The sequence below is a fragment of the Artibeus jamaicensis genome, unplaced genomic scaffold (genome assembly GCF_021234435.1).
Source record: "Artibeus jamaicensis isolate MK-2021 breed Jamaican fruit bat unplaced genomic scaffold, CSHL_Jam_final contig_585, whole genome shotgun sequence".
NCBI lineage: Eukaryota > Metazoa > Chordata > Mammalia > Chiroptera > Phyllostomidae > Artibeus > Artibeus jamaicensis.
This window is the reverse complement of record NW_026521894.1, coordinates 11,361,403-11,505,581: the sequence shown is the minus strand read 5'-3', so window position 1 is coordinate 11,505,581 and position 144,179 is coordinate 11,361,403.

Below are 144,179 nucleotides of genomic sequence, written 5' to 3'. Positions count from 1 at the left end.
AGATCATCAGTAAACACATTCATTATGTCTGGCATACCTGAATTATTAAGTGAGTTATTGGTGTTATTTCAGTGGAGCACAAACAGAAACAAAACATCAAGGTAAATTTATTAGTGCTACAGAGTGCTCATTACTATGCAAGATCTGATCGGGAATCTTCAGACTGGGGAAACGTTCCCACTCATTATTAGAACAGTCTATGTGGTGAGACTTTTCTTTGCACACTAAATGCATATGATTATTCCTGTATCATTTTAACAGAATTATCAGTAAATTGTACATCTAGAACTTAAAATTGGAGAGAGCTGGAGGACTCTGATTTCACCCAATTCAACACATTAGTTTGTGTTTGTGTTTTAGCTTTTTTGTAATGAAGCTCATACCTATAATGAGTAAATGTCACAGAGCATATTAGTGCAGAGACAAGAGTGAAAATCAGTTACTTTGATGTCCTGTTCAGGTGCTAAACCATCTTATCTCTTTTTTGTAAAATGCTACATGTAATACTGTGTGCTTATTTTTTCTCAATGGGCTTAAATGCCTTTCTGGTAACGTTTTGTCAAACAGAATTATTTCAATACATTTGGTTGTTCTGTTCGTTTTGAAATGTACTCCTACGTTACTGCCTAATTATTTTTGGAATGTGAGGTTTTATTATATAGCAGCTAATCTCCAAAGAATGTGCCTTTGATGGCAGCACAATAAATTCCATCATGCTGGAAATTATGTATTTTGTGGTTTGAATTATTCAAATGAAAACTCTTCATCACAGTCATGCCTTGAATTAAAAACATTACTCCTAATGAGACACAAAATGAAAACATTAGGAATATTAAAATTGCTGAATGCATGTTGTAGAACTACATATTTGTGCCAATAGACTACTTTTTGTATTTACCCTATTTTGTGGATTCAAACAGAGGAAAAAGGTTCATATAAATTAATTATCAGAAGAATGAGATAGAGCCTAAGAATTTGTTTAAATGTCCTGCTTTTAGCAAGGCCGGTATTACTTAGTATGTAATAAGATACACAGTCATGACAGATGCTTCTACTTGGTTAGTAAGGACATAATTATACTGTTTGACCAAATCCAGATGGTGGTGGCATTTTTAAGTCATCAAATGTACAAAGCATTTTGCACAAAGAGCTGACAGAAGTGTCCAAATGTCCTTTTCCCAAAATCTACCAGGAAGGTACCTTGACATTTATAAATATTTTTTATCAGCAAATTAAATTAAAAGTTAAGAACAAATGCCTCTGGATAACTTGGAGAATAAAGTAAACCAGAGTTTATATACCTTAGATAATTATTTAAGAGCTGGTGAATGACAGGCACACACACAATTCTTTCAAAGGGTTTGGTACAGGGAGTGGGAGATACTTTTCCAAAGGTGACACCATCAGCAGAGGTTCACGCAGGGCTGGTAGGACAAGGTAATTGAGAGTAGTGTGCATGTAGGGATTTAGACTAAGGATTGGCAAACTTTTTTTCTGCAAAAGTCTGGATAGCAAATATTTTGGTTTCTTTGGAAATACTCAACTTTACCACTATTATGTGGAAAAAGCCACAGATAATACCTGAATAGATTTATTGACTGTGTTTCAATAAAATTTTATTTATGAAAATATACAGTGGGCCGGATTTGATTCATGGTCTGTAGTTTGCTGACCTACCCATGATACAGAGAAGAGTAGACACACCAGAGGACCTGAAGTTAGGAAATGTGGCTTCAAGCTAAATATGTTTAGTAACTTTTTTACCTTGTCCAAGCATGTTATTTTTCGGAAGCTTTTTTCTTAGCTCATTAGGGGACAAAGTTGCTAAAAAGATAAAAGAAAAAAGGCACTCTCATAAACAGAGAACATATAACACACAAGTTTTAAATATTTGTCCCACATTTCCCCACATTGAAATGACAGCAAATGCAAAGTATAAACTCACAAGGACAAACATGGTAAGAAAGAAGTCGATACATATAAGACACATCAGCAAAATTTGGAATGTATGAAGCTGAGAAATGAATAGCAACTGTTTTATTAGAGTTTTAAAAAGCTGAATATTAAGTATCTGCAGAAAAAAACTAACGAGAGAACTGGCCATGGTCCCAAACTTCAGAAAGATTGGGAGTTGATGTGGTACATCCACAGGTGAGGATATTGGGTGATCCTAACCACAAGAAAACTGCTACATGGAGCATTTGAACTGCCAGATCCCACACACCAAACAGCAGCTTTTCTTTTCTCCACCTCCTCTGTGGCAAACAGGTGGGGGATTTAGTTTCTACGTGTTGCTACAATAGGCTTTGAGTTCCAGGCACTAGACAGACTGAAGAGGGATATTTGACTTTCATACAAAGCAATTTAAGTTGAATCTGTGTTACCAATCATGATTGCCCCTCTGTGCTCCTCCCCAAATTCACCAGAAGGCTTTTTTTTCTTTTTATGATTTCTTACCTTTTTTTTAAATTGTTGTTCAAGTACAGTTGTCTCCATTTTCTCCCCACCACTTCCCCCCTACCCCAGCCACCCCCACTGGATGCTTTTAACATTCAGGCTTTCAAACCTGGTAGAAATGGACTGATCTAAGAGGAAAAAAAAAGCCAAAACACAAAAACTTGCACTGATTGATATAAGTCCAGGCACGCACCCACCTTATCTTCATTCCAACAAATCTAAAACACACACGAAGCTGCTACTCACTCTAACTCCCATTTAAAAATTCAAAGTAAAAATTACTAGATATTGGGAAAAAACTCTAACAAGAATAAAAGAGACCAAAACAAATGAAGAGATTAGGAACTTTAAAGAAGCAGAAGCCATACAAGAGTAGGGGAGAAAGCTTCAAATGTATAATTATATTATCAGAGAGATAAATAAAGAAATTAAAGTTATTTGAATAGTCATCCATCCACTTAGTCATTCAATAAAAATGTATTGCATATCCACTATATGGCAAGCACCTTGCTAGCCACTGGCAAAAAAAAAATTCAATCTAACACTATGTGTATATATATATATAATATGTATTACACTTTAATGTTAATATAAAATGAAATAACATATTAATAGAAATAATATGTTAATATACAGCTATATTCATGTATTAATATGATAATGCATATTAATATACACACAATGATATAATCTTATATTGATATATTTATATTGTATAGGTACATATACACATGCTTATAAATCATATAGAAGGCTGGGGTTTGTTTTATATGAGGATAAGCAATGTTGACATTAGTTAAAATACAGATGTATATAAATGACGCATATTATAAGCCAACTAAGAATGAAATATAATAAAAATTGACATATAAATACAGGAATACTACAATTAGATATTTACATTTAGATAAGCAAGTTTGAAGTAAGATTTTACTTTGCAAGTAACATTTATCTGTGCCCTGCCTCATAGTTCTATCTGTTTTCTTTTCTACATACATATAAATGCGCAGCAGGTGATAACAAGAAACTAGATGGTACTATAAAATTAAATAATGGTTGAAAGAGACTGCATGAAGCATATATTCTGTACTCCTGCTTTCACAGAGACCTCCTCTGCTCTTACTCAACTCTCCTTCCACCCTCAGCAGAGCTTAAGAAAGCCCCGCAGGGAGACTCTGCCTTTTCTGCCTTGGGATACACAGGCCCTCTCTCTGACAATATGATCCCCCGTCTCCCAACTGTGATGCTCCTCTGGCACTCAGTGACCTAGGAAAGTTCTACCTTGGGGGGCGTATACAATCACCAACTGCTACCAAGATTATGCAAGCCTAAATGAAGTCTTTTGAAAAACTTCTAAAATATAGTTCCAGTACATCACTAAGGAACAAAGAGAGAGAGAGAGAGAGAGAGAAAGTATCAGAGAACACTGAGGAACCGGACATGTGAATAAAGAAACCATCTTAGAGGAGGATCCCCCACGTCCCAGCGAAAGCCTGCTGTGTACATCAGATAATCACCCAGTTAAAATCTTCCTTGATTCTTGATCCACAAGATCTTGAGGAAAATAAAATGGTTGATTTAAACTACTAAGCTGTAGTGCAGTCTGTTAGTGGTAATAGATAACACAAAAACCTAACTTTGCTTTTTGTCAAACATGCTTTCACCAAAGAAATAGTCACCTAATCTCCAAATGAAATACCTGTCTGTGCCCCATTCAGTAAATTTTTGTGCAGCATTTTTCGTTGTTTACTACACCTTCTGTAAATATTATCCTGGATTAGTTTGAACCTCTACTGGTTCTCATAATTGATACAGGGTGCAGCCAGGGGGGCCCCCAAGAAAAAGATTTGGAATGGTGTCCAGAATTCAAAGCGTATAAAATTATTGGAGAGACATATAGGATGTCCTCACCCCCGCCCAAGGGGGAAGGGATGAATAGAGCCAGGCCATTGAGAGCTGTTTTGCATAGCAACAGTTTTGCAGCTAACCTCTGGAATGATTATTTAACATACCTATAGCCTTTAACTGGTTTCATAGATATGTTAAATAACTGTGGCCAAGTTTGGAGCCAGGGGGAAGGTAGTGGCTGGAACTCAGGTTGTAGCTAGGGGCCCGACTCCGGAGTGAGAAGGACTGGGACTCAGGATATAATGAGGGGCTGCACTCCTGAGTGCGGGGGCCTGGGTGAGAGGTTGGAAAAGACTGGCTCCGAGACATGAGGGGATAACTGCCCAAGTGAGGAGAGGGCCACGCTGTTTGGGGCAGAATGGAGATCCCTGCAGCCAGGTGAAGGGGGAGAGTCACGCGGTTTCAGCAGAGTGAGGACCCCCCTCTTGGTGAGGTGAAAGAGGGAGCCACGTGGTTTTGGCAGGGTGCAGACCCCCTCTTTCCCAGGTGAAAGGGAAGAACCACGCAGCTTTGCCAGAATGGAGATCCCTGCAGCCAGGTGAAGAAGAAAGCCACATGCTTTTGGTGGAGTGCGGACTCCTGCAGCTTTGGTAGAAGAGGCCCACGTGGCTTTGGGGTGCCCCCTTTGGCCACGGGGCCTGAAAAGCAAGAGAGACTTTGACTGGAACTGGGTACAAAGGACTCTTGCCAGTGGACCATGAGGGTACCACAGTACTTTGGATTAACTCGAGATCCTGCACAGTGACACAGCTGACGGTGCCAGCGGCCTGCAACACAGACGTGTGCTCTTTTCCTGATTTACGGTACCCGGAGTTGGGACAGTGGGAGAAGGGGGAACTGTGTGGGTGTAGGTGTATATATAAAGGACTCTGCTATTTTAGTAGTGGCATTAGGCCTGAATAGCATTAAATAAATATTTTGTTTCTTTTTCACAAATCTCTGGCATTGAGAGATGTGTTTCCAATTGGTGGCAGACAGAAGAGCCCAGTAGATTTTAGTATTTTGTTTTTGGGAGGGACCCCTGTTGTACAGCAGTTTTGGGCATCCCTAGGTAGGCCGAATATTGTATTGCCCCTCCCTCGGACCTCTTGTTGTTCTGTAACATTCTCTCTTGTTGGGTTCTCCACTTCTGCTAATCTCTTTGATGTTAATTTTTCTTCAGAATTCTCTGTTGATGGTCCACCAACCAATCTTGTCTCCCTACAACTACGTCAAACACAACGTGAGATCAATGTATTGAATTATGCAATCATAAAGTACATTTCTACATTCAAAGCTAGAAAGTTGTCTATCAATATCTATCGAAAAATATTCCTGAATATTAAAATTTGTCTTGTACCAACTTTTTTGTTGACATCCTTGTTTTTAATAAATTCAAATAACAAGTATAACTATCTCTTCCAATTCAACTCAACCAAAATATTTTTCTTTTAAATGGAAAATATAATTCATAAATATTTGCTCTCCTGATTTGACCATGGTAAATGAATGAATGAATGAATGAATTTTCACACTACCTTTTGTGTTTTCTAATAATGTTTGCTTTCAGATTTTAAGGGATTAATTTATCTCTATGTATTGTCAGATTTTTATATCTCTAATTTTATATCTGACCTTTTTATTCCAGACTATATTAAAATGCATTAGCCGGGGCCGGGAGGGGGTACATTGATGTTTCTCTCCCTCTCTCCTTCCCTTCCCCTTAAAGATATATTTTTAAATGCTTTAATTTTTGCCTTTTGCAGAAATATAAATGCTCTCTCTTCTGTGTCCCTGTATATTCTCTCCCTCAAGTATTAGCAGTTTTTACAGCTGATTGAAAGGACAAGCTCTGGCACTGACCAGTGTGGCTCAGTTGGCTGGGCATTGTTCTACGAAACTAAAGGTAGCTGGCTCTGTTGCTGGTTGGATTCCCAGTTCCTGCAAGAGGAAACGGATCAATATTTCTCCCCCTATCATCCTCCTTTCCCCTTTCTCTAAAATAAATAAATAAAATCTTTAAAAAAACTTAAAAAAATAAAAACTAGTATCTCTGAAGTCACAGCTGCCTGGAACAAATCTTTTCTCTGCCTCCTTATGAACTTAATGACCTTGGAAAAGTTATTTAATAAAGCATGGGCTCAGAGATCACAGAAAGTTAGTTTTATTTACCTGATACAAAATTGACAATGCTTGCCATGAAATTTAACATATGAATTTAATTAGTTTAATATCTCCCTTCTAAAAGGTGAAAGACAAATCCTTTAATAATTTCTAGGGATCTTCTGGGAAATCTCAAAGTTATTCTAAGGTAAAAAAAAAGACTGCATTTATAATTTGATTTTGGGAAGTTGTAAAACTATCAAGTGGTTTTAACATTTGACTAAATACAATCATAAATCATTATTAAAAAATACGTAATTATCTATTTAACCAAAGTGACTAGATGTTAAAGGCAAATATAGTAGATTACATAGCTGTAAACAAAATTTAGCTCTCTTAATATTAAGAAGACTGGGTTTTCTTAAGTAATTAAATACCAAATAGACACAACATGAAGCACAGTAAATTATTTTTGTAAGACAAAATTAGCTTTTCAGGTAGATTACCCAAAAAGTAAAAAAAAGCCTTTCACAGTCTTATCAAGAGCAAATTACCTATCAAATAGTCCAAGAAAACTTTATTCTTCTAACAAAAAGAAAACCAAAATCTAATTTTGTACCAGTGTACTTTATTCTTTGGAATTGCTACCCTCGTAGTTTTTTATTCATGAAAATTAAGACGTTAATGTCTTAACTGGATTGTCTGTTAAAAGTAGCATTCTGTCAATTGGCAAATTTAAAAATACATTAATAATTTTAAAAGTATGTTCTTTTTAAAGTGGATTTTTAAAAGTTGCACAAGCTCTGTTTACTACTGGACTCAAATACCTTTAGTTCCTCTGTAACAAGAAGCCAAAAGTGCACAAACTTGTGCTCTGTAACTAATGTTTCAGGATTTGTTTCACATTTGAAAATGATCTAGATGATCAATATTCATCAAATAACTTATCTCTGTATAACTTAAAGTTTTCAAGTTCCAAAAGATTATGGAAACTATTTTGAAGTAGACATACTGCAAAGCATAACTATAGTTGAAAAGTTTGTTTATTATTTACATTTATTTAATTTACTTAACAATAGGGTTTAGATCTCATAAGACAATAAAGAACTAATTACCTTCAGTTATTCTTGATGACAAATTCTATAAGAAATAACATGAACATATTTTATTTTTAGCAAACAGAATAAACTATATTTAATTCTGTTAATTCAACAACATATCTGCTTTACTTAAACCAATTAACTTAAATTAGTTTACATTTACTAAGATTACACTAGATTATGTGAACTTGAAAATTCTTTGGGAGTTTCTATATTTTTGAGAACACAGTTGATTTATAAAAGTCTGTGTTTGTATTTAAGGCAAACAAGTAGAGCTCTTTATAAATTAATTTTGATGATATCTTTCAGAAGTAGGAAAATATTAGACATTTTTAACACACATACATATATAGATATGCAAAACATGGACAAGATACAGAGACCTCTTAGCTTTTATTTAAAAATTTCTGTCATTACCCTCTGGCTGGTGTAGCTCAGTGGATTGAGCGCGGGCCTGTGAAGCAGAGGATCACGGTTTGTTTCCCAGTCAGGGCACGTGCCTGGGTTGCAGGCCAGTTCCCAGTGGGGGACGCAGGAGAGGCCACCATACACTGGTATTTCTTTCCCTCTCCTTCCTTCTTCTGTAGAGATAAATAAATAAAATCTTTAAAAAATGTTTCTGTCATTAAACAGTTATAATAATGTAAAACTTACTACTTTATAAAAGAACACTTTAATCTAAATGGGTTTTCTGGCAGATGGACTAAGTTAAAGTTACCTGTGCAGATGACTAAAGCTTTTTACTTGCATATGTAAAAGAGACTTAAGATTTTTCAAAGACCTAGTTTTAGTTTTCAAAATAGCCTTTTTTCCCTCCTAAAAATTACCTTGGAGGAAGACCAGGTGGAATACTTAATCTCAAAAGGCATAGAGAAATAATGCAATTCCACCAAGAGTGACTTTTGTTTCCTGTGTGTAGCTATTTTACAATATCTGCAAGTCTTTTGAGCTGAATAGAGTAGGTTTGGGGATTGATAAAAATGATAGACAGCCTTGGGATTGTTTCTAGATCCATATTTCTGTTCTTGTAAAGACCAGATTTGTAGGAAAATAGAGTTGTTTTTAATGCTTTGGAGAATTGGGTTGCAGCCTAAATGATATCAAAAGGCTACTAGACACATCCAACTTCATTATCTTCAATTTTTAATTTGCTTCTTTTTATCAAGGAGAGAATCTTCAACTAAAATGGAAGCCCAAAGATCCCTATGTTCTACATTTAGAGCTGTGTGTCTTTGGAATGTTTCAGTAAATTTTTTTCTGCAAAGGCTTCAGCATATTTTCCTTTCCCTCTGGGTACATAATTTTATTTTAGTTTGGGGAAAATGCCAGGAGAAAAGTAAAAACAGTTTCTACCAGGCTCTGAATATCAACTTCTAATTTGGCCAACTTCCGACCATAGAGTTACTTTAAAAAAATGCTTTTAAGTATCTTGTTAGGTTGCACCTGGAACAAATAGCAAACACACCTGCCAGTATTAAACAACCTTTTGGATGCAAGAGATGTCCCCAAACAGTGTTCAAAAGATACTAATATCCCCAAGGTTCATTGGTACTTTCAAGGGTAACCAAAAGACTCAGATAATTCCCCTGAAATGCTGGCAATAATCAGTAGGACTCTAAATGCAAATAAGATGCAATCCACATTTCTGTCTGGCCATATTTGGAGGGCCCCCAACCTGATGGCTGCCAAGCCAACTTCTCAGGACACAAATGGGTATAATCATTACTTTTACTTTATTTTTTTTTTTTGCTTGCCAATCTGAATTTGAAAGGGAAGAAACAATGTGAAATTCTAAGTCCCACTCTAGCAAACCTCACACAGAGAGATCTGGGAGACCTGATTTTGGTAAGAATTCTCACATTTAGCCAGCTTCTGTCAGCTTTTCCAGGGTCTGATCTGCAGGAGCTGGAACAACTTGGGTGTTTCAGTGGGTCTCATCCTGGTCAACAGAAATTGTAGAGGAAAAAAAGTAATTTTCCCATATCCGTTATTGTGAGTGTGTGGCTGAGATTGTTTTCTATAGGGCACCTCATAAGCAGATAAACTTATCTAGGTGAAAATTTCTCCATCATAGCTGCTGTAATTCAGGAGGAAAGTTCATAATTCGAAGCTGTGGAGCTTGGATCTGAAGGGGATTTACCCACAATCTCCAGAGGTAGTGAGAAAGAGGTGAGCTCAAGGGGCTAAATAGGCAGCTTCACCTGGTGGCTCATTGCTTCTGGGAGTTGTCAAGAGTCTCCTGCAAATCCATCTTCTGATACCAGAACTGTTAAAAGATAAATTGGAGCATATTAAAAAGTTTAGGAGTTTATTTGAGCAAACATTGATTCAAGCACCATCCACTCTAGCACATAGAAAGCAGTTTTGAAAAGTGAAAACAAATTTTATAGACAGAAGGGAATGGGAAACAAGGAAGTCATACCAAGCAAAAAGCAGGTTGGTTGTTGAAAGTTACTTTCTTTTAGGAAATGGCAGGAGTTTATCAGGCAGATTACTTAACTAGTGCTGATAAGTGATTCCTAAATGAGTGGTTTAAGATTCCATTTCTAGGAAAGCTGTAACTGTGAAATAGAATCTTGTTTTGATGACATGGACCTTAGCATAAGTGACTTCATTTTGGGCCTGTTGTTTAGTTTTTAACACATATTTAAGAATTCTTTCTTCAAGAACACACCTAATATATAAAGTGTGGATGCAAACTGGCAATCTATGACTTCAAGTTTTATTTATATTGATCAGTGCTTAAAAATTGAATTGTCATGCAGCTAACAGGGATTGCACACTTTTATTTACCACTGACAATTCCTTACTCATGTGTTTCACACATCCATGTTACCAGGTCATTTGAGACACCATTGGGTTTGCATGTGTTGTGAAAACATAATTAAAAACAAAATTGTCTTCTAACTGAGAGACATTCTCTCCATAGAATTATTAGAGAAAAAAAGCACACTTTTATTATTGAATAAAAATTTAATCAGAATGTGCTATGCATCACAGGATATCTGCTAAGAGGTTACAAAGATGAAACAGATCTCACCTCTTTTACAGCCAAACAGATAAAATGAATATCTCCATGATAAATAGTAACTAGTCCTCAAGTAAGAGGATGTGACAGGACCCTTTTTTCACACATAATTTTCCTAGATTTACCTAGTGATCAGAGTGACTACCTGTGTTAATCTGTTGTCTTTATTCACAGAAAAACAAAAACAAAACCCATACCTTTATGACAAGAAGTAGCTTTGCAAATAGGAGCAAAGTGCCCAGGGAATGCAGCCTCCTGTCTTCCCATAGAAACTGGGGGATACAGGACCTACCTCCCTTAATATTTTCATTCCAACAGACGGTTCCCATGTCCTCAACAAAGACATTCCTGGGTCTGCCTAATTTTCAGGAGGATTTATACACATGTCAAAGACAGGAGAAAGTACAAGTACAGAAGGACGATTTTCTAAAGTAAATTTTCTGGAAAAAAATAGCACACAAAAGTTTCCTTCTTTATTATCAACAGGAAGAATAAAGTTTATTTTCTTATTCTGATTACACTTTACACAAGGTCCACCTGATGGTCCTCCGCTAAGTAAAGTAGCATAAAACTATTTTTTAAATGGTGTTTTATAACAATGGGAATTACAGGCACTGATGAAATGATCTGAATAATTTAGGGAATTAGGTTTTTATTTTTTAATTTTTGTTTAACCAAATATATCTTTATTCCATTGTATTGATTTTTTTAAATCTTTAAAAAATTATTTTAGTGTTGTTCAAGTACAGTTGTCTGCATTTACTCCCCATCCCTCCCCCCACCCCAGCCATCTCCACCTCCCTCCTCTGCTTCTACCCCAGCTTGGTTTTGCCCATGTGTCCTTTATAGTTGTTCCTGAACCCCCCCACCCCGCCGCATTACCCCCTCTCACCTTCCCTGTGGTTACTGTCAGATTGTTCTTAATTTCAATGTCTGTGGTTCTTTTTTGCTTGTTTGTTTGTTTTGTTGATTAGGCTTCTATTAAAGGTGAGGTCATATGGTATTTGTCCCTCATTGCCTGGCTTACTTCACTTAGCATAATGCTTAGAGAGCTTTTTAAAATGTAGATTCTAGGAACTGTTACTCTTAGATGCTGACTGTAAAGATCTGGGATTTAGTTCAAATATCTTCCTTTTTTCAGTTCATTTTTGTTTTTATTTTTTTTACTTTAAATAAATATTTTTTGTATTTCAATTACAGTCTACATATAACATTATTTTCAAGTGTACAACCCAGTAATTAGATAATATATAACTTACTAAGTGGTTACCTTGATAATCTTGTACTCATCTGACACCATATACAGCTATTACAATATTACTGAGTGTATTCCCTGTGCTGTACATCCCATGACTATTCTGTAACTACTGATTGTATTTCTTAATTCTTTCATCTTTTATATCCATCTCACCAAACCCCCATCCATTTGGTAGCCATCAAAATATTCTGTGTCTGTGAGTCTGTTTCTATTCTCTGTGTTAATTTATTTTGCTTTTTTCAATTCAATTCTTGATTGATATATATATATATATATATATATATATATATATACTGCCTTGTATTATTTATATGTTTGGTATTTTCTTCTTAAAGAAAACTGTCTTGCAATACTCATTTGGTGGTGATGAATTCTTATGTTTTTCTTGTCTGGGAAGCTCTCTATCTGTTTTTCTAAACTAAGCAATAACCTTTCTGGGTAGAATAATCTTGGTTGTAGGTCCTTGCTTTTCATCAATTTGCATATTTCTTGCCATTCCCTTATGGCCTGCAAAGTTTCTGTTGAGAAATCAGCTGACAGTCTTATGGGAGTGCCCTTGTATGTAATTAACTGGCTTTCTCTCACTACATTTAAGATTCTCTCTTTGTCTTTAACCTTTGGCATTTTAATTATGATGTGTCTTGGTATGGGCCTGTTTGGCTACATCTTGTTTGGGACTCTTTGTGCTTCCTGGTTTTATATGTCTATTTCCTTCATCAGGTTAGGAAAGTTTTCTGTCATTGTTTTGTTTTGTTTTATTTTCCACACAGGTTTTCAATTCTTTTCTCTCTCTCTTATCTTTCTGGGACCTCTATGAAGTGAATGTTGATATATTTGAAGTTGTCCCAAAGGTTCCTTATGCTATCCTCACTTTTTAGGATTGTTTCTTTTTTCTCTTTGCTGTTCTGATTGGGTATTTTATGCTTCTCTTTCCTTACCTTCTAAATCTTTTATTTGATCCTCTGTTTCATCTCCACAAATGTTGATTCCCTGTAATGTGTTTAAGTTAATTTATTCTTCATTTCACTTAATATATTTTTCATTTCTGCATGGTCCTTTTTTATATCTTCTATCTCATTTTTTAATGTTTTCTGTGTCTGTTGAAGTGCCCTCTAAGTTCATCTACCCTTTCACTACATTCATTGACAATCGTTATAGTCAGTGTTATCAACTCTGCATCTAAGAGATTGTTTCCATTTTGTTTAGTTTGTTTTCTCAAATTTTGTTTTGTTCTTTTATTTGGCACATGTTTTTTTTTCTCCTCATTTTGACAGACAACATGTATTTGTTTTTATGTATTAGGTTGAGCTGCTATGTTACCTGGTCTTAATGGAGTGACCTTACATAGTAGGAGTCCTGTAGAGTCCTATGGCACAAGCTCCCCATTCACCTAGGTAGGCACTCCAAGTGTACTCTTCTCCACCTCCCCTGGGTGAGCTGTGTACACCCTCACGCGTATTTAAGTATTGATTGGTCTTGGCATATCAATAAGAGGGATTTACCTTCAAGCTGATCAAATTTGAGAACTGACTATGACTACCATGGAGGATCAGCAGTGCAGCAGCTGTCCCTGTGGAGAAGGGCTTGCTTCAGTAAGGCTCTGAGGCATGCCGAGTCCTCTTCATGAGTGTGTGGCTTGTGGTGGTGGTTAGGTGAAGCTTTCTACTGGGTGAGCATGCTCTGGGCACTCCTGGAAGGTGCAGACCAAGGTCGGTTGCTTCCTGTGTTCTGCCTAAGGCCACTGATCTTGAGCTACATAGTGATTTACAATGACTACTACTTTTGATGGGCTTGGAGGTGGCCAGCAGAAGCCAAGATGTGATCCAAGACTGGTTGCCTCTAGTGCCTGGCTTGGGGACACTTTAGCAAGTAGTATGTGGCATGCTAAGTCCAGATGCCGATTGAGAGCTTTTAGGAATTCTGAAATGTGAGTCAAGACAGGCCATTTATGTGGAATATCTATAGGAAATAGCTTTGGTCAGCCCAAAATTTGGGTGGGTTAGGGTTTCAGAGAATTACCAAGGCAGTGCTAACAATATTCTCTAGGTCGATGGATACTCAGATATAGTGCTCACCTCCTGGGTCTACAGGAGAAAAGGCTCATAAAAGGAACAATGGCTTCTGCTGGCTCATCTGCTAGTTCTTCTTCTGCCCCTATAGCTCTCACCCTGATATCAGATAATTCAGTTCTTCTCTGTATGCCCCTGGCACCTTTTGATATGCTTTGCCAGCGCTGGAGCTCGGAGCCAGTGTTCTCCGGCCTGCGGAGCAATCAACTGGGGCTCGACCACCTACCTAGAACAAATGGGTTGGGGGGACAAGAGGCGCAAAGAATGGCAGCAAGACAGAAGATTCTGATCAAGCTGCAAACTTTATTTTTCCGAACTGGGTATATATATATAGGGGGGGGGGAGGGAGAGGAAGGAGATTAGGTTGCTTGCTATTGGCTAGCTTGAGACAAAGAAGGGCCCGCTTATTGGTTACTTGAGTGCAACTGGTACTCGTGGGCACCTCATGTGCCTGTAGCCGATTGGCTTGTGGAGCGCACAGGTTCCTGTAATCAACGCAATGTTTTTAGCTAGAAGCCAGGTATAAGGTTCCCAACACCAGTGAGTCAGAGTAAGTCCACATGTGGACACTTTAAGAGGAACTGCTTGGGACTCTAGTAGCCATCTGTTTCATTCAGCCATAATCCCCACTGGTTTTCATAGCCAGAAGTTATTGGGACTTCTCTTGCCCACAGTAGAACCCTGGGCTGGGGGCTTGTTTTGGGACTGGGTCTCTCTGCTTCTCAGATGGTCCTCTATAGCTGATATACCCCTGCTAATTCTTATCTGCTGCACATGGGTGTGAGTTCAGCCCATTCCATCTCACTGCCCCCCTATCAGTCTTCATGTGGCTTCTTCTTTATATCCTTAGTTGTAGGACTTCTGTTCAGCTAGATTTCAGGCAGTTCAGAATTATGGATATTCTGTATTTTAGTTGCAATACTGATGTAGTTGTGGGATGATTCAAGTACCACATTTACCTATGCCACCATTTGACCAGAAACCCCAAATGTTTTAGTTCTTATCAAACTCTGCTCAGACTGCTTTAAGGCAGGTAATCCCAAAGCACTCCTAAAACAACATTTAAATCTAGACAACCATAGTAAAAAATAACCTTGCATAATAGTTTTTGGATTTGATCAATGACTTTCAGATCAGCCTTAGGCTACTTATTTCTCTAATATAATTAGTAATAGAAATTAGTAATATTAATTAGAAAATTATGCCTGGGGACACCTTTTTCATTTTGTTAAAAAATAGATAATCCCCATTCTGTAAGGGAATGGTTGCCATTGAATCAGTGATTCAGAGCATCCCCCATGAGTTCCAGACTCATACAAATTGCACTCCTATGATAGGGCCCAAATGTATTTTGAATGAGACTGCGTTTTTAAAAAGAAAAATATACATAATTATTATTATATTTAATTTTTCAGCCAAGAGATAGACTAAAATTAATGAAAGTTGAGTGCTCAATTTGAAATATACCTGTGTCATACTGCTGTGTTCTATACTTAACAAGGAGGTCCCTCACATCTTTTAGTAATTGGCTATTGATTATTTTTTAATTTATAGCACCAGACTAGACCCCTAATGCATGGTCATCTTTAACTTCAGTGCTTTAGGCAATAAGTAGAAAAATTACTAACGCGAATATGATTAAATTGTTACTTAAAAATAGTGAAACCTACTTATAATCAATCAGCATAAGTGACAACAGCTGTTTGGTTATTTATATCAAACAGCAGCAGCTTTAAAATTATCATAGCCTAATTTGAATAATTTCTTAAAATACTTAATTTAAATAAAAATAAAATATGAGTATTTAATATAAAGAGACAATGCTTTAACTCATTTGTTCAGGAGAATATATAATGATAATTTCTTCTTTGGAAACTTTTTTTTTTCTTGTTAAAATATCATTAAAATGTTGGGGAAAAAGTCCTCAATCATTCACTTTTGTGTTTTTATTTGTGATTTTATTTATAATAGAAGTTAATGAAATAGGAGAATATTTCTGTAAGTCATGTTTAGGAAAATAACAACTATGATTGATTTTTATTAGGGCAAAATTCTATAGTTTAATGAACACATGGTGCAATTCCTGTAGGTTATGATTCTTTTGGGCCAGGTAAGGTCATTGTTTCTGTTTTTCATTCCAAATGCCAGTGTGTTTCCCCCACATCCCCACCGATACACAAACTGTTGAGGTCCAAAACAGATGTTGAAAAGGGACAATCCCGAACGAGCCCCGGATAAAGTTAGGCTGACCAGGAGCAGGGAAATTTTTACTTCCTAAAAGGGCTAACCGCCAATTTCCCCAATAAGCCAATGGCAATCAGCTGTTTAGAGCTAGCCACTAGCTAACAGCCACATCTGCTTCTGTTCAAAGCTTGCTTGCATACCCCTATATAAGGACACAGCTGTAAGCGCCAGGGTGCGGCTCTCATCTGCAGCTCTCCTGAGCATAGTGTCCTCGGACACTCAGAGAGCTTGCCCCTGCGCAGGTAAAACTTGGCCAATAAAGTAACATCTCGAAAATTCTGAAAGTCTCCGAACCTCTGTTTCTCGTGACGGCGGATGCAACACAAACAAATGAAGAAATACACTGTTTTCCCCCATTTGTGCCTATCTTCCCTTCAAGTTCCTCAAACTCTTTAACCAGGGAGCTAACTCTCTCCCCATTCCAGTTAAGCAAACAAACAACAAACAAACATGATTTGGCTTTCATAACCTTTTCTCTACTGCTTTATATGTATCCAAATCTAGATAAGTTCAACTATGTGTTTACTAAATAGTCTTTTCTTTTCCTTCCACCACGTCTTTTTTTTTAATTTATTGAGTTATTTTTCAAGTACAGTTTTCTTTTGTCAATTTCTCCCATCCCAACCCCCCCTCCGCCCCGTCTCCCCCGCTCCCTCCCATCCCCCCCCACAGACCTCATCCCTGTGTCTTTCATACTTGTTCTTCAAAATCCCTCCTCGTTTTTCCCCTTAAATTCCCTTCCCTCTCCCCTCTGGTCGCTGCCCACTTGTTCTCTATTTTAGTGTCTTTGTTTTTATTCTATTTGCTTGTTTATTTTATTTAGCTTCCTGTTAAAGGTGAGATCATATGGTATTTGTCCTTCAATGCCTGGCCTATTTCACTCAGCATAATGCTTTCCAGTTCCATCCATGTTGTTGCAAAAGGTAGTAGCTCCTTCTTTCTCTCTGCAGCTTAGAATTCCATTGTGTATACGTACCACAATTTTTTGATCCATTCATTTACTGACGGGCACCTAGGTTGCTTCCAACTCTTGGCTATTGTAAATTGTGTCCACCACGTCTTTAGTTGGGGTTTTACTGGCACTTCTTCCAGGAAGTCACTCATGCATTCTTCATCTAGCTCCTTTTCTCACAGTATTAACCTCTTTCAAGACCTAAGTAAGTGCTGCCAATTCTTGGATTCCGTTAACTTTACAGCCTGAAATGATCATCTCTAAACTATCATGACACCAAGTTTATATCATTTTTTCTTATATATGCTCTATATGTAATTGCTGAATGACTGCTATGTTCCCAGATATGTCATAGGTAATAGAAATCAGTTCTAAGCAAGTTCAGGTCTCTGACTCCATGAAACAGTTTCCACTGGTAGTTTCACAGGCTAAATTGCAGTAATCTATGTATTTTCCAACTGCACTAAATCTGGGGATAGTGTTCGATCTATCTTTGCATTTTTACAGCACTTTGTACAATATCTGGAGTGTAGTAGATAATGACGAAATGGTCTTACTTATCAGAGAAAAAAATGATGCCCTATTTCAGTAAGGTACCTTTGGAAACAAAGATAACCTCTGATTACTAGCTTATACTTTTTCTCCCTGTTATGGCTCCTTCTTGATCTTTAGCTTATAAGTTATTATAAAATTACTTAGAGATTTTAAAGCATAATGTGCATGGAAGGCTGTGTTGAGAAGGTCTGGAGAAAGCTGGAAATCTAGTAGTCAAAGAAAATAGATCTTTCACTGTAGCCAAAGTACATTTTCTGAAATACAAATGTGAATGCTTCATTTTCATATTTACAACTCTTTATACACAATATTTCTTAGGATAAAACATAAACCTATTAATATACTTGACCAGGACTTGCATAAAATAGACTGCTAATTTTTTTCAATTTTATTTATCCAACTCCATCTGTCTGGTTAACTCCTGCTTAGTTTTAGTGGTTCTGCTTTCTACCAAAAACTATGTTTAAATTTTCTTGTTGGGGACCATCCCATCATCATTCTGAACCATGTGGTGTGGAAGAAATTGTACCTCATTGGCTGTAGTCAATCTGCAACTCTATTCCCCCTTAGCCACAGTGATTATTTCACTATATGTTCAGGGCAATTAGCATGTTTCATTGGCCTCACTGAATCAGGACATTTCTCCATTCTCCTTGCCACTGTGATTGGTTCAGAATGAGAGGCTAATCACTTGACCTAAACTGATCTAAACCAACTAAGCCTCCTGAATTTTCCTGGGAAAATTGAGACACTGAAACTCTCTTGTGCTGTCATCATGAAATTTCTTCAGCTACAGTGAAAAACTTGGAGCCAGGACTTGGGGATAGGGGATAGTAAAAGAGTTGAGAAGGGAGAGACAATGTCTGGAGCCTGTGTAATAAATAGACCAGAGAATAGAGACAGAAGATCAGTCTGATGATGCCATTTAAATTCAGAATTCCCCAAAGCTGAGGCACGTCCACCTCACTGACATTTCAGTCAATTGTTTAGACGATGTTCTTACTGCCATTGTAGAATCTATGGAAAGGTGATACAAAGTATATAGGAGGTTGGTCCAAAAAGTATCCAGGCATGTGCTATGAAAGACAGAGACATTTTGTGAAGATACAAGATTCAAGAAACAGTGGCACCTCAGTCCCCTTCGATTTAGGCACCCTGGGACCTCATACAGTTCTCCCAAATCGTCATCAGCTGCCCCATCATATTTTCCTGAAACTCATGGACAGTCTGATATCTATTTCCTTTCATAGTTGATTTTAATTTGGGCAAAAGCCAGATGTTGCAGGACACCAAATCTGGGCTGTAGGGGGCTGAGTCACCTGGATGATTTCATGTTTCCCCAAAACACTCTGCATGAGACGTGATGCATGAACGAGCACATTGTTGTGATGAAGCTGCCAGTCACCAGTTGTAGCTGCAGCCTTCTGAATCTTCTGAATAGTTTCCATGGGAGAATGTTCAGGCTTAACACAAAATTTGATAAAGATTTGTTTCTCTACTGGCTCAGTCATTCTGAATGCAACAGCCACACAGTACATGTGCTCACTCAATGGCATCTACCTCTCCCACTGAGTAAGTACAGTGAAGTCATATTGTTCACACATGGGCATTCCATTTGCTTTCCTTGGCTCGCCAGGTTACATCAGTGTTGTGTAAACCATTCCCATTATATTAACAATGGCTGCACTTTGTCCGAAGAGACCTCATAGGCCAATATTTTTTAATATAATGATTTTATTAAAATATAATTCACACAACATGCAAATAAGTGTACCTGTTTAAAGTGGACAATTCAATTATTCCAATACACTTACGGGAATTTGCAACCATACTTACAATCAATTTTAGAATATTTATATCATACAACAAAGAAAACCAGAATGTTTTAATAGTCATTCTTCTTTAATAGTCAACCACTAATCAATTTTTCATCCTTATATTTCATGTTTTTGGTAATTTTATATAAATAGAATCATGCAATAGGTGGGCATTTGTGACTGGCTTCTCTCTAAGCATAATGTTTTCAAGATTCATTTATGTTGTAATATGTATCAGTACATAATTCCTTTGAATAGCAGGATAAAATATTTTTATATGAATGTAAAACGGTTTATTGATCCATGGACATTTGGTTTTCTTCCACTATTTGGCTATTATGAATAATTCTCCAATGAACATTCATGTACAAGTTTTTGTGTTGACATATGGTTTCAGCTTTTTTGAGCATGTACCTAGGAGTAAAAGTTTTGGGTTATATCGTTACTTTTATACTTAACTTTTTTCCAAAGTTAACCACATTAAAAAAAAAACACTGTTTCTCAATGTGGCTGTACCATTTTATACCCCATCAGCAATGTATGAGGGTTCTAATTTCTCTACATTTCTCTGATTTTTGGTAAAACTGTGTATTATCTGTATTTTTAAAATTATAGCCTCCCTAGTGGGTGTGAAGTGGTATCTCATTATGGTTTTGACTGGCATTTCCCTGATGGCAAATGATGTTGAATGTCTTTTCATGTGGCTCTTAAACATTTGTATAACTTCTTTGGAAAACTGTCTATTCAAATCATTTGTTCATTTTTAAAATATGCCTTTTTACAAGTGCCTCATCATATACATGATTTCCAAATATTTTATCCCAGTCTGTGGGTAGTGTATTTTTTTTCTTGATGGTTTTCTTTGTAGAACATGTTTTTAGTTTTGATGAAGTCCAATTCATGTATTTTTCTTTGTTGCTTATACTGTTTGTGGTATAGCTAAGAAGGCTTTTATTAACCCAACATACAAATATTTATGAGCTTCAATATTTTCCTCTAAAAGTATATAGTATAGTTTTAACTCTTATAATTAGGCCTATCATCCAGTTTGAGTAAATTCCTGTGTGTGGTGTGAAGAAGGGGATCAGCTGCATTCTTTGCATGTGGATATCCAGTTGTCCAACCACCATTGGTTGTAAGGACTGTTCTCTCACCCTTGGATTATTCTGGAACCTTTGTCAACAGTCAATTGACCATAGCACAATAATTTATTTCTGGATGCACAATTCTGCCTGATGGGTGTACATGCCTATCCAATGCTAGTACAACACTATTTTGATTACTGGAATTTTGTAGTTAGTTTTGAAATCAGGAAGTATGAGGTGACAACTTTAGTCTTTTTTCAACATGATTTTCTCTAAGTCCCTTGCATTTTTCTAATGAGCTTTAGGATTTTCTTGTCAATTTTTCACAAAGCTGGTAACTGAGATACTGATGAAGATTATGATGAATGTGTAGATCAATTTTGGAGTATTGCCATCTTAACATTTTAACTTTTAATTCATGGCCTTGAATTATCTTTTCATTTATTAGGTCTTCTGTAATTTCTTTAAAAATGTGTGGAAATTTTCAGGGTATAAGTTTAGTACCTTTATAGTCAATTTAATACTAAGTGTATTAATTTTGATGACATAAAAATTATTTAATTTTATATTATTTATTGTTACTTTGCAGAGATATAACTGACTTTTGTTTACTGATACTGCACATTAATTGCAACCTCACTTATCTGGCTTATCAATTCTAATAGTCTTTAGTGGGCTGTCTAGGATCACCTATATATAAAACTGCCATCTGAAAATAAAGATAGTTTTACTTTCCCTTTTCTAACATGGATTCATTTTATTTCATTTTCCTGACTAGTTGCCCTAGCTAAAGCATCCAGCACAAGGCAAAATAGAATAGGTGAGCAGTTTAATCTTTCATCATTATGCATTATATTTGCATGGGTTTTCATTTGGTGTTCTTAATGAAGTTGAATAAGTAGACTCCAGTTTTTAAGCATTAAAAGAGTGTTGGATTTAGTTAAATGCTTTTTTGTTTGCTGAAATGAAAATGTAGTTCTTGTCCTTTTTCATTGATATGGTGAATTAAATCAGTCGATTTTCTATTTTAAATCAAGTTAATATTCATGAAATAAATCCCATTTGATTCGATGTATAATCCCTTTTATATCCCTTTAATAATATGGAATATTATTAGTATTTTCTGAGAGATTTGCATGCCTATACTAAATAATTACTCTAAGGCTTTCTTTTCTTGTTATGCATTTGTCTAATTATAGTTTCAGGGTAATACTGCTCTTATACAATGATTTGGGAAGCCTTACATTCTTTATGTTTTGGTTACTATTGTAAAAGATTAGTGTTATTAATTTTTTTCCTAATGACTTGGTAGAACTCACCATTCAAGTCAGCTGATCCTGGGCTTTTGTTAATGAGAAGTCTTTAAGTTACAAATTCTGTATATTTAGATGTTGTAGCTCTATGCATATTTTTTTGTTTCTCAAGTCAGTTTTATAAGTTTCTTTACTTGTCAAACTTGTTCATTTCATTTAAATAGTTTGATTTGCACCAGTATGCAATCCCACCAATAGTGCACTAGGGTTCCCTTTTCTCCATAACCTCTCCAACACTTGTTGTTTGTTGCTTTGTTTATGATGGCTACCTGGCCTAGGACTGCAGCCTCCCTGGTCCCCGAGCTGATCTCTGTGCCCTTATTGTCCTGAAGCACTCTCTTTACTATCTGGTTTTCCAATGTTTGCTACAAGTTTTGATCCCCTATTTTCATATACACTGGGGTACTGTTGGCTGTTTGCTCTGTTTCTCTGTAGATCCACCAGGTTTTTCTCCCATGTGTAGGGGGAAGTGGAATCTGCTCCCTCTTACCTAGACACCACCATCTTCTCTCTTGGTAAATAATTTTGGGGTAGGATGAGGAAGAGGAGGACGTTATCCATTATAAAATTATATTGAAAAGTATTTAATATAGGCAAGTTCTTCCTTAATCTGTATCAATATTAAACAGCTGGTGATGCTGTTCTATGTAGACACAACTTTAATAGTCTCTCACTCTTGTTCTAGGTAGTCCAACAAGAGGACTTGTAAATCAAACCTTTAGAACTTCTAAAGTTATTGTTATATCTTTTTGATGAATTGATCATTTTATCATTATAAAATGTCTTAACTATTTTTGTCTTAAAATCTATTTTGTCTAATGTTAGTATAGGTGTTGCATCTTTCTTATGCTTGATGTTTGTATAATATATCTTTTTCTCTTCTGTTAATTTAAACTTATTGATATCTTTGAATTTAATGTATATGTCCTAGAGATAGCATATAGTTGGATCTTGTTGTTTTCTCCCATGTGACAATTTCTGCTTTTTAAATGTGTTGTTTAATCTACTCATATTTGCCATTGTTATTGATATGTGTGGGTTTATTCATGCCATTTTACCTTTTGTTTCCTATATGTTCCTTTATGCTTTGAAACACACAGAATTCCCTTTATTCATTCTTTACCATTTTTAATAATTTATTTTTGAGGTAGAATTGTCTCCATTTTTTCCCCTCCACTTCCCCCCTCCTGCCTCACCCATTGCTGCCTCCTCCCCTCGATCCTACCTCCTTTGGCTTTGTCCGTGTGTCCTTTATACTTGTTCCTTGGTGGCCCTTACCCTATTTTCCCCCATTATTCCTCTTCCCTTTCTCCTCTGGTTACCATCAGTCTGTTCTTTATTTCAGTGTCTCTGGTTCTATTTTGCTTGCTTGTTTGTTTTGTTGACTAGGTTCCACTTATAGGTGAGATCATATGGTATTTATGTTTTGACACCTGGATTATTTCACTTAGCATAATGCTCTCCACATCCATTCACACTCTTGCAAAGGAAGGGAGTTCCATTTTTCTTTCTGCCGCATAGTATTCCATTATGTAAATGTACCATAGCTTTTTGATTCATTCATTTAAATTTAAGTGAATATTTTCCACTGTAACATTTTAATTCCTTCAGTGATTTTTCACTCCTTTGTATATTATCTTACTGGTTGTTCTATGGATTATTATATGCATCTTATCCAAATCTCCTTCTGATTTATACTCACTTGCAGTGAGATATAGAAATGTTAAGTTTATAGAGCTCTATATATTCTTTCCCCCCTTTTGTGCTATTACTATTGTTATACAGGTAGTTCTATATAATTTCACTCCTATAATTATATACATATTATGATATATACAGTTGCCTTACAAACCAGTTAGTGGAAAAATACAGAATATTTATTAATCTTGTTTCTATTATGAAAAATTACCTTTCTCAAATGTCTTTCACATGGTTTCAAAGTACATTTTTGTGTCACATTCAGCATAAAAGACTTATTTATATAATTTTTAGTAAAGTGATTGCTAGCAATAAATTAATATATTTAATTTTTTTGTTCTGTCTTTATAACTTTTAGCAGTTATGGTTGTTTCTCTGAGCAGTGAGTACACAAAGCTCCTTATACCACCATTCCCTGATGGTAAATTTTTAAAAACTATATTGATTTATGTTTCTAATTGCAAATATAAAGTGGCTGAGTCAAGGAGTATTATTATTTCTCACAGCAAAGGTGCTCTTATTTCTGCATATCCCATCTCTTTTTATCTCAGGTAGATATGATAAGAGCCAAATGGTTAGGCCCACAGATATGGGGGTTGTATTGGGTTGCCCCAAAAGTTTATAAAAGACACATTTTTCATTTTCACCAAAAGCTTTATTAATTTAAATATTTTGAGTACATTGACTATCTTCTGTGTGGTATAACATAGACTGTTCTCAATTGATGTTTTAATTTCATTGTTATCAACTTCAACTGGTCTACCTGACTCTGGAGCATCATCCAGTGACAAATCTCCTGACAAAACTTCTCAAATCACTTTTGACACATTTGATCAGTCACAGCACCTTCTGAATACATTGCACAAATCTTTTGTGTTTCAGTTGCATTTTAACCTCTCTTGAAATAATAAAGCATAATAAGCTGAAAACATTGCTTAATTTCTTCCATCTTCAGTGTTAAAATGGGTAGGGAAAGACTCACCAATTTTGATGGCTTTGTTCTTTTAATGCATGCTGATATGAGAGCTGTCACATTACAATCTAAAAAAATTATTTCAAATGAAGTTAAAAACAACTGAGCACTAGTAAAGCTATCATACAGAAAACAAACAAACAAATATTTTGGCCAAACTAATACTGTTGCAGAAGAGCCCTACAATTATGAATCTATGATCTTACAGGTTAGGTGACCCAGCAGTTCTCCACTCCTGAGAAGGATAGAAATACTTGTTACAGTAAAGGAAGTCTCCATAGAAAGTAAAAAGCAAAGTCTCTTGGTTCTTTCTCTTGGAATGAGACATTGTCTGTGGTAGGGTAGATGAAACACCAGTGTCTAGTTTACAGTCTCTGAAATGTCTCCATGGTTTGGGCTTCATCTGCCTTTGAAATATAAGCACATACCTCTACTGAAATAAATCTCTCTGGAGTTCTCTCACTATATATTCTGCCATCTTTAAACATCAAATACTTTTCTTTCCACTCATGTTCCATTTTTCATTGCTTAAAAATTCTCATCATGCAGAAAATTGAAATTACTGTCATTGTTTCTAATAGCTAGTAATATGTGCTTAATTTATTGATTGTTTTTAAGGCCAGAAAAAACCACTAAGATAAAATCAGGACAATTTTCCTTTTTTAAATTTTTATTGTGCTACCAGGTCCTAGCTGCCAACACCCATTACTCAGGATGGTGTTAGCATTGCCACTCCAGCCCCAAGGCCGCTCGCCAGCAAATGTTATCTTGGGAAAGGTGTAACCCCTCCACAGCTCAGTCTACTAATCATGGGAATGAGGTGGACATCGGATGACCAAGATCCCCCCAACTAAAATTCTACGAATTGTTAAGTATAGAGTCATCCTCATTAAAACGTGCAAAATAAAACAAAACAAAAAGTGTATCCACCATGTCTCACATTATTACTGTGAAGAGCAACAGTGTGTTTCAAGTTTCAAATAGGTTCAACTCAATCTTTTGTAACACATTCACAACTAATTTTTAAGTATCTAATTTAGTCATTGAATTCAATGTTGTAATCATGTGAATAAAAATAAAACCTCTAGATAATTTTGGAGTATTTTCTACTTCAAGATTGGTTAGTCAAATTATCTCTCACAAAAATATTGAGAATTATCTATAGATAATTGCTACCCTCTTCTTATTTCCTCCTCTGAGGGGCTGAGGGGAAGTCAATTTTTCAATTTGTTTGGTGGGAAGAGAAAACTCATTAATTGATAATTATCAACAAACAAACAAAAGATTAGTCAGACTTGCAGCAAAAAGAGAAAAGGCATCATTTGGCCATGAAAGGTGAGAATAGCTCTATGGTTTTCTTAATTTTCTTTTTAGAAATCCAGTTTAGAATGTCTTATGAGTCCCCATTATACTTCTTGCTTTGGGTTGTATGAAGAACAAATTAATTCATTTCTCCTGGTATAATCTCACTTCAGTGTTTTGTTTTGTTTTTTGGTTATAGCTGGTTCCATAACAATGCAACAAAGCAATTCCTAAATACAATTATGCCGTAAAAAGTACAGAGCTAAGGGTAAATGCAAAGTTAGAAGCAAAAAAGCTTCATTAATGACACAGAGAAAGAAACTATAGAAATCTGACAAAAATGATAGCCCAGTTTTTATGCATGTTAAATGGTTAAGAAAAACATAAGTACTACATAAATATTATACTTTATCTTGGGGGGAATTGATTTTTGTGTAAATGGACATGAGATGGATTGAAACTTTTGGATTATTGTGAAGTGGTAGATGAAGAGTTACAGTTTGTTATTTTTTTACAGCCAGAAAACCAGAGACATACATTTTTTTCCTATGAGATATTAGTCCCTCAAGGCATACGTTTGTAGTAGATTACTGTTTCAATCAAGACTGAAAACTTAATATGATTTATAATTCTCTTCAATACTTCTATGTCACTTCTAGAAATTCCTTCTCTGCTTTTAACCTTCACTTATGGCTTTTCACAGCGATAAATCTTCAAAAATTTTATTGATTATTGTAATTACCACACCAGACATTTCTAGTACTAATAAAAACTGCTTCTGTGGATTTCTGATGATTTCTAAGGTCTTAAATGATAGATTGTGCTTTTATATTTAATTGTGAGAAAAGTTGTTCCTGAGTTTTTAATGTTTGGTGTCTAATGAATGCCTAAGCTTGAAAATATTTGTTAGTTTTATTTCTCTGGGTTGTATTGTTGACTTCACATTGTTTGAAGTAGTTCTATCATAAATGCTTCTTTTGTTTCCACAGCACTGCCTCTGATGGTCACCAGTGTGGATTCCTTTCTGCTTGTTGCTTGGGTGCTATCACACATTGTCTCATTTCTTTCATATCAAGCTGTTTTGCTTTTTTAAATACTTAAAACTTTCTTTTTTGCATGCTGTGTTTCACATTTTCCAACCAAGATACTTACACATATATTTGAAATGTGAATGAGTGTCCACAAATGCTAAAGAATAGCAAAACACAATCTTGTAGGATAACACATGCAGTGAACAGTAAGCTAGTAGAAGAGATGTTTGCAGTTTGTGCATACATGAATTTATGTATTCTATGTGGTCAGTTCAGCTGGGTACAGTTTCCTGTATTGACCTAGTATTTCCTGCAGATCAAGTTGCATATAAGCAATCACAATTTTCCCCAAAATTGTTACTAATAGATTAATTGAATGGGAACGAATTTGTTTTCTAAGCAGGTGAAATAGTAGAACTGACTGTACTTGTAACCCCAGGTAACTTCATTAAGATACCTACTTTGGCTATTTTGTAAACAGAAACATCAAGTGGCTTTAAAAGTTAATTATATTTTAAAGTTAGATTTTAGGAGTTTTGTAATATGGAGTGTTAAAATGAGAGATTATCCTGTGGGAAGAAGCATTTTTAATTTTATGAATAACAGCCCAGACTCCAGAGATGCCTTCTGTAGTTGTATGAGCACATTACTATGTAACTTTAGATAAGTTACAACAAATGATGCTGTTATTATCTTTAGAGTAATCACTAAGTCTTTCAACTGACTTAATGAAAAAAATAATAGTCTAGAAGTACCTATTATTTTTAAGTAATTAAAAATTGATCAGGAGAGAGCATCTGTACATAATAAAATGAATATAATAATACATAATAAATGGAACATTAATGCAAACAAAGATAATGTTGCTTACTTCAGCATGTGCTCCCTATTCTGTTTTGTCTCCTCTCAAGTTCATCGCATTGGAATAGGGACAACCAGTAGAGATTAGCAACAATCAGTAGTAAATAACAAGGCCAAGTTCACGAAAATGAAAATGTCTGGGCATTGGAACAAGTCGGGACTTGGCAAGCTTTTTCTTTAATGGATAGATATTACATATTTAAGGCTCTGTGAGCCATACAGTCTCCATTAAAAATATTTAAATTTGCTATTGTAGTTCAAAAGCAGCCACAAGCAATGCAGTAACGAATGGCTATGTTTGTGTTCCAATAAAACATTATTTACAAAACCAGACCACAATCCATATTTAGCCCCCAAACCAGAGTTTGATAACCCTTGGCAATAAATCATTTAAATTTAAAATTTGGTTTTAGAATATCTAAATTTCTGTTATAGTGCTAACCTATATCAGAGATGAAAAATAACTTTATTTCCACAACCCCACATTCAACATTTTCAGGTTACTTTGACCAATTTAATAATTTCTACAGAAACTCTGTTTAGGGGTTCTCAAAACCACTAAACTTGACCCATTCAACTGTGCCAAACCTGAGCCTCACCTACGTAGTGGCTAATTTAATTGATCTGAGGATTTAGCCCAGGTATCCATATTAAAAATCAAACAAACACACATATAAGTGAAATTAAAAAACAAATGAAAAACCTGCCTGTAACTCAAAGATGCAGGAAAGAATGAGAACCAGGGTTCTAATCACTGAGTCATATATTGTCATTAAATAATTTGTAGATGTTTAGACTGCATTCACTAAAGTTTCCACTCAAGCATGTCTTATTTTTTGACTTTGGGCACATTACTTAATATTTCTGGGAGGCAGAGACTATTTTTAAGCAGTTTTATCCTCAGTGAAATAGAGATGGCTTGGCTACTGCATAGACAAATCTGTAATAATCATTCCACATTACACTTGTATTGCAGATTAATTAAACCAGTTAGGGATTATATATGTTATTATCTAGGGCTTGAGCACATTTTACCTAAATAGCAGTCCAGGCTTTATGCATTTAATGATGACTAATCTAACTAACCTTAATATTTACCAGTATTTATCAGGGCTTCTTACCTTGGCAATACTGCCAAGTTGAACCAGAGAACCCTTTACTGTGGGAGTGTGTTCTGTGAAATGCAGGGTGTTGAGCAGCAGTCTGACTTCTACCCACTAGATGCTAATAGTGCCTCTCCCCCTGCATTTGTGACAATCAGAAAAAGCTCTGCACAGGCCAAATATCCACAGCAAACCATCAGTTGAGAAACACTGATATTTGTTCAAGTAACATATATGTAATGTTATGATGCTGTTACGGAAATGACTGAGGTAAGCCTCCGATGATTCTCATCTCCCCATTCTCATGTTCTCGTGTACTCTTTTTCCCATGAGTGTCAGATGGACTCAATGGTGTGCTTCTAACTAATTGTTTATGAATAAAGTGATGGTGTACAACTTCAGAGGTAAAGTTACAAAAAGACAGTGACCTCTGTCTTGTTCACTGTCTCTCCTCTCACTTGCTCCCCAGAATGAAAAGCAGCTGCCATGCTGTGAGTTGTTCTGTGCAGAGACCCAGGCGGGAAGGAACCGAGGGCAGCTTCCAACCAAGAGACCGCAATGGTCTGAACACTACTAAAACCCACATGAGTAACCTTGAAATTGGAGCCTCCTTCATTCATGCTTTGAAATGACTGCAGCCCCCAGTGATACCTCATTTGCTGCCTGTGAGACACCCATAGTCAGAGGATGCAGAATGCGGAGGATGTGCTTGCATTCCTGAGCTCAGAAACTGTAACACTGTTGAAGCTTGTATTTTAAGGGGTTAAGTGTTGGGGTAGTTTACTATGCAGTTATAGGTAGCTAATGTGGTGATGTGTCATTTAGTTAGTGTAATTTATTAACTGACTTTTTAAATATTTGTAGCACAATTTCCAAGGATCTAAGTGACTTAGTATTCAACTATCATGCTTTTTTGCTGTTATTTTATAGCTTTTTACAATTTTTAATATTTATTTATTGACAAAATTGACATACAATATCCTATTTGTTTTAGGTGTACATAATAGTGCTATAATATTTATATACATTATAAAATGATTCCCATAAGTCTAGTTACCATCTGTCACCATACAAAATTATTACTGTATTATTAACTAAATCCATGAGTCTATTTTTATTTTGTTAGTTCATTTTTTTTATTTTTAATGGTGGGAAGCCTTTATTTCCTTTTCCTAATTAATTTAAAATCTCTAATTTAACCCTGGCATGCCCTGGCAGGTGCGGCTCAGTGGATTGAGCACGAGCCTGCCAACCAAAGGATCACTAGTTCAATTCCCAGTCAGGGCACATGCCTGGGTTGCAGGCCAGTTCCCAGTGCAGGGCATGCAAGAAGCAACCACATATTGATGTTTCTCTCTCTCTCTCTTTCTCTCTTCTTTTCTCTTTCTAAAAATAAATATTTTTTTTAAAAAAAGCTCTAATTTAAGATTCACAAGACACATAAATACTAGTGGAACTGGGGTGGGGGGGGATGTATAGAAAAAAACAAAGTGTTTGTACCAAATAGTAAAAAGACTGGTGTGTATCATAATAAAACATTAAGACAATTAACTTGACTATTTAGTAAGTACGTTGTTTCAATACAACAAAATATAAATTTTAAAATTAAATGGGCCTCTCTGGTGAATTTGAAGAAGAAGCAGTGTAAATGTAAAAGCAGAGAATCAGGGAGAGAATGCAGAACTGCTCTATGTTCATTTTGCTTTCATATTATCATGACTTCTGAGTTATTAAAGATTGGGAAAACACGTGGCTAAATACAATGGAAGACAGAGACATATCTAAGAGGGAAAGGATTGACTCAGCAGTCTAGGTTGCACATTCCAAATAAAGGTCTTTAGAATTGGCCCTTCTCGTTTTCCTGGGAGATATCTTCTTAGAATATTCTGCCTAATGAGGATGTTTATGTACAACATGCTTGTGGCCTTGGGCAATGATGTTCAGGATTGACCAGATAATTTCATCCTAACAATATGATTTATGATGAATACCTATTTTGTCATGGGCATGGTTAGAGTCTGAGTAGCTAAGGTCTGTCATATGGGTGCTGAATGCCTATGTGACTGATGCCCAATAAAGCTACACCAAGGTCTAGGTAAGCTTCCCTGGTTGGCAGTGCTTTTCATGTGCTGTCACACATTGTTGCTAAAAGAATTAGGTGTGTTTTAATGTGGCTCCACTGAGAGGCAACACCTGAAAACTTGTGTCCAGTTTCTTCTATTCTTCATCCAGTACCTTTATTTTCTAATTTTAATCCAAATGCTTTCTCTGTAATAAATATAAATGTGAGTATAAAGGCTTTTTTGAACCCTATGAGACTTTCTAGAAAATCTTTAAGCCTGACAGTGATCTTGGGGACCCCTAATAACAGAGAAATAGTAAGGATAGTAAGAATTATTATAAATGCACTTAGAGTTTCAATTTTAGATGAAGTACACAATAAGGTACTGTAGTAATTAGTGAATTATATTATCAATACCACTTTGATACTTTCTGAGGTGTCATAGAAAGTAAGTACCAAAATCATTGTTATCAAATGTAATCTCAATTTTCTAAATAATCAATGTCAGAAATTACAGATGTTGCCAGATTCTGAAAACACTCTCTAATATACCAAGGAATAGACAGTAAGCATAGTGAAAGCAGGAGTTATAGAGTCAATATATTTATAATTGCAGAACCTAACATAGCACGTGATGCGCAGAAGGTGTTCAATATTGTAAAACTGGGTGACTTCTAAGAATCTAAAAAGAGAAGGAATAAGAACAGACCCAGAGTCAGTATGGGAACATAATTCACCCCATTGCCTTTTTAAGTAAGGTGGTCAAGCAAGGATGGTCACAGATAAAGAACATATACATTTCAGAAAACTATTAAAATGTCTCATGATAAATTTGTTTATGAATTGAAAAAATGTAGGTCAGATGAGAGAAAAATCAAGTTTCATATGAGTGGAATGACAACACATTTGGGTGATTGAATGATGGTTCCCCAAGAGCAATTATATAGGACTCAGTCCTTAGCCTTGTCCCATATGACATTTTTATCAGTGACTTGGATAAAGATAAAAATATGTTCTTATAAAATTATCAGAGGACAAACAGCTGAAAGAAATGGCTAATATGCTGCATAACAATCAATATTTGAAAAGTTCTTGACAGACATTTGTGCGTAAAAGTCAACAGGATTTAGCTGATCACCAACTCAAAATAAATTAGCTATGGCTACCAAGAAAGTTAAATAAATTATTACTGTATATAAATTGCAATATATGTAAATGCAATGTATTTAACTTGTGGCTGTTAGACATAACCTCTTAACAAAATCAGTGAAGCTAATAGAATCTACCTACACATGTTATCCTAATACAAGATTCTTTGTTTTTCTATGCATGTAAGTTATTCTTACACTTAGGATTGACCGTGAGGTACATTGTCATAATCTGGGATTCAGCAATTTCTATGAATTCTAGTGTGACCAAGAAAGCTGTTGTCCTAAATGGTTTATTATTTTGGGAAAGTATCCAAAAGCATTAGAACTCACCTCAATAAATAAATAGTTTTTAATGACTCACTTTAGTAAAATTGTATGGTAGTGGTTGCTTTAAGATCAGAGAGGTGGAGGGATAGATGACCTGCCAGAGGGCCACCTTTAACAAGAAGCTGGAAGTAGGAAGTATATCTAATAGGTCAAACCAAAACAACATAAAAGGGAACCTTGCATGAGAAGGGTTGAGGGTGGGATGGGGAACAACCTACATTTCACCTTAAAGGCCTCAAAATTAATAAACAAATGTTTGAGAATAATAAAGATAAAGATTTTATATTTAATATATTTTATTGATTATGCTATTACAGTTGTTCTATTTCCCCCTTCATTCCCCTCCACCCTGCACACCCCTCCCCCACCATTCCCCCTCTTTAGTTTATGACCATGGTCTCAAGTTCTTTAGATTCTATATTTCCCATACTATTTTTGCCCTCCCCTATCTATTTTCTACCTACCCCCTATGCTACTTATTTTATGTACCTTCTACCCCCTTCTCCTTCTCCCACTCCCCTGTCGCTAACCCTCCATGTGATCTTCATTTCTATGGTTCTGCTCTTGATCTAGCTGTCCTTTTAGTTTACTTTTGTTTTAGGTGTGGTTGTTAATAACTGTGAGTTTGCTGTCCTTTCACTGTTCATCTTTTTTATCTTCTTGAAGAAACAAGAATTCAAAAATATGAGGAGAGGCTTAGGAACCTTCAGGACATCTTTAAACGTTCCAACATTTGAATTATAGGGGTACCAGAAGGGGAAGAGGAACACCCATGAGTGGAAAACTTATTTGAACAAATAATAAAGGAGAATTTCCCCAATCTGGCAAAGGAAATAGACTTCCAGGAAATCCAGGAAGCTCAGAGAGTCCCAAAGAAGTTGTACCCAAGAAGGAACACATCAAGGCACATCATCATTACATTAGCCAAGATGAAAATGAAGGAGAGGATCCTAGAAGCAGCAAGAGATAAGGGGACTGTCACCTACAAAGGAGTTCCCACCAGACTGTCAGCTGATTTCTCAAAAGAGACCTTACAGGCAAGAAGGGGCTGGAAAGAAGTATTCCTAGTCATGAAATCCAAAGACCTACATCCAAGATTGATCTATCCAGCAAAGCTTTCATTTAGAATGGAAGGGCAGATAAAGTGCTTCTCAGATAAGATCAAATTCAAGAAGTTCATCATCACCAAGCCCTTATATGAAATGTTACAGGGACTTACCTAAGAAAGATAAAGATTTTAAATAGAAAAATTATAGCACCTGAAAATGATCTTTCTGTGACACCCACCACCCTCTATTACAATCTCTAAGGCTCACAGGCTGCCATGGGTCCTCTCTCTGTCAGCCCCCTGTGTGTCTGTACTGGAGCCGTGCTTTCTGAAAAGCAGGATGCCCTTCCATGAAATCAAAGCTATCTCATACATCATAGCTTGCATCTCTTGCTGCGAGGAAACCTGAAAGGCAAGCGTGAGAGTATATAATTACGGTTGCAGATAAGGTCCTGGAGAAGGCCTTGCAGGTGAATACCACCACAGACTGCTGAAGCTGGCTGGGATAAAAGCTCCCTGTGAATACTTTGGCAAATGCAGGGAATGGCTATGCCTTACTCACTTAAAAGTTAACAGAATGTTTATTGTGGCTCTGTCTGTCTAAAGAGAATAAACAAGTAAGGGGATAAACAAAGTAATCAGAAGCTAGATACCTAGAAAGGCAAACCAGTATGGTTGAACTGGAGCAGTCAAGATTCAATTTCTGTCCTAAAATGTGACAGCAACGTTGGTTTCTGAATTATATAAGGTTTACACATTATTATACAAATAGTACAAATTATGAATAAATATAGTAACTATAGATAGGCCCTTGAGGGTGGGGCTGTGATTGTTGTTTCTAGCTGAATGAAAGTTAAAAGTTTTACATCATTTATTTATCCATACTACATTATTTCAGTGTCTACTATATACTTGGGATTAGGATATTATATGGATTCATTAACCTCTTAATCCTAATGAGAGGAGAGAAGGAAGTCAGGTTTTCCCTGCTATATGAAAGTAGAGTGTTCCTATGAAACCTTTTTCATAAGCCGAAAATGGCTAAATCGAAGAAGCAATTACCAAAGGACACATATTGCTAATGGAGGCACAAAATCAATTGAAACAAAGCACAGATGCTCACCGACACAGTTCAAAGCTGTGGCAGCTGAGCTGAGATGCTGAGCTTACTACCCAGGAAGGAGATTGGTGATGTCATTCTCCTGCTCCAGGTGCTTGCTGCCTTCTCCATAACAGCTTGCTGCAGAACAAACGCCGGAAACTATTTTCTTTTTGCCATTTTGTGACTTTCTTGGTAAGAGTGAAAATCCCCTTCTGATTTCTTTTGGAGGGCAAAAACACGTACTGATGTTTAAAAGCAAAAGCCTAAAACAAACTTTTGAAAAGTAGTGGACACTGGTACACCCTCAATTAAAAGATAGTGAATACTAATAAATTGTAACTAACAAGCTCCCTATTTCTTCAGTAACCTGAATCATAAAGGGAGAGAAAAAAAATGTGTATGTGTCACAGAGAGAGATTACAAATAGAGATAGAAATATAGATGGGGTAGAGTGATAGAGAGTTTGGCTGGTTGACTTTTTTAAAAAATTGAATTAGCTTGTAAGGTCATCCAATCACCATTAAACAAGGTAACATCAATAAACAGAATTCTCAATACTTCATTGTAGCTGAGTAGCCTGTTAGAGTGAAAAGGGAATGGGATTTGGAAAAGGAAAGAGATTGTATAAATAGCTTAAGTTCAAAAAACGCTAGTGAGTTTTTGCAGAATGAAATGTCAGAAATGATTCATTTCAACATTTTCTTAGGCTAGTTTCTTGGAAACAAACTCTGAGCTGGTGACATGCAGGCAGGCAGTTTACAGGTCATTTTCTCAGGAATGGTACATGAGGAGCCGAGAAAAGAAGAATTGGGTGAAGTGAGAATTTAAACTGCAGCTCAGTTACCAGAAAAGTCCCTGTTGATCACAAATGGGGTGTGGGATTCCTAACAGCCCTTCTGAGTTGTACTGAGTTGAAGGAAAGTGTTTGAAGCTTTGCCCCTGGCCCCACCAAACAGATGTGGGATATGGACTGCCCCTGGGTAAACAGTTGAGTGAGGACACTTTCTCCAGTTGAAAGTAATTTCAGGGAAGGCATTTGGCTGTGAGCAATTGGCAGTAGCAGCAGGGAAAGAAAGTGTTGGAAGCTGGGTCAAAGAAGAGGCCATCTGGCCTGGACACTGCAGCATCCAGTATAAACATCTAGATAAATCCCATTCATTAGATTATCAGTCACCTCTCCCAGAATTTGCCTGTTTGGACAGAGTACTCATCAGTTTTAAATAGACATATCCAAACTCAGCCTCTCAAAAATTCAGCAAGAAACACAAGTATAAAGTTGGTAATCAAAAAGCATTTAGAGATAGTCTAAAAGATAAATTGCAAGGGGAAAGGGTAGAGATTCTGTAAAGAAGAATATTGGTCATAGAAAACAATTGTGGAGCCAACATCTGTAAAGTTAGTGTGCCAGAAGGGACTGAAGGGAGAAACCTGCTTGAAATTTTTTTCTACACCAAATCTCAAAGGTCCAACAGACAAATTAGAGAAGGTAGAATTGAAATTGATTCAGCCCATGGGGTCTGCCTCTGTTCCACCTAAATAATACTGAGGAGGCAGAAGCAGGAATAATGAGAATTTATAATTTCACACCTGAAATGAAAGTCATCAGAATGATAAACCTACAAGAAGACAGAGAGAAATGTGGTTTTATTTATTTTATTTTTATAAAACTCATTGGTGCAACTCAAAAATAAAGCAAAAATTTCTTAGAGGCCAGAAACTAGAGAAGCAAAGAAGGCCTATGTGGAAGAGGGCATTTCCCAGAAAAATATCAGGTACTTCTAAAGAACCAGATATTGCTTCAAATGTCCCCTAGAAAAAGATTTAGCTCATGCAATCCCTAATTAAAGACTTCATATCTAGATAAGAGACTTATATATGTAATTTGTAAATTCATATGGATGACTAAAATATATTTATTAGGATGTTTTTAATTGTGGAATTATTGTAGGATTCTTCTGTTGTAAACTTACAGAGTTAGACATACCCAAATTTATACTTTCTTAAACAGCACCAATATTTAAGTCTCCTTGCAAATGGGGTTATGTGAGGATAACTAGTTCTTACAAACTTACAGGAGTAGAGAAATCCGAATGTATGCTTAATGGAAGAAAAATGCTGCAGTACATATAGATTCCATAGGCTAAAGTAGTTTATTTCATGGTCTCTGGAGTCTGGATGCCTGGTTTCGGATCTCACCTCTACCACACAGCAGGTGAATTCAAACAAGTTTACTTAAACTCTGGACTCATTTACTAAAATGTAAAATTGGGATATCCTTTGGAATTGTCTCACAAGACTGTTAAAAATATTCAACACTAATGCACAGGTGGCAAACACAAGGCCTGCAAGCCAAATTCGGCCCTCCACCTTGTTTTATCTGGCCAGGCACCTTATTTCTACCCTGAGGCGCCAAACTCCTTGATCCTAGTTAAGGAGTAGTTACATTTATACCGTCCTAGAATTACATCCAGCCCTTTCAAGGCAACTGTGAAGCTGATGTGGTCCCCAGTGAAAATGAGTTGACACCTCTGCTCTAATGAATGCTTAGAGCTTGTTAGTGTCTAGCACGTTTAATTATATCATGTGACAACTATTATTGTTATTACTATAAATTTTTTGTGGTCAGCAGAAACATTATCAAACTTCTTTAAAAGAGGAATGTTTAAGAATGATAGTGAGTATAGTGTTGTAAAGGTTTTGTCAGCATTTTGTGAGTAGAATCAACTAGGATTAGTAAAAGAGAGTTATCTAAAGTGTAATAAAGCTAAATGGCTTGCCATATTTCTAATTTCTAAGAAATTAGTTTCTCTCATTTTGTTTTGAGAAATTCCATCAATATATAAGCACACACTTAGTTGTTTGTTGGAGTAAAGATTTGGTGGGCCTCCTGGTTCTTTCTTCACATTTAACTATAATAAATAGTAAACATTTATTACTTGCCTACTATGTGTCCGGTGCTGCTTTAAGCACTAAAGATTTTTTCTGTAACATTAAAAAGCAATTATTTTTCTTCTAACATATGTATTAATTATTTAGGGCTGCATTAACAAAGTGCCACCAACTTGGTGACTCCCTAACAGAAATTTATTTTCATATTATTCTGGAGGCTAAAAGTTGGTGTCAAGGTGTTGGCAGGATATCTTCTGAGACTTCTTTCCTTGTCTTATAAATAGCTGTGTTCTCTCTACATCTTCACACTGCCTTCATTCTATTCATGTGTATGTCCGAATGTCCTTCTCTAATAAGGACGCTGGTAATACAGGTGTAGGGCTCACCATAATTACCTCATTGTAACGTAATTACCATTAAGTTAAAATCCCTATCATCTAAAATCTGTATCTCCAAATACAGTTGCACTTTGAACTACTAAGGGTTAGAACGACAACATACACATTTTGAAAAAGTTTAGTCCAGAACATATTAGTAGTGGAATGAAAAATACACTACTCCATCACATAAAAATAATTTCTGTAGTCACCCAAACCTACACATTGCTGCAGTCCAGCAGAAACTTCAAATTCACAGAGGCAGTTTTAAATTTTCCTCAGCATGGTCTGCTAATAAGCCAGTTGCACAAAAGTGAAGTGGAGTTTTTTCCCCATTGTAGCTTAATGTTCCCTTTATGGGGGTGGCAAAAATTTAAAAAATAAGTAAGTAAAAAGCTTCACAAAGTCAGACTTCATTCTATATACCTACTGGAATTGAGAAGAATATTCAGCATGTACACAAATAGGATCTTGACTCTGCTGTCGTTTTTTTTGTTAGACTGTTACATTGTTTTTTAATCTACCAGTAACTATGGTTACATTTCTCCTATTCTTTGAAGGGTAATGGTTACAGCAGTTATGTAACCAAATAGCCTTCAATGTTTTCCTTCTGTAATGAAAACGACTAGATACCAAAGAATATATTATGGTACTCAAAATATTACAAAATAATGAAAGTAAAATTAATCCCGAACTCAATCTAAAAAATCCATGGCAGGAACCTCAAAATGTAATTTCACTAGCAGTTTCTTGTTAAACTACATAATAATGGGCCCTGTCCAGGTAGCTCAGTTGGTTAGAATGTCCTCACAATACACCAAAGTTTATCCCAGGCCAGGACACATACAGGTATCAACCAATGAATGCATAAATAAGTGGAACAACAAATTGATCTCTCTCTCTCTCTCTCTCACACACACACACACAAATAAATAAATAAATACTATACAATAATGGAAGAACTGTACTTTTTCACATAAGCAGTAATGTTGATCTCTGCTTTGTCACATGCCACTGTCAAAACAGATTGTGGGGTTCTGGCCAGGATGGAGGCATAGGTGTTACATAACAGACCCAACTGGGGGTGTATGATATACTATACCCAAAAGGACCCCCCTTTTTTCCAGGGGTTCCCCCCACTACATTTGCTATGCCCTCTGCCAGAGGAAAGATGTCTCTCAAGCCTGGAGATTTATGAAAAAGACAGGAATTATTTATTTAAAAGCTATACATACTTAGAATAGTGACTTAATGTCTTAAGTAAAATACTAAAATCCTTTAGAAGTCCTTTAGTCCTTTAGTCCACAGACACACACAGTCCTCCCTTCTCCCTCTATCCTAATCTGGGGTACTACATATCAGGAAAAGAAGTAGAAGCCCGTGATTCGTGCTCCCTGCACCATCAGCTGTGTTGCCGCCAGGATCTCCAGTTAATCCAAAACCAAGTGGCGCCTTCTCATGGCCCACCAGCAAGAGTTCTTTTTCCCCTTTTCTTCCAGGCAAAGTCTCTCCTGCTTCTTAAGCCACATGGCAAAAGGGAGCACCCCAAAGCCATGTGGTCCTTACTCTCACCAAAGCTGCGAGAGTCCCCACTTTGCCAAAGCCAAGTAGTTCTCCCCTCCTATGGCTGCTGCACCTGGGTTTAAATCCCAGCACCAATCTTCCTCTGCAGCCCTATTTCCGACTCTTCCTACAATCAGTTACACCTGCCAGCATTCCCATATTCATAGTAAATCTGTGCAGGTATGGCCCCATGGCATGGAGCCAATCATCTCCAAGCTCTCACACAGGCACTGTAACCAGGGGGAGTTGCCTCCCAGTTACATCTCTGGTGGGAGTCACATCCATCCCCTTGGCTCAAAGCATGGCTACAGCTATTTAATATATCTCTGAAACCAGTTAAAGGTTATAGATATGTTAAGTGACTGTTCTAGAGGTTATCTGCAAACTGTTGCTGTACAAACAGCTCTGAATGGCCCTGCTTCCATGTGTCCCATACCCCAGCTCAGACTTGTGGGTGTGAGGACATTTTATATAAATATAAATATAAATATAAATATAAATATAAATGTAAATGTAAATGTAAATGTAAATGTAATTTTTTTTTTTTAATTATTTTTTTTTATTTATTTTTATTATATATCCTGGACACCTTGAGTTCTGGACCCCATTACAAATCCCTATTTGGGCCCCCCTGCTTGGCTGTACCCTGTTACATATGTAGAAACCCTTTGCTTTCTTGCATAACCAAAAGAAGGACAACAACCAATCTAAAAGCAATCAACAATCAGAAGTGCCAGAAAATTAAACTGCATGGAACAACAACCAAGGAATTAAAGAAACATTCGCACACAACCACTAGGCTGGTAAGACAGGCAAATGGAGAGAGCCTGAGGCGGTGAACCCTGCAACCCAGGCCGACTCAAGGGGAAGCAGACTCAGAGCTCCCTGTGGACTATGGCGAGAGTGGAAGACATTGCCGCAGTGGAAGACACTCCCCGTCTCACAGGAGGGTTTGTTGAAAAGTGGGCTAGAGGTGAGCAGACAAGCTGCACAGCTCCCACTCTGTCCCCTCCCCTACAGGCAGCTCCGCAGTGCAGCAAGGAGGGTTGCCCTGCCCCCTTACAATTTAACAGGGGTGTGAACAAAGAAATAGGGCCAAAATGAAAGAAGAGTGCAAAACTTCAAAAAGAGAGCTAAGCAATGAGTAGATAGCCAACCTGTCTGATGGAGAATTCAAAGTCCTGGTAATCAAAATGTTCACAGAACTGATTGAGCTTGGTCAAAAAAAATTGAAAGAACAAATGAAAACTAGACAAAATTAAATAAAGCAAAATATTCAGAAAAACAACAGTGACAGGAAGGAAACCAGGACTCAAAGCAATGATTTGGAACAAAAGGAAGAAATAAATATCCAAACAGAAAATAATGAAGAAACAATAATCCAAAAAAAAATGAAGAAAGACTTTTGAACCCCTGGGGAAACTTGAAATGTTCTGGTATTTGAATTATAGGGGTGCCAGAAGAAGAACAACAGCAAGAAATTAAAAACTTATTTTAAAAAATAATGAAGGAAAACTCCCCCAATCTGGCAAAGAAAATGGACTTCCAGGAAGCCCAGAAGTCCCAAAAGTTGAACCCAAAGAGGAACACACCAAGGCACATCATCATTAAGTTACCCAAGATAAAAGAAAGACAAAGAGAGAATCCTAAAAGAAGCAACTCTAAAGGAAAGAGTTACCTACAAAGGAATTCCCATAAGGCTATCAGCTGATTTCTCGAAAGAAACCTTACAGGCAAGAAAGGGCTGGAAAGAAGTATTCCAAGTCATGAAAGGTAAGGAGCTACGTCCAAAAATACTCTATCCAGCAAAGCTATATTTAGAATGGAAGGGCAGATTAAGTGCTTCTCAGATAAGGTCAAGTTAAGGGCATTCATCCTCAACAAGGCATTATTATATGAACTATTAAAAGGACTTATCTAAGAAAAAGACAATAAAAAATATGAACAGTAAAATGACAACAAAATCACAACTATCAACCAATGAACCTAAAAAAATAAAAGAGAAACAATGAAAACAAAAACTAAACAACCAATAGAACAGGAACAGAATCAGAGAAATGGATATCACATGGAGAGATTTTGGCTGGGGGGGAAGGGCAGAACAGGGAAGAAAAGGTACAGGGAAGAAGAAACATAATTAGTAGGCATTAAATAGACAGGGAGAGGTAAAAAATGGTATAGGAAACAGAGAACTCAAAGAACTTATATGTACAACCATGAACATGAACTAAAGGGGGAAGAATGCTGGAGGGTTGGGTGTAGGGTAGAAGGAATAAAGAAAGAAAAATTGGGAAAATTTTAATAGCATAATCAACAAAATATGTTTAAAAAAAGAAATGTTGATCTCCATTATTTTAGCCCTATACTTCATTTCCACCACTAAATATATGAGAATGGAAAAACGGATGTAATAATTTCCATGTTCTTCCCCATGGCAGTGATAATATTTTTGTATAAACAAGGACATATGAAATTTGAGCCTGTTAGAGCTCCAGTGAGAATAGTGGAAAATCTTGAGAAGCTTAAGAAAAACTCTAAAGCTCAGACTTCTGCAGATACTTTCATATGTGTGTGTATGATGGTTATATATATATATAATATATATATATATAACCATCATTATATATATATATATATATATATATATATATATATATATATAATGGTTGCATGAAGAACCATTGCACTATCCTTTCTAAGTTTGTGTGTACTTCCATATATACATTTGAAATATTTATGCCATTGTGACAAATCTTTTCTTTCTTCTTCTTTTTTATTTCTTATATTCCCCTTCACACTCCTTGTTTTCTGACTATTTAGATGTAAGTCTCAGGCCTTAAATATTTTAGAAACAATATTCGAGTATGTGTCTCTACATTATAATGGTCCTTAATAAATATAACCACAATAGCATTAACATGCTCCTGTAAATTAAAAATAATTATTCCTGAGTAAACTTTATTTTTAGAGCAATTTTAGGGACACAATAAAATTCAGAACAAGGTAGAAGTGCCCCCCATACTCCTGGCTCACACTCATGCATTCCATGTACACCTCCCATATTATCGATATCTGCTACCATAGTGGTATTTTTTTTATAATTGTTGAACCTACATAGACACATCATTATCATCAAAGATAATGTTTTACATTGTGGCACATTCTTGTTGCTGTAAATGTTATGGGTTTGGACGAATGTATACTGACATGTATCCATCATACACATCTTCACTTCCTGTGTCTCTGCTCTTTATCTGTTTAATGTTCTCTCTGTCCCGTATATCAGAAATTCCCTTTAAGGATATTAAATCTCCCTTTCTGTTATTAAAGTTATAGTGGTTGAAATAATTTAGGGAGTGGGGTCAACATAGATATTACATGGCTGCTGTACTATAGCAGTATTTGGCTGGAGTCAGCCAGTGATTTATTTAGATCATTAGAAGTTAGAATTTTTTTCATTAAATTTTAAATAATTCTCCTTAGTCGAGGTTCTACTGAAAATAAAAGTTGCCTACAACAATTTTAATTAACAGTTCTTCAGTTTGTAGTCTGTTATTTTAATAAATGATAGTAGACAAGTTATTTCTTATGCTTATCTTCCTTATTTAACCTTTTTATAATTATTAAGGCAAACTGTGGTGAAAAATTACTGAAGTATATTGATTTCTGCAGATAGGCAGAAATTCTATGAGTTTTTTACTTAGCTTCTTCATGTATGAGAAGCGAGAAGAAAAACAGCATTCTTTTGACATTGTTCAATATTGTGTTCAACGTTTTAGAAGCCAACGGAGTTTAAAAATACCACATTCCCGGTATTAGACATATACTGAATGATGAGTCTCTCATGTTATTCTTTTTTGATCACCAGCTGCATTAAGTTAAAAACCAACAACATTAGTATTCTCAGTTGATGGTGGAGGAACTAAAGCTATGAGCACTGCTGTCTCTCTTAGCTTCTGACCTTTAAACCTGCATCTTTGATGAAAGGCATCCTGGGAAACGAAGCTTGACATGTTTGCTTGTTTGTCTGAAATCAGTGGAGAAGAATAAGTAAAAAGCACTTTAGGGATACATGTGATTTTTACTTGGATTTATTGTTTAAAAATATATTTATTTTCTAATAAATAATTCACTTCCTGAATTGTTTTTTAGGGAGAGAGACCCATTCGTGTTCCAGGATGTAACATAAGAGTGAGAATTGATAGCTAATGCAGACATAATCTCCCCGTCACACAGGTGAGTTCTTTTTACCTTTTTTTTTTTTTTTTACCACAAATTAATACAAATTTTTCACCATAATCCTTCTCTCTGCAATTTGGTGGCAGGCTGTATTTTAGAGTCATCCTTACAAATAATGACACAACATTGTTATATGATAGATAAGCAAAGGCAACATAATAGCCTAAAGTTACAAGAAAGCAAACACAGAGATAAAATCCGACAGTCAAGTACATTAGGAAGCAAATTGGGTTACAATCCAGTTAGATAAGGGCTACTTCAGGGCAGTGGAGGAATGTGTGTCATACTTCAGACACTGGGTTGTATAAGAGAAGTATGCATTCCATTGGGAGTAGAGGCGGTATGAGCAATATACACGGGGTATGTTTAGGAGCAATAGGTAACTGCTGGTGGAACAAAGTGGTCATGCTTGGAAGAAATTCGACATAATGATAGAAATGAAACCTGAGCACAACAATGTGGAGGATGTGTAATAAAAGTCAGTGAGAGAATTTTGAAATTTATCTTGTAAACAGTAACTTTTTAATTAGTTTTATGTCTTTGTAGGTAGCTAATGAGAAAAAAAATAGATTGACATTCATTGTTTCTGCTTCTGGAAAAACCAAACTGGTAAACTTTGAAAAAGCTCTTTTCACCAGAATAGCTGACTCTAAACTGAGAAAATAAAGTAGAAAGTGGGCAATGTTCCAGTCTGGCTTTGTGGAAATGGTCAAATTAAATTCAACTCTCATTTTCAAATCCTCTGCTGGGACAAGAGGAAGGCACTGTTGGTGTCTCACTGCTGTCACTGATTGTAGGATGGGAGGCAATGTTATGCCACCATGGCTTAGGGGGAAGACCTGGAACTGGTAAGATGTTACCCAGCACTGTTGGGACATCACAGGATTATGGCAAATCACACCTTCATGTATTAGAGCATAGAAGAGAGATGCTTAGAAAACTGGGACAATAAACAAATGAATATACTATTCAGCAGACAAGATGAAAGGAGTTAAGCCTTTGTGACATAAAACAAGAGTGAAAGGTCCAAAAATATAAGGCTTAGAATACAGTTATCTCACAGACCATAGACCACTGTAGGTTTGAGAAATAAAGGAATATTGGTCAAGCAAAGGGGCAGCAGTATTTGGAGGGGTGAGGTGAAAAGTGATCTAGAGCAGCAATTTTCAACCCGTGTGCCTCAACGAGTTTTAAAACATGCAATATGTGACTATTTAGTCAGGGGCACTGACCTCTTTTCCTTTAGACTATCAAATAAAAATTGACAGTAGCCAATACACAATAGCTATCTGGTGTAAATTCCTCATCTTGAACCATGAATATGTGGGTCATATAAGAGTTGCATCTGCCCTGGCTGGTGTGGCTCAGTGGATTGAGTGCCAGCCTGTGAACCAGAGGGTCATTGTTTCTATTCCTAGTCTGGGAACATGCCTGGGTTGCAGGCCAGGTTCCTGGTGGAGGCTCGTGAGAGGCAACTGCACACTGATGTTTCTCTCCCTCTCTTTCTTCCTCCCTTCCCCCCTCTCTAAAAATAAATAAACAAAATGTGTTTTTTTATAAGTTGCATCTTATTGATCACATCACATAATAATGTTGCATCTGATTGGGTAATTCTTGGTTCCAGAAATCCTTATAAACAAGTATAGGCACCTAATTTTTTAAAAAGTCACTTTGGAACAAAAAGGAAAAGTAATTACTATATTTTTGAGAAATTAAGCAAAATCGTACCTATTTTTTTCTCAGACTGTCAAAAAATACATTATTTTGGTTGTTTTAGAATTTTAATACTTATCTTATGTGTGCCATGAAATGAAGAAGGTTGAAAATCTCTACTCTAGACGCAAGTAAAACAGGAGAGAAGGTGTTAAATTAGTGGAGTCCATGGTACATTACAGAAATGCAAAGACATTAATTGTTCCTGTACTGGAGCAAGGAGATGTGGGTCTGGAAATGAGTAGCCAATTGCCAAGACTATAATAAACATCCATAACAAACATTTTCCCATGTGAAAAAAAAAAGATGCTTAAGGAGCCATCAACATGAAGAATTGTCTTCCCAAATATCTTTACCTATACAAAGATGCTATTATTGAAAAATGTTTTATTAGGTAATTTAATATCTAATGAAATTTCTATTTCCCTTACTTTATTCAGAATAAAACTTAAGCCAATATACACAATTGATCAGAATTGAAAACTTTGATTCTAGCAGCATGTTTACTACCATCTTTAAATTAAAAACACTTGATTGCTTTCTATGTGATTTTGTTTGTTAATGCAGCTATGTAGATAAAAATAATAAGTCACAAAATTACAAAGTCTAAAAGGTAAGATCAGTTCCTGAAAAAGTCTTCTACAGGCACAACTGAGTTAGTGAAAAGTAGAAATAGAAGGAATTAACCACAGTGATTGGTGTTCTCAGGTGCTCAGTTTTAAATATTGGTTTGTGAGGAAAGATATCCACTCAATTTTAATTTGGTGGAATAGTTGATGAAAAGTCCTATATAAGCATTGACAATAAACTTACAATCTGAAGTGAATTTGAAAGTACAGGGTAAAATCATGGAGCAAGATACCATGAAAAAACAAACACTAAAATAGGTCAAATTGGAGTCAAAATATTTAGTAATGTGCCAGGCATGGTTAGGTGCAATAGTGATTAAAATATAGTCCTTACTCTTCTGATCTTACATTCCAGGGGTGATTAAGCAATAAACAAATAGTTACAATATAAGGTAGTGAAATGATTTATGAAGAAAAAAGTTAGGGGATAGAGTACTGATATGTTTTAGATTGTATTTCAGGTAATGGTCCTCTGTAATATTTGAACAAAGTCATCCAAGGAAGTCCTACAAGTATCTGGTAGGAAAGTTGACCAAACAGAGGGAAGAGCAAGTACATTTGGTGTTGAAGGGGACCATATTTTCAAGGTTCCATGAGGAGGCTAGGACTCAATATTAGAAGTTCAATAGAGTTAACATGAAATAATTCAAAACATCAAAATTGGTATATCTATGAGTTTAAAAAATATTTTTATTTTGATGCAGTACCATTTGTTTCTTTTTCCTTTTGATCCCTTGCCTGGGGAGATATACCAGATAAATTATTGCTATGAGTAATGTCCAAGGTTTTCCTGCCTATATTTCCTTTTATGCTTTTTTATAATTTTTGGCCTAACATTTAAGTTTTTAATATATTTTGAACTTATTCTTTGTGTAGTATAAGAAGGTGATCTAGTTTCACTTTTCTGTACATGTCTGTCAAATTTTCCCAACACCATTCATTGAACAAACTATCTTTACCTCATGGTATGTGCTTACTTCTTCTGTTGAGTATTAATTGACTATAAAGGTTTGGGTTTATTTCTGGGCTCTCTATTCTATTCCATTGATCTATTTGTTTGCTTTTCTTTCAGTACCATGCTGTTTTGATTACTATGGCCTTATAGTATAGTTGAATATGCGGTAACGTTATTCCTCCAACTTGGTTCTTTTCTCTTAGGACCACTGTTGCTGTGCAGGGCCTTTTGTGATTCAATATATATTTTTGAAATATTTCTTCTAGGTCTATGGAATACAACATTGAAATCTTGATAGGAATTATGTTGAATCCATAGATTGCTTTGGGCAGTACTGATATTTTTACGATGTTAATTCTTCTTATTCCTGAACAAAGTATGTGCTTCCACTTATTTGTATCTTCTTTCATTTTCTTCTCCAGTGTCTTATAATTTTCTGAGTACAGTGTGGCTGCCACAGATGAGAATAAGTCTACAAGACATGATCTGCTTGGGGAGGTAAGGTGGCTGATCTCTCAAAGGAGAAGGGCCAGGAGCCTGTTCCTCAATGTGCTTTTATTGGGTTGGATTTGCACAGGAATACAGGGCATATATGTAAAGCTGCATCAATCATGTTAGGCAGTAATGATCAAACAATAGATCACATTCAAAGAACTCCGAAAGCTTATTCTGAGTCAGGGTCAGATAGGGCCATGAAACTTTGGGGAAACAAACTATTTCATGCTTGGACACTTATCATTTCAATTGAGGGTATTCTAAGGAAAGCAGGTTTCACAGAATTTTATGTATTCTTTCTTAGGCCTGATTCTTTCCCTGTGCCAGGGAACCCACCCTTTCTGGCACAGGCTGCATCCACTTCTAGCATTGTTTCAGGCTTAAATCAGGTAGGGGAAATAAGACAGCCAAGATATTAGGAGACTTACTGCAGACCAAATGAGGTCAGGCTATGTCAAAGTCAAGGGGCGAGGGTCCATCACTCCCTTTTTCTATAGCCCCCCAAGTTCTTCCCTCAGGGCCCCTTTGTGGCTGTGCCTGTCTTAGGTCATTTCTTCTTTGAGGAATCTTACCCATCTTGGGCTAACTCGTCATCCACCATGGGCCAAGCAGGGTGAAGTGAAAGGGGGCAGGGGCAGTGCTCCAGCAAGAAAGATAAGCTTAGTGGCTTATAGCCCCAGGGTCTTTTTACTCAGCTCTAGGCACTGAGGATTTCAACTTCTGAAACAAGGCAGGGTGGTTCCCAACAGTACAGGTCTTTTATATCCCTACTTATATTCCTTGGTATTTTATTCTTTTTGAAGCAATTGGGAACAAGACTGTTTTCTTATTTTCCCTTTCTGTTAATTCATTATCACATATAAAAATGCAACAGGTTTCTGACTATTAATTTTGTATCCTGCTACTGCATTACATTTTTTATCAGTTCTAGAAGTTCCATGGTGGATTCTTTGGGGTTCTCTCTGTACAGTATCATGGCACATGCAAATAAAGACAGTTTTACTTCTTCCTTTCCAATTTGGATGCCTTTTATCTCTTCTTGTCTGATTGCTGTGGCTAAGACTTCCAGTACTATATTGAATAAAAGAGGTGAAAGCAGGCATCATTGTGTTGTTCCTGATCTTAATAAGGGGAACACTTGTAGTTTTTGTCCAAGTATGGTGCTGGCAGTGGGTTTGTCATATACACCCTTTATTATGTTTAAGTATGTTTCCTCTGTTCCCACTTTGCTGAGAGTTTTGATCATAAATGGGTACTGAATTTTATTGAATGGTTTTTTAGATCTGTTGAAATACTCATGCAGTTTTTATCCTTCATTTGGTTTATGTGGTGAATGACATTTATTGATTTGTGAATAATGTACTAGCCTTGCATTCCTGAAATAAATCCCACTTGATCATGAGGTATGATCTTTTTAATGCATTGCTGTATTCAGTTTGCTAATATTTTATTGAAGATTTTATCATTTATGTTCATCAGGTATATTGGCTTGTAATTTTCTCTTCTTTATAGTGCCTTTATCTGATTTTGGAATTAGGATAATGCTGGCCTCATAAAATAAGCTTGGCATCTTTCATTCCTCTTGAATTTTTTGAAATACTTTGAGAAGGAGAGGTGTTAGTTTTCCCAGAATGTTGACTAAAATTCACCTGTGAAGCCATCTGGTCTAGGGTGTTTTGGGGGAGTTTTTTTAAATTACTGTTTCAATTTTATTAGGTGTAATTTGTCTCTTCAAATTCTTTGATTCTTCCTGATTAAGTTTTGAAAGATTGTATATTTGTAGGAATTTATCATTTTGGTCCAGGTTGTCCAATTTGTTAGCATGTGCTTGTTAATAATATTTTCTTACAATCTTTTGTATTTTTTGGTGTCAGTTTTTAGTTCTCCTCCTTCATTTCTGATTTTATTTATTTTGGTTCTTTCTTTCTCTCTCTCTTTCATGACTCTGGTTAAAGGTTTGACAATTTCATTTATCTTTTCAAAGAATCGGGTCTTGGATTCATTGATCTTTCACAAAGTTTTTGAATAGTAAAGGAGATAATTAATAAAATAAGGCAATCCATGGAATGGAAGAACACATTCAACAATACACCTCATAAGGGCTTAATATCCAAAATTTATAAAGAACTTACAAAACTCAACCCCGAGAAAACAAACAACTCAATTAAAAAATGGGCAAAGGACCTGGAAAGACTCTTCTCCAAATAGGACATGCAGAGAGCTAACAGACATATGAAAAGATGTTCAATATCACTAATCACCAGAATTGCAAATTAAAACCACAATATGGTATCACCTCACACCTGTCAGAATGGCTATCATCAATAAATCAACAAACAAGAGTTGGCGAGGATTTGGAGAAAAGGGAACCCTTTTGAACTGTTGGTAGGAACTGTTGGTAGACTGGTGCAGCCACTGTGGAAAGCAGTGTGGAGATACCTCAAAAAATTAAAAATGGGTATTTTTTTTGATCCAATCCCAAGAAAACCAAAATACTAATTAGAAATAATATAAGCACCCTATGTTCATTGATCATTATTTACCATTGCCAAGATATGGAAACAGCAGCCAAAGTGTCCATCTGTAGATGAGTGCATAAAACCAGCATGGAACACTACTCAGTGGTAAAAAAGAAGAAAATTCTTCCTTTACAACATCATGGATGAACTGTGAGAACATTATGTTGAGTAAAATATGCCAGTCAGTTAAGGATAAATACCATATGATTTCACTTTACAAATTGAACACAGAAAAGAGAGACTCAAACAGAGAACAGAATGACAGCTATTGAGGTGGGGAGATAAAGAGGTTGGATGATGTTGGGAACCACTCTGCCTGGTTTCAGGAGTTGTAACTGCCCCCCACGGATAAGGCTGAGTGAGCAACCTCCAGGCTTCGAGCCATCAGTGAGACAAAGCTTATCTCTCCCTGGCAGCAGTGCTGCTTCTGCTTCATCCCCTGCCCCCAACCCTTGGTTGGTTAGTCAGAGAGAAGAAAGACCCCTCAGAGGGGGGGCAACCTAAGCCAGATAAGATCACTTGGGAGGCCCCCAAGAAAGAACTCAGTGGCTGCAGCAAAGAGAGAGTGATGGACCCTCGCCCCCTCCCCCCCAGCTATTCTGACATAACCTGAGTACCCATTTCTATGTGGGAGAAGCACTGCCTGGCTCTAATCACTTAAGCTTAAAACCTATGATGGGGAAGGTGGTGCATCCCTTGCCAGCTAGAGCAGCTTCCAGGGTGATTGGGCATAAGAAAGAGTTCCTAAAGTCCTGTGTAGCCTGCTTTGCTAAGAGTGCTTTCATTCATATGTTAAGGGTCCGAGCAGGAAATGAGTGTCTCCCAAAGTTTTTGCAACCCCCTTACCTGACAGACACTGACTCAGATTAAGCCCTCAGATTTCTTTGAAATGTTATGTACTGTTTGACCCTTGCCGTCTGACATTGAGGGATGAGCTTTAGCTGTATTCATGTGTGTTCTGAACCTAATAAAGGCCATGGAAGAAGAGGTTCTCGGTCCTTTTCCTGTGAGAGATTGACCACCTCTCCTCCCCAAGTAGATCATGTCTTGGTAGTATTATTTTCATCCATGGTGGACAGGGGGACTTGTGGGCAAAACTGCCCCCCACAAAAAGAACATAATTGTACAAAAAAAGTAAAAGAACTCATGGACATGGGCAACAGTGTAGTGATTGCAGAGGAGAGTGAGATAGTGATATAGTGCAGGGGATTAATGTAGTGATATAAAGGGGTAAAATGGTAATGGAAAAACAATAAAAAATTTTTAAAAATATTTGTATCCTGGAGCAAAAATCTGAAAAAACTAAGACAGTACACCAGACCTTAATGCCAAAGAAGATTAGAAAGAAATGACTGAGTTAATCACTTTAATTTGTAGATAAGAAAGCAATGTTCAGAGAAGCAAAATTTTTGGCAAACTGGAGCTGGAATTAGAAATTAGATCTCTTCAACCTTAGGCAGTTTATTCTTTTTTCACTGCCCCTGCTGATACCTGAGAAAGAAAAGTTCCTGAGAGCTGTCTCAATACAGAATCTAGCTTAGTACTGGATACAATAAGTCGCATGATTCATGCACCTTGTTCAAAATGTCATGGCAGTTCAGTACTTTCCTTCATTTTCTCCATGAAATACCACATATATTTCATTAAGGGCAGCAAAGTCATTTTTTTTCACATGGTCAAACTGCTTTATACTTAGGCCTCCCATATGAGTAGCAGAAAAGCCTTTCTTATATTTAGAAAAAAATTGGATCTCATTTTTGGAAGGAACTTCACATACTTTCAAAAATGGGAAAAAATGCTCAACAGGCTCATTTTAGCTCTCCAGGAAAGTTTTAGATGACTACGTTTGACCTTTTGGCTTATTCTTGAGTTTTTGAAGTGTGAATCAATTTTCTAGTTTCTATTCCTTCAGTCCTTATTTGCTTCAAAACTTTGTTCCTTTTCAGAATGCTCTGAATCATTTCCTTTTCTATAGGTTCATTATTACACCCTCACTCCCCAGCCACCACACCTGGGCTGGAATTTTGGTGCTGACATGGTATCATGACTCACGTAACACCCTTGGCCTGCCATACTCTTTTGACCCTGCTGTTGCAGACAATGTCAATGTGTGTCTCTGCCAACATGACATCAAGAGTAAGCAGTCTTGGCATAGGTGATAATTATAGGTGATATATTTAATTTATCACCTTGGCATAGGTGATAAATTTTGTCTGAAGTTAACCAATATACTTTTGTTGATGTAATCTATCCATTTTTTAATGTTTTTTTCATATTTGTAAACATTCTTTAAAAAAAGCAATAAATGGTGGTAGCTTCTTTCGTTTTTTTCCTACAAAAAGCCAGCTTAACTCATAATATAATTTTGGTATAAGAGAAAGAGTGTATTCCTGTGATTTCGGTCCTGTTGGGGAGATGTGTTTAGTATAGCAAGAAAAAAAGCATATGACGAAAAGAAGAGACATGTGAAGAGTGAGTTTGTTTTCTTCCCCATCCCTAGTTTTAGAAGTGGCACTATATCCTTCAAAGTGGTGAAATTATTATCACTTCTACACAATGTTTACTGTCCTTCCTCCTGACAGCCCTTCATCTAGAGGTCACATGTTTTAGTGACTGAGGTAGAATAAAGATGGGTCCAGGATCTTTTATAGTCCTTAAATTAATAAGTAAGATCTAATTCTCCACCCCTTATATTCTGGCCAATTCTTGTAACTACTCGAACTATAAAATAATACCATGGATGTGATGTTATATTAGGTTCCACAATGTAAGAAATTTAGGTAGTTTCCACCACCTATATCTTAAACACTCATTCTTAGAACACACCTACCATGCTCTGAGGAAGCTCAACCAACCCTTTAAGAAAGGCCTTGTAGAGATGGTATAATACTTTCAAATCAGTAAATGTAATACATCACATAAACAAAAAAGAGACAAAAATCACATAATTATATCAATAGATGCAGAAAAAGCATTTGATAAGGTACAACACCCATTTATGATAAAAACACTCAGAAAAGTGGAAATAGAGGGAGCATTCCTCCACATAATAAAGGCTATATATGAGAGACCTACTGCCAACATCATACTCAATGGGCAAAAACTAAAAGCTTTCCCACTAAGATCAGGAACAAGACAAGGTTGTCTACTTTCACCACTTTTATTCAATATAGTATTGGAAGTTTTAGCCACAGTGATCAGACAAGAAAAGGAAATAAAAGGCATCCAAATTGGAAAGGAGGAAGCAAAAATGTCACTAAGGTAGAGTGTACACTGTGTTTCTTGTGTACACTATCATGTCATCATGCAGATGTACACTATCATGTCATCATGCAGATGACATGATAGTATACACAGAAAATCCTATAGGCTCTGCCAAAAAAACTGCTGGACCTAATAAATGAATTTGGCAAAACAGCAGGATACAAAGTCAATATCCAGAAGTCAAAGGCATTTTTGTATACCAGCAATGAAACATCAGAAGCAGGAATCAAGAAAAAAATCTCATTTGATATAGCAAAAAGAAAAACAAAATACCTAGGAATAAATCTAACCAAGGATGTAAAAGACCTGTATTCACAAAACTATGCAACACTGAAGAAAGAAATCAAGGAAGACACAAACAAATGGAAACGTATGCCATGTTCCTGGATCAGAATAATTAACATCATCAAAATCCCCATACCACCCAAAGCAATTTACAGATTCAATGCAATACCTATTAAAGTACCAATGGTATATTTTACAGACATAAAACAAATACTTCAACAATTTATATGGAACCATAAATGACCCTGAATAGCTGCTGCAATTTGAGAAAGAAGAACAAAGTAGGAGGGATCACAAGATCCAATAACAAACTGTATTACAAGGCCACTGTAATTAAAACAGCCTGGTACTGGCATAAGAACAGATACAGGGACCAATGGAACATAATAGAGAGCCCCAAAATATACCCAAGTCTCTATGGTCAATTAATTTTCAACAAAGGGGACAGTAGTGTAAAATGGAATAAAAATAACCTCTTCAACAATGTTGTTGGGAGAAATGGGCCACTACATGCAAAAAAATAAAACTTGAGCACCAACTTACACCATACACAAAAATAAATACAAGGTGGATAAAAGACTTAAATATAAGCCATGACAGCGTTAAAGTCCTAGAGGACAACATAGGCAGGAAAATCTCATATATTTCACACAGCAATATTTTCACCGATATGTCCTCTAGATCAAGGGACATAAAGGAAAGAATAAACAAATGGGGTCTCATCAAAATTAAAAGCTTCTGCATGACTAAAGAAAACAGTATGGAAATAAAAAGAGAACCAGCTGTATGGGAAAATATACTTGCCAATGATACCTCAGACAAGGGTTTAATCTCCAAAATATACAAAGAACTTACACTACTCCACTCTAAGAAGACAAGCAACCCAATTAAAAAATGGGCAATGGACTTGAACAGACACTTTTACAAGAAGGACATACAAAGGATTCAGAGACACCTGAAAAGATGCTCAATATCACTAACTATCAGAGAGATGCAAATTAAAACCACAATGAAATACCACCTCACACCAGTCAGAATGGCCATCATAAACAAAGCAACAAACAACAAGTGCTGGAGAGGATGTGTAGGAAAGGAAACCCTAGTGCACTGTTGGTGGGATTGCAGACTGGTACAACCACTATGGAAAAGAGTATGCAATTTTTCTACAGAAACTAAAAATAGATCTGCCTTTTGACCTGGCAATTCCACTGCTAGGATTATTCCCTAAGAACCCTGAAACACCCATCCAAAAGAACCTATGCACCCAAATGTTCATAGTAGCACAATTTACAATAGCCAAGTGCTGGAACCAACCTAGTTGCCTGTGAGTAAATGAATGAATTAAAAAACTATGGTACATTTGCAGAATGGAATTCTATGCAGCAGAAAGAAAGTAGGATCTCCTACCCTTTGCAACAGCATGGGTGGAACTGGAAAGCATTATGCTGATCAAAATAAGCCAGGTGGTAAAAGATAAATGCCATATGATCTCACCTTTAACAGAAACCTAATCAACAAAACAAACAAACAAGCAAAATATAACCAAAGACACTGAAATAGAGAACAGGCTGACAGTGACCAGAGGGGAGAGAGGAGGGAATTTCAGGAGAAAAGAGTGAAGGGTTTGCAGGAACAAGTAAAAAGGACACATGGACAATAACAGAGGGGGTGAAATTGGGAGGGAGGTGGGGGGGTTGGGCTAGAGTGGAGGGAAAAGGCAGAAAACTGTACCTGAACAACAATAAAAAAGGGGAGAGAAAGAAGGGCCTTGTAGAAAGAAAGTGAGGTAACAGTCACAGCTGAGTTCCCAGCTGGCAGCCAGCATCAAATTGCAAGCCTTACCAGTGAGCTTACCTTGGAAAAAATATGTTCTATTTTCAGTCAAGCTCAAAGAAGGGGACAATAATGAGTTCTTCTCATCAACCCCTGCACAAGTGGAAGATTAATAAGAAAAACAAATTATCTTGCAGTTTTAACTCATGAAGTTTTGAAGAGTGATCATCTATCTACGCACCAGTCATGTGAAGGTATAACAGAGTACCAGGGGAGTCTGCACCCATTGGCCAATATGGCAGGAGGGGGAGGTTCTTACACTGAGCTATCAAAAGCTAGAAAGATGGATGGATAGGGATTGAGCGCAGGCGGAAAGCTAAAAAAGATAAATGGATAGGGCCTCAGAGGCTGAAAGCTACTAAGATGAATGAATAGGGCTCCAAGGGATAGAAATTCGGAAAGATTATTGGATTAGGAAAACAGCCTTCTCCCCCCTATTCCTATAATAACTTCTAGCTTGAGCAGGAAGGTGGAGGTAGTCTTTGAGACAGGAGTCCACCATTCTTCCAGATCCTATTGCCTGAGTAAAACCGTTTCCTTTTGTACTAGCTCCTGCCTCACGCGTCTGGCTTTTTGAGGCAACAGGCAGCCAAACCTCCATTTCCCTTTTGTAACATTCAGACTTGCAGGCTCTGTAACGGTGTCCTGCCCTTACTTACACTAAGGGAGCATCTTCTCCACAAAGCCACTTCCCATTTTTCTCAGATGAATATTCGTTCAGCTTTGAGAGCAGGTGAGCTAATTTGTTCTTAAAAAGAAGCAATTTAACTTAACTAAATTGCACTGTCTTGAATAACTAATGTGTATTAAAAAGATCTTTAACTGGTGAAATTTCAACAAATACAATAAATTGAAAAAAATATGAGCAATATCGGTAAGGGTATTTTCAAATGAGATCATAGTTTAGACGATACAAAAGACAGACTGTCCTTATGTTGTAGTTTGTACCACTAAAATTGAGTAGATTATGCCAAGGATTTACTTCTTGTGTTGTGATAATTACTATGAAAGGGGCACTGTATATAGTGCATTGTGTTGTATTTTAAAATAATTCAATTTATACCTCATGGCTGGTTGCATGTTCCTGTAAGGTAATGTGAAATACACCTCATCCACCTACCTTCCATCACAGGTTGCACAATGTATTTTGTACATTTCAGGTGTACAATAAATATTTTTATAGGAACTACTAATAGTATCTCTGTACAAATATTTACCATTTATTTGGATGTCAAAAAGTGCCCATATGTAAAATAAATTATATATTTTTCTTGCCTCTTTATTATACTGGCTAAAATATCTAGTACAATGTTGAATATGTTGAATAATTTTAAAATGTAATAATATCTCTACATTCCTGGAACAATTCTAACCTAGTGCCATTTTATGATTCATTTACTATATCTCTTGATTCACTTTGCTCATGTTGTATTTAAGATTGGAGTATCTATGTTTATGAAATTGGCCTGTGATTTTCTTTGATCATAATTTTCTAGCCAGGTTTTGTTACCAAAGTAAGGTTATCCCCATAAAACAAATTGAAAGAGATATTTTCCTAATTTATTAGATAATAATATATGGTAGCAATCACCATTAAAGCCATCAGGAGCTGGAGTTTCTTTTAAAAAATATTTAAATAATGGATTTAATTTCTTAAGTAGTTCTAGACTATTTATTATTTAAAAAGGAATAAAAATGTCTTCACAAATGATACTATGCTTGTACAATCATAGGAAAAAACTTTAGATCAATGATAGAAATAATAATTTGGTTTAGAAGCTTACTACATATAATGTTAATACATATAAATTTTAATACACAAAAAAGGAAAATGAAAAAAATCAAATATCTAATTTCAAGATCATTAAAATATTAAATTGTTAGCAACAAAATTAATGTGCATTTAAGACCTCTATGTAGAAAACTATATAATATTTTAAGAATACATAAAGAGGACCTTAATAACTAGATGTGCCATATAAAATATTTGAAATAACCCATTGTATAAAGATGTAAATTCTCCAAAAATTGACCTATAATTTTAATGCAATTGCATTAAAATAATAATTTTAGCAGTTTTACTCCTGTGTTTGACCATAATTGATTCTAAAATTTATAATAATTTATAAAGAGTCAAGAATAGCTACCATGAAACAGGTAAATAAACAACATAATATTGATGCAGAACCAGATCCAGTCTTAAAGGGTTACTAAACTTATGACAAAGTTGGAACAAAGAAACAGGAAGTAGGTGATAGTTTTACTTTAATTGAATACCCATATTTTAAAAAATTTAAAACTTGGCTTCTACTTTGTATCCTTCACAATAGTTAAGTTTAAAAAGTTATAGGTATGAATGAGAAAGAGAAAAAGAGTAAAGCTATTTAAAATAAAATGAGATCATAGATATGAATTTGTTGTAAGTACAGAAATTTTTACAAAGAGAACAAATTAAGTACTGTCAATAAATATAGATTGACAAACTGGACTACACTGAATTTAAAATTCTTTTAATTCAAAATGAAGGAAAAGGCAATACCCAGAGTGGACAAGATAATTCTAATACATATTTATATTCTAAATATAAACCCCCCCAAATTGATAAGGTAATTACAGAAAACCTAATAAAAATGGGAATGATACTAGAGTAGGCACTACAAAACAAGATATTTACATGGCCAATAAATATGTGAAGAGTTGTTCAATTACATTAGTAATCTGGAAAATACTAATTGTATTAATTAGTAATTAATTAAAACATATTATGATACCACTAAAAACCAAAAAAGTAATTAAAACTAAAAATACAATCAAGATGAAGATCATAGGATTTAGAACAACCAGAATTCTCATGCTTCATTGTTGCAAAATGCATCTGGTGTATTGACTTTCAAATATTCTTTGATCAGTGTCCACTAATGTGTAGCAACTTTATTTTTTTTAATGTCATAATCCATCAACTCCACTTTTAAGGATAGATCCAGCAAAATGATTGATGAAAGACACAGACTAGAAGAAAAGAATGTTCATAGCAGTATTTTTGTAATAACCCATATTGGAAACAGCTGTCCCATATAATAACCTACATTGTAAATGTTTATCTGATGTGGTTTATTAGAATAATTGAAAATTATACACTAATGTAAAAAAATAAACTATTCATAGATATAACTGAAAGGTTTTCTTAGGCTCTGCCGAGAAAGTAATGCCAATCAGCCACAAAGTTAGGCAGTATAGAGCTTTATTGGGGTTTGCACACCCGGGCGAGGTTCTCCAGTCTGCAGAGTGGGGCTGAGAAAGTTGCGCCCAAGTAGGAAATATGGCAGGGTTTTATTTTGGTTGGCTCTCTTGTGGGAGCTGGGGACTGGTCCCCTTTGAACAAAGTGGCAATATATCACTGGTGGTTTTCCTCGGGCTCAGGTTGCTATAAGGATATCCATTTTGGCAAAGCCCCCCATTTTGGCTCCCTGGTTTAATGTCAGCCTTCTTTTCCAGGTTGTAGTTCAGCCGCCATTTTGTCCTACCCCACCCATCCTGACAATAACAACATGAACAAATTTTCCAGATATAATATTAAATAAAGAAGCCATATATGAGAGCTTATACTATTTAATTCCATTCACAGTTCAAATATGTAAAATATCATACATAATACTGGTTACCTTATGAGAATGTGGTAAAGACTAATGAAGGAAGAAAAAGATATTCCACACCTTTGAAAAGCAGGTAACTTGCAGTGAAATAATCAAGTGTCGAAGTCTGGCAACCTTTGAAGAAGGCCAGTACTGGAGGGGCCAAAGTAGAGGCAACAGTCCCTCAAAGTTATTAAGATATACCATGCAGCCTGGAAAATAAGGGGCATTATACAGATAAACATAAACCAGCAGATCAGAGTAGAAAGCATAGAAATAGAAAAAACATTTCTGAAACAGAAAACCTTATAGTATGTTGCAGATGGCATCTTCTGTCAGGGCTAAAAGATGGATCTTTTAGCAAATGATATATGAAAACAATTTGCTATCTAGAAAAATAATAAAGTTGGATTAATTCCTCGCATAATAGTAATCATTCAAAACTAAGTAAATATATACATGAAAATACAAAGCTAAAAATTATAGAAGAATACATAGACTTTTATTTAACTTTTGAATTAGGAAGGTTTTTCTAGCTATAACATAAAAATAAGCATAAAGAGAAAAATAAATCTGGTCCATTAAATAGCATAAAAATCAATACTTTTTGCAGGCCAGAAACTTGTATACCAGGCAAACTAAGTCAACTAAGACAACTGAGAATGTGTTTATTCACCATAAAAAATGGTGGTCTTTTAAATATATGTGAAAATAGAAAAAATGGGCAAAGGACAGAAACAGTATAGGAAATACAAGTGCAAAGATGATTTTCTGCTGTTACAAGAAAAATGCAAACTAAAACCAGTAAGATACCACTTATCACCTATCAGATAGATAAATATTAATGCTTAATATTGCATTATCATTAAGGATATGTGAAAATAGACATTTGTTTTTATTTTTGGTATTACGGTGAAAAAGTAGATAGGTTCACTGCTATGTAGGAAAGTTGAGCAATATCTTTTAAAATCACAAACACATATCGTCTTTGATACAGAAATTTCTCTTCTAGAAATTACCAAAAGTATACAGAAATATTTGTGAAAAGATTATTCAGTCAGTGCCGTGTTACCAGAACAGGTGTCCAATCCTTTTAAATGAAATAGGTTATAGGATACAGCTTCTGTGTTTGATTTTAGAAGGACACTACATGCATTTAGCATCCATCATACAACAACCTTAGTGGGACTTGGCGTAGCGCTTCCTATCTAAATTAGTACTGCTTCTTCAGTAAAATGCTTGTATGTTCACACTAAGTGGCATAAACTAAAAATATAAATAGTATTGTTTACATATAATTCTTTTTTGTAGTAGTAGTAGTAATAGTAGTAGTAGTAGTAGTAGTAGTAGTAGTAGTAGTAGTAGTAACTGATTTTGAAATAATAGAATACAGAACAGTGGTTCTTAAATGAGAGCCAGGCACCCAGAACCTTATGGAGAGACAAATTCCTGGGTTCCAGCTTCAGTGTACGATTCCATACATTGGGGGTGGGACCCTACAGTTTGATTTTTTGACTTCTCGGGTGATTCTGATGGTGTTGGTTCCAAGAATGACATTTTGAAAACATAGATATAGGTCTTAGTTGTATAGAGCAGTCTTGGTTGGATTGCTCTATCCAGCAAAGCTTTCATTTGGAATGGAAGGACAGATAAAGTGCTTCTCAGATAAGATCAAATTCAAGGAGTTCATCATCACCAAGCCCTTATTATGTGAAATGTTAAAGGGACTTACCTAAGAAAAAGAAGATAAAAAAGATAAACAGTGAAAGGACAGCAAACTCACAGTTATTAAGAACCACACCTAAAACAAAAGCAAATTAAGAGGAAAGCTAGATCAGGAGAGAATCATAGAAATGAAGATCACATGGAGGGTTAGCAACAGGGGAGTAGGAGGAGGAGAAGGGGGGAGAAGGTACAGAAAATAAGTAGCATAGACAGTAGATAGAAAATAGATAGGGGAGGGTAAGAATAGTGGGGGAAATATAGAATCTAAAGAACTTGAGACATGTTCATGAACTAAAGGGGGGAATGGTGAGGGAGGGGTGTGCAAGGTGGAGGGGAATGAAGGGGGGAATAGAACAAATGTAATGGCATAATCAATAAAATAAAAAAATATTAATTAGCTTTATAAGCATACCATTTAGCCAAAGAAGTTCAAATTAGTTATCTCTAGGTAATTGTTTTTAGGAGGGGGTATCACCTGTAACAAATAACTATTTGTTTCTTTAAACTGCATTTAAAATAAAAATTTTAGAAAATAAAAACCACTTAAAATTTTTTTAAAAAAGAAAATATATAGACCATAAACATGTTGTGCTTCTTCTTTATGTGAATAATATTCAACAAAACTTCATTTAAACTGAATGCCTGCACTTAAACATTTGCACAGACTGAGAACTTACTGCACCTGCATGACTTGGAAGAGTGGACACATCAGCATGACCTTTGTAGTCAGGCAGAAGTAAGATATCTGAGGATGGGCCAGGAGCAACTTTGTCAAGTGTCAAAACCACAAGGTTTTATTAAACCTCATTATGGATGACCTGATTAAAATCTTGTTGTCTTCTGTCTTATTACTATGAGTTTCTAAGAAGTTTTTATTTACTTAGAGCTATAGTAAATCACTGTAGTATCTCACTCACTGATAAATCCATGTTGTTCACAGACAGCAATTAAGTAGTCAAATATTCTCTCCATCTTCTACAATTTTTTTGCATTTACAGATTTTTTAATATTCATGTAACATACAACAAATTCCCTTTATCTAACTTGTCTACATGTTAGCTGATTAACTTCAGACTCAGTGATAACGTTTGATATAACCTCTTAACATTATGCAAAAAAATTTGAATTCTCCATCAGCAGGACTTTTCAAACATCATTGGTAGCCTGACAGCTATGCCAAACACTTGTTAATGTTGATTTATCAATGTAATTCCAAGCATTAGCATGAATATAATTGTTGTCCTACACACTGAATGCTTTTAGAAATCTTGAATTCTCCAACCTCTGTTATTAACAGCAGTCTTACACTTTAAAATTTCTTTATATTTGCCCTTTATATTCCAGACGTTACATTGGGAGAAAAGGTACTCACCCACAAATAACCTTTTAAACTATTTTTTTTCTGGTCATACTGATCTAAAATAATTTGACATGGCTAGGACAAAATATTTTTGAGCCAGTAAGAAAAACATATTTGCTTATGCTTTCAAAATGTAAGGAATAATGCACAAGTTACTCAAATATAAATATCTTAGATGTTGAATTTTCCCATCGCTGTTTGTTTATTTAGCTTTCCTGTTCTTAGAGCTTTGGCATCCCCAAGAATCCTTAACATAATTTTGCACTTGTATTATTTATTGATATTCTCTCTGCAGTTACCATCAAGGTGTTTCCAGGATTTTAGCACCAGTACCAAGCTCTTATGTACATTGTAAATTTGTTCAGGACTATATGTTTCATTAGGTGTTATCTTAGGAAATTTGTCAAAGCAGCATTTTCATCATAGATTACCGAACATATTTCACCATGGTGTTCCTTAACACTTTGGAGTCATCCTGAAGATCCATGATCACCCTGGTCCATCATGTTTTCATGGCTCTTCTAGCTGGCTTTATGATTAACACCAGCTGCTGGTATAAATTCACTGCTTGGTGCATCCATACAATCAACACATCATGATGACTTTGATACTTTATTTCATGCAATATATTTTTCTGCTTCCTTAGTTCTTGCTCATAATTGTCACATAGTAAACACAAAGCATACTAATTAACATAACTCATTCTTTTCTGATTTTCACTGTCATTACAGTAGTATATTTAATTCTGAAAGTATATCCACAGTTTCATCAAGGTCAAAACATAAGAAAATGTTAAAGAATAACAAATACCAAATAACGTTATCAAAAATGCATCAGTGTGTCAGCAAACAGAAACATAGATAGCTGTTGGGAACTCAGAGACACAAATGGTGCCTCTTACCAGTAAAGATGATTTTGCAACCAAATAAGTTACAGGGAAATTATTTTAAGAACAGTGTTCAGGGACTATAGGATTCTGAAATACTGAATTCAATAATATGAAATACAATATTGATCTTAAAAAGGAATGAGGATGGTCTTTATATATTTATATAGAAAAACCCTACATGTGACTTGCAATGTGCTAAATATTAATAGTCTATTTCCATTCCTGTAGAAAAGGAAGGGATAAATATATAAATGAAGACCCTGCATAGGAAAACAGAGATATTTTTTGTATGAAAGGTTTGGGGAAAGCTTTTCACTATTTACTTTTCCCCCCTTTTTTGGTAATTTTACTACTTGGATATGACAATATGGTATGCATTATATTAATTCTATTTAAGAAAGTAAATGCTTGAAAAAGTGGAAGAGAAATTTGTTAAGAAAACTGTGCAAAGCAGGATATCATACTGTGTGACACCAAGCCAAAATGTAGCCACTATAGCCATCCAGTTAAGGTAAAACCTCCAATATCAAAGACATCAATCCCTATAACCTCTTGGCTTACAATAATTGCAATGCCTTATTCAAACGTCAACATTACCATTTACAGTGGAAGGCTAATGGCATAGCAGTACTTCATTAGTAGGGAAATGGTGGAAAGGAGACTCAGGAAGGAACAAGACTTTTGAGTAACTGGGATTTTGTAAAGCTGTGTACTTTTATATTCATGGCACAGTGGTTTTAGACTTATTCAAAAGGCACATGCCATCACCACATCTAGCTCCAATATACTAACACAGTCAGCTGCTGAACTGCAATACAGGTAAATCCTTTAAGCTCTTTGGTTTCAGTTATTTGGTAGTTCAAGGAAAGTCCATTGAAAGTCCATTGATAGAGTATAGCTAGTGCTTTCCAAAGGATTTGATCATATCTCCAGTAATGTTCTGATGACTATAATTGAAACATGTGGGACTATAGCTGGATACTCTGAAAATGTTATTTTCAGAAAAGACTTGATCTCCTTTTAAAAAAGGAAAGGACTGTTGGTGGGATAGGCAGAATTCTGTTGGCCCTATTCTTTTAAAATTTTTTATACTTTCTTCATTTATTTATTTTATAAAGATTTATTTGGGAACCCATCAAATATGAGACTCTACTAGTCTACTAGGGATACATGTTTGGGGGCTCTGTTTCGACTGTAGCCTTAGAGGGTAACTTACCACTTCAAATGCTAGACTTGTCTCACTTTTCCAGACTTTGAGCACACCTCATTTGTGTGTGTGTGTGTGTTCCCTATTTACCCCAATGTGTTAAAACAAAGAGCATGACTTCCTTTTTCAAATTGGATCTTAGGTTTTCTTTTTTTCTTCTGGGACATAAATTGTACAAAATGTCTTTCTTAGGATGCTAAAGTTAAAAATATATTTATATACCAATAAACTACTCATAATTATAGCAACTTAGGGTTTTGACAAATGTCATATTCCTAGCCAAAGAAATTTGTGGAGTAGTTAAAGAAATATATGGTATGCATCCATCTTTTCTTCTATCTCATATAGTGATAATGAAGCTAATGGAGTTTTTTTTTTTTGATTTGGGAAATTGAACTGAGTATATAGTACTCTGATGTTTCAAATATGATCCTAGGTTTGAGAGCTTGAAAAAGATATACTTCTGCCAAGATAGAGGCATAGGTGGAAAAACAAAAAAGTTTAAAAACAACAAAGTTTTAGCAACAAAAATGCAGCCAAACCACAGAAAATTGAACTACACAGAAGTCTGACAATAAGGAACCCTTCGGACAAACCGGTAAGAGGGGCAGAGCCAGCAGCAGAGCGGGGTCAGGCAGGAAAGATCCACTGGACCAACCCTGCTGACCCAGGTGCGCGAGCAGCTGTGGGCGGATCCCAGGTGTGGAGAAGCTGCTGGACCCACTGAGGGTGCAAGGCATTGGACCTACTGAGGGCACAAGGCGGTGGACCCACTGAGGGCTGATCACAGTCACACATTCGCCTGCAGATAAACCAGTGAAGGAGCTAGCAGTGAGACGGACCATGCAGGCCCCAGCAGCAGGAAGCAGCAGAGGGAACCACGATTGTCCCTCTCTGACCCTGCCCCTACATACACCATCACAAACAAGTGACCTGGCTGGTCCCGCCCTGGTGAAAATCTAAGGCTCCGCTCCTCATATGTAACAGGCACAAACATCAAAACATGGCTCAAGAGCAACTCAGAGCCCCAGAGCCCATAACTCTAAGCAACAAAGAAATAGCCAAACTTTCAGATGCACAGTTCAAAACACTGGTGATCAGGATGCTCACTGAACTGGCTGATTTTAGTCACAAATTAGAGGAACATATGAAGGCTAAACTAATTGAAATGAAGGGAAATACACAGGAAACCAATAATAATGGAAAGGAAACTGGGACTCAAATCAATGGAGTGGACCAGAAGGAGGGAAAAAATAACCGAACAGAAAGGGATGAAGAAAGAAGAATTCAGAAAAAGGAGGAGAGGCTTAGGAACTTTCAGGACATCTTTAAACGTTCCAACATCCAAATTATAGGGGAACCAGAAGGGGAAGAGGAACAGCCATGAGTGGAAAACTTATTTGAACAAATAATAAAGGAGAACTTCTCCAATCTGGCAAAGGAAATAGACTTCCAGGAAATCCAAGAAGCTCAGAGAGTCCCAAAGAAGCTGGACTCAAGAAGGAACATACCAAGGCACATCATCATTACATTAGCCAAGATTAAAATGAAGGAGAGAATCCTAGAAGCAGCAAGAGCTAAGGGGACAGTCACCTACAAAGGAGTTCCCATCAGACTGTCAGCTGATTTCTCAGAAGAGACCTTACAGGCAAGAAGGTGCTGGAAAGAAGTATTCCAAGTCATGAAATCCAAAGACCTACATCCAAGATTGCTCTATCCAGCAAATCTTTCATTTAGAATGGAAGGGCAGATAAGGGGCTTCTCAGATAAGATCAGATTCAAGTAATTCATCATCACCAAGCCCTTATTATATGAAATGTTAAAGGGACTCATCTAACAAAAAGAAGATAAAAAAGATGAACAGTGAAAAGACAGCAAACTCACAGTTATTAACCACCACACCTAAAACAAAAGCAAACTAAGAGGACAGCTAGATTAGGAGAAGAAACATAGAAATGAAGATCACATGGAGGGTTAGCAACAGGGGAATGGGAGAAGGAGAAGGGGGGAGAAGGTACAGAAAATAAGTAGCATAGATGGTAGGTAGAAAATAGGTAGGGGGGGCAAGAATACTATGGGAAATATAGAATCTAAAGAACTTGAGACAGGTGGTCATAAATTAAAGGGGGGATGGTGGGGGAAGGGGTGTGCAGGGTGGAGGGGAATGAAGGGAGGAAATAGAACAACTGTAATGGCATAATTAATAAAATATATTTAAAAAAGAATATGCTGCATAAATCATGGCACTATTTTTATGAAGTTAGTTTTCAAGGGACATTTGCATACTAAAAGTTATCAAATAAATATTTTTAAGTAGGTATTCAGGACATGGTATGTTTTTTGAGATTTTCTTAATAACTAAACCCATATATTTTCCAGCAGATAATCTTAAGATAGTTACAGTCACCTTCAGAATCATTATTGTTAAAGGTTATAGCACATTACTTTATTTGCAATATTAAACCTTTATAGATTGTGATTTAAAAGGAATCATCTTCTGTAGAATATTAACCCCTATAACTCCTAGAGACTGCACACTTACTATCTCTCCTCAGGACATGTTCTGAAAAACAGGACAGAAATTCCAGAGGTTAGATATAACAGGTTTTATATAAATCCAGAGAACTTAAGAAGAGTTATTATGCTCAATTCAAATTTTCCTTCACTGCTTACTTACTTGCCTTTGAGAGAGCCAAAGCAGTTACCAAGAAATATGTACTCAGAATTGTTTCTGCATTTGACAATGTGAAGTCTCAAAATTATATAATATACAGGAGTAGGGTGCATTATTGATGCCTACCCAGGAATTGACCCTCAGCAGATATTCCTTTCAATTCTCATTCATTTACAGCAAGCACAGGGACACCTGTAGACACACAGGCCCCCTGTAAATACTTTTTGGTGTACTATAAACCAAAGCTTTAAGGAAAAAAGGTAATGTAAGGATATTCCAAGGACTCCATAAGTATATGTGTGTGTGTACACACATTCATATTTTACTTAATATATTTTATTTATTTATTTTTAAATATTTTATTTATGTATCTTTAGAGGGAAGGGGAAGGAGAGAAGGAGAGAAATATCAATGTGTGGTTGCCTCTCATACGTCTTCGGCCGGGGACTGGCCTGCAACCCAGGCATGTGCCCTGACTGGGAATCGAACCGTGATCGTGTGGTTTGCGGGCCCATGCTCAGTCTGCGGAGCTACACCAGCCAGGGCCAATATATTTTATATAAATATATAAACAAGTAACTTCAAATTACAAGTGGTGGCAGTGTATTGGACTAGCCAGATAAATCTAGGTAGTATGGGGCCTGAAATGCATATATCTCAACTAGCATTCCATACACAAAAATGTATATGAGAGATGATATTTACTTAAAAATAAGTTACAAGCTATATATTTTAAACTGTTTAAAAATCTTATTTCCAAAATTAAAAAATAGCAATATTTTCTTATTTACTTTTCGAACAGCTAATCCTACATTTTAGGCTGTCTGCTCTTTAATATTTTTCTTTCTAGGACAACAGTTTAATAAAACATTTACTCTAGGGAAAATGAAAAACTAACTGTTATAGCGGGATTGTTTGAAATTTGCTTTCATTACTAATCATAGAGATAAGAGGTGCAAAAGCCCCTTGAAAAACCTGGGGAGGAATGATAGCAATTTGTCAACTTTTTTTTGTAAATTCTGCAAAACTAAGATATTTGAACCATAATAAATTCATGCTGCTGTCTCGTTTTACTTCAGCTTCTCTATCACTTGACCTTGTATCATGTGGTATGTCTGTGAACTTAGGAAGTCTCAAGGGAAAATTGGAGGAGACATTTAACTTGGAGTTGGGAGGATGCATTTGTGTGCTTTGCAGTCATCTTTACTTGGATCACTGGAGCACATCACAGTGTGAGGACGGCTTGCAGCAACACACCTTAAAGTGTGTGTAAGATTGGCATCTGCACAGAAACAACTGTGATGCCCTCTTGTACTGTAGCTAATATATACCAGAGCCATACAGAGGCTTCCCTACATAAGACAACAGCCCTAAAATTTACATGGTATTACTATTAATGAATTCTGAAGCTGCAGCTAAAAGTATAATAAAAGAAAATTTAGAATAAGACAGTTGTCTTGACCAATTTCAGTCAAAATATCTTACTTTTTAAAGAATATTTGACCCAGTGACCACATTGCTGTGGTCCTTCCTGAAACTTGAAGTTTAATTGGCTTCATCGTAAATCTGCCTGTGTTTGTAGAATGAGAGCTAAGGCTTTAGATAGAGGCAGGTTTGGTTTAAACTTCAGTCATTACTTAAGAGCTTAGTTGATGAGGACTACTTACTCGGGGTTATGTTCCTCATCCATTAAATCCTTAACTTGAAGAGCTTGAAGCATTCATTTATTCCTTTATTAATTGTGGGGGTTTTTGGGTATGTGTGTGTGTGTGTGTGTGTGTGTGTGCAAAGAAAGTAGCAACTGCCACAAAGGGAGAGAGGTTTCAGTTTCCTGTGACTGGTAAGTGGTGAGCGAAGCCAAAAATCTTCAACGAGATCTGAGAAAAGGGCTCTCCCACAAGGCGAAGAGGTTAATATTTATTTTTGTTGCAAGTAACTTACTTTAGGATTTTAACTGGGGAGTGACATGTCATGATGTATTTCATCTATGTAGAGGTATAATTATAAAAACAAAACTTGCTTTGAGGAGCATCTACAATGTGCCAGATAAGGTGCTAATCACCAAAAATATGCTTTTATATGTAGTTCTTCTAAAAGCCTGTTGTGGTAGTATCATCCTGTCTAACTTGCACTTTTGGAAACAGATTTTAAAATATTAAGTAACTCACTGGAAGCCACAAAGCTAGATTTTGACAAAGGGGGATTCAAACCCAGGTCTCTCTTAATCAAAAACCTCTTTAGCAAACTATGATTATCCTGTTTCCACATGGCAGAAGTCAGATCACTTCAATGTCACTGAGATTAAAGGGAGTGTCTGCACCATTTGGATGAGTATTATTGGAAACTTCTTGTCTGTGCTGCAAATTCCAAATTTTTCTGTCAGGAAAAATAAACTAGCCTTTAAATTGAGAACATTTTCAAATGTTCTGACAGTTGGCTCAGTAAAGCGAAGGTGTCCTTTTGCAGTTAAATTAGAGTGTGGTTCTTTGCAAAAGTGGTATTTTAAAAGGCTTATTCAAAGGAAGTGTTTCCAGAAAATAGCCAAGTAGAATTAAACTTCTTACATTCTGAAGCTGAACTAAAATCTTGATATACCTCTAAAATGTTATCCAGCAAAACAGATGTTTATTTATCACAATACATTTTATGATGTGCATAAGAAATGGAAGAAAGAAAAGCAAAAACATAAATTCTTAACCCATTCCCCTGTGTCAGCTGTTCTTTAGGTAATTTTTATACACATAACTCATGGTCTTCTTTAATTATTTCTAATACTTCTAATCCCTCCCTATTTCTTACCTCCAAGATACAATCTCTATCAACAATTCCAGGCATAATTATAAATGCTAATCAGATAAAATGAATCAGAGTATCTGCTATGAAAAGTTGACTCATGTCTTAAAATTTGTTTTACCTCTTAAAAATATAGACTCCTATATCCTACTGAAGATCAATCCCTTTTTTATAAGGATCTTCTTTATTTAAATTGACTGGACCTTCCTCAGTAGATAACTATGTGACCTTCCTAAGGACAGCCTGCTTGTTTTCTGCCATGCTGCAGGTTAATTTGAAAGAAGGCTGTAGGTAGTGTTTTGACCTCTTGCATCTGATTACTGCATGTGGTAAATGTTCTATGAGTTCAAGTTAGAAAAGCAAAAATATTTTTGAAGATATGTAAAAGCATTAATCAAGAAATTTACAATTCTAATTGTTGATAGTCACTGATGGTACATGGTATACATTTCATTCCTCAGAAATAGCTACTAAGTGGGCAATTGCTATGATTTTTGTGTCTGAATACAAGCTACGCCCTGAAATGTATTCTCTAGGGCTGTGTTGCCCAAAATAGTACTTGCTAAACACATATGGCTATTGAGTCCTTGAAATGTGGACAGTCTAAATTTAGATGAGCTGTAAATATAGAAGACACTGGTTTGGAAGACAATTTGTAAAAAATAATGTGAAAGTTCCAATAAAATTAGTTGAGTATAAGTTGAAATGATAATATTTGGGGTATATTGAGTTAAATAAAATATATTATTAAATTACTTTACTTACTTTTACTTTTTAAATGTGAGTCCTACAAAATTTAAAATTATATATGCGGCTCTTACTTGAGGCTCTCATGGTATTTCTACTGGACAGCACCGGTCCATGGAGATGGATAGGTGCAAATGTATTATTAAAGAACAAAGTCAAGTCTCTTTGAGCAGTCCAGCAATTATATTACCTTTCAGAACACATCTTAGAAACTTTACTCAGTAATTCTCTCTTTTAGGTAATTGGTCCTATTAACATAGACACGGTACACAAATGAACATAGGCCAATACATACACACATTTCCTTAGAAAAAGAGAATCAACTAAATGGCATGCTAGAAAGAAAACTGAAGAATTAGGCAGTCTTCAATGTTTAAAATTTCTACAACTATCTCTAGTAACAACATGTCATATATTTGATCTGATTGTTGGTTTTCCCATCTATAAGTTCAGTGTTTTAGAAACACTCAAGAATCCTTTACTGCTCCAATAGTCACTGATTCTTTAAAACAGATACCAAAGGTACAGAAGTGACATGAAAACTAATCAGGAAACTGAACTTGGGTGGAAAAATAAAAAAGAAGCTATCACGGTGCCCAGAAAAAGTAACTCTTCAACAGTACGGACACAGGCATTCCCAGGAAGACATCTTTGTTAGCTTCTACCTACTTTGTGTACTTTTTATCTTCACCAGAAGAAAATATATCCTTCTGCTGAGCCTATATTCCAATTAAGAGGATTCTTTTTTCTCCCAACCACCACAAATCATATCTTTGTCCTTACCACATTCTGTCCCTTTGCTTATTTGGCATGTTGGGCACCTCCTGCTGCCCAAACTCATATGGTGTCTCTTGCTTTTAGGTAGGAAGTTCTCCTGTGAGTGGTGTTGTGCCCTCCTCCTGACTTAGCTTTCTAGATGGGTGCCCTTATCTTCAAATCAAAGTCCCATGTCTCTAACTTCCAAATTCTCATTTCCAAGGCTTGTTAGACTACCATATCCTAGCATTACTGCTCCATGGAGGTTCTGAATGCCGTCACAAGCCAAATATTTAGATCTGGGTTAGGATGGAAGATTGCAGGATGAAAGGTTTTCCATTATAGAAAGGGATGGTGAGAGAAGAGCTAAAGTAAGAAGGATGAGAAAGAAAAGGGAAATATCTCATTGACCCACCCCATGAATGTCTCCTTTCTTCATGTATTTGTTTCATTTCCCCAATTACCTTTACTGGATACTTGACTAAGTACCTAGAGGTATGTATGTGTAGACAAATCACATTCCCTGACCTTGGAAATCTTTGTTTTGCAAACTCATCTAAATCTTGTGTTTGGATCAAAATAGGGGACCCTATTTTGATTCTTGATGCAGAAAATAATTCACATTTTGGTCCTAATTATTCTCTACAACTTTCCTCTATCCTGGAACACATCTTAACTTTGGTTATTAATTACATCAAATCAGATACCCTTAAACTTTAAAAAATACAGTTTTAAAGTATATTGATTGACCAGGATCTTTTTTATTTTAGCATCAGATGCTCTCTGAGTTCAGAAAGCATTGAATATAATTGGATGTGATGTTATTTTGTCATTTTAAGTATGCTTCTTACCTACAAGCTTATGATTTCTTCAAACACAAAAACACAACATGTGCACACACAAAATTGTCATTGATCATGTTCATTACTGTTTATATTTTTATTTAATTCAAAAGTAAGTTATAGTCTCTTGTTATATCACTAAGTTGTTTCTGGGATCCTCATGTGAGCACAAACATAGAGTTAGCTTAATTTATATTTGATTCCTCCTCATGACTCCCAGAAGCTCTTTAATTTCCATGGGAAATAAATGAATCTTCATAGACTTTTCTGATGAGCTCACCTTAACTGTCTCCATCTGACAAGGACTTTTAATCAGAGTACTCGTAAGGATAAGAAAGGCTTCAAAACAAACCTTTCTTGTATGAAGTTTTTCCTACATTAATGACAGAATCAGAGGCCTTTATGTGTTTTAATAAAGAAAAATGGTAAATGCTCTTAAAGACACTTTCATGTATAGTTTTGTAACACAATGTCAATATACTATATGCAAATATACAAATATAAGCATACGCTCACCTCACCCCTGATTTTTTAAAGACATCTTCAAATTAGTAAATACATTCAAGTCCTCTGGAATAGCTTACCCACACTATGTATTCACTAGGTATGAAAACTAGTAGTGAGAATCCCCATACTGTACAATCAAGTGACAAGATACCCTGTATTACAAAACCTGCAAGCTTCTTCCTCTAGCCCATATTCAGATCTAAGTTGAAAAGAACATAGATGACCTTTTAATAGTATGGGGGTGGGTGAGAAATCTGGAGAACACATTTGACTTTCTGAAGGGTTTCTTGGGGAACAAAATTCCTGGTACAGGGGATTCTGTAGTATCCGAGAATTATAAGTGGCAAAGGATGAAATGATTAAGGGAGAAAAGACTACTGATTTTAGGAACAAAAGTGTTTTCTCAGAGGGAGGCACTCACTCTTCAGTTGCCATTTTGAAATAAAAGATACCCTGTTGAGAAGCAAAAATAATTTCATAAGAAGCAACAACCAAAGAAAAACATGGAGTGTTACTTATTTATATATGTTAGGTTTTAATGAGGTTTAAATTACATGTGAATAAAGTTAATATTTCAAAATATTAATATGTGAGCTTTCCTCTTTTCCTTTTCAAATTGTTATATTGGTAGAAAGTTCCTAAAAAATCCCTCTAGGTGTACAAAAACTGCCAAATGAGTAGCCTCTTTTTCATTCATCCAGCTTTTCTATCTTTTTAACCCATTTACACCTTAATTAAAATCTGTAGCCTATGTTATAAGCAGAATGATGTAATCTTATAATAATACTGTTTAGATTGAGTGAAAAATGTGTTTAAAGTGTAATGGTGTGCCCTTCTCTAAAGCTTATTAGTTGTTACCATTTGCCAGAGTACATCAGAGCCAGAGAAGACAGGAACAGGAACTTGCAGCAAGAATGTGAGGTTATGTTTTTAGAAAGTGGCCCACACCCATTGGCAGGTGAGCTAATTAATCCTCCAATACTTGCCCCCCACCCCCCGGCATCCAGGGAATTAGTAATACGGGGGTGGAATCAACAATCGTAGTGACTAAGGGAGTTAGTGTCATGGTCAGGGTCATGGCCTCTATTGACTGGTTGTCACTAGGTTAGGAGGTAGTTGAGCAGAGGGTCTTTTTCTGATGTCAACCATGGCTTCCCTCTGTCTGGCTTTGCTACTTTTCTGAGTCTAGAGCTAAAACACAACTGAGGCCTAAATGTTCTCTCTAGTTTAACCTGAGACTCTGTCTCTGTGGCCAGTAGACCTGAGGTTTAGTTCCTAACATTATTTGAGTTTGAACAGAACCTCATTGTCCTGAGGGCTTAATGTTTAAGGGAGTGGTTCTATGAGGGAGAAAGAAGCAAGTGAGATATGATGCTGGATGAGGTCAGTTTGAATCCAAAGAAAAGGATGGGAAAGAGAAAAGGTCATATTAAAGAAATAAAATTTCTATACAGTTACAATTTAAAGTGACTGGTTGTTAATCATGCATTGGTAATGAACACAAGGCCATTCTCGGTAAGACCCATAGACATATGTGATTCATAAAAGAGAGAGTCCTTGGGTCCCTTCTCTGCATTACATGAAATAACAGGTAAAAACTGTATCTTGTGTTTTTGTTGCCTGACAAAACTTCTATCTTTCCTTCAACTCCCCCAAAGCTCTTTTTGGGGGAAAGAAGGAAGAGGGAATGTTGTAGGCCACCTGGTGGACAGGGTGTTAGTCCCCCATTTGACCCCACAGGTGGATAACCCTGTTCTCCTCCAGGCTAGTCAGTGTCTCCCGCCCTCCCCACTGAGACTCTGAACCAAGAAGTGCTTCATTTGACTCAGAAGAGTCAAAAGTCTTATGTTCTTTATCAAAATGATTTCAATTACCTTGAGTCATACTAAAGGAAATAAAAATCCTACAGGTTATAAGTAAACTGTTTTGCCCAAGAATAGTTTCAATCAAATACATTACAGTTAAAAGTCAGAACCAGAAAAAAAAACAGTTCTCTAATTCTATTTTATTTTTTAGTCCCCATATATTTTCTTATTCTTATCCCTTAAGTTCATCTACCTCCATTTACTTCCTATTTTTGGCATTCATTCTAGTGGCAAAGTCATATTGTTTCACATAGGGATTTTAAGTGCAGCTTACTTTCAGGTAAGAAATCCCAGAACAACTTGCATGATTTGACTGGGAAATCAACCTCAAGAGTTGCCAGTGGAAATGGAGTTCTTTCACAGGGACAAGAGAAAAGCATTTCTGGGTACCCAGGCATGGAAGGTTGAGATGTTGTGTTAAGACCTATGGGGATAGAAATAGAAGGATCCCAGATCCCACCTCTGCCCCTGGATCCCAGGGTCCCACATCTGGAAAAAGCTCAGCCTTGTCTTCATAGGCCCAGAACAAAGTCCAGTGCCCAGAAATTCTGTGCTACTGGATCAGTCTATATCAAAGCTTAGTCCAGTACAGATTCTGTCCCTGTCCAGCTAATGTCTTTATACCCCACTGCACTGGCCCTGCACTACCATACCCAGGCTTGCCTGCGGAGCCTGTGCTTGGAGTCCGTGCAAGTGGTTGTCAGCCACATGGCTGGTAGGCCTGTATGGCTACTATGGAGAGAGAACACATGGGCACGTGGGTAAATGCATGTCACCAGGCAAGAGAGAGAGAGCGAGCTCTTTGTTAAACTTGGGTTATATTATCTTGGGCTTCGGAAGGACAGGGCTCTCTCTCAAACTAGCCAATTAATTTCCCAGTCTTTCTGGGATGGTTGTGGGCCCTCTCCCTAAGCAATCCATTTTTTAAATCTTGCTGCTTCTGTGTTTCCTAGTCAATCCAATCCTTTCCTCAGGCTAGACAGACAGGCTCTTAGGGTTTCCATCTTGGTTCCTACTGTGCATGCCTCATGGTAGATGGACCTTCTCTTGCATCATTTTGATTTCTACTGTGCATGTTCCCAGCAATTTCCTCTTTAATGTTTATTCCTCTTTCCCACATAGTCTGAGTGAGTGAACCAGTTATACTCAGATGAGATTGGAGCTGGTCCTTCTTCCCTACATTGGGGAAGGGGGGGGGATGGGGAGGGGGAGGGGTGTTAATCTCTTTGGCTGGGCAAAGTTGCAATTCCCTGGGAAGAGTGTGAAACTGCAGCTTCCAGACTTAATCATGCTATTGTCTGATTCAGCTCCTCAGTTTATTAGGCTCCATGACTGATTCCCTTTGCCCCCTTCCTTTATTAGTATATAGCCAGCTATGCCAGCATGAGGACCATGAATTCAATTCTTTGTTGCTTTGTTTCATTTTTACTGCCCTTTTACTTGCTATCATATGTATCCAGCTTCAAATAATGAAGATAACACTTTTTTATGGAAAAAAAAAACCTTTAGTGTTCTATGGTAAAGCTGAAAACAGATCAATATATCAGTCCACTTTCCTTTAAATAAATTTTATCTGGTAACTGTGTCCTTAAACATGCCCTGGTGGGGAAGAGTGGTACTGAAAACACCTTTATGCATGAACCTTACTGCAAAATTTATTTTTGTTTTTCCTTGAACTTTGTTTTTAAATGTGTACAAAGGCTGTAATTGGGTCAAGTAGTTATTTAGTTACTTAGTTAGGACTCGCCATTTGTGAGGGAACTAGGATGACGCACAAAGTAATGGAAGAAACAGAAAGATAAAAGCTCATGGAGAGGAAAAAATCTTTGTATTGTACAGAGAAAAAAATCTTCTTTTTCAGGCTTTGAATTTCAGTGTGGTGTTCTAAGCAAGTCACGAGGCAAGTGCCCTGCTAAATGTGTACAGGAGATGACAGAGATGCCCTTGATGCTTAGGGCAAAAGGCAATGTCGTCGCAAGCAAAGAGCCCAGTCAGGGGAACAAAGGGAGAGAGGAGAGACACATAGAGAAGCCTAATCTAGAAACCCCTGGGATGTCAGCTTCCACCAGATGATGAAAGACACACCTGACTACAAGGTTTAGGAAACAGAATTAATGTCCATATACACTTACTAGTTTGTGTGTAAGGTTCTGCATAATGACTGAACAAAGAGAGCAATGTGTAACATTTGTTACCTAAATAATTCCCAGGTAATGTGCATTGAGTATATGTTGCCCCTTGACTTCATGAAAGAAAGGAAGGGAAGAGGGTATCAGGCAAAATGTGTGATGATTTCTTTGGAAGTGCTCCTGGGGGAAAGTTATTTGATGTTAATGGTTACATTCATTCCTTCCCTGAAGCGGTTCCTTGGGCTGGCAGGATACACAGTCTATGATTCCCCCTTGCTCCACTGTGTCATTTCTGGTCAGAAAACTGCTAGGGAGAGGAAGAAGCAGAGTTTGAATGTGCCACTTAAATAAAGATGAATGAATACCATAATCTTTAAGCATTTTTGTTTCTTCACATAGAGAGATTTTGAATTCAAGGGAAACTGCGCTAGGCAATAATGTGACTATTGACATAGATTTTACAATACAGTACAACAATTAATCACCATAAGCTTGGATATTACTGTTGTGGCATTTATAACAAAAAAAAAATCTCTGCTTGTTCTTTGTGTTGAGAGACAACACTACTGCATTCAAATATTTAATTGTGTCTGTTTTTCTTAGGCTGAGCTGGATTTTGGATAGATGTATTTTAGCAAGAATATTGCATATTCTGTTTGCATAATGCTAAAGCAATAGGCCTACATCTGAGGAGTGTATTTATATCTTAGATAAAATAATCATTGCTTTCTCTCAAGTAATAAAATTACTTTGCTTATATGGGGAAATGGAGAAAACAAATTAACGAAGAATGCTTTAAGGAAAATAAAAGACTGTTTAAACCAGACAGTGTTCATTTCAATATCTATAGTGAGGCAGTAAGAAAGAATTATCCCCAGGAGAAAATCACACACCTGAATATGGAGCACACTTGTAAATAATATGAACAATGCTCTGGGGATGACTATAAGCAGAGATTGGAAGAGTTAAGATTGAGCTCATCAAAAGCAGCCTGCAAAGTTAGCCAGTGAGAAAAAAGTACTCATTCCATGATTGTCAGGCTTTCACATAACTAAGTAACTTCTGTTTGTAAAGTAATACGATTTTAATTTAAAAAGCCCTTGAGATACTCAGAGATGTACATAGATGACAAGTTAATGGCCTTCTCATGTAGCCTAATATCCTGGCAAATCCTTAAAGCTGCCTCCTGTTAAACTAAAAGGAAAAAGGGGTGTTGCTCACCACAGTCCTGCCATTTTAAATTATCCATCTGATTGGCTGATTACTCTCGGCTGGATTATGATTACACCAACAGAACTGATGAACGATACGAGCTCAGAATCAACAGAATGCATTCTGAGTCAATCAAGCTTCCGCAGTAGCATTCCCCCAGTACAAATTTTCTTCTCTGTATATATACCACATGAGATACCGCTCACACCTTTTAGAATGCTCATCATCAAAAAGACAAGCGCTAACAAATACTGGCCTGGATGTAATGCAAATTGGACCCTCGTGCATTGTTGATGAGATTGTAAATTCATGCAGCCACTATGGAAATCACTGTGGAGGATTCTCAAAAATCATAAATAGAGCTATGGCATTATCCAGCAATTACAATTCTGGGAATATATCCAAATGAAAACATTAACTAAAAAAAGATATCTGCATCCTTATGTTGATAGCAACATTGTTTACAATAGACAGGACACAGAAACAGCTTAAGTGTCCATGAATGGATAAACTGTGAGAATATACATACTATACAGAGTCAAACAAATGATATATGAACTCACATATTTGGATTCTCCACCTCATAGAAAGAAAACAAAAAACACAAACTCATAGAAAAATATTATAAGTGGTTACCAGAGGAAGAGGGTTGGGGGGGTGATGGAATAGGGAGGTACATTCAGTTATAAATATATACTAACTAGGGATGCAATGTATAACATGATAAATATACCTAATACTGATCTATATATAATACATAACAAATTGCTAAGAGAGTCAATCCCAAAAGTTTTCACCACTAAGAGATAATATTTTTCCTTTTTTCTTCTATCTTTTCTTTTTATTGTCCCTATATGAGAAGATAGCTAGTAGCCGAATCTATTGTAATTATTTCACAAGATATGTAAATCAAGCTATCATGTTTGGCATCTTAAACTTATTTAGTAACATATGCCAATTATTTCTCAATAAAACTGATAAAAAATCAATTATTATTCCATATGTCTCATTTGGAAGGTTAATGAGAATTACATAAACTGATAATGGCTTTGTCTTCAATATTAAACACACTATCAATAGAGCAAAGAAATTACATTAATATGCAAATGTGGCAATAAAAACCACAATCTGCAAAATGTAATGTTAGCAATAGACCACATTTAAGTTGTTTGTAATTAAATACTGTGAGCTAACATTAGATTTCTTTTTACCAAATAACGTACTTAAAATACATTTTTTATGATTTGAAGGTCATATTATATTTTTATATAGGGGTGGGCAAAAGTAGGTTTATGGGTATTCATATGAAGAGAGACATGCAGGTTATGATTTCTACAATGGCTTCATTAATTCAAAGAAAGTCTGGCACAGTGCACTGAGGTGCAATCTCCTAACTAATCAAATTGCCAGCCTTCATTGTTTACACATCCTTGCTATACTCAAGCACACTTTGGCACAGAACTCTTTATAAACCTACCTTTGCTTATGCCTATATAATCAAGAGACTTTGTTTTTGGTAATATATAAGCAATATATAAACGTAACATATCAATATGGCCTATCTTAATCAGAATTATCACACAAACATAACAGAAATTTAAATCCAATGTATGATTATGTAGAAACCTAATCACATATAAAGAAAACATTGTCATTCTTTTTAGCCCTATTTTCCTTGGGTAATAATTACTGAAGTCACTATTATCAATAAGGTCTACATGTAGTACATGGCTGATTTCTGAATATGCACACACACATAAGTGAATTAGATGATGGGTAAATAGAAAACTCAATATTTTCAGGATGAAAAGAGATGCATAATAAAGAACGGAGGGTAAAAGAAAAGATTCTGGAAAGATGCAGCCAGAAACTCCAGGATCTTTCTTCCACTTAGACAACAATTGAACTGGAAGAGTCTGTTTGACGTAACTATTTTGGAACTGCAACATGTTTTGAAGGCTTACAACTTTAAGGGGCAAGCCATGGTTGATCTAGCAAACCTCAGCTCTTGGCCCAGTAGTAGCTACCTACCCTCCACCCCAGTCCAGTGATAGAGTGAACACTATTTCTGTAGCATATTGCACTGTGGGGACAGGGTGGGCAAAAGACCCTGTTTCCCAAATATCAGAGATCTGTACTCTGAGTACTGAGTACTGCAGCTGGTCTCAGGGCTCGTGCACAGAGGCTAGCAGCCATTGTTTTTGCACATCCCTGCATTTGTGCAAAACCCCTTCCCTTGGTCAAAGTCATTTCTAGGTGATTTAAATAGCTGGCACCTCTTTCTCTCCTTTTATTTTTTCCATTTTTGGGAGCCAGCCATTATTAAACGCTAGGACATTCAAAAGGCAATATTTTATACAGGAGAAATTAGAAAGCCACCATGCTTGCCCTCCCAGGCCTGATCTTTGGCACAGTCAACCCTTCAGCTATAGAAAATGAGTTTCTCTATTAACACTGACATGGAATTGTATCTTGAATTGGTGTTTAGCTGACATTAGGCTTTTATTCTCCCCTACCAAAGCATCAGTTAAATCCAGCTACAACTAACACATCTGATAATACTTTTGTAACCAGGCAGCACGGGGTCCAGTCACTTGCTTCTGTACATGCACACAACACAAAGATTCACTTGGAAGGAAATAGGTTTTTATTAACAGTTCCCAATTGGGGATGGGGCGGGGCTGGGAGCATTCCAGCTCTAAAGCCTTACATAGAACCTCCCTTGCTCCCTAAAAGATTACATACCCAAACCACACCCAGAAGTTGTTTCCCATTATTACTTATCTGTCCTTTTGGAGCTTAAGCTGGCCATGCAAGCAGGTCTCCATCCTCTCTGGGGTTGCTCCTGTGGGATTTCAGAGTCGCCATCATCTGGCAGGAGCTTTCTCTCTCTCTCTCTCTCTCTCTCTCTCTCTCTCAAGTCTGGGGTGTGCTGCCAGATCACTCTAGATGGTCACGCAGGGGAAGCTCTATCCTCAAGGAGCCTCTTGTGTGTAGCTCTCCAGGTATGACAGAAGAAGCAATTCAGGGCCCATGTGCTGTGCTGCACAGGCCCATAGTGTCTCAGAGGCTGGAGCGCAGAGACACAGATATTCCACTTGTGGGACCCTGCCTCAGGAGAGCAGGCTTCCATTGTGTGGGGCTAAGCCTTCAGCTGTCCCAGCATCTGTTGCTCCCACCAGCAAAATCCATAACAAGACAGGAATGACCCATACTGCGATTCTGCCTGAGGAACTTGTGGGCTGCAAGGAGTCCTGTCCCTCTGGTGTGGGTGAGTGAGCAGTAGCTGCTGTAGCTTCCCATCTGGAGAAGGGGCACAGGGCTTGCCAGGCCCACACTGAAGGCGTGCACCATGGCCAGGTGGCAGCTATGGAGGCCTCCTCTGTGAGGGAGGGGCGCAGGGCCTATCCCCAGAAGATGCTCCAGAGCCTGCCTCCCCTCCCCTCTCCTCTTACCCCAGTCCAGTGTGCTCTTGGCCAGACAGGTCTCAGAGAACTTGGGGAGCAGGCATGGGGTCTGTTCCCAGCAATGCCCATTGACTCAGGAGCCTGAGCCCCCAGCCACCATGCAGCCAACTGGTAAGGAAAGAGCAAAGACATGTCTCCACTCGCTCTTATTTTAAAGACTCCTCCCTAATCCCCTCACACAGAGGAAGTAGATGGGAATGTCTATCTCTCCCATCCCACCCCCAAGTAAATGGGGGTGTTGTAGTTAAAAGTGTAATGGGAACTACCTCTCTAGCTTTAGGCGCCAGCCCTGCGTGCTTTGTTTCTGCTGAGTCCCGTGCATGTTGTCCTGGTTGCTGCATCAACACACACGTGTGCAGTCTTCAGTGCTTCTCCACCCCTCCTCATCCTGGGGAGGTAGTTCCCATTACGCTTTTAACTACAACACCCCCCATCTCTATGTTGTGTAGGAGATATTACAAATACCTGTCTGAAAAGAGATGCATAATACTTCCACTTGGACCGTCCCAGTTCATGATGAGTGAAAAATCAGTCATCTCAGTGTTCTAGCAATGCACACACAAGAAAGGCTTTCTCTGACCACCATTTTCAAATTCGCATGCCACCACCCGCCATGGTCAGATTTTCTTTCTGATATCTTTTTCCTGCTATACTTTCCTTCATGAATCTCATTACTTAAAATAGCTGTAGTCTGTATCACTTGGCTTCAAATTCCCAATGTTATTACTTACTAGCTATGTAAATTACTTTTTTCCTCAGTATATTTATATTTCTTATTCCAGAGTTGTTGTATTAGATGGGGTAATGCATGTAAACTATTTAGAAAAATACCTTGCAACACATTAATGTTTAATAAGTTCAACTTCAAGTTTATTTGCTGCCTTTTTTACTCACCAGGATACAAGCTCCATTAGAAGTGTGGCTTTTGTTTTAACTGCTGGCTCCCGGTACACAAATCATTGCCTCTAAAGTGGTAGGTATTCAAAAATAATGTTTACTTAATTTAATCATGTACATGTCCTTTCGACAAAAACTCATTCAACCTATAATTTCCTTTAGATTTCTTCATAATCACTAGTGATGTCTATGACTGAATTGACCCCTAAAGCAACTAAAATCAAAAGATCAGCCCTGCTACAGAAACTCAATTTTATGAAATAATTCACTGCCCCTGCCCTTTGCCAGCTATGTGGAGATGATGATAAAATTAAATCAAGTGCAATAGATGGTATATGAGAGTCTCTATGAGGCAATTATGCTTTCTTTTGGACAATTAGACACAGTGATTATTTTGGCAATGTTTTTAATATTTTCACACTGTTTTCTGACTGATATAACTTGTTTCAGTTTCGTGTTTTACAAACTGACCTCAGCAATTTAGCAGAATGAATAAGTGGCTCTAATTTGCTCTTCCTTCTGCCACCATCTGACACCCACTGTATAAGTCATTGATAGAAGAGGAGATAATTCTGTCACTTTCATTTTTATCAAAAAACATAGCAATAGCAGAAGTTTTACCCATAAGTATAATTTATCTGTGAAACACTAGTAATTTAAAAGATATTTTAGTTCTCAACATTTCTAAATCATCTTTAGAAATCTTTGTTACTCAATCCTAAGTAATATATTGACCCTGGTGTAACCAAATGCTTTTCTGTTGGGAACTGCTCTGCCTGGTTTCAGGAGTTGTAACTGCGCCCCCCCCCCGCCCCCCGCCCCGCCATGGCTAAGGCTGAGTGAGCAACCTTTGGACTGTGAGCCACTAAGGAGACAAAGCTTACCTCTGGCAGCAGTGCTGCTTCTGCTTCATCCCCTGCCACCAATGCTTGGTCGGTTAGTCAATGACCTGTAGGACCCTTTGGGGCAGGCAACCTATGCTAGACAAGATCACTTGGAAGGCCCCCAAGGAAGGACTCAGGGGCCTGCAGTAAAGAGGGTATGATGGACACTTGTCCCCCAGCTATTTTGACAAGCCTGAGACCCATTTCCGTGTGGGAGAAGTGCTTCCTGCCTCTAATCCACTTAAGCCTAAAAACCTATGATGAGGAGGGTGGTGCAACCCTTTGTGGGCTAGAGCAGGTTCCAGGTGATCGGGCAGAAGAAAGAATTTGTAAGGTCCCATGAAGCCTGCTTTGCTAAGAGTGCTTTCATTCATGTGATAAGAGTCCAAGCAGGACTTGAGTATGTCTTCCAAAGTTTTTGAAACCCCTGTACCTGACAGATACTAACTCAGATTAAGCCCTCAGATTTCTCTGAAATTTATCTGTTGTTTGATCCTTGCCACTTGACATTGATTGATAAGCTTACCTGTATTTCTGTGTGTGCCAAACCTAATAAAACCATTGAGGAAAGGATTCTTGGTCTTTCTCCTGTGAGAGATTGACCACCTCTCCTCTCCAAGCAGATCATGTCTTGGTAGTGTTACTTTCATCTGTGGGGGGGGGGGGGCAACTTGTGGGCAAAGTTGCCCCTACACTTTTCTATTCCCTTCTAACTAATCTTAAATCTTTTTCTTCCACTTACTACAATCACAAATATTTGGGGCTTCATATAAACATGTATGTCTATTGAAAGCAAAAATAATCAAACAGACAATAAAAATTCAGAATGAAAAGATAATTTTAAAAATACCAGAATTATCAGCCTGAAAACATACCTTAATTCTCGTGGGTGTTCTAAATGTTTGAGTATGTACACTAAAAACTTCAAATAAAGTAAGTAAAAACCTAGAATGACCTTCTCTGGCTAAGTAGAACTATAGTTCCTATTTATGTTGCTTTGTAGTGTATTGTATTTTGGGGGAGTGGGAGCAAGGGAGAATAATACTGATGTAATTTAAAGGAAAAAAAAGGACAATATATTAAAAACACAATGTAGAAGGATTTCCTTCCATTGTGAAAGAAGAAAAAACTGCAGATTCAGAATTTTCTTTGTCATTCTTACAATCTCATAATAATAACTGAACATCTGTTAAAAAGTTTCTGAGGAAACATATTTTTGTAAAATTGTCTTCTAGTTTGTTACAAGGATATGTCATCAGTTGAAAAAATAGAATTTAGCACATTACATGAGATAGAAAAGCTTATACTCCAGAGGCCTAATCACGTCAATTTAGCCCTTTATTCTCTGATGAAAATAATAGGTTTAACTTTTGTTTGTACATCCTCATCAATCCTAGGTATAGTTTTTTGGATTTTCTCTGTCAGAATTCCCTTCATCCTTACTATTTTTGTAGACTTTTATTGTTCAGCTCAAATTATCATTCATTAACATTATTTTTTCAAATTTTCTTGAAGGTTTTTGATTCTGTGCACTGGAGAAAAGATTCAAAACCTGTTTTCCACTATGTGACATAAGTGAAACTTGATGTTCACATGAGTATCTCATTTTCATGGGCAAGTCCACCATTATTCTTGAGTCACACTCTGCAAACCGGTTCCTTTCATTCAGTTAAAAACTACCAAACAAAGGAAGGTAAGACAACCTTCATAAATATATTAGCTTACTCTAAATTGATTAATAAATGTGAGTCTAACAAATAGATCAACAATCATTTTTTTCCTGAAAACAGATTACTAAAGTTTGTGTGAAAAAGTAACACATGATAATAGCTGAGTTCCTGAACAAGAACTCTCTGTATGTATTGAACTGGCCAGGGATTTAAACATGCTAATAATATCATCCCTCAGAGTAAACATTATGTTACTGGCACATGACAGGGTGGATTATCCAATGGAATACAGTAAGAACTCCAGAAATAGGATAGAGTACATATGAAAGTATTAGTGCATGATAAAAATGCCACCATTAATCATTGGGGCAAAGGTAGGCTTTCCAAATAAGTGGTGACAGGATGATACAATAGCCATTTAGAAAAAGATAAAAGCTGTACCATTATAAACAAGAATAAACTCCAAGTGAATCATAAATATAATTTTTTAAATGAAATATGCACACAACTTGGAAATTGAGTAAATTTCTCCATTTAAGGAAAGGATTTTGAGCTACGACTTGAATAAAGATGTAGTAAAATAAAACATTGATAATTAGACTATACAATGTTTAGAAACTTACCTTTGCATAAAAAAGAAAAAGATTTATCAAAGTTACAGTACACATGTGTACATGGAATAGGAGTTTGGGAGTAGAATGAAAAGTGCTTACTAATGAAGTATGATATATATTTCCAAGATAAAAATAAAAATGTTTTAGAACATGTAAATATTTAAAAATTATTGTGGTGGTGTTTGTGCAACTCTTTCACTACAATAAAAACTATTGAATTGTACACATTGAATTTGAGTGAGTGAATTTTAAGTGAATCATATCTCAAAAGTGCTGTTATTTTTTATTATCCTCATTGAGGATATGTTGTAATGATTTTATTTTCATTTATTTATTTATTTATTTATTTAATACTTTTGAATTTTATTGCTGTTCAAGTACAGCTTTCTGCCTTTTCTTCTCCCTCTCCCCCAACCCCAGCCATCCTGACCTCCCTCCATTTCCACACCCCCTTGTTTTTGTCCCTGTGTCCTTTATAGTTGTTCCTAAAAACCCTTCAGCCTTTTTCCCCCATTAACCCTTCCCATCTCTCCCCTGATTACTGTCACTTTTTCCTTCCTTTCACTGTCTCTGGTTATATTTTGCTTGTTTGTTTTGTTGATTAGGTTCCACTTAAAGGTGAGAGCATATGGTATTTGTCTTTCACCACCTGGCTTATTTCACTTATCATAAGGCTCTCCAGTTTATATCCTTTGTGATAGTGTGGGTAGAACTGTCATAATAATTTTAAAGGACAGAGAGAGACAGAGAGTGAGAAAGACATTGGTCAGTTGCCTTTGATACACACCGAGACCAGGGATTGAACCTGCAACCCAGTTATGATCCCTGAGGTATATACACTGACTGGGTATTGAACCCACAACCTTTGGTGCATGAGACAGCCCTCCAACCAACTGAGCTACTTACCCAGGGCAAAGCTGTTACTTTTTAAAAAGGTCAATGTGGTACTATCTAGGGAGAAATCTAGCAAAACTCTACTTACCATGTGGTCAAATATCACTGATGATGAGTCAAAATGACACCCTGTGACTTCAGTTACACTTATCTAAAAAGGATATAATATCACTTACACAATATCATTGTCAAAAACACAAAGCCTGAAACTGATTATAAGAAAAGCCATATTCGGGGTCAGTTTTAGAAAAAACAACTGCCCTGTTGTATTCAAAACATTGATGTCGTAAAAGACAAATGATGACTCTGGAACTATTCCTGGTTAAAGGAGATTAAAGTGGTAAAATATAATAAAATATCTTTTGCAGTCATGGAATGAATCATAGATTAGAGAGAAAACAAATCTATAAATAAATTTGGGATAACTGATAAAACTGAAATTGGAATATATGTTCATAATTAATGGATCAATATTAAATTGATGAAATTGAAAATTGTATTGTGGTTTCACAAGAAACTCTCCTTATTCTTAAGAGATATACATAAAAATATTTTTGTGTAAAGCATCAACAATCAAGATGTTTGAAACTTAATCCTTTATCAAGAATTGTACTAAAAGAATACACATTATATATAACATATGTATATATATAAATTACACTCTTCCACTTACACAAATAAATACATATTTAGTGAAAGACAGAGGTAAGGAGTGAGAAAACAAATATGCATCAACCAAAATTAATGGTTTTAAAGACTGTAGTAAATTAATTTTAGACTGTAGTAAATAATCAAAAGCATTTATTCAAGATAAAGGGAGCTGTACCATGGGAGGCACAGAAATCAGATACAACCTAAATCGTGTTCCACCAAGACAAAAGGGAGGTCACCTTTTATAGTGTAAGTCTCTTCCCATGTTCTCAATTAGGTTCATTTTATGTAAATGAGGTATGCAAATTGGGCTGTTCCCATTGGTCTAGTGCAGGACTCAGTCCTTTATTAGGAAGATGAATCCAGGGTTTCCCTGCAGTGGTTGACTCAGATAGCAGAAACAGGCAAAACATAGTGGGGGAAGCTGAGGTTCTTCCTCGTATGCAGAGTTCATGAGAAGCCCTTATCAGAAAATGGCCACTAGCCTCTTTTTAAGTCATAAAGTGTGGGCCCTTGGTTGGCCACAGGGAGTCCATCTCAGCAGACAAATTCCTTCTGTGGGTTCACGTTAAAATCATATTTCTTCTCAGGACCCACATATGACAATGTATAAACAAACCATGAATCCAGGTGCAGTTCATATTTGTACTATATCTATGTTTTGTAAGTTTAAAGTTTATTTTTAATAAGAAATTTAAAATGTGTATGTTATCTAGGTAAATGAGAGCACAATTGTTAAGAATAACATTAAATTTCTAATTGTATTCACAGACAAAAATATTTTGGAATTTTTGGTTTTACAGTGCTCTTCTTAAATTATTCACAGTAAGTCCCCCTCATAGGACACAGAAGAGCATCCAAACACTGCATTAAGAACCTCCAAATGCACAGGAAACCAATAGTAGTGGAAAGGAAACTGGGACTCAAATCAAAGGACTGGACCAGAAAGAGGAAAAAAATGACCAAATAGAAAAGGATGAAGAAACAAGAATTCAAAAAAATGAAGAGGCTTAGGAACCTTCAGGACATCTTTAAACGTTCCAACATCCAAATTATAGGGGTACCAGAAGGGGAAGAGGAACAGTCAGGAGGGGAAAACTTACTTGAACAAATAATAAAGAACTTCCCCAATCTGGCAAAGGAAATAGACCCCCAGGAAATCCAGGAAGCTCAGATAGTCCCAAAGAAGTTGGACCCAAGAAGGAACACACCAAGGTACATCATCATTATATTAGCCAAGATTAAAATGAAGGAGAGAATCCTAGAAGCTGCAAGAGATAAGGGGACTGTCACCTACAAAGGAGTTCCCATCAGACTGTCAGTGGATTTCTCAAAAGAGATCTTACAGGCAAGAAGGGGCTGGAAAGAGGTATTCCAAGTCATAAAATCCAAAGACCTGTATCCAAGATTGCTCTGTCCAGCAAAGCTTTCATTTAGAATGGAAGGACAGATAAAGTGCTTCTCAGATAAGATCAAATTCAAGGAGTTCATCATCACCAAGCCCTTATTATGTGAAATGTTAAAGGGACTTACCTAAGAAAAAGAAGATAAAAAAGATGAACAGTGAAAGGACAGCAAACTCACAGTTATTGAGTACCACACCTAAAACAAAAGCAAACTAAGAGGACAGCTAGATCAGGAGCAGAACCATAGAAATGAAGATCACATGGAGGGTTAGCAACAGGGGAGTGGGAGAAGGAGAAGGGGGGAGAAGTTACATAGTATAAGTAGCATAGACAGTAGATAGAAAATAGATAGGGGGGAGGGCAAGATTAGTATGGAAAATATAGAATCTAAAGAACTTGAGGCAGGTGGTCATCTGTAATGGCATGATGAATAAAATATATTTAAAAAAAAGAACCTCCAGTCTAAGAAAAAGAAGTGGACACCCACTCAACACTTCCATTGGGCCTGCGGCTGGGGAGGGGGTGTATTTAATTTACGAGGGAAATAACTGCAACTATTGTTTCAGTTATCACACACTTCATTTATTAAACCTGAATTGTTTTAAGTACTGGATAATTCTAAAAGTTGGATACTTAAATATTGATTAATGAACACAAGAATTTAAGATTGGAAGGGAAAGAAGTTTAACAAACTTAATGGACCTAACAGAATGTTAGTTATCTATTCTGAAGAAAATAAAAATATTTTGTTCAATTTTTTTCTTTTTTGAAGGCAATTTTAAATTTGCTTATTAAGTTCTAGTCAGTAATTTTCCTGCAATTCAAACTTAACTTGGCTGATAAAATGGTTCTGTAAAACTATTTCTTGGAACAAACCATTTTTCTATTCTGTGAGGTGACATCTCACAGATGTTGGACACAACATAGATGGACACAGAGCTCCACACTCAGCAGTGCTCTCAGCCCCAGTAGAGGTACATGGGTCATACATCACATACAGACATATTAGAAGTTGTTAGGAGCCAGGATAAGAATCTCAGAAAGAGATACTACTTACATGCTTTACTCCAAAGTTTCTGTTAAGAGTCAAATTGAAGAGTTAAGACCATCTGCCCAGGGAAAGTTTGGCAGATGCTGTGCTTCTCACACTTTGATATGCATCAGTTCAGTGTCTTATTAAAATGTAACCAACTGAAAAAGCAGATTTTGTTTCAGTCAGTTAGGGGAGACCCTGAGATTTTGCATTGCTTAAAGAGCTCTCAGGTGGTGCCCATTTACTATACTCTGAGTAGCAATGCATTAGAGAGAAGATTGTAATTCTCTGGGAACCTTTCTTAGTAACCACACTTAAAAAATTCTCTGCACCAAATTTTACACCATCCTTTCTTCCACCTTAATAGTCATTGCAGCTTGTCAGATCAGAGGTGAGATGCTGAAAGAAACGCTGTGATCTGTAGATGTGCCAATGACTTATGATGTGGTTTGGCATGAGACTGCAGCTGAATGAGAATTCTGAATCATATCATAGTCAGTAGACTGTCTCAAAAACAGTGGTCTCATTGGCATTTGGGAAGTAGGTGTGTATATGAGAAACAGAGAGAGGTGGAGGGAGATAAACTGTCTCAATTCTTTTATAAGAACATGAAGAATATTTTCTGGAGTTAATGCTACTTGCCAGTAGTGAATTCTGCTGTGTACTCAGATCTTTCTGAGACCTGATAGTTGTTGAGAAATTTACAAATAACTTACTTATGCATCTTCACATGTGAGATAACTGATTATTCCCCATCCTGATTACTTAAAATATTCTCTCAGATGAGCCATAAGTTGCTACATTATCCATACCTTTCAAGTATCTATATTGGTATTTCCAAGATTTATAGTAAAACTTTTTTCAAACTCTTGAATTAGGAATAGATAGATTAGGCAGGTAGGTGGGTTGGAAGGACAGATATATGATAGATAAATAGGCAGATACATGCTTTTTAATGACACTCTCACGCAAGCAAGATGTATCATCTAGATAATTACCAACCTTAAGGTATTCTTGATAGTGTACAGGAGAAAGAAGCAAAAGAGATTCTTCTGCACTGGCTGATGTAGCTCAGTGGATTGAGAACAGGCTATGAATCAAATGGTCGCTGGTTCACTTCCCATTTAGGGCATATGCCTGGGTTGTGGGCCAGGTCCTCAGTAGGGGGTGTGTGAGAGACAACCACACACTGATCTTTCTCTCCCTCTTTTTCTCCTTCCCCTCCCCTCTCTCTAAAAATAAATAAATAAAATCTTTAAAAAATGCTATTAAAATGCTATTGGTACATTACTCTCATACCAATAGTAAATTTATGGGTCTATACTACAGAAAATGCAAAACAGGGGCCAAGAATCCCATCCTTAAAATAAGATGATAAAGTCTTATTTGACTTTATCTGCAAGGAGAAACCTGTAAAACTTCACCTGAATTTTAAGGATAAGAAGTAGCTAGTGCAGTAAAAATATGAATCATTATTGGTAAAGGTAAATATATTACCAGTTTCTTACCTCAAATAAAAAAAATTGTGACACACTAACAACACGTATCGAATTGCCCTCTCTCCATACCCAAAATGCTTTACCTCTTCAAAAAGACTTTCTTTTCTATATGCCACAGACCAGGGGACCTCCAGTGAGTTTTATGTTTTTGTAACCACACCATCATTCTCTTAACATTGTTTCTATAAAGGATGACCTGTTAACCAACATGAGACCATAGGTAAATGGCCTGTTTTCTTGAGGGTTCTAGGAAGTAACTTCAAAACAGGCAGACTCTGACCTTCAAATATTTGGCTCAGAGATTTAGTGACCTTCAACCAGGAACCTAAACAGACTGTGGTGACTTGCATGTGTTCCCCTCAGTGGAGAACTCTCAACCTCCTCCTTTTGATTCCTTTGTGCTGTCTTTTTTTCTTCTTCCTCCCTCCTTATAAAAACCCCTGCCCATATAAAATTGTTAAGATGGCCTTTGCAATATTAGTCCGCCATCTTCTGAGTCTGCAGGATCTTGAATAAATCTGCTTTCCTTCCACCAGTCATTATCTTTTGATTATTAGCTTTCTAATGGCAGAGAGCAGAACCTGAGTTCAGTAACAGTATGTGAGAAGGAAAAGACATCTTGAAGAATACATGTAATTATAGTTAAGGGTCACCAACATTAAAAAATTTCTCTGCCTGAGGCAAATATGCTAAAATCTTCAGTTTTCCCAAACTGGCACGTACCTGACTGTTGGGAACCACTCTGTTTGGTTTCAGGAGTTGTAACTGCCCCCCATGGCTAAGGCTGAGTGAGCAACCTTGGACTGTAAGCCACTAAGGAGACAAAGCTTATCTCTGGCAGCAGCACTGCTTCTGCTTCATCCATCTCTGCCCCCAACACTTGGTTGGTTAGTCAATGATGGGTAAGACCACTCAGAGGAGGGGCAACTTAAGCCAGACAAGATCAGTTGGGAGGCCCCCAAGGAAGTGTAACAGGATGCAGCCAAGAGGGGGGCCCCAGAAAAGGATTTGGGTTGGGGTCCAGAGTTCAGGGTGTCCAGGAAATATTAAGATGTCCTCAACCCCGCACCCCAAAAGGAAGAAACAAATGGAGCCAGGGCCATTGAGAGCTGTTTTGCATAGCAACAGTTTTGCAACTAACCTCTGGAATGGTCATTTAACATATCTATAACCTTTAACTGGCTTCATAGATATGTTAAGTAGCTGTGGACAAGTTTGGAGCCAGGGAGAAGGGAGTGGCTTCTACCCAGGATGTAACTGGGGGCTGGTTTTCTGAGTTACAGCGCCTATGTGAAAGCTTGGAATTGATTGGCTCCACGCCTTGGGGCCATATCTGCCAAGATTGATGATGGCAGCCCAGTAAAGCTGGGAGGGTATGAGAGTCCTGGCAGGTGTAACTGACTGTGGGAGGAGTTGGAAATGGAGAATGGATTCAAAGATTTAAACCCAGACTAGGCAGCCAATGAGGAGAGCCATGCGGTTTCAGCAGACTGAGGACTCCCTCTTTCCCAGGTGAAAGGGAAGAGCCATGCGGTTTCCATAAAGTAAGGGTCCCCTCTTGGCCAAGTGAAGGAGAGCCATGTGGTTTTGGCCAGAGTGCAGACCCCTGTAGCCAGGTGAAAGAGAAAACCACACAGCTTTGCCAGAATGGAGATCCCTGCAGCCAGGTGAAGAAGAAAGACACATGCTTTTGGTGGAGTGCGGACCCCTGCAGCTTTGGTAGAAGAGGCCCACTCGGCTTTGGGATGCCCCCTTTGGCCGCGGGGCCTGGAAAAACAGGAGAGACTTTGACTGGAACTGGGTACAAAGGACTCTTGCCAGTGGACCATGAGAGGGTACCACAGTACTTTGGATTAACTCGAGATCCTGCACAGTGACACAGCTGACGGTGCCAGGGGCCTGAAAAACAGATGTACTTTCCTTTCCTGATTTACGATACCCAGAGTTGGGACAGTGGGAGAAGCGAGAGATGTGTGGTTGCAGGTGTATACCCTAAAAGACTTTGATATTTTAGTGTAGGCATTAAGCCTGAATAGCATTAAAGAAACATTTTGTTCCCTTTTCACAAATCTCTAGCATTGAGAGATGTCTTTCCAATTGGCGGCAGACAGAAGAGCCCAGTAGATACTAGTGTTCTGTCCTTGGGAGGGACCCCTGTTCTGTAGCAGTTTTTGGCATCCCTAGGTGGGCCAAATATTGCACCCCCCCCTTGGACCTCTCGTTCGGTAACAGAAGGACTCAGGGAGCTGCAGCAAAGAGCCTCGCCCCCTGGCTATTCTGACATAGCCTGAGTCCCCATTTCTGTCTGGGAGAAGCACTTCCTGGCTCTAATCTGCTTAAGCCTAAAAACCTATAATGGGGAAGGCGGTGCAGTCCTCTGCTGGCTAGAGTGGGTACCAGGGTGATCATGTAATAGGGTGCAGCCAAGAGGGGGCCCCAAAAAGGGATTTGAAATGGGGTCCAGAACTCAGGGTGTCCAAGAAATAATGGAAAGGCAAATAAGATGTCCTCACCTCTTACCTCCCCCCACCACAGGTGTCAGTTGGGGGAAGGAACAAATGGAGCAGGGCCATTGAGAGATGTTTTGCATAGCAACGGTTTTGCAACTAACCTCTGGCATGGTCATTTAACATATCTATAACCTTTAACTGGCTGCATAGATATGTTAAATAGCTGTGGCCATGCTCTGAGCCAGGGGGGATAGAAGTGACTTCTACCTAAGATGTAACTGGGGTCAGGTCCCCCGAGTTATAGCGCCTGCGTGAAAGCTTGGAGATGATTGGCTCCACACCATGGAGCCATACCGGCCCAGTCTCGTGATGGCAGCCCAGTAAACTTGAAATAATACAGGAATGCTGACAGGTGTAACTGATTGTGGGAGGAGTCGGAAATGGGGGTAAAGAGGAAGACTGTCACGGGGATTAAAAACCCAGACTTGGCAGCCATTGAGGGAGAGCCACGTGGTTTTGGCAGAGTGGGGACCCCTCACAGCCATGTGAAGAAGAGAATCACACACTTTTGGTCAGAATGGGGACTCCCACAGCCATGTGAGAGAGAATCACCATGTAGCTCTAGCAAAGAGTACCACACAGCTTTGCCAGAGTGGAGACCCCTGCAGCCAGGTGAAGAAGAAAGCCATGTGCTTTTGGTGGAGTGCGGACCCCTGCAACTTTGGTAGAAGAGGCCCACGCAGCTTTTGGGGTGCTCCCTTTGACCACGTGGCCTGGGAAGCAGGAGAGTCTTTGCCTGGAAAAATAGGCACAAAGAACTCTTGCCAGTGGACCATGAGAAGGTGCCACATGACTCTGGATTAATTTGAGATACTGCCTGGATGGTGACACAGCTGATGGTGCCAGCAGCCTGGAAACACAGACATGTGCTTTTTTTCCTGAGTTATGGTACCCCAAATTAGGGCAGGGGGAGAAGGAAGCACTGTGGGTGTCTGTGGGTATTCAAAAGGACTTTGATATTTTAATGGGGACATTGGGTCACTACTCTAAGTCTGTATAGCTTTAAATAAACCTTTCCTTTCCTTTCACAAGTCTCTGGCATTAAAAGATGTTTTTCCTCTGGTGGCAGATAGACGAGCCCAGTAGGTGGTCAGGACAGTATTAGTATACCATCCTTGGGGGGGGCCTGTTGTTCTGTAACAGTTTTTGACGTCCCTGGGTGGGTCAAATATTGCCCCCCCACCTCTGTTCGGTAACAATCGGACATAAGAAAGAGTTTCTAAAGTCCCGAGAAGCCTGCTTTGAAAAGAGTGCTTTCATTCATATGATAAGAGCCCAAGCAGAAATTGAGTATGTCTTCCAAAGTTTTTGCAAACCCCTTACCTGACAGACACTGACTCGGATTAAGCCCTCAAATTTCTCTGAAATGTTATCTATTGTTTGATCCTTGTCATCTGACATTGATTAATGAGCTTCACCCTGTTTTCCTATATGTTTCAAATCTAATAAAAGCCATTGAAGAAGAGGTTCTTGGTCTTTCTACTTCTGAGGAATTGACCACCTCTCCTCCCCAAGTAGATCATGCCTTGGTAGTATTATTTTCATTCATGGCGGACGGGATGGAGCTTGCAGGCAAAGTTGCCTTCACATCTGACCATAATAAAAAATTAAAAATACTGCCTGGCTGGTGTGGCTCAGTGGATTGAATGCAGGCTGTGAACCAAAGAGTCTCTAGTTAGATTCCCAGCACATGCCTGGGTTGTGGGCTAGGTCCCCAGTAGGGGTCACATGAGAGGAAACCACACAGTGATGTTTCTCTCCCTTTCCCCCTCCCTTCCCCTTTCTAAAAATAAATAAAATCTTTTAAATAAATATTTAATTAATTTATTTTTTAGACAGAGGGGAAGGAGAAAGAGTGGGATAGAAACATCAATGTGTGATTGCCTCTCATGTATCCCCTACTTGGGGACCTGGCCTGCAACCCAGGCATGTGCCCTGACTGGGAATCGAACCGGCAACCCTTTGTTTCACAGGCCCGTGCTCAATCCACTGAGCTACACCAGCCAAGGCAAAATAATTAAAATCTTTTTAAAAATTAACATATAAGTACCTTGATGGTGTAGTGTAAGCATTACACTAAATTCATACAAATATACAGACATTTTATGTATATATACATATCTCATATAAAGGTGCATAAATGACTATACAAAACTAGGACCATATTTTCCACGTAAGTGTAACAAAGGAAAGTTAATTTGCCTCCTGTTCTAATGAACATCTTCCAAGAGGAGAGTCCTCTTAGAATCTCTTATAACCACATATAGAGTAATTGGATACATTTGTCAGAGAAAAAAATATGAGGTTACCAAAACACCTAAGGGATTTCAGGTACTGGTGAGTGAACCACTCCGAGACATTTCCTTTTTTTTTCCATTAGTGAGTAAAAGAAATGTTTACATATTTTGAGATTCTAGAATAAAAAACACCTCATAGTATCATTCTGTTCCAAAGGTTTGGATGAATGCCGTGGTTCTCTCGGCCCCTCCATCCTCCACTCCGTGATCATTCTATCTTCATCCTCACTGATGCTGCTTTCACCTTGGTAACATCATCTTTCACTGGTTTGGGATAATTTGATTTTTTGTCATATTGCAGAGAAAATAGAAATGATGCATTCTAGAACTTCATACTCACACTTTTTCCTAAAATGCCTGATGAATTTCAAAGCTCTTTAATTTTTTTGTATCACCATAAACAAAATTTGGGGTCATGTTGAGTTTAATTATGTATTTTATCATTCCTCTTATGGATAATAGGAAAGAACTGACACATATTTATGCATAAAATCCTTTCTTAAAAACCATGTGTTCTTATTATAAATACCATATTACTAATACCTCACCTGTTACCCTCTGTGTGATACTCTTGAGTAGTGTTTGTATGTAGATGAGTGCATATTTAACTCATGGGAAATATATTGAGAGTATATATATCGATTGTGAATAGAGTTTTTTTGGGGGTTCTTAAGTGAGAGAAAAGGGAGAGGATATCAGAAAGGACTTTTCAATGGTATTTTCTATGAATTTGGTAATGCTTAAAACTTTTACAAAGCAATGCACTGTTATATTAACAGTTTTTAAATTAAAAACCACATTCTTAGAGGGAGTTATGAACAGATTGTTCTGACTGTGGTTTCTTAGGAATTATAGATCTGTATTCAATGTACATACATAATGTTTGATATTTTAACAGGCCATTGCAAAAGGGACAAATTCAGTTGGACATTTCCACAATACACTAAAATAGAACCTACTGTAACAGTGTTAGTTTTGATTAGTATATACATAATACTTATGACTGATTAATAGTTAGTTGATAGAATTTTTGGACTTTTTTATGACCAATTAATCTAATGACAAATAAGTCTAAATTCAAAAATTATAATTTAATTCTTCTCTAAAACATATATAATGCATTTTATGCATCAACATCTTGGTATGTTTAATAATGTTTCATCAAAATATACTTTTAGACTCTTTATATGTTTAACTTTGATACCTCTAAGATGGGTTAAAATGTGTCATATAAAATCCTAATTTCTTCTCTCCTCACACATAATATACTGTCTTAATTTTCCCTAAAAGTAGAAGTTCCCCTGAGGTTTTTCCCTTCAAGTCCATTCTCTGACCCTCCGGTAAGAAAACAAAGCTCATATTTTATTCCCTGGAATTCTTTCATGCACCAGGTTTATGGCTTCCACCTTGAGATGTCATTACCAGTAAAGCTGAGTTATTATATACCAAATTGAAATAAACCTGGAAATGTGTTTCTCACAATACTTCACAATTCCTAATGCAGGCACAGACACTGATAGAATCCCCCAAATTGTCATCAGAGTTCAAGTTGAATGTGAACCATGGAATGCTTCCCTTCACATTAGAAAGATCTATTATGGCTCCGCATTTAGCATGGAGTTAATTTAGGGCTGAGGTCACAATCAATTGAGTTGCTATTTGGATACCCATGAATAATGCAGGTCTAAATTTACCTGTGATCAGTCTTCATTGACTTTCAGTATCACAGAGTTACTTTTCATGCTCTTTTGGAACATGTAAAGAGGCGGAGAGATGTTTTTCAACACTTCCTGACTATTCTTGGTTTTTGCTTTAACATTTTTTGAAGGGCAGTAGAATATGCACAGAAAAGTATATACTTTTTTATTTAAACTATTTTATTGTTGCTCAATAACAGTCATCAGTATATACTTATCTAGCATACAACTTATCTAATATACAAATGAATAATTTTCACAAATGATCATTTAGGTTCCCAACAGAAAGGAAAGAAAAAAGACCGTTAACAGAATCCCAGCTTTGTGCCATCCCTGTCTATGCAGGGATTTCAGGGAAGCTGCCACCAAAGGTTCTGGGTGCTTTCGTACCAATGTGCGTGCTTCTTAGGAGGCAGCCTGAAAGTTGTAGGCAGAATCTACTGCTCCCCATGCCAATGGCCATGCATATGATTGTGCATGCTTGCAGATGCGGCAAGAAAATGCATTTTTCTTCTCCACAACCTATCAGATCTTACAGCAGTGCTTCCCATTGCAGAATTAAAATAGAAAGCTGCTGGTGTTGGCATTTGGGAAATGCTACTGCTAGGCTTTATACTGCTACACTCAAACCACAGGTGAGAGTAAAGGGTGGTATTATTGACAAAAACACCTGGCACAACTTCTGAGAGTCTTCTAAAGCCTAAAGGAACAAACATGATTTAATGTTGCATTGATTAAAAAAGGAGGTGTCTGGTATTAATTGCAGGGAGGCAAAAAAGGCTCAAGTTCCTTTTTGAATTTTAGATTTTTTAAAACTATTCTTTTTTAAATTTTTGTTTTAATTTTTCTTCAAATACAATTTTCTGTCTTTTACTCCCATTCCAGCCCACACACCTATCCCTCCCTACCTCCCTCCCATTTCCACCCCACCCTAGTTTTTGTCCATGTGTACTTTATATTTGTTCCTATAAACCCTACACCTTTCCCCCTGAAATTCCCTCCCCTCTGCCCTGTGGTCACCATCAGCCTGTTCTCTATTTCAGTGTCTTTCGTTACATTTTGCTTGCTTGTTTGTTTTGTTGTTGAGGTTCCTGTTAAAGGTGAGATCATATGATATTTCTCCTTCACTGTGTGGCTTATTTTGATTAGCATAATGCTTTCCAGTTCTGTGGGGGCAACTTTGCCCTCAAGTCCCCCTGTCTGCCATGGATGAAAGTAAACACTACCAAGACATGATCTGCTTGGGGAGTAGAGTTGGCAAGTTTCTCAAAGGAAAATGGCAAGGAGCCCCTTCCTCCAGGGACTTTTATTGGGTTGTAATACACAGGACTACAGGACGGCAAAGACCAAACAGTAGATAACATTTCAAAGAAATCTGAGGGCTTAGTCTGAGTCAGTGTCTGTCACGAAAGGGAGATTGCAGGAATTTTGGGAGCATACTCATTTTCTGCTCCAACCCTTAACATATGAATGAAAGCACTCTAGCAAAGCAGGTTTCAAAGGGTTTTTAAGGAATTCTTTCTTATGCCAGATTTCCCCAGATCTGCTCTAGCAAGGCAAGGAGCTGCACCCCTCCCCATCAGGTTTTCAGGCTTAAGTGGATTAGAGCCAGGAAGCACTTCTCCAAGAGGACATGGGGACTCGGGCTATGTCACATAGCTGGGGGCAAGGGTTCATTGTTCCCTCTTTGTTATAGCCCCCCGAGTCCTTCCATAATGGCCTACCAAGTGATCGAGTCTGGCTTAGGTTGCCCCTCCCTGTGAGGAGTATTACTCATCTCTGACTTCTGACCATGCTTTGGGGGTGGGAAGAGGAAACTGATACAGCTTTTGCTACCAGAGACAAGCTTTTGTGTCCTGTGGCTCACATTCTGGAGGTCACTGACTCATCTTTAGCCATGGGGGGTAGTTACAATTCCTGAAACTAGGCAGAGTGGTCCCCAACACAGTTCCATTCATGCTGTTGCAAAAGGTAGGAGCTCCTTCTTTCTTTCTGCTGCATAGAATTCCATTGTATAAACGTGCCAGCATTTTTTTTTGATCCATTCATTTACTAATGGGCACCTAGGTTGCTTCCAGTACTTGGCTATTGTAAATTGTGCTGCTATAAACATTGGGGTGCATAGGTTCTTTTGGATTGCTGTTTCCAGGTTCTTAGGATATAATCCTAGCAGTGGAAATTCTGGGTCAAAAGGCAGATTCATTTTTAGTTTTCTTAGAAAATTCCATAGTGTTTTCCATAGTGGTTATACCAGTCTACAATCCCACCAACAGTGAACTAGGGTCCCCTTTCCTGCACACCATCTCCAAAACTGGGGTTTGTTGCTTTGTTTATGATAGCCATTCTGACTGGTGTGAAGTGGTATCTCATTGAGGTTTTAATTTGCATCTCTCTGATAGCTAGCAATATTGAACATCTTTTCATGTGTCTCTGGATCCTCTGTATGTCCTCCTTGGAGAAATGTCTGGTCAAGAACTTTGTCCACTTTTTAATTGGGTTGCTTGTCTTCTTACAGTGGAGTCATGTGAGTTCTTTGTGTATTTTAGAGATTAAACCCTTGTCTGAGGCATCAAGGGCAAATATGTTTTCCCATACAGTTGGTTTTCTTTTGATTTTAGTATTGTTTACTTTAGCCTTGCAGAAGCTTTTTGTCTTGATGATCCCATTCATTTATTCTTCCCTTTATGCTCCTTTGCTCTAGGGGACATATTAGTAAAAATGTTGCTCAGTGAAATATCTAAAATATTCCCACCTAGGTTCTCCTCTAGGACTTTAATGGTGTCACAACTTATATTTAAATCTTTTATCCACCTTGAATTTATTTTTGTGTGTGGTGTATGTTGGTGATCGAGTTTCATTTTTTTGTATGTAGTTGTTCAGTTCTCCCAACACCATTTGTTGAAGAGACTATTTTTACTACATTTTATGTTGCTGCCCCCTTTGTCAAATATTAATTGACCATAGAGACTTGGGTTTATTTCTGGACTCTCTGTTCTGTTCCATTGGTCCATATGCCTGCTTTTATGCCAGTACCAGCTGTTATGATTTCAGTGGGCTTGTAATACAATTTGGTGTCAGATATTGTGATCCCTTCTACTTTTGCTTTTCTTTCTCAACATTGCAGCAGCTATTCTGGGTCATTTATGGTTCCATATACATTTTTGAAGTGTTTGTTTTATGTCTGTGAAATATGCCATTGGTACTTTAATAGGTATTACATTGAATCTGTAGATTGCTTGGGGTAGTATGGACATGTTGATGATGTTAATTCTTCTGATCCATGAACACGGCATATGTTTCCATTTGTTTGTGTGTCCCTTGATTTCTTTCTTTTTTGTTGTGTAGTTTTCTGCATACAGGTCTTTTTTCTCCTTGGTTAGGTTTTTTCCTTGGTATTTTATTTTTCTTTTTGCTATATCAAATGGGATTTTTTTTCTTGATTCCTGCTTATGCTGTTTCATTGTTGGTATACAAAAATTCCTTTGATTTCTGGATACTGACTTTGTATCCTGCTGTTTTGCCAAATTAATTTATTAGGTCAAGCAGTTATTTGGCAAAGTCTATAAGATTTTCTATGTATACTATCATGTCATCTGGAAACAGTGACAGTTTGTTTTCTCCTTTCCAATTTGGATGCCTTTTATTTCCTTTTCTTGTCTGATCACTGTGGCTAAAACTTCCAATACTATATTGAATAGAAGTAGTGAAAGTGGACAACCTTGTCTTGTTCCTGATCTTAGTGGGAGAGCTTTTAGTTTTTGCCCATTGAGTATGATGTTGGCTGTAGGTCTCTCATATATGGCCTTTATTATGTTGAGGAATACTCCCTCTATTCCCATTTTGTTGAGATTTTTTGTCATAAATGGGTGTTGTACTTTAATGAATGCTTTTTCCCTATCTATTGATAGGATCATGTGATTTTTGCTTTTGTTTTTGTTTATATGATGTATTACATTTACTGAATTGCGAATATTGAACTATCCTTGCATCCCTGGGATGAATCCCACTTGGTCATGGTATATGATCTTTTAAATATATTGTTGGATGCAGTTTGCCAACATTTTGCTGAGGATTTTAGCATCTATTTTCATCAGCGATATTGGCCTGAAGTTTTCTTTCTTTGTTGTGTCTTTATCTGGTTTGGGGAGTAGGATGATGCTGGTTTCAGAAAAATAGTTTGAAAGTCTTCCTTCTGTCATCTTGGATTTTTTAGAATAGTCTGTGAAGAATAGGGGTTAGCTCTTCCTTAAATGGTTTGTAGAATTCTCCTGTGAAACCATCTGGTCCAGGGCTTTTGTGTGTCAGAAGGTTTTTGATTACTGCTTCAATTTCATCTGCTGTTATTGGCCTGTTCAGGCTTTCTGCTACTTCTTCATTCAGTTTTGGAAGATTATATTTTTCTAGAAATTTGGCCATTTCACTTAGGTTTTCAAATTTCTTGGCATACAGTTCTTCATAGTAATTTCTTACAAGCCTTTGTATTTTGTGGTGTCAATTGTAATCTCTTCTCTTTCATTTCTGATTGTGTTTATTTGGGTTCTCTTTCTTTTTTTCTTGATGAACCTGCTTAAAGGGCTGTCAATTTCATTTTTATCTTTTCAAAAAAACAGCTGCTGGATTCACTGATCCTTAGAATTGTGCTTGTAGTGTCTATGTCATTTAATTTTACTGTGGTCTGGGTTATTTCCTTCCTTCTACTTGCTCTGGGCTGTCTTTGTTGTTGTTCCACAAGATTCTGTAGGCATAAGGTTAGGTTGTTTGTTTGAAATGTTTCTATCTTTTTTAGGTAGGCCTGTATCGCTGTGAACTTCCCTCTCAGGACTGCCTTTGCTGTGTCCCATAATTTTTGATTTTTTGTGAGTTCATGTTCATTTGTTTCCAGAAACTTTAAAAACTATTGTTATTTTTTGTAATGGATATTTAGGATTCATAAATGTTGAGAGAAAAGTATGATGAAACCCATTGTCTTATCTCCCAGTTTCAATCATCTTTCTTCTGTTCCTTCCACTTACATTATCCCTTTCCTTATGGATTATTGACACTAGCATACTCTACTATACTTTTACCATGAATATTTATTATGTATATTTAAATTTCATACTTAAAAAATAACCACAAAATTATTTATCACCCCTAAAACATCTATAATATTAATAACACCAAGTATTTAGGCATCATTCAATTATCTGTATTACATAATTATTAAAGGTGTTTCTAAAATAAGAGTATTGATAAAGTTTATATATTGCAATTAGTTAATAAATTTCTTAAGTTTCCTTTAATCTATAGATTCTCTCTTTATCTTGGTCTTGCTCTCACTTTTTCTCTAGCTCTACCAATTTAGTTATTGAAGTTTCAGGTGGCTTTGTACACTACGGTTTTGGCTAATTGAATCCCTGGGGTGTTATTTAACTTGCTTCTCTGTCCTTTGTTGCCATTAGACTTAGAGGCTTAATTGAATTTTGGAATGTGGTACTGTGTGCTTCCATCAGGAGTCATATATAATCTGCTTTATGTTATTCTATGGTTTTAATTTTTACTGATAAATATTTTCTGTGTGTTTTTCTCTTATATTTACAAACTTGTAATATCTTGACTTCTATTTTTCATATTGAGAACTACCTTTTAATTTTAATTTTTAATACAGTTTACATTCAATGATATTTTGTATGAGTTTCAAGTGTATAGCCTAGTGATTATAAAACCACTTTACAAAGTGGCCCCCTGATATTTCCAGTACAATATTATCTACTATATTCCCTATTCTGTAAATTACATCTGTGACTATTTTGTAACTACTTGAGTGAGTACTTCCTAAAAGAGAAATTTCAGCACTCAACTAGTTACTCTTAAGTATAGTTCACATTGGAAAAAATGAGTAAAAACTTGACTCTTTCCCCTTACATATCAGTTTTCAAATAATTGGTTAAATTAGAACCTCAAATATGGCCAAGTGTGCTCAATCCTAGCTCTGCCACTTAAAATTGTGTAATAATGGGAAAAATCACTTTTCTTCTCTGTGGATGTGTAACTATAATAAGGATATTAGCAAATTTAAAATAATGTACATAAAATACCTGACAGACTTTCTTGCATAGTATAAGAATTCAGTCTGTTATCATCATTAAATATTATATCTCACAAATCTAATCATTACCCAGAAATGATCCAGATAGGTACTTTGTTGGAAGCAGGATGGCCTGAGGAAGTAGGCTAAAAAAGAGAATTCTGTTTTAAAGGCAAATATGGTTTTGGAAGTGCAGTCTTGTTGAGTTAATGCTTACCTACCTGCCAAGTGGAAGAAAATATACTGTAGCCAATCTAGACTTCGGATGTCACACATAGAAAAGATGAGCATGTCTTAGTGATTCAGCACCTAAATTGAAATGATAGTTTGTTCTTGCTGTTGTTTGTTTTACAGCTAAGGGAAAATATATAAAAATTCTTTGGAATGAAACATTGTGCAAATGGTTCTAAGATGTGTGTGTGTGTATTCAGAGTTTCAGGAAAAAAAGAATGGGGCATTTGTTTGTTTGTTTATTTGTTTTTTGTCCTGGTACACTGAATCGGATTCCAAGGTAAACAGAAAGAATATCCATTCTTAAATCCCTCTGCCCTGTTTCATTTTTCCTTTCCTGGGTAAATGGATTTAAAAATGCTAGTTTTTCTATAAAGTACTATGGGATTGCAGAGCAGTGATTAGAAGTTTGAGATAGCAAAACAACAGAGATATAGAGTTAAGAAATATAAACTTTGAGTCTTTTGATAAAATCTAGCTGAAGCTTGAAAAGTATGTAATTTTTATTGTAATTTTACATAAACTTTTGAGAATAAGCGTGTTTATACAGATTTTTAACTTGGCAAAAACCTGATCAATTCAAAGTAAAAAATTTCATGTCTTTTACGGGCCTATTATTTTCACATATTTTCATGTCCAGAGAGTTCATATCTAACCCAGGTCAGTCATTTTATCAGTGCTCACTCTGATTCACTGCTAAAGTATGAATTCTTGAACTTCTAGTAGACAACTGAATGGATAATTTAAAGAACACTCATAAAGTTTTAGATTTGTAGTTTCAAACCCCAATTAAAACAAACATTCATACTATTAGAACTATTATTACCCATTGCCTCTTTATTGATGAGTATCATTGATTCATTAATATATCTGGGTTTGCTGACTTTCTTCTTCACTGGCAGGCCAATTCTTTCAACTCACTAAAACAATGGATAATTCATAAATCATGCAATCAATGTGAGTTGATCTTTGTCCAGAATCTGAACACCCTTTTTACATTAGAGTATTTTAAGTGCTTGGAGTGTCAGCAGAAGAAAGGCCTGTTTTCTATGAGATAAGCATTAAGAGTTTTTGCTTCCTTTGCAGCCACATGCATGGTGTGGAGCCTCACTCTGATCAGTTTGTCTTCCCTTGAACTTAACTGGGAATTAGTAAATTTGGGGCACAGGCCATGGAACACCAATTTCATCAATAGTTGCAGGATCACCAAGGATCTGGAGAAAGGACCAGCAATAGTAGAAGCGTCCCTGTGAATATGTGGGGTAGAGTAGTTGGTGCCAACAATGGCAGAAGTGGAAGCTGGCTGTGTAGAGTTCAGCATCTGCAGCAGCAGTGTCCTTGTTCTCACAGAGCTGTATTGGATGTGGCATTAATTCTGTTGCTAGCTGCTACATGGATTTTCCCTTTTCTTGTCATTTCTCCAACCTGATTCTCTAGCTTTTCTAACATTATTTTTGTGCACTACCCATTACTTTCTCCATAAATATTCTTCTTAAATTATCCAGTTTGTTTCTTCTACATGAAACTGAGGGCCTTAACTGGCCTGGGGAGTGATCACAGACCCTCAGATAATCTAAGATTGATTTTCTAGATAGGTCTGAAATGAAGAACTCAACTAGTATTTGGGGGAAAATTATGCCCATCTTTAACTGCAATGCTAAAACAAATATATCCCTGGCTATCTGAAGTGTCATCATCTGAGTAGATGTTAAAGTAACTTTCAAATAAATCTAAAGAACATTCACCACCTAAATGGAAAATTTGGCATAAGAAACCTACATGTAGGTGTCAGTGAAAACATTTAAGTCACACGAGTTTAATGTGAAAGAAGGTAAAATATGGTGTAGTTTTAGTTCAGTAATTTTCTCAATAGATTTTTATCTTTTGCTTCCATTAAAATATATATTATGTATTTTGCTATCAGTTTCCCCTCATAAGTAAATTTAATGGACATTCTGAGGAAGTAAAAGTGCCTTGGAGAAAGTGGATGAGCCTAAAGGCATCCCCCAAAAATTAGGAAAAAAATTGGAAGTAGTAAAGTATATTAAAAGAAGTGACTACATGAAAGATATAATCATGACTAAGAACATATTCCTATCTACTGTGCCCATGAATTGTTTCTCTGAAAAAAGAAACAATAATTGTGAAAGTGTTGGTTCTAGAAATTTTCAAAATATTCATATATGACATAATTTTGAAAACAATCAGAAAATTAACTTCTTCAGTGCATTGATAATCACAGTTAGCTTGGGATGCAACCAAGCAGCATTTAGACAAAGCAGGAAGTGTGAAATATATTTGAAAGTCTGAATACAGCTACGGTGAAAGTGTGAGATGATTTAGTGGATAGTGAATTCAAGATACATCATGGGTCAGGGAGCTTCTGTTATGCTGATAATCAGGCCATAGAGTCTTCTACTGTGAATTGCAAAATGCTATTGTCACTGACTTCAAGCCTCTGGGGGAACTATTGACATGAACCACTAAGTCACATTCTGGTAAGCAGCCCTGATTTAGAGAGATGGCCAGGGAGAAGCTGATAAACTATTATAAGCACATATTAAATAATTATGGAGAAAGACATTATACTTGATTCTCATTGTTAGCCTGAGGGAAAAGAGAAGAGGAAATTCATGGGTATTATAGCCATATCATTGATAGAATCTTAACATCATGCAGAACAGTTCATTGCTGTTCAAAGTGATCTGGGTCATAACATGACCACTTGAAAAAATTCAGTTATGAATTTGGATCTCAAGTAGGTATAATGCAAGCTGTCAATTAGTTTTAGTATGTTTGTTTTTTATTCTAACCATCTTATTTCTATATTTCAAGTGTCAAAAAATAGAGTATGTTTGTTCACCAGTCACTTAGATTCAACCTTGTACATACTGCAAGCTGTTAGAATGTCTTCTTTACCAGAGCACTGTCAGGGCTCTGAGAGCTACAGCACAAACTTTGCCTCCATTAGAAAGTTTATCAAAGATCATCAATTGGTATGATAATTCAAGCAACCTGGACCTTTTCTGATTATTTGTTTGATTAGGTAACTGAAACTAGGCCCAATAGAACCTCACACTAATGGACATTGAGATGAGAGGTACAAGTACATCTTCATTTAAGATAAAGGGAGAAATACACAGACTTTGGAAATAGACATGCAGAGCATGTTTTCATTAAATGTTCCCATTGCACCAGTCACTTTAGTAGGTAAATAATCCCCCAAAGGTAAGAACCAAAGTTCTGTGTTTTCTTCCTTCTTTCAATCTCTTTTAGTTTCATTCTTACTACTATTTTCTATAAAGCATAATTGTGTTGATAATTCTGTAGTTTAAAAAATCAAGACATGTTGAAGCCAGATGAAAAGGGGTAGCATATCCCCCCTGAGATTCTGGCGTTCAGGCTGGATGCAGTAACTGATGAAACTTTGAGATGCCCTTCATTTGGGAAAGTGAGAGCACATTTCAGCTTCCTGAGGAATGGTCTGTTAAATTAAGCTGAAGTTGTTTTATTTTTTTGACATCTTATTTGTTTATTTTTAGAGAGAGGGGAGGGAAGGAGAAAGACAGGGAGAGAAACATCAGTGTATGGTTGCCTCTCGAGTACTCCCTACTGGGGACCTATCCGCAACCCAGGCTTATGACCTGACTGGAAATTGAACCAGCAACTGTTTGGTTCATAGGCAGGCACTCAATCCACTGAGCCATGCCAGCCAGAGCTTATTTTGTTTTTGAAGTATAATATGTAAAGATCTTGTATGCTGGACAGCCAAAATAACAAATGCTTGTAAGACAATAGGTATACAGAAGTGGGCATTTATCATGTCCTTTATGACAGGTATCTAGTTCCCTTTTTATGGCTGGGCAATTCCTTGTCTGGTGAGTATTAGTGGAGGTACAGCCTGCTCCTCACCATGAAATTGACAATGCCAGATATTAGTTTTCTCAGGGCATGGCATGAAATATTGTTTCTGTCAATCCAACTCACTGACTCTGAACTTGAAATTGGGAGACAAGGACAAAGAATCCATTATATAAGCATGCAGTGTTAGTAGCAGGAGCAAACCCTTGAGGTATAGAGGGTCCAAAGCGCAGTATTCAGTTTTCAGCATCACCAGTGGAGGCACTGTAACCAAGGGTGCCTTGTGCTCTGTGGCAATTAGAGCAGTCTGCTCATTGGACTAATGGTAACTGAGTTTGATTGTAGCCTGATCTGATGTTCTCCCTCCCTTGATTCCTGTCAAATTTTTCAGGTACATTTCTCTAATCTTTCCAGAGTTGCTGTGAATTATATAACACTCTTGTGAAAAGTTTATTTCCTTGTTTAAATATCCCTACATCAATACCTGTAGCTAGCAACTAAGAACAATGACTGATTTGGGGTAATGCAAAGTGGTGGGCAATTTATAAATAGAAAATAGATATGCATTATCAGGAAACTGTTTATAATAGAAGTCTGATTTGTAATTGTACATGCTAATCTTGAAGCTAACATTCTTTACTATGGCCTGAATCCACCCACAGAACTAACAAGCCACAGTCCCATCAGCAACAGATGTCATAATCACCTGATATTTTGAAGTGAGTTTAAGGAAAGGCCTATTTTATAGTTGAACCAACAAGGGATGATGAGGCCATAAAGAAGACCAGCCATGGTGAAAAGCTGTGTAGAAGTAAGAAGATGAAGCTATTACCAGACTCATGTGAGAACCGGCACTAGGAAAAAAGGACAATCAGAACCAGTTAACGTTACACAATGACAAAGCCACAGCTACAATTATAAGAGAAAGTAGGGGTGAGGAGATCAGGAAAAACTATTCTGATCTCCATACCCCAGACTGACAGTCTCCTGTGGGACATTCCCAAGGCTAAACAGAAGAGCCAAATGAAAGGTAGTGAGGAAAGAACCTGAATCTCTTTCCTATCAAGGAAGATAAGAGCAGAAAATAGACCTGGGGAGTATATCTTGAATAATGATCAATTTACTTTTTGAAATAAACTGTGAGAAGTTGTTACATTTTTCTCACTAATTTACCACATTAAAAAAAATTTATCCAAAGCATAAGAATCATAAAAATGCCAATATTGACCAGGGTCAAGTTAATAAAAATATATTCCTAAAGCATATGAAAATTTTTGAAAGGTTTGTAACTAGAATATACGATTATCCTTTAAAACTACATTGGTCCAGGAATGACCAACAAAGTGATAGCATGAGGAGGATTATAAACCCTCTCCTCAGCAAAATAATAATAACTGTTGTAAAATGATTTTTAAAAACAGCATTTAAAATCTCTAGAATTTCTCTTAAGGGCATATTGCAAACTGAGAAAGATTTTTTTAAGAAAATCTACTAAATTTTGCTAAGAACAGGAGCAGACTCTGGGTTGGAGAAAGTCCAACTCACTCCCAGCCCACTTGCAGCACAGCAAGATAAAAGTATTACCACAGGCATAAAAAAGGAAGGAAAAAAAAGAGGATATTCTTTGTCCCCTCCAACTTCCAATAAGAGTCTTTGGATTTGTCCTTTAGAAAGGACATTTCTCATCACCTTAAGCTTTATGATTGACTAAAGCTATTCTAGGCATGAGCACCTGAATGTTCTGGGCACTCTTTTTCTGTCCAGGTACACACTCATAGGGTGGGAGTTCTATGCCAGGTTCACAGGCCATGAACACAGGTCCCAGACTACCCTTCCATTGACTTTCTCACAGAGCAGTTTCCATGTTTAAGGAAGTGAATTTGGAAAATCAAAGGTATTGTTACTGCCTAGTACCTCATTCACAGGGTAAGGTGTCGCTAAAGGAGCAGAACACAACTGTTGCCTATTTCCAGGTTCAGAACATTGGTGCACAATTTAGGGCCAAAAAAGTTAAGACTTAAGAAAACTAGCTCTCCAGTTTTCTTCCAGGAGACTGACTTTATTAAGGACAAAGCACAGAGGATGTCAAACCTAAAGGCACTATGAAAAACAATGGATATTTTAGCTGTATACAATTAAGAGAAGATTACTAGCTTCATAACAGCAACAAGATAAATGACACACCAGCTAGAAGTTTAGCCAATAACACTGAAGAAAGAGGCAGCTAATAGAGTCAGAGCAACCATGAAACCTCAGAGCAACCATGAGAGCAACCATGAAACCCCAGCCTCAGAGACTACCTAGAAAAGAAGTCCTAATTTAATTCTGTAAGACCATCTAAAACTTTACTTCTGGATGTCATTGAAAACAAAACAAATAAGCTAGCAATTAGAGGATGTGAACAGCTAGATATGTCACCAATAAAGGCAGATTAATTAGTATTTTATGAAAGTGGAAACCAAAAGAGTGCAGGGGTATATATACTTACATAAAATGAAATAGTTTTAAGTCTAAAATGTAACAAGAGGCAAAGATCATTATATAGGTAATTAGAGGGTCAATTCATCAATAAAACAACAATCACAATTAAATATATACCAAGCATTAAGATAATACTAACAGATCCTAAGGAAGAAATTGCAAAAATACAATAGTGGTAAGGGACTTCAATATTCCTCTTTGAGCAGTGACAGAAATCAACAAGGAAATATTAATCTTGAAGCACATTTTAGATCAAATGGATCTAACAAAGGCCCTGGCTCAGTAGCTCAGCTGGATAGAGCATCATACCCATACATCAAGGTTGCCAGTTTGATCATCAGGCACATAAAAGAATCAATCAACGCATAAATAAGTGGAACAATAAATCAATGTTCTCCCACTCTCTTTCTCCTTTCCTCTCTCTCTAAAAATCTATGTGGAGTAACCTCAAAAAATTAAAAGTGGAACTGCCTTATGACTCAGTAATTCCACTTCTGAGAATATATCCAAAGAAACCCAAAACACTGGTTTGAAGTGATATATGCACCTCCATATGTTCATTGCAGTGTTATTTATAACAGTCAAGATATGAAAGCAGCTCAAGTCTCTATCAGTAGATGACTGGATAAAACAACTATGGTACATTTACACAATGGAATACTACTTGGCTATAAAAAAAGAAGAAAATTTTATCCTTTGCTACAGAATGGATGGTCCTGGAGAACATAATGCTAAGTGAAATAAGACAGAGAAAGACAGTTACCATATAAATTCACTTATATGTGTAATCTAATGAACAAACTTAACAAGCAAAATAGAGACAGATTCATAAACAGAGAGCAAGCAGACAATTCTGGGTGCATGGGGGTGGTTAGGGGTTGTAGGTATTGAGCAAAAAAGAAAAAGAAGAGAAAGAACTCATAGCAGTGGACAACAGTGTGGTGATCATGGTGGGGACAGAAGTGTGTGGAAATGAAGAAGACATAGGAAAAATCAATGTTAATGGAAAAATACAAGTAAATAAATAAATACAAATAAATAAAATTAAATAAATAATCATCAATAATTAAAAATTCAAATAGAGCTAATGGATATATTCAGAACATTTCATTCAGCAACAGTGAAACTGCATTGTTCTCAAGCATACATGGATATTCTCTGGGTTAGAGACTATGAGAAGCCACAAATTAAGTCTTATTATTTAAAAAGGTTAAAATCATACCATGCAATGTTTTCGACCACAATTATATGCAACTAAAAATCAATAACAGGAGGAGAGCAGAAAAGTTCATAACTATGTGAAAATTAAGGCACACTCCTGAACAACCAATGAGTCAAAGAAAGAAATCAAAAGGAAAATAAATAAAATATGTTAAAACAAACAAAAATAGAAGCACAGCATATCAAAACCTATAGGATATTGCAACAGCAGTTAGAGAAATTTATAGTGAAAACACCTACATTAAGAAAAAAGAAACATCTCTACTAAATAACCTAACTTTGTGCCTAAAGTAGAAAAAGAACAAACTAAGCCAAAGTAAGCAGAAGGAAGGAAAAATTAAAAATCAGAAAAGAAGTAGAGAATTGAAAAACTATAGAAAAGAGTAACGAAATGAAGAACTTGTTTTTTGAAAAGTTAAACAAAAGTTACCTAGTTAAACTGGACTAAGATAAAAAGAGAGACTAAAATAAAGTTAGAAAAATTGAAATATTACATGTTTTACCACAAAAATAAAGATTATTGAGACTGCTGGAAAGAATTATACTCCAACAAATTGAATAACCTAGAAGAATGGATAAAGTATTGGAAACATGAAACCTACCAAAGCTAAATTATAAAGAAATAGAAAATCTGAATGGAAAAAAATGAGTAAAGATAATGAATTATATTTCAAAAACCTCCCAACACAGGAAAGGCTAGGACCAGATGATTTCACTGGTGAATTCCCTCAACATTTAAAGAATCGATGCTAAATCTTCTGAAATTTACCCCAAAAATTAAAGAGAAAGGAACACTCTCAATTCACTTTATGAAGCCTGAATTACCCTGATACCAAAGCCAGATTAAAAAATTTTAAAAAATTATAGACCAACATTCCTGATGTTTAAAATGTAAAAATTCTCAAGAAAATATTAGCAAGCCAAATTCAATAATATATTAAAAGGATCATAGCCCATGGTCAAGTGGGATTTGTCCCTGAGATGCAAGAATGGTTCAATATAGAAAGATCAATTAATGGGATGTACAACATTAATAGAATAAAATATAAAAACCATAATTTCACCTCAGGAGAGTTGGAAAAAGCATGTGACAAAATAAAACACCCTTTCATGATTAAAAAAAAACAACTTGGCCAACAGCAGGTTTGATAGTGAAAAGTTTAGTGATGAAACTTGAAGACATTGTGCTAAGTGAAATATTATGCAGCAAAAGACAAACGCTCCATCATATGACTTATACATGGAATATAAAAAGCCAAACTCATAGCAACAGAGAGTGGAATGCCTGTTCCCAGTGGGCGAATGGGAAGATGTTGGTTAAAGGGTACAAATGTCTATTATGATGAATGAGTTTTAGGGAACCTAAAGGATAGCATGGTGATTATAAGTAGTAATACTGTATCATATACTTGAAAGTTGCTGAGAATTTTAAATGTTCTCACCACCAAAAAATGGTAATTATGTGACATGAGGTGTTAACAATCACTACGGTGATGATTTTACAATCCACTTGTATACTACTGAATGCTGTATAATAACTCAGAAAAGAAATTAGTTAATATGAGGGCAGTAAAGACATATATTAAATTATTTTTAATTCATTTTAGGTCAGAAAGCATATAAAGTTGTGTAATAACAAAGTAATTTTAGTGTTTTTGTGATGCAAATGCCCAATGACAGAAAATTCACAAAGTAAACTATTTGCATAATGCTAAATAGCTACAGCTAACACTGATTCAGAAAAAGGTGGTTTGAATCCCAATATAGTATTATTTCCACATCTAGCGTCCCTTAATCCAGACTGACATTTAGCGCATAGTAGTGATACCAGTAACCTGGCCAGGGAACCAGAGTGTGAGCAGGAACAGAGTTGGGGCTGCAGGGGCAGTGCTGCATTCCCTGGCTGCCCAGGTTAGCAGCAGGGTGTGACCACAGACCACCCCACTCGTGGGCAAGATGCAGCAGGAGGCAGTCATTTCACTGAGCATGTGCAGGAATAGCGAGGGTGACTGGCTAAGGGAAAAGTCCCCCTACTCCCTTCCAGTCTGGCGAAGACCTGTAAGTATAGCCTGGGAAAAAACAGAGTTGACTGGGAGTGGCAGATGGTCCTGGAGCTCACAGAAGTTTTAGCACCTGGCCCAACCCACAAGCATAACTTACACAATATAAACCGAGGGAAGGGAGAGATGGCTCTCTCCTGAACCCATTGCATGGATATGCTGGCTGGTGCTTTGTGGGACCCATGGGCCCTGGAAGCCACGTGGCCATTGACGGTGCTGGCCTCACACACGGCTCCCCAAGGACCTTGAAGCCAGACTGCAACCTGGAACAAGTCAAACCGCTGGTATGATCCTGCAGCAGCTACTCGTGTTTCCTGAAGGACAGTATTTTAAATGGGAGAAGGAACTCTAGGTGTGGCGTGGGACTGGTCCATCAGAGGGCTGCGAGGGTTTTCCTTTGGATTTTCCAGAAGGGATGAGCTTTAAGACCGGAGGCTGCCACCCACCCACATTGTACAGTTTTGAATAAATGACCACCGTCCTTTTCTCACTAAATTTCTGTCTCTGGAATTTGTCTATATGGGTGGTGATGGGCAGTCAAGCCCCACTTTTTTTTTCAGTTACAGTAGTGCTCAGTAAATATGTGTTTAATATTGAAAAACATTTGAGATGTACTAGGGGAGTATGGCTTATTTTTCAGTTATTTGACAAATCTCTTTAAGTAAAAATTAATAGTAACTACAATATTTTTCCTCCATAAATCAACATTCTCATTAGAATTTCTTACAATTTGATGCACATTGCAGTACATGCTGTTTATACTCTGGATTTTGATTGTAGACACAAAACAAAATAAATCTACAGGTGTTCTACTTCACTTATGTGTTTGAGAATCATTTATAGGAGACTTGTTCTTTTTCTTTTTTAAATTTTTTTAAAATATATTTTATTGATTATGCCATTACAGTTGTTCTATTTCCCCCTCCATTCCCCTCCACCCTGCACACTCCCTCCCCCACCATTCCTCCCCTTTAGTTTATGACCACGTGTCTCAAGTTCTTTAGATTCTATATTTCCCATACTATTCTTGCCTTCCCCCTATCTATTTTCTTCCTACCATCTATGCTACTTATTCTCTGTAACTTCTCCCCCCTTCTCCTTCTCTCACTCCCCTGTTGCTAACCCTCCATGTGATCTTCATTTCTATGGTTCTGCTCCTTATTTAGCTGTCCTCTTAATTTGCTTTTGTTTTAGGTGTGGTTGTTAATAACTGTGAGTTTGCTGTCCTTTCACTGTTCATCTTTTTTATCTTCTTTTTCTTAGATAAGTCCCTTTAACATTTCTAGTCAGTCACACAGATGCTATAGTACAGACAACCAATCCTTTGGACTGCTGCAGTCCTACGGGAGCATTGACATAGCTTGGTCAGGTGCAAGGTCTTTATTGTCACCTGGAAAACCTAGCCTGTATGTTACTGGAAAATAAAAGTGCCCACCGAAGTGTGTGGTCAGCAGACAGCACTAGAAGCAGAAGAGACTAGATTCACCTCTAAGTTCAGTATCCATTCTGAAAATCAGATAACCAAAAAATTTGGCCTGGGAATCCTTTTCACCCCTTTATCAGAGCCCTCAGGATGTGTTCTCAAATACATTCTGTTGGCTTTCAAGTTCATCTCACTCTGCAGATCAAAAAATGTCCTGCCTTCACTTGAGCCAAAGCAAAGCCTATAATATTATAGCTGAAACTTTTCTGTTTCTTATGTTCTAGGCATTTGTCTTACATTAGCTCAGTTAATTGTCATAGACACAGTGTGCAGTAGATACTACTATTATTACTCTGATTTTAAAAGTGGAGTATAGAGAGTTTGAGTAACTTTTTTGCATTTGTATCCAAGTTGCCGGGGCATCAGTCTCCTTGCTCTAAACCACCAAGCTCTCCTGCCTTTCCTGCCATGGTCTTACCCCTCCACGCACTTTGCAAGCAAAGTTATGGTGGAAGTGCTCTGGATGCGAATAGACAGTGAGCACAACTGAAATTCAACAAGTACCCTCCCTCAGGAGTTTGGCCTGGCACACTATCAACCAATTGTGGGAAGATATATGTGCATTTTAGTCAGTCTTTTTTGACTTTTCATAATTGCAAAAAGAAAAGGTAATGTTGCTTGTTTGTGTGTTTTTTGTTTGTTTTTCCTGTAAGATTAAAAAACAAGGAGAAATATATACCTTAATCTTATTTTGGCAAGCGTTTTTACATCATTTTTTTAACTTAAAAATTAGGAGAATATAAAAATGTAGCAATTGTTTGTCAGGTGATTCCAGTAACAGAGCTTTTCCTTTATTTTTTTCTTAGTTTTCTCTAAAATCTAAATTTTATATCTTGGCTCTCCCAAACTTTCTGTCCTTATCCAAAGTGAAGAGTTTTAAGCACTTTAAACTGTTACTATATATTTAAAATCTTTTCAAAATAATATTTTGAGTTATGTTTTAAAGCAGTCCTGAATTCAGTGAAGAAATTCTTGAGTGCTCATATTTGCAACCAGGAAGACTTTATGTGAGAGAAATGCATAAACATATTTAAGTACAAGTGTAATCCTGTGAATACTTCTGACCCATTCTGGGGGTATCTGGAATGAATGAGGCTGGAGTCCCAATACAAATGGGAAAACTCAAAAATTGGGGGTAACATATGTTTAAGGCATCAGATTTATTTTCTAAAACTGATATATCCTAATAACTTATAAATAGGATATCTGATAAAGCATTTTGGTAGTTTGAATTTAAATTGAGTCCATATTTGTCTTGCATTTGACATATTTCATTCTACCGAAACGTAATAATAATATGACAAATTATTCAATATATTTTCCTAGCATATTCATGACCAAATATTTCAGTAGCCACCATCAGAATAGATATATAAGAACCACAGATTATTGTCACATTTACTTGCCATTTAGTGAGACCCATCTCAAATACTATTTTAAAAAACTCAGAATCTTAGAAAAGCAACCCCAGAGTACTAAGAAGTTTGTTCGTTTTTTATTTGTTTGTTTGTTTGTTTGTTTTCTAACCTCCAGGAGAGAGCAAGAATACATTGCCTTCAGTGGTGAAACGTTCATCTGAAACATGTGTGATCCTGCAGAGACACACAGGGTCTTCCAGAAACCTGGCAATAAAGACTGAGGAATCTCATAGCTCTGCAGACTCCTTTTGCATTTCCAGAACTTCTTTTCCTCCCATAATTGTAGGGACAATAAACCTTTGAAAAGCAGAGGTCTGGGATCTATACTCTGGAAGGCAATACAATTTTAGGTTTGAATGTTTTTGTCTGGAAAGTATATAGAAGCGACTAGAAGTCCTTCTCTAAATAATTTGAATAGACATTGCATATGGTCATAGATAGTTATTTGCCTTGGACCAGAAAACAATGAATAAATCTTAATAAAGAAGCATGGTAAAAATTTTCAATATTATCTAGAACACAGGTGGCAAACACAAGGCCTATGGGCCAAATCTGCCCCTCCACCTTGTTTTATCTGACCCAGCACCTTGTTTTTATCTGGCCACAGCACCAACTTTTTGCTTAACTGTTAAGGAGTAGTTACATTTATACAGTTCTAAAAGTACATTCGGCCCTTTGAAGGCAACCACAGGGCTGATATGGCCCCTGGTGAAAATGAATTTGACACTCCTGATCTAGAAGGTGATAACGTTTGACATAAGTCAAGAGTATAAGTCAAGATTGAGGTGACTTCCATTTGATTATTTAGAAGCATAAAGTAAAAAATAGTTATTAGTCATAATAGAGCAAACCTTTCAATAATGCTGTAAAAAAGACAAGCAAGAAAAAGTAATCCCAATGTCCAATGAAACTGTTGTAAGGTTGGTTTCTTGAGACTCAAAGCAGATCAGACCAAATTAGATTAGTTCTAGTGTCCAGCCTGCACTGTCTCATGATCTTAAAATTTCCAAGATGTTATCTTAGAGGATCATTTAGTGCCATATTTAGTCACACATGACAAGACAGTATCATCAGTTATGAGGATAGTCACTACATCAATGACAAAACCATACTTAAAGCAAAACTAGATTTTGACTGTTGGACTCCTGGTCAGTTATATTTAGTTGCTGGAATAGTAATGACTAAGAAAGCTGACACCCTAACCCAATTGCTAAGATTTAGAATTTGCCTCCTAGGTACACAAAGTTTTGCTCTGCTTCTTGGCATCGCACCTCCAGACACTCCCAATTTGAGAGCGGTCAAGCAGATCTATGTCCCTTAGTTTCGGGTAGGAATTTATAGATAATTAAAAAAATTATTCTCCAGGCATTATGTACTGTCTCATTTCTTTCTTACATCAGGATCATTTTCTTAGTATTCCAAAAAGTTGTGTTAGTAAATTAAAGAGTGAATGTGGCATATCCGATTAAATCAAAAGAATACAGCATGGGGAAAATAGGTTTACAGTTGTTTGTATGGCAAAGAATACAATAATAAATAATAATACAAAAATAAACTATTTTGCATTCTCATAACTGTAAACCTACTTTTCCCTCACCCTGTCTATTTATGTAGGAGAAAATTATAGAAGCATTAGTTGCAATGACAAAAAGATGCACTAAATATTTCTTCTTAAGTTAATGTTAAAATATTTCATTATAGATCAAGACCAAGTCTGATTTTCACCTAATAAATCTGTGCTTTCCGCAATAATGAGTCATTCCACCTGCACATTTGAATGCACAGTAAATGGCCACATCAGTTTCTGACAGGCTAGTAGGCAACGAGAATACATATGCTTGATTAAAATGGGTGATTTCAAATTTCTATTCCTGATATCTTAAATATTGTTCCTTATAGGAAAATCATTCTAGTTAAGAGATCTGAAATAGCATTTTATTTAAGTGCTCAAAACAGCTAATTTATATCTAATGCCTAATATACAAAGTCTGTCTGAAACAAGTCCATTGATTTTCAATATAACTAGAACAGTTTGCACAACATCAGTATGACCTGGCAGCCAAAAAGAGTGGACTGGAATGCGCATGCATGAAAAATGACGACTTCACTGTAATAGTCAGTAGGGCAGTAGATGCCATTGAGTGAGCATGTGTACTGTGTGGTCATCACATTCAAAATGACTGAGTGAGAACAATGAATCTGCATTAAATTTTGTGTTAAGCTTGAACATTTCTCCGTGGAAAATATTTGGATGATTCAGAAAACATTGGGGGGTGAAGTAGTGAATGTAGCATAAATAAAAGTGTGGCACAAGTGCTTCAACAATGGTTGAGAATCTGGAACGGGATCCACTTTCTGTAAGGCCTGCAACAAGCAGAAAGAACACCTGAGAATGTTGAATGTGTACGGGCCGCAATCAACAAATATTGGTGACTGACAGTGTGAGAACTAGAAGCTGATCTGGGGATTCCAAAAGGTAATGTGTATGAGATTGTGACACGGGATATTTGTATGAAACATGTCATGGCATAATTTGTTCTGTGGCTTCTACTAACAGAGGAGAAGGAATAGTGTGCTGCAGTTGCTAATGACTTCATTAGAACTGCTACCAATGAACCAGATTTCCTCAAGAAGGTCATAACCAGAGATGAAGGGCTATGATCTGGAAATGAAGGCCCAGTGGCCCCAGTGGAAGTAGCCTGATCCACCATGCCTGAAGAAAGTGCAGCAAAGTCGCAGCAAAATCAAGAACACGTTAACTGAGTTTTTCAATTGGGAAGGTATTGTCCATCACAAGTATGCTCTCCAGGCCAAACAATTAATGGTACTACCTCAATGGTCTTCCTTGGTTGAAATATTCAACATGATGAAAATGGCCACAGTTATGGACAACTGGTGATTGGCAGCTTCATGACAACAAGGTGCCACTCAGGGATTAATCTTATGCAGAGTTTTTTGGTGAAACATCAAATCACCCAGGTGAATCAGCTTCCCTACAGCCAAGATTTGGTGCCCTGCAACTTCTGGCTTTTCTCAAAACTAAAACCACCTTTGAAAGGGAAGAGATTTCAGACTGTCAATCAGATTCACAAAAATATGACTAGGAAGCTGATGGCAATTCCAACAAAGTGTTTTCTGAGTGTTGTGAACAGTGGAGAGACACTGGGAGAACTCTGTGAGGTCCCAATGGGCCTACTTGAGGGCTGAGACATCACTGTGCTACATACAATGTTTCTTGTGTCTTGTGTCTTCTTCAATAAGTGTCTCTATTTTTCACATTACATGGCTGGGTACTTCCTGGAAAGATCTCCTATTATCATGGATATTTTTGTTATACAGATTCTTTTCAAAATTATCCTAAAGTAATGCTTTCAAAATGGTCTACTGAGTGCAGATGGAGCCATTTATATCTTAAAAAATAAAAACACAACACAGTGCAAGATCCATTTCAACTTGAAAGAATGGAGAATCTTTAGATATTTGCCCTAGTCTAGACACCAATTTCTATTTTCCATTATAATTTTTGTTGGTGTTTTTCAGTTGTGTAACCATAGAAGAATGATGACTCTTTGAAACATAAATTATAAAAACCACTAACCTTCTCCAACTTTTAAGAACATAGTGAAAGAGAGTCAGAAAGGGGACAAATGACAAACATTTGAAGAATTTGTTATTAATAGTGATTATTTTTCTATCCTATGCATGAACTATATACATCATGAAAAGTATATTGTGACTGGGTTATGATTACTGTATGTATAGGTCTTCCTCTTACTTATATTAGTGTTCACAAGATCTAACACATCATCCACCATTGGAGTATATACTAAAAAATGCCTGCAAAATTTTTGGAACTGTGGATGTCTATTAGAAGATCATTTTCTAGAAATTTAAGATCTATCTAAAATTTCCTTTATTCTGGTTTCATACGATATTTGCAATTTGTAGTTGTTTTCAATCTTGGATTCATAGATGCCTAGGGTGCATGTCCAGTAACTTTGACTCAATCTTGGGTAAGTCCTAGATATCACTTAAAAAACAAACAGGAGTTTGTATTATGTAGAATGCTTGAAAACCATGGTCACTATCCAAGATCAGTGCTTCTCAAATTGTGAAGTATGTTAGAAACATATGGGGATCTCATTAAAATGAAAATTTGGACTCAGGATATCTAAATCAGGGCTCCAATTTTTTAATGTATAATAAGCATCCAAGTAGCAAAGCTGTTGAGGGTGACCAATCATTCTGGTTTGTGTAGGACAAGGGAATTTAAAGGCTGAAGTAAGAATGAATATCTTCTGCAAACTGGGATAGATGGTAAGCCTATCTGTAAATCCATGGACCACCCTTTAAAAATATTTTAGTTATTTATTTTTAGACAGAGGAGAAGGGAGGGAGGAAGAAAGGGGGAGAAATATCAATGTGTGGATGCCTCTAGCACACCCCCTACTGGGGACCTTGCCCACAACCCAGGCATGTGCCCTGACTGGGAATCAAACCGGTGACCCTTTGGTTTGTAGGCTGGAGCTCAATCCACCAAGCCACACCAGCCAGGGCCCCTGGACCACCCTTTATATGATAAGTCCTAAAAGCTGAGTTTCTTAAACTTTTATGTGCTTCAGAATCACCAGGAAGGCTTATTAAAATTCATAATGCTAATACATACTCCTGGAACACCTTCTGTAACTTTTAGGGTAAGTTTTGAGACTTCACACTTAATAAAAGTACCTAGATGATACTGATGCTACTAGTTAGAGAGCCATTGGTTTTTTAATCACTAGTGTAAGTCAGCTGTTCTAAATTTGCCTGCAAATTGAAATAACCTGAAGAGCATTTAAACTACTGATGCCTGGACCTTGTCTCCAGAGATTGCTTTGAGGTCCAGCTTGGGATGTTAAAAAGCACCCCTGACTGATTTCAGTATTTAGTCAAGACTGATACTCATGGTGAATACCTATAATAATCTTCCGTTGAAATATACATCAGTTTTTGTGTATTTGACTTCTATGTTTATACGTATCACTCTCTGTTCTATCAACACAGCATGTTACCAATGACTGAGTGAAGATATTGAAAGCTTGACTCGACTTTGAGCTGTTTCTTTTTCCTGATTGTTGTTATTACTGTAGTATTTAAGAAGAAAGTGTGCAAACAGGATTCCTTGTTTTCTCACTTCAGAGCCTGCCTCTGTCTCTGGATACTTTCAGTCGCCTCAGTTCCTTGGAGGCAAGTAGAGAGGAGCCTGTCCTCTTGGAAAAGAGCCTCTCCTTTTTGTGTGCTTCATTCTTCCCTGCTTCTCACTCCCATACCCTCTTTTTCCTCGGTGCTTTTTACCTTTTCCACCCTTTATCGATCTCTCTGCTCCCCTCCTTCTCCTTCCACCTTCTCTTTCTCCCCTTTCTCTCTCTGTATAACAGGTGCCTAATAAGCATTTTCCCAATCTGTTTTTATTGGTCACCGAGACAACCCGTACTCTTGTTCCCTGTTTCTTGTGATATTTATGGTCACCTTTCTAAGTAATAACTCATGCTGCTGTTTGAGAATTTCAGTTTGGGGCATTAGGTGTTGAATTTTTATATGGACGATAAGAATTTAGCTTTACATAACACTACTCACAAAGAAATTATTACTTTCCTTATCATCCTGTCAATATATTTATGTCAACCTTTTTAAATTTAAACCAATATTTAATATATGTTATGAGCATGTAAATATTTTTCACAGTTGAACCACAAGTCATATCTAATTACATTTCTTATAAAAATTTATTTACCCTGGTGTTCGTAGTGGCCTCTTATTGTTTGTCCACTTCCTTATTTTTCTGCATAGCTATAACCACCATATCCCCAACCTCTCCTACGTAAATGTCCACTTGCCATATTTGTACAGATCCAGCATTTTACAAGTCTCACTTTTATTGTTCTGTTCACTTATTTTTCCTGAATTCATCTTTTAATAACCCCTGTCCTTTGTTCCAATTTCAGCTAGAGTCCTGGCACTTTGTAGCTCCTGTTTGGATAGTGCTTGTGTGAGCAAGTTCAGGTTTACTGGTTCAAAGGAAATAAAATAGTTTAGGTTGAAAATAACATTCTTCCATATTTTTAAGAAAAAAATTTAAATTTCATTAAATTGTAGCTGCCAACGTTGCCATTCTGTGTCTTTAATGTTTGCAAGATTTTTCTTCCTCTTTTTTTGAAGCTTTTAAAATATACGTTTAAAATGATGTTTTAAAATTCTTCAAGCAGTACATCGGATTGCTCATTTTTGAAAAGATAAAATAAAATCCTTCAAGCAGCACTTTGGATTGCTCATTTCTGTATACAATATGCTAGGCACTCATAGCAGGCTTTCCATCTGGAAACGTAAGCCCTTCCATTCTTGGAGGTTTTTTTATCCTTACTTTTTAAAAATATTTCTTTATTTTATTACAATGTTAGATGCTATGAACTGAGTCCCTTTCTTAAATTTTTATTCATCTCGTTGCAATAACTTTTTAATCATGGAGAGTTATTCAACTTCATGTTCTATACCTTATGTTAAAATTTCTAACCCTACTATCATAATTACAAGAAATTATGTTTTAAATTCTTTGAATAGTCACTCATATAAGTACTTGTTCTTGTGTCACAAATATATTTTTCTTCTTTCTTCTTTGGGGAAATTATTTACAGTTCCTTGAAATTTTTCTCAAAATCTCTATTACACAATATTTTATAGTTTCTATGTTCTTATTATTTTACATCTTGACTTTTTCACACTGGAGGACTTTCTCCCAAAATATCTGGTTATTCTCTAATTTGAAGTGAGATATTCACGTCCAAAAATGTATTGAAAGTCTTTTGTGTGTTCTGAGGGAGAGGGATAAAAATGTGGACAGCAGGGATTCCCTGGGCCAACAAGGATTAGATGGGTCCCAGGTATTTTGTTAGAAGACCTCCAAATGTTAGGGTTAGAAGGTCATATATTAGGCCAGTATGTGTTTTCCAGAAAGGAATCATATAGTCTAGGGGACATACTTAACTGCTGTTTTTATCTAAATCAGAGCAAAGGAATATAAGAGTCACAATCTGTTGTGCAAATGTTTTTATTTAATCCCTCTGTTCTCAGGTATATTACCACTACCCTCAGTTTTGCCTACAATCTCTGAGACCAGAGACCCTCAATTCAAAATTTCCAAAGATAAAACTTCCTGACTTCCACTAGATTTGAGGATTGTCTGAGGATTAAAAAATCTTTATGTAACAAAGAAACAGATTAATAAAAAAAAAATGCCTTCAACCGTCCTCTTTTGTCTTGCCTAACTGTACATTTCTCCCCTCAGATAACTGCTGTTTCTCATAGCCTAGCTTTTCCAGGACTCTGAAGCATGAATCAGTTAGCTTCTTCTTGCCTCCTACTCAAGCAGATTAATGTTTCGCTTGTCTATCAACATGGATGTCACTTCCTATTTACTTCCCACCCTCCAAAATTGTACAGACATCTTTTGTTGTTTTACTTCTTATTTCATTTATTTCTTTTGATTTCATGTTGTTATAAGTCTTTATTATCACATTAATGTGGTTTTTAGAAATAAATTAGAGTACACTGTGTCTCAATCTACTACAGTTAATAGGATAACCATAATCTTCCTAGTTTCTCCTTGCATACAGTTGTAGTATGACAAGACCTACTTACCCTCTTTTCCTGCTTGGAATGAAATGTCATGTTCGGCTTGTTGATCATGCTCCCTTAGTAAGAGCTAAAACAAGATTCAGGCTTCCAGGAAAAAAGGCTATTGAGGTTTACCTAAACCGAGCAAAACATGTATGTTTTTTTTCTAGTACACACATTTCTAGCTTAGCAGGGTTTCACATTAAAGTTTTGTTAGCCAAGTTAGTAATCAAGTTTTTGTCCCTCATTGTCCTTTAGCTATATAATTTCTAAGGAATATTAAAAATAAATAATTTAATACATACAAAAAGTATTGATAGTTTTGAGCATTCCTGAGTTTCTTTTCAAAATACTTTATCCTCTCTCTCTCTCTATATATATCTCTATGTAATATACATACATATATTACATATATAGATATATAGATATAGATCATATTGATATAGACATAGGTATGCATATATAGATAGACATAGATATAGATACAGATATAGATACACACTATATACAAGAGTGGGCAAATGTAGGTTTCCCATTGTATGTGAAACATCAAGTTTATTCCTGTATTATTATTTATTTATTAATGTATTATTTATTTGTATTATTACTGTAAACATACTTTTGCCCATTCCTGTATTTTCAACATATATAAATGTGTATAAATATATTGTATATGTGTATATTATATATGCACACAAATGTAATTTTAAAAATATAACTTTTAAGAAGGGCATATTAATAGTTCATGACCTGATTGTAGCAATTTGAATACATTCTTTGCTTATATTTTCCAACTTAACTTCTAAAGAATATACATTTCATGTTTATTGAGGGAAATAGTTACAAAGAAACCAACTTTAGTGAATATAACTCTTATTTCCTGGTAAATTTTAGAAAGTTTGAAGAAGATAATGGAGAAACTTGAACTAGGAGTAAAGATTTCAGCATCTCAAAGATCAGTTATTAAATTTCAATTGAATGCCTGCAAAAACATGTTCAAAATCCCCTTTCTAATAAGCTTGGAGTTACCCTAAACTTCTGTTTTCTTCCTGAAATTTTGAGGAGGTCTTAGAAACAGAAAAGGTGTGGCAATGTGAGTTCTGAGTATGAATCACCTCGTTGCTCTGACTTGTGCATCCGCCAGATCTTGAGTTGCCTCTGCGTTTTAACACTGAATAAACATTCTTTGAGTCTCCACTGCAGTTTTCCCAATGTGTCTCATCAACCTGGGCAAAAAAATGAAGAACAGAGGTGTCTGCCATTTACATTGTTCAGTGGACTGGCTCCATCAAATTGTATTTTAATATTCCACTCAGCCCAGAAGTGAGTTTAACAATTTTCTGTAGTTTAGTAATTTTCAGAGTGCATGTGTGAGCCTTGTGTTTCTCATCAGAGTTAAAGGAATTGTATTAATCTTTTCATTGTCTCTCCTCATGTACAGCAGAATGACTGATTCTTTGGCATCCACTCAAGTACCTCATGGTGCCAAACAGATGGAGTCTGTTCAGGCAGAAATTCAGTTGGGCAAAGATGTCCTCCACAATTTTGTGTTTATGAAGGGAAACAATTGGATGGGCTTCTTCTTCCTATACTTTTGTCATTTGGATTCTGAACTGGAAGGAAAAAAAAATCATCCTGAGTTTATTGCTATCTCTGGTATTGATCTGGATTCAATTGAATGAGGATAAATTTGCAATTATTATGAAACTTCATTGAGTCAGTTAATGCTGGGAATTATAAAATACATATAAACACTTTGTTATTTTACTTCAAACATATAAAATTATTACTGTTATTGTAACCCTAGGTCTCTTCTTCCTAATGTACTTTCTGCACCTAGGTTCATTCGTTTATTTTTTAAAATATTTTTAATATACTCACTATACCAGGCACTTATCTAAACTCTGAAGATAATGAAATAAATGAAATGTAGAAACCCAGATCCTTATGCCAGTCACATTCTAATGGGTAGAAAAATAAACTGTCAATAATCAAAATAAATAGGGGAAATATGCCAGCAATAATTGCTATATAGAATAATAACACAGGCTAAGAGGAAAAAGTCTACCCATAAAGCAAGAGGGTTTTTTTGTTGTTTTATATAATTAAATCATGGACAATATCTTCAATGAGATGCCACTTGGAAATAAGTAAGTAAAACCTGTGCATACCTGAGAAAAGAGAATGTAAATGTTCTGAAGTAAGACACATGGGTCTTCATAGCATGCTTTAGAAACTGCAAAGAGCTAACATGGCTAAAGTATGGTGAGAAAAAAATGGCAAGAGAGGAGATGAAAAGGCACGTGTTAAATCATATAGAGGTGTCTAGGCATTCATAAGGACTTAAATTCTACTCTAAGTGAGACAGTAAATCATTAGAGTACTTTAAACAGAGGAAGGACACAATGACTCACATTTCTTTTTAAATCATTTTTATTATTATTCTATTACAATGTCCCCATTTTCCCCCTTTGTCCTTCTCCACCTATCCCACACCCTGCTCCCACACTCAGCTCCCACACTGTTGTCCATGTCCATGGGTCAATCATAAATGTTCTTCATCTAGTCCTTTCCCTTTTTTCCATCAATATGTCCTTCCCTTCCCTTCTGGTGACTGTCAGTCTGTTCCATGTTTCCATGCATATGGTTCTATTTTGTTCATTAGTTTATTTTGTTCATTAGATTCCTCTTATAGGTGAAATCATATAGGTTTGTCCTTTACCACCTGGTTTATTACATTTAGCAAAATATTCCCTAGTTCCATCCATGCTGTCACAAAACATTCCAGGAGTTCCTTCTTCCTTTCTGCTGTAAGGAAGTATTCCATTGTGTAAATGTACTATAGTTTTTTGATCCAGTAATATACTGATGGGCACTTAGGTTGTTTCCAGCTCTCGGCTCTTATAATTAGTGCTGCTAAGAATATAGGGGTGCATTGGTTCTTCTGAATTGGTGTTTCAGGATTCTTAGGATATATTCCAGCAGCAGAATCATTGGGTCAAAGGCAGGTCCCTTTTTAGTTGTTGAGGAAATTCCATGCGTTTTCCACAATGGATGAATCAGTCTGCATTCTTAACAACAGTGCACCAAGGTTCCCTTTTCTCCGCATTCTCACCAGCACTTGATGTTTGTTGAATTATTAACGATGGTCATTCTGACAGGGGTGAGGCGATATCTCATTATGGGTTTAATTTCCATCTCTCTGATGGCTAGTAATGTTGAGCATCTTTTCATATGTATCTGTGCCATTTGTGTGTCCTTGGAGAAGTGTGTATTCAGGTCCTTTGCCCAATTTTTAATTGGATTCATTGTCTTCCTAGTTTTGAGTTGCATTCGTTCTTTATATATTTTGGAGATCAAACCCTTGTCTGATATATTATTGGTAAATATGTTCCCCTATAGAGTCAATTCCTTTTTCATTTTGATGATGGTTTCTTTAGCCATGCAGCGATTTTTAGTTTGCTGTAGTCTCATTTTCTTATTTTTTCCTTTATTTCTCTTGCTGAAAGAGATATATTGGCAAACATATTACTACATGGGATATCTGAAATTTTCTTGCCTACATTATCCTCTGGGACTTTAATGGTGTCACAACTTAACATTTAAGTTTTTGATTCATTTTGAGTTTATTCTAGTGTATGGTGTAAGTTGGTCATCCAGGGTTTTTTTGTTTTTTGCATGTATCAGTCCAGTTCTCCCAACACTGTTTATTGAAGAGGCTGTATTTACATTTATTCCATTGTATGCTCATGTCCCTCTGTAATAGTAATTGACCACATTATGAAATAGCAAACATATAAGAATAAAGTTGAAGAAGAATAGCAATAACTGTAATTTCCATGCCAAACAAACCATAATTTATAAATGCAGAAAGAAAATAAGAGAATATTATGACAAGTGGGAAAATAATGTGAGCTGACTGAAGGAAAAAAGAGTGATATTAAGAGGATAGAAGGAGGAGAAATAGTAAGAGTAAGGAATAGGAACAAGGCACACTATGGGAGGAAATGAAATTTACAACAAAAACAAGAAAGGGCGGGAAGAAAGCAAAATGGAGTAATACAAGGGAAGGATACTATGTGGGAAGGGTACTATAATATATTTTACATTTAAAATATAAATAAGATAAAACTAATTTAAAATACAAATAAATAGAATAAAAATAGACAAGCAATAGTCAATTTGTTGGAATACAATTGAAGCAAAAGAAAAAAACATTAAAAGGCTGTGTGAAAGAAAGAAAAAGATAAACAAATTCTGAAGAAGAATGAGGTGGAATTTACCCCAGCAGAATTGGCATTTGCCTTTGTCTTCTCTTTTTGGAAAAGAAGAGAGAATTAAAATTTATCTTAAGGGTTGCTAAAAAATTGAGGATTTTGAAAGTGCATAATCTCTGCAAAGGTCATATATCAGTTATTCTATAGGATCAAGTATATGCCATTGAGTCCCTGAATTTAGTAAAGGCCCACATATTCCTCTAAAGGATGCTAAACTTCCTTTGTAAGTAACCAACAATGCTAATGATGACGGCTACTTTCTCTTCCAAAGAATCACCTTCATTCCTTGAATCTCCTCTTAATCTCTTCCGGGCTCAGTGTTGCTACTGAATTTGTCTGAGGAGCCTACACAATCCCTTCAAAGTGATTTGCTAATTCTGGATAGGAGAATCAAATCTATCCACACACCCATTAGAATGTATCCCCAACAAAAGCTCTTAGTGTCATGGTGGTGTTGATAAAACTGGCTTTTGATGGAAGTAATTTTTCTTTAAAAAATCAGCTTATATGAACATAAGCAGACAAAACTTCTGAGAAGAGGGAGCAAATATGCATTTTCCTAATCCGCCCTCTAAGTACCAGAAAAGTGGCAGCCTAGCAAAACAGAAACTTTTAGACAACAATTACCCTACTCCAGACAAAAACCAAAGACAAAAGGATGGCTCCTCCTCCATCCATTCTAGGAAAGGCTAAGTGAGGAGCCTAGATTTCCACCTTCATCAAGCTGTAATGACTAGTCTCAAACCCCCTCATCAGGGTGAGAGAAAATTGAAGAGGGAGACAGAATGTTCATCCTGGCAAGAGGGTAAGGATTCCTGCCCAGTGGTGCCAAGAGAGACTGCATAAGGAATCTGTATTTCCATCCCTACTGAGCACTAATGAGATACTGATTTTTTCTTCCTGCTTGGGTGGTGACAGGGGACATTTAGTGAATTGTCAGTACAATTGACTACCGCCAGGTGCTAATAAGGTCACCCACCTGTATTATCAGTAAAAGCCAGATAGGGAACAGTAATGAGGCACTCTAGTCCCTGAAGCCAGGGATGTGTCACTGGAGGCCCATTGGAGAGCAGAAACTACCGCCCCTGTGTAACAGTAATGAGGGGCCTACCTGCTGGAACGTCAGCAAAGGGTGAGTGAAGCACTTTGGCTGCTCCCACTTTTGTCTCTACTGTCTCCTTTTCCTGCGTGGGTCACTATAGGTGAACTCAGTGAACATGCATTTAACTAAGTGGTAATTGTTTTTACGACCCAGGACCATGACAATCTGAAAAAAGAATATAGGTACCTGAATCAGAATTTAATTTCTAATTCCCTAGGCCTCCTTTTATCCCAATGGCTACGCAGATACAATATCACTTAGGCTTCCTTAGGGTAGGAAGGCAGGGGAAGAAGGAAGCATCATGCCTATAATGGGTCACAGAAAATTTCCAGTTTTTAAATTATTTTTTAAAAAATATTTTATTTATTTCTATTTAGAGAGGAAAGGAAGGAGAGAGGGAGAGAAATATCAATGTATGGTTGCTTCTCGTGAGTCCCCAGCTGGGAACTGGCCTACAACCAAGGCATGTGCCCTGACTGGGAATCGTCAGTTTTTAAATTAGGCCCATGTAACCCCTCTTCCCTTTATTAACCTGAAAATAAAGAAAAGAAAACAAACCCTTGTGGAGAAAAGCTGTTTCGGGTGACCCAAACTGCCTCACTCAGGTGTGTAGAACAAGATGAGTTGAGAATGCTGGTTTCGATTCTAAAAATAGAAGAAAAAATCTTGAGCTGATTTTGGAAAGTCTATTTTACCTCATGTAACTCAGCAACCCAAGGATAATAAAGGGTATGAAGTGTCCATCAAATGCCATGACAATTGATCTATTGTTAGGTAGTCTTTGACACAAAATGAGCACCATTGTCATAATGTAGATGATCTGAGAAGTGAAAACATGCCACAATTTGGTTTCCAGGGTAAATATAGTTCCAGACATAGCTAGTCAGACTGAAACACCAGCAAAACAGCAACAGTTGTCCTCAGACTGTCCAGTTTGTCAGAAGCAGGCAGAGGCATTACCCTGTGCAACATGGCCTCTGTCACCATGAGACAAATGGGGTCATTGGTGACATAAGCCACAAGTTTGGCATAAATGGTAGGTTTTGCACTGAAATCATGCATTCTTTTTTTATTTTTAAAAATATTTTATTAATTATGCCATTACAGTTGTTATATTCCCCCCTTCATTCCCCTCCACCCTGCACCCCCCTCCCCCACCATTCCCCCCTTTAGTTTATGACCATGTGTCTCAAGTTCTTTAGATTCTATATTTCCCCTACTATTCTTACCCTCCCCCCTATCTATTTTCTATCTATGGTCTGTGCTACTTATTTTCTGTACTTTCTCCCCCATTTTCCTTCTCCCACTCCCCTGTTGCTAACCCTCCACGTGATCTTCATTTCTATGGTTCCACTCCTGATCTAGCTCTCCTCTTAGTTTGCTTTTGTTTTAGGTGTGGTTGTTAATAACTGTGAGTTTGCTGTCCTTTCATACATTCTTAACTGTGTACCTTTTCCATAAGGTGAATGTTTTGCCATGTGTGGTGTGATGATGGATTCAGGATGAGATTTCCATGATGGAGTGTGGTGTTGGCTTGGTTAGCAACTTGACTGTAGTCAGTTTCACCAGAGAATAGGTCTTTACTGTGGGAATAACCTGAGTGGTCCAGACTTTACAACCAGCAGCAGTTATTTATTTCTGCACTCTATGTCTCCAAAGATGGGAATCTTCAATATGCCAGTCTGTAGTCTTCCAAGTGACAGCAAGAAGACTGGATGGATCACTGTCGACAATCAAAAACTTAGTAATATATGGCATACTTGGTTGTTATGAGTATTGTCTAAGGCAAGGATAATGACCTTAAGTTTAGCCTACTGTGCTAACTGGCCCTTGACACAGTGATTCTTCCAGAGTTGCCATAGTTCCAAGTGAGTTCCTTGGATTTTTCTACCTGCTCTATTCTGGTATTTTTTTTTCTTTGGCTCTAGTTTTCTCCTCCCATGTATACTCAGCTAAATGTTCAGGGTATCTCTCTGCATATCTGTAGAGTTTTGTCTTCCTTAAATTCTGAACTCTTTTTTCTCCACTCAGTGACAGTGCTGAGCTCTTGCTTAGATTCCCACATCCTCTTTATTAAGAACTCTCTCCTCTCAGTAAGTTGGAAAATCATCAGGCACAAGTCCACTCCCCTGCTCTCAGTTATTGTCATCCTGGCTGCTAGCTGCTCAATGTGTGAAACCATCATTTCCTACATTTTGTCCCATTTTACAGTTTTATTCTGGAAGTTCAAAAGTGGAAGCTCCCTATTTTCTTTTATAGTGAGAGCAGTAAGAAGAAGCTTTACTTTAAAAGACCCTTCTTCTCAGAGAAAAGTAAGATCCAGGGTGATTGGAGGTTAAAAAAAATGACAACATAGGCTATATTCAGAAATAAAAATGGCGCAAGCCTTCATATGTTCTTTCGTACTATATTTAGGAGGATCATAGTCACCATATGAGAATTTAGGTTGCAGAGTCTCAATCCTAATTCTTTTGTTTTTTTTCAGCCCTAATTTTCAAAATGATAAACCAAAGAGAATTGCCCCAGCTTTTTACAGCCTCACAAATGGCATTACAGGATGCCCCTGGATTACGACCTTATTGACTTCCTCTTCATTCTGATTTGCACACACTTTTCTTGGTGAGTAATGCTTTTTTTCAGTGAGGCTGATGAATTACATTCTGGGCAGGGAGCAGTCTAAGCTTCACAACATCGGTTTCATGGACCACAGGCTGAGGATAAATGAGTAGGAAATATATTCAGTTTATTTATTGGATTTTCCCATATAGTTTCTAGCCAAGATCACTTGCAGGGCAAAGGCAAAGCCAAAACAGACACCAGTAATTTACTAACCTCTTTCAACTACTGGCTCTGCTCTCTCTCTCATTTGCATAATACACATTATGTTATATATATAGTATATATTATTTATATAATATATAATGTTTTGTGGATATATATTTTAATAACCACACATCTGTTCAACATCAGTTCTTCCTTTCTGGAACTGTTCTTTATGATTAGACAGTATGAGTGTTTTTGCTGTCTTTTCAAATAGTGAAATACATTGGTCAGTTGTCATTTTCTGTGTACTTCCTACAGCTAACTAATCTTTTGAGAAATTTTAATTTCTCAGAACTATAGTGGGAGTGTTGGAGAGATTATTCTTTTTTTTTAAAGCTCTAAGTGTGATTTGGAAAGAGAGAAAAGAAAGAGAGAAAGAAAAGCCATTGTGGAATTTTTGCTCTGTAGCAAATTCTCTACTTGCAATTGTTTATAGTCCAATATCTCATTAAACAATGTTGTGATGTTGCTGCTGTTGTTTTAATTAATGATTTAAGAAATATATATTCAGGTAGACCAAGACTTGTGTGCTTAGGCTATTCTCAGCTCACCAAATTTACAAGTCCTTCCCTTATATTCTTAGCTTTTGGAAATTTACTTTGTAAAATCATGCATAGATTGTTCTGTCTTATTTTTATATAAAAGTAATATGATATCATTTTTATTATAATATTTACAAGGCTTCATAAATATAAAAAGCAGCTTCAGATAATTATCCCCATCAAATATACATACAACTATGTTCAATTACACAAATTTATAATTTGATAAATTTATGTGACATTCATTATGTCTTTCAACTTGATTTTTTAAATCTAAAACTAAATATTTTTAAACAAATGTAATATGCTAACTTTAAAAATTGCTGCATGGTTTCCCATTGTATGCAACACTTAAATTTCTTAATTACTCACTGCTCTGTTGTTAGACATATAGGATATCTATAATTCTTGTTGTAAGTCATACTGGCTCACATAGTTACATCTTTTTTAAAACATGTACGAATGTAGTATTCATTTTATCCCCCTATTTGGCTCTTTCCCCTTTTCCATTTAAAAGAGTGTAGTTTAATTAGCAAATGCATCATGTAGTAGCTTTGCCAGGTTTACCTCAGTGTTGCTGGGGGTTTAAATGACTCCTTCCTCATTCCAGCAGTTTTATGCTGAGTGATATTTCTAGCCAAACATCAAATCCATGATTCAAAACCATCAGCTCTTAAATATATTGGGTTTTCCAGTACTTACATTGTCAGAGCAGATTCATAGAATTACAGAAATAAGACATTGAAATGACCCATTAGATCAACTGTTCTTTACAGCTGACAGCACAAGATTGTTCTTTACAGTATACATTATTAATAGGATGAGCTGGAATATATTTTTAAGAAACAGCTCTTCCACTCAAACAAAAAGGGAAGAGGTTATTGATGAAAATTGCAATCCATCCAAATGAATGATTTCAAAGTCAGGTAAAGAATGTGGATACAGTCATATTGCAATCTTAAAGAATTGTGTTCAGCAATATCATTTAGTTTCATTAAAAATGTTCTGTCAGTAGAACTTCTATCATTCCCTCAGGATATTTTTCCATTATTTAAGACTGATATTCTTATGTTTCAATTAGGCAAGTTTTGATTATCAAAGGAATGAACTGTATTCTAATTTTGGAAATAATGACTTAAGTGAAGAAGAATGCTGGGACCCACTCATACACACTTGTATATTTTAGTAATACATAGATTATGTAAAAAGTAGTTGAGGCAAAACAAAAATCTCTTTTTAGGCCAGTGCCTGACACATACTCAACAAACATGGCTCTTTCTCATTCTATTAATCACCTTCCTTACATTTTAGAATCATCTCTATTCCTTTTTTGAAATTCTTTCAGTTTTAGGTATGCATTCACTCTTTAAAAGTGTATTGAGTTGCAACTATATGTTAAACATTGTGATGGGTAACATTGGTACTATACATGGAGAGGTGGAGTAGAAGGTGATTGCCTTGCCCTTTTGGACCTTAGAGCCTAGTTTGGAAATCAATTCTTAATCAAGGAATCACAAAAATAAAGAATAAATTGCAAATATGGTGGGTGAAAGAAATATGCAACATGAGAGCCCAGAGTAATTAGATCTAATCTGCATAATGAGAGAAAGATTCCTAAATTGAGAATCTGAGTTTGCAAGGTGTAGTGAAGAGGAGAAGGCTGAGTAGTCTGCATATATAGAGAAAAAATAATAATGAGCAAATGTTGTGTTATGAGAGGAGGCATGGTACATACAGCTAACTGAGTGAATGGTGACTTGGCTGGTGAGGAGAAGGTAGGAAGAAAATGGACCAGATGAAGCTGAGGAGATGCAAGAATAAGGCATGGGATGGAAACAGGCGGGACAAGGACAAGAGTGGGTGTAAGGAAGCCAGTCGGCAGGCTCATGCAGTATTTTGTGTAAGATACCATGGATACTTGGATTAAAGGAGGGATGTGATGAAGTATTTTCATAGAATTTTCCATCCTTTAATTTAGGAAGCATGATGTTAAACACCATAATGGATATTTTTAGCTTTACATCATGTGTTTTAAAGCTACAAGACCAATTTGAAGATTGTATCAGAAAAACAAAAACAAAAACTAGAAATTTAATTTAAGAAAGACTCTATGAATTCATGATAAACTAGTACTTATAAGTTTATTAAAACAGGGTATAATAGGAAAAGTGATATTTTAAGATATCATTTATTTTCCCAGTTCCACTGGAAGTTTCTAGGTAAGTAGTTGACCTCTTAGCTTCACTTGACAGTAGAGATTGATGACAGAGGTTGGAAAAGAATTTACTGCTATAGAAAACCCCTGATCTTTAAGAATTGTGAAGACAACATTTAGTTATTTTTCCCATGTTCTGTTTCTAATTACTTCCCCCTCCAATTCATTCATACTTGTAAATTGAAGTATTCTGGTGGATAATGTTAAAATTTTGAGTCTTGATTTTTGTCAACAGGGAACATCTGTTTTTGTAGTAAGAGGAAGATTGGGTCATAATATTTTTATTGTTGGTCGTATTCAAGATGCAGATAACTGTATCTGGAGTGATGATTATTTACCTGTCTTTTCCTGTAGTCGCCAGACTTTCTGAGGGCAAGAGCTTTCTCTTAATCATATTTGTAATTTTGGGACTTAATACAATAGCTAGTAAAACAGAAATGACAAATAAATATTTGAAAAATAAATAAAATAATCACATTTCTTGCTTCTATAAGCTGAATCATTACTCTAGCATCACCTTCTAACTTGTGGCATTTTATAAATCTAGAAGAAGCTTAATAGATCAATTGATATAATATAACTTTCATCCTCCAGATAAGGAATTGGAGACCCAAAAAGATAAGTTAGTTAAAGTACTCCTAGTCAAATAATCTTTTAATTGTGTTAATTTTGAGAAAATTACTCAGGATGAAATCTGGAAAGTAAAAATAAAAATATTACCATCATATATCCATTGAATAATTTATTGATTTCAGCATATCATGCATTGTCATTATTGTATTATCATATATCATAGGGCTACCTACATTTAATTAGGTGTTAGTATGTTATATACCTTGAAATGAATGACCATCCCACGGAGCTCCTATTTTTCTTCATGTTCTGAGGTCTTCTATTATTTTGACCTTTAGTTTATTCTCTGGTTTCATCACAAGATGGTGCCAGTGTGTCTCCATCACCACAGAATAAGAATTAAGAGACTAATCTGCATGTACTTAACAATGGAGATTGGATACAGATCTGGCAAATTTCAAGTACCTTCACATTTTCCCCTTTCTTTTGAAATTCCAGTATCCTCACTCAAGCAATTGGTGAGTATTTTTTAAGAGTTGTATTCAAAATTCAGGTATTTCTATGAGAATTCTGTGTGTATATACCACTCGTATCTGACTACTAATTTCAGTGAGCCTCACCATGCATACAGAGTGTGTACACACATTCAAGATTATGGTCACTATTGTTCACCTGTCCTATGTGCAAAAACATTTCCACCAGTGATTTCTATGTACTGTATATAAAATCAATAAATTTATCCCATAATTACTGGAAGCTGGTTCAGAGACACTATCAAATCCCTCTCGAAGGAGGACACACACACACACATACACATCATTCATACCCCACACATCTCCATTCATCTCCATTCATCTCCTAAACCAACTATTGTCTAAACAACTTAACAAAACATCTTTCATACCTGTTTCCATGAGGTAAATTCTTTTAACTGTGTAATTTTGTCTCAAGTTAAAAGCATAAAAAGTGATTTCTTTTCTAATTTCTATCATATGTTTTGTACAAGGCCTTAAACAAAATGAGTTCGTATCACTGATGATGGAAATTACATAAAATAATAGTGATTTTTATAATCAGACAGTTTTGGTGTGATTCTGTTTATCAATAGTGTATCCATTAACATAATTACATAATATACATTGTGTGCACTTGAACACAACAAAGACTTATTGGCTTCATGCCCAGTGCAGTTCACCTGGGGCTTGTCATGGTTATTTAGGTACCTGGAGTGATGGAAGCTTCGTCTTGACATGATTTCACCCAGGCAGGTGAAAGAGCATAGGAGATTTTGCCCTGGCTCCTAACTTACTCTCCTGGTTGGAAGCTCCAATATAGTACTTCTGCTTATCTTTTATTAGCGAAGTTATGTGGCCACACCTAACTAAAAGGAAGTGAGTATTAAAATCTTGCCACATTACCAGAAGCAACAACACAAAATAGGAACCTATGTTACACATTTTATACGGAAGGAAGAAAACAAGACTTAAGGCTATAGAATAACTTCTGTATCCACACAGTTACGAAATAGCCAATTTGGAATTTAAATACATGTTTCTAAGACATGTGAATCTAAGCTTTAAATCATAATGTTTCACCACCATTCCATATGAAATAGGTTCTGTGGTAGAGAATATAAGCTGAGAAACATTATTTCATATTTTCCTCCCTATTGCAATTTTTAGTTATAAGTTTTTATAATACAAAAATTAAATAGTAAACAAATGAAGCAATGCTGCTTCTCTCAGCCTTTGCTGTGTTCAGGTCTACCTAAGAAATAAGACCAGTAGGCTGCCTTTTAAGACCTTCCTAGTGTTAATAAATATATAATGGTCCATAACTTAAGGTATCCCCACTATAGTGATGATATTAACCAAGCCTAAGAAATTGATATTTTATTTAAACATAAAATATTAATTCCTTTATGAGAAATGTGACTTTTATGTGAAATAAAATATTTATATTTATGCAGCAAGGCCATTTCCTTTCAGCTGGCTGGCCCAAAGTGTAATCAGATGGCTATGTCAACACAGAATCAAATAAGGAGATAAATCTATGTGTAACAGCATCAAGACAATAATTCTAGTTTACAAAAGAAATGTCCTTTCTTATTAATAAACGCATTGAAAGTCCATTACTCACAACCCTTTGTATCCTTTCATCATCACTAAATATTTTGCTCTTCCTCTCACAGGACAGAGAGAAATGGGAACTGCCACCTTTCGCCCCTATAATCCTTTTGTTTGAATGTCAGCTTAGAAGTCATTTTCTTGGATGTGTGTTTACATTCAATCTGATTACCAAGTCTATTAGGCCTCAGAGTTCTTTAATATCACATTTAATATCTTTGCACTAGTATATTTTATGTAGTTTTCAAAGTTTAGCTTACAGAAGGAAATTGTTTTCCATTAAATCTACATTTATCAGTATATTCTCATATATGATAACTATAACAAAGATGATAATATAGAAATAAATTTAACTATTACTTCAGAATTACTTCCAGGGCTTCGATTTTGATAAAAGTATTGTAACAATATTTGGAGTAAAATTAAATATTTTACTCCAAATATTTAATGAAAAATTGCTTATAGGCGGTTTATAAGATAGTTCCCTAGACTAAGTGAGAGTATCACTACGCAAGACGACTTTAAAAGTAAGTTGACATGCAAGTTGGAAATTAAAATAAAAAAGTGTTAAGACAATTGCAAAAGAGGGAGGGAGGGACATAGTTTTAATCTTTTCAAATATTTAACATATTTTCTCTGTATCCTGACTATGAAATTAAAAAAAAAGTCTCTTATTTTTCCTGTTGATTATATATATATTCTTCTCCCCACCCCAGATTAAAAGGTTATATAGATCAAAGATTTCAGGAATCTTCCTAGAGCAGCTAAAAAGTGTTTGTTAAAACATAACAAAATATCAAGACTATTTTTTAACTGCATAATTAGGAAAATAGAGATTCGGGTGGATCTTCTGATGAAAGGAAAATATTTCCACAAAATTCTTTTCTTTATTTAAGGAAATACCTGCTCTTCAATGGCAGAGAAAATTTTTTTCTTCACATTTTATTTTTTTAAGTCTAATTTTTCCTTTCTCCTTGGGTCACTTTACTAATTTTCTCCACTCTATTGGAAGATAGTCATAAAAAAGCAAGTGTCATTAGGGAGGAAAGAAAAGTTTTTAGAAAAGGAAAGAGTAAAAATAGAAAAGAACTAGTATTATTTGAAATCAATTGATTTGCACTTTGTTTCCTATGTCTGAATACTAATTGCCTAGAACCTTAGGTTTAGAAATTTTGACAAACACTTGATACCATAGACAATTCTGGCTTCAAATATGCCATTTAATCTGCTGTCCATTCTAAAAGTCATCTTTCTTAGTCATAAATCTGACAATGTAACACCTCTATTTAATATCCTAGAATGGTTTTATTATCCCCAGGATAAATAACTCCCATGAATTTTACCAGTATAAAGGATCTTTTCAACCATACCTCATTTCTCTCCAACCATACAAAGTATTTTTCATTTATCTTGTTTCCTCTCACCCTCAATTTTTATGCATGGTTTTTTCCTTTGAAAAATATCTCCTCCTAACTTTTTCCCTGAATTACTCAAACTTACTCCTTTCCGGTCTAAATCTAGAAATCCTAAGGTGATGAAAATCATTAGAAAACCTTCCTGTTTACTATCGTAGCATTCCGTCCCAGGGCTTAACAGACTGAGTAGCCTGTTTACTAATCAGTTTACATCACTAGACTTTAAACTTCTTGAAGACATGATTTGAGCCTTACTTGTTATTATATATCTAGGGTCTAAAACAATGCACATAGATGATTCAATAAATACAATATATCTCAATTATACAAAAATTGCAATTCTGGGTTTCTGTGATTAATTGATACCACAACGAATTGTATACCAAATAGCTTTACAAAAAAAAGTTACTGCCTGTAATATTTAGTTTGAGATACCAGTGCTAATTGGTGTATAAGGTCAGGACAACCTCTTTTTGTATCTCTGAAAGCATTGTATTTGAGCAAAATCAGATAACAAAATCCTTAATGGAAATCTGTAAGTGGGAAAAGTTCAAAAGAGTAGAAGAAAATAATGAGCCTTAGATGAGAGGAACAAGATAGAGAGGGGCCAGGAAGGGGTTTGGGGGTACAATTAGAAATGATATACATTTGATGCCACTAAGGCACTTCTGAAAAAGTAGACTATAAGCCTATCTATTCAGTTGTGTGCAGAGCCAAGTAATAGATACAAAGTGTAGACTCGTATCAATTATTCTAGCTAGATTGATGGAGTAAAGATTTTTCTTATTACACTGGGCAATATTATCAATATTTCTTTGTGAAAACGCTGCCTGAATCTATAGCATTAAGCCTTGAACAACTGTGCATCCCTAAGTCTGATATTCACAGACATGGCCTTTATTTAGATGTCACTGGTTATCTACATTTACTCTTGCTTGTAATAAAAGCCCTTTGACAGATGACTGCATGTCTTTGTGTGTATGCTTAATGAAACAATTTTGATTGTCAAATCTCAAGTAAGAATGTTGAATATTGGTACAAATCAAAGGATATCTTTTAAATCAAAGTTGTTTTACCTGATATTTGACGTTCAAGACTCAACTGTGAATGCTTCAGACAAATGATCTAGCTCGTTGCCCTTACTTTGTCACTGAAATTGAAATAAGCTATGTTCTTAGGTAAATAGAAAAAAAGCTATAAAACACTAATTGTACTTCTAAATTATAATGGAAATGATCATGAATTTTACAGAGGTGATACACAACGGTAAAAAATATTTTTCTGTAATTTCATTTTCTTTTTTATTGTTTTTCTTTTTTAAAGGTTTTATTTATTTATTCTTAGACAGGGGGAGAAGAGAGGAAAAGAAACATCAATCAGTTGTCAAACTCCCTCAAGTAGGGACCTGGCCCACAGCTCAGGCATGTGCCCACCCTGACTGAGAATAAAACCAGGAACCTTTGGTTTGTGGGACCCTGGTCAATTCACTGAGCCACACCAGTCAGGGCTTTTTTCTCTGATTTCAAAGTAGGATACCCAGAAAAAAATTAGAAAAGGAGCAGAGCTATAATGTAGTCACTCTCTCCAGATTCATATTCACTCTCTCTTTTTTTTTTTTCCTGTTAGGGCTTTTACTCTTCTCCTAAATGCCAATGAACTTAACTTCTAAAACACTTTTGCTGCCCAGTCTTCATTTTATTCTGTTTAGTTTCTCAAAGAGGCTATGATAATTTTTATATAAAGGCATTTATATTATTTTTCTGCTTTTATTTGTAATAAACCCATTGTAGAGTATATGAAAATGTATCAAAAATATGAAAGAAAGAAGACACACTATTAATAATCTTACCAGTCTTCCCTTCTATATATGCATATTTTATAAGGATACTGACTTTTTATCATACTTTTAAAAAGTATGTGTATCATGAATTTTTCTCAACTATTTAAAAATTATAATCTTCAATGGTAATGTGTTTTTCATTCAATGGATTTATTATATTTTGTGCATCCCCCTGTTATTGAATTTTTATATTGGTTCCAATTCTTTAATAGGAAGACATCAATTTTATATATATATATATATATATATATATATATATATATATATACACACACACACACACACACATATATATATTCTTTATCACTTGGAGATTTAAAGCGTAAATGCCAATATATGAAATTTCATCTAGAATATACATATTTTAAACTATTTAATACATTTTGCAAATCCCTTACCTTAAATTTAATGGTGGTAGATATTGCTAACATTTATATATGACATGGCCAGCTCGCTATATTTTTCCTTATAAAAGCTGGATATAAATTTAATTTTACATGATGAATGTGAAAAATTCACCCTCCCTCTTTGTCATATTTATTAATAATTTATATATTTTTGTATTTTTTCTGTTTATATCTTGCAACCAGATTAAAATTGGACTTTTATTTATTTTAATTAATCAATTAAAGTCTTAATATACTATTATTAAATTTTGGATCATCTAATATTAACTAAGTATAATTTTCTCTCCTCTATGTGCTCTTTTATATTAGGGTTTGGTAACCCGAGAACTACATTTTCCAGAATGTCTGCCAGCACGATATTGAGTTAAACTCTAGTGATGTGAAACATTCACACAATATTTGGAATGTGGAACAAGGAAAAGCCATTGTTGCTTATGCTTAAGTAGGGTAATAGGCAGGTGGTCTCCAATAGACTACAGGCATGAAGTGCTACCAAAGGTTTCGGAATAGCCTTTTACAAATTGCCTGCTTTGTTTCCATAGACAATTGATATAACAGAGAATGGTATTTTGTGCTCCCTGCACTTGCCGATTTCCTAAACACTGCCAAAATTGGTTTCATTCTCCCAGCCCCTCAAACTCTTATGCTGAATCCAGTATTACTTGTAGTAAATCTTATATTTTACTGCATAAATATTATTGATATATATTAATATTTGCCCCAAATGATCCTTATTTTATTTGTTACCTTTTTAATTGTTTTAATAATTTCAAGAAAGTATTTTTTTACATATGTAAAATTTTAGCACATCAGCCCTGGCTGGTGTAGCTCAGTGGGTTGACTGCCAGACTGCAAAGCAAAGGGTCACTGGTTCAGTTCCCAGTCAGGGCACATGCCTGAATTGCGGGCCATGTCCCCAGTAGGGGGCAGTCAAGAGACAATCACACATTGATGTTTCTCTCCCTCTCTTCCCCCCTTTCCCTCTTTTTAAAAATATTTAAATAAAATCTTTTAAAACTTTAACATCATTTTTTTCACTGAAACTTTTTATTGAAAAAATCTCAAAAATACAATTTCTTTTTGTACATAGTACATTTAGTTGTTTGAGCTGAAGCATTTGAAATAATTTAGCTAAACTGATTTCTCATCACAATTGTATGCTTTAGAATACTTTGTACAAATAAGGATTATTATATAGCACAACTATCAAAATCAGGAAATGAATATTACTACATTATACCATTAAATTCTTAGACTTCATATAATTTTAACCTACTCTCACAACAATGCACTTTAGAGCAGAAGATCCCACTCCAGAATCATGAGTTGCATTTAGTTTATTTTATTTCTCTTTAGTCTACTCAGATTTTAAATGGTAGAGACTAAAGAGCACAACTTCTTGGACAATACAGAATAGAGGCATGAAACTGAAAAAAAGTTTTATTTAAATGTACATTCATCTTCACTATTTATGAAACTTTTAGCATTTCCTTTGATGTGGGCCAGTTTATGTTTGGATTTTCTGTTACAATGTCCTTGAATTTTACCATCCAGTAGACACTGGTGTCTGTTTTAATACTTTGATTATTTCTGCTTACAAGCACTATGATAGAATTGAACATATTTAGGAATTTTCAGAAATTCTAATGGTTACAACGTAGAGTCTCATTTATGCTATTTTCTGGCTCCTACATTTTTTTAGTACATAATATACTTTAATTAGAAGTCTCAGTTCAATACTGATACCCATTAATTATCTTAGTGTGGCAAAAGGCTTTGTAGTTGTACAAGGAAAGGCATAATAAACAAAGAAAAATTCACTTGATTCTGCTAAAGAAAATTAGAAAATTCTGAAGTTCAGGAAATATTATAAACTGTATTAAAAAATAAAGGCAGATAGCAATAACATAGTTGTATCACATGTGATGTTGTAAAAGGTTAATACATCTTAAAAATAAAGAACTTATACAAATCAATAAAAATAAAATTCTCATAACTTTGAAATATCTTTAAAGCAGACATGTAATTCACAGATAAACACATTCAATAAATGTAAAGGGAAGTTCAAATTAATTTTACAGTAGCAGTAATTCTAGTAGTAGCAAGAAAATAGTATCTGTCATTCATTAAATTATTTACGTATATTTTATTGATTATGCTATTACAGTTGTCCCAGTTTTTCCTCCCCTTTATCCTCCCTCTGCCCCACACCCCCCACCATCCAGCATTAGCCACCCCCCCAAACTTAGTTCACGTTCATGGGTTATACATGTAAGTTCTTTGGCTTCTCTGTTCCCTATACTATTTTTAACCTTCTCCCATAATTTTTATTCCTACTGGTTATGCTTCTTATTCTCTGCGCTTTCTCCCCTCATTCTCCCCCTTCCCTTCCCCACTGACAACCCTCCATGTTATCTCCATTTATCTGATTCTCTTCCTGTTCTAGTTGTTTGATTAGTTTTTGTTTTTTGTTGGTTCAGTTGTTGATAGTTGTGAGTTTATTGTCATTTTACTTTTCATAGTTTTTGATCTTCTTCAATTTCTAAGATAAGTCCCTTTAACATTTCTTATAACAAAGGCTTTATAATGATGAAATCCTTTAACTTGACCTTATCTTGGAAGCATTTTATCTGCCCTTCCATTATAAATGATAGCTTTGCTGGATAGCATAATCTTGGATGTAGGTCCTTGCCTTTCATGACTTGGAATATTTCTTTCCAGCCCCTTCTTGCCTGTAAGGTTTCTCTGGAGAAATCAGCTGATAGTCATATGGGAACTCCTTTGTAGGTAACTGTCTATTTTTCTCTTGCTGCTTTTAAGATTCTCTCTTTATCTTTAATCTTGGGTAACATATATGATGTGCCTTGAGGTATTCCTCCTTTTGCCCAATTTCTTTTGGACTCTCTGAGCTTCCTGAACTTCCTGCAAGTCTATTTCCTTTGCCAGATTGAGGAAGTTTTTCTTCATTATTTTTTCAAATAACATTTCAACTTCTTTCTCCTCCTCTTCTCCCTCTGGTATCCCTATAATTCAGATGTTAAATTTGTCCCATAGGTTCCTAAGCCTCTCCTCACTTTTGAATTGTTTCTTTATTCTGTTCCAGTTGGGTGTTTATTTCTTCCTTTTATTCCAAATCATTGATTTGAGTCTGGATTCCCTTCCCTTCACTGTTGGTTCCCTAAATATTTTGCTTTATTTCATTTTGTATAACCCTCATTTCTTCTTTCATTTTGCAACAGAGCT